This window comes from Zosterops lateralis, assembly GCF_965231275.1.
Source record: "Zosterops lateralis genome assembly, chromosome: 28".
In the NCBI taxonomy this organism is placed as follows: domain Eukaryota; kingdom Metazoa; phylum Chordata; class Aves; order Passeriformes; family Zosteropidae; genus Zosterops; species Zosterops lateralis.
The window spans coordinates 770,572-909,824 of record NC_139788.1 but is presented as its reverse complement, the minus strand read 5'-3'; the positions used below and the strand labels follow the sequence as shown (position 1 = coordinate 909,824).

At 52.4% G+C, this 139,253-nt stretch overlaps 3 protein-coding genes across 9 annotated transcripts; all 3 read left to right on the top strand.

The window, feature by feature from the left end:
* The first annotated feature begins 5,326 nt into the window (after positions 1-5,326).
* NKAIN1 (sodium/potassium transporting ATPase interacting 1) lies at positions 5,327-20,742 on the top strand. Its single transcript, XM_083879590.1, has 8 exons — positions 5,327-5,398; positions 16,845-16,982; positions 17,294-17,374; positions 17,640-17,837; positions 18,583-18,643; positions 19,440-19,521; positions 20,020-20,324; positions 20,624-20,742. The coding sequence occupies exons 1-7, from the start codon at positions 5,345-5,347 to the stop codon at positions 20,027-20,029; spliced, it is 624 nt and encodes a 207-aa protein (XP_083735716.1). The 5' UTR covers positions 5,327-5,344; the 3' UTR covers positions 20,030-20,324; positions 20,624-20,742.
* An 8,502-nt stretch (positions 20,743-29,244) lies between these two features.
* PUM1 (pumilio RNA binding family member 1) lies at positions 29,245-92,274 on the top strand. Of its 7 annotated transcripts, none has more exons than XM_083879535.1 (22): positions 29,245-29,342; positions 32,875-33,260; positions 47,302-47,370; positions 53,992-54,097; positions 55,206-55,384; positions 57,320-57,486; positions 58,326-58,596; positions 60,818-60,911; positions 62,010-62,114; positions 67,881-68,032; positions 68,648-68,786; positions 70,026-70,169; positions 71,484-71,780; positions 72,318-72,554; positions 76,575-76,842; positions 77,843-77,972; positions 78,810-78,944; positions 80,418-80,555; positions 82,717-82,842; positions 83,802-83,923; positions 85,830-86,022; positions 90,255-92,274. In XM_083879535.1, exons 2-22 carry the CDS (start codon positions 32,886-32,888, stop codon positions 90,384-90,386), a joined length of 3,579 nt encoding a protein of 1,192 aa, XP_083735661.1. In that variant the 5' UTR covers positions 29,245-29,342; positions 32,875-32,885; the 3' UTR covers positions 90,387-92,274. The 7 variants fall into 7 exon arrangements, with proteins under 7 accessions (XP_083735661.1, XP_083735663.1, XP_083735660.1 ...); XM_083879537.1 differs by having other exon boundaries at positions 53,989-54,097; positions 62,013-62,114; positions 78,810-78,938; XM_083879534.1 differs by having other exon boundaries at positions 53,989-54,097; positions 62,013-62,114.
* A 2,075-nt stretch (positions 92,275-94,349) lies between these two features.
* Positions 94,350-128,746, top strand: SDC3 (syndecan 3; the record flags this gene model as incomplete). The annotated part of the gene is made up of 5 exons (XM_083879613.1): positions 94,350-94,436; positions 121,862-121,979; positions 122,416-123,074; positions 125,026-125,296; positions 125,967-128,746. 5 exons carry the CDS (start codon positions 94,350-94,352, stop codon positions 126,131-126,133), a joined length of 1,302 nt encoding a protein of 433 aa, XP_083735739.1. The 3' UTR covers positions 126,134-128,746.
* Positions 128,747-139,253: the final 10,507 nt, after the last annotated feature.

Sequence of the window (139,253 nt, the reverse complement as noted above, 5' to 3'; positions counted from 1 at the left end):
CACTGCCACCACTCCTTGGGGACAGGACAATGCCCTGTGCTGGGCAAAAGAGCACCCACAGGGGTTTGGGACCAGTCCCCTCATTCCTGCTGGTCCAAACTGCACACAGAGGGGATTTGGGACCAGTCCTCTCATTCCTGTTGTTCCCAGCTGCATGTGGGGAGATTTTGGGCCAGTTCCCACTGGCTCCCAGCTGCATCTGAGGGGATTTGACACCAGTTCCCCCATTTCCACTGGTTCCCAATAGAACCCAGGGGGATTTGAGGCCAGTTCTCTGGTTCCCAGCTGCACCCAGGAGAATTTGGGGCCATTCCCCCCATTCCCACTGGTCCCAGCTGCACCCAGGGCAGCCCAGGCCCCTCCTGGCTCCCACCCCACACCAGCTCCAGGGCAGCAGCAAAGTGTTCAAGGCTCCATCTGAGCGCAGAGAAAATTGTTTCCTTAAACAGGTTTATTCCTCCAAGGGAAGTATCTGCTTGAGAGATTTCCACTGGAAATTAAATCTTTCTCAGGATCCGGATAAACAGCCCCAGTCCCACGAGCTGGGCTGGAGGAGGGGCTGATCCCCAGCCTGGAGCAGGTCTGGGGGCTGTGAGTGACCCCAACATGGTCCTGGGGGTGTCCCCATCCCTGTCCCTGACCCTTTGGCAATGCCAGAATCTCAAGAGATCCTGGATGGAGCACCCAGAGATCCCAGGATGGATCCAGCACCCCAGTCTGGGGTCAGAGGGGACATTCCCCCCACTCTGGGGTCAGAGGGGACATCACCCCCAGTCTGGGGTCAGAGGGGACATTCCCCCCAGTCTGGGGTCAGAGGGGACATCACCCCCACTCTGGGGTCAGTGGGGATGTCACCCCATTTTGGGGTCAGAGGGGACATCACCCCCAGTCTGGGGTCAGAGGGGATGTCACCTCACTCTGGTCAGTGGGGACATCCTGGGACACCCCAGCTCAGCCAAAGGCAGCTCCAGCCCCTCCCTGTCCTTCCTGCAGTTTTCCCTTCCTTTCCCCACCGCTGCTCCAGGGCTCCCTGATGAATTCAGAGAGTTCCAGCGAGCAGGCGATGATTTCTGAAAGAATGGAAAACAATTATTTGCTCTGTTGGGGAATAGATGCTGTTTAGTCTCCGTTTAATGGAAAGCTAATTAAATTACATGAGCAAGTGAATAGAAATTTTTTTGTTAATTATGAATTTTGCCGGCTACGGAGGCGAAATGATGATGGATCCTGTGATGTGCTGCCCTCCTCCCCAGCACAGAGAGAAGGTGACAGCAGAGAAGGGATGGTGGGAACTCATTTTAATTCCTCCATCGATCCTCCAACAGCTCCTGAGCCCCATCCATTACCTGGGATCCACGGGGCTGCTGGTGACTGGCAGCTGGGGGCTAATTATGCCCAAATTGGGGAGAGGTTGGTTAAATAAATGTGTGTTTCCTCCTGGAGGTGGCTGGGGAAGTCACAGAATCTCGGAATCCCAGAGTGGTTTGGTTAGAGGGATGTAAAGCTTGTGCTGTTCCACCCCTGCCATGGGAAGAGACTCATTCCACATTCCCGGGGGCTCCTGGGGCTGGAGCTGAGCCCAGGGATGGGGCAGCCCTGATCCTGGGTCTGGGACATCCCTGGAGTCAGAGCTGGAGCAGCCTTGACCCCAGGGATGGAATATCCCTGATGCCAGGGCCAGGATGTCCCTGATCCCATGGCTGGAGCATCCTTGTCCCCATAACCAGGGCCTCTGTGACCCTGGAGATGGAGCATTCCTGATCCCAGGTCAGGGACATCCCTGGATCCAAACCTGGGACATCCTTGACCCCAGGAATGGGACATCCTTGACCTCAAGGCTGGGATGTCCCTGGTATCCATGGCTGGACTGTCACTGACCCCAGAGATGGAATATCCTTGACCCCAGGGCCAGGGTGTTCCTGATCCCAGGGCTGGAATATCCTTGTCCCCATAACCAGGGCCTCTGTGACCCCAGGGATGGAGCATTCCTGATTCCAGGTCTGGGACATCCCTGGATCCAAGCCTGGAACATCCTTGAACCCAAATCTGGGACATTCCTGGTTATCCATGGCTGGAGTGTCCCTGACCCCAGGGCTGGAGCACTCCTGACCCCAAGCTGGGCTATTCTTTACCCTGGACCCAAAGCTGGAGCATCCCTGGCCCTGGGAGTGGGATGTCCCTGTCCCCAGGCTGCTCCACGCCTGTCCAAATAGATAAAAAAAATAAAAAGACTTTTTGGTGTAAAAATATCAGTTCAGTGAAATAAAACCTGTTTTCTCAGTGTTCTGTTTATACCCCTGGCAGGGAGAGCTCTCTCTGGCACAAAGACACAGATGGTTTTTGACTGAAACCACCCGGGTTTAGGGGAAGGAGAGGATTTTGTGTACCTGGGGAAGGGATCCCATCTGGCTCCTCCTGGCCTGGGGAGGGAGAGCTGAGCCAGGTCAGACCAGCCCCAGGCAGAGCCGGGTGGCCCTGGGGGACAGGGACATCCCTGGATGGATGTGGGTGACATCCCTGGGTGGATGTGGGTGACATCCCTGGATGGATGTGGGTGACATCCCTGGGTGGATGTGGGTGACATCCCTGGATGGATGTGGGTGACATCCCTGGGTGGATGTGGGTGACATCCCTGGATGGATGTGGGTGACATCCCTGGGTGGATGTGGGTGACATCCCTGGATGGATGTGGGTGACATCCCTGGATGGATGTGGGTGACACCCCTGGGTGGATGTGGGTGACATCCCTGGATGGATGTGGGTGACATCCACACTGTGGGATGTGGGGTGAGAGAGAAGTGGAGTCTCAGCCTCGATGGGGGAACTTTCCCTTCCCCATCCCACGGGAGGTTTGGGATGAGGCCCTGACCCCCCAGGGGGAAACTGAGGCACAGCAGGGCTCAGTGGCTCAAACAGATCCTGTTTTCTCATCCTCCCAATTAATTTCCTGACCCTTTTTTTATTTCCTCCCAATATTTTCTCTGTGATTTTGGTCACTGGGGGATTTTATTGCAGATAAACCCCCCAGGTGGGGGGTGTGGAGTGGCAGGTCCTGAGCAGAGCAAAGGACAAAGCCCTGGGCTCGTTTCCCACCCTCTCCTTGATGAAGTTGTCTCCTCTCCTTCCAGGGAAGCTCCATGACAGCCTTTATTGACCTTTTTTTAATCTAAAATTGATTCTTTTTGCAAGAGTCCACCTGGTGGGGAGCCAGGCGGGATCTCGGCGCCATTGGAGGGGGATTTATGATTTTCCATCAGAGCGTTTTTGCCTTTCCCTGGTGCTCCTGGGGGCTGCAGGGGGGATGAGCTGGGCACATTTCCCTGCCCACGGCCAAGGAGATGCTGTGGGGTGATTTTATCCTTTTAGTTTTTGACCAGAGCTCCGGGTTTCTGCTGTTCTTAAATCCCAGAGGGGCCCAAAAGCTGCACCCTGGAATTGTTGTACCTGGAAAACCCTCACGAGGCTGGGATTCACAGTGGGGTGAAGGTGATGGGAATTCTCCCGGGTGAAAACCTGAGATCCTGGAGCCAGCAGAGCTGGGAGGAGTCCAGGATGTCCCAGCCCCACTGCTGGGACCCAGAGTGAGCTGTGGGATGCTCGGGGCTGCCGGAGGGGACTCAGCCAAGTCAGGGAGGCTTTAAACATCATGTCTCAGTCACCTCCTGCTCCCCAGAGCTCAGAGCTTCCCTTGTGTGCTCCTGAATGCACAAAAGCCAAGCAAAACCCCATCCTTCATCCTCCCCAAACCCTCCCGGGAGCACAGACCAGCCCCCAGGGGGAGAGAAATCCCCCTGGGGGGGATGCAGGAGAAGCTCCAGGTGCGGCAGGGCGGTCCCAGAGAGAGAAATCCCCCTGTGGGGGATGAAGGGGAGCTCCAGGTGTGGCAGGGCGGTCCCAGGGACAGAAATCCCCCTGGGGGGGATGCAGGGGAAGCTCCAGGTGCTGCAGGGCGGTCCCAGGGATGGATGCCAGGCTGGGATGGGGCTCGGACCACACACACAAACCCAGCTCCATCCCTGGGCTGCTCTGACACCCCAGGCCGTGTGGGGCCGCCTTAAGGAGATGTTTCCTTCCGAACATCGGCGCTGAAGGATTAAGAAATCACGGAAATGAAAAGCAGCGAGCTGTTTCCGAGCGCTCCTGCCAGGCGGCGTTTCAGCCGGAGGTTTTTACAGCGCTGGGAAAAGCCACATCCCTGTGCGGTGTCCCCGGAGCTGCGGGGGAAAACAGAACAAAGGGAGCGCCTGGGGGGCGGCGAGGGGCCCTGTGAGCACCAATCCCCCAGGCCAGGCTCTGCCCCCGGCCGGGGCTCGGCTCTGCTCTGCGGGAGGATGTGCGGGGCTCCCGCCGGGCTGGGCCATCTGTCCTCCCGCAAGCGCAGCTGCTGCTCTGCCATGGCCACCCCGGGGGAGGCGCCGGGCTCCCTGTGCTGCGGGTCCAGGCGCCGCCCAAGGGCCGCAGGGCTGGGGGATGAGGGGGTGAACAGGGGGAGCATCTCCCAGCCCTTCCCCGGGGTCTCCCCAGCCGCACCTGGCTCTAGAGAGTGAAAAATAATAATAATAAAAATCTGCCATTTAAAAGACAAACGCTGATGATTAAGGATGAGTTGAGACCAGGCGCGACCCGCGGTGCGGCGGAGGGGCCGCGGTGCGGCGGAGGGACCGCGCTGCCCGCGCCCCCGGAGGCCGCCAAGGGCTCGGCGCGGCTCGGCGTGCCCGGCCCCCCCCCCGCCCCGCCCGGCCGCGCCGCCCGCCTCGCCCCGCCGCCCGCCGCGTCCCGCCTTGTTCCGGCCCCGCCGCCCGGCCCCGCCCGCCCGGGGCGCGGAGCGCGGCTGTGCGGGAGACAATAGCGGAGCGGGCGGCTCCGCGCCGGGCCGGGCCGGGCATGGGCGGCCAGGGCTGCGCGGCCCCGCGGCCCCCGCGCCGCCCCGGCGGCTTCTAGCGGGGCGGGGGGCGGAGGGAGAAGGGGGCGATGCCCCGCGCCGAGCACAGCCCGCCGCCGTGCTGAGCCCGCGGGGCCGGCCCGAGGCTGCACAGCGGGACATGGTCCTGGAGCCGCCCGGGTGCCCAAGGGGCGGCTGCTGAGGAGCTGGAGCGAGGAGGCGGCGGCGGAGCGGGGACACGGTGAGAGAACCCCGAGGAGCCGCCGGGGGAGCCCCGAGGACCCACCTGGGGAGCCCCGAGGATCTGCCTGGGGAGCCCCGAGGACCTGCCTGGGGAGTCCCGAGGACCCACCTGGGGAGCCCCGAGGAGCCGCCCGGGGAGCCCCGAGGATCTGCCTGGGGAGCCCCGAGGAGCCACCTGGGGAGCCCCGAGGATCTGCCTGGGGACCCGCCCGGGAAGCCATGGGGAGATGCAACGGGCGGTGCACGCTGGTGGGATTCTGCTGCCTGCAGCTGGTAAGGCTCATCGGCATGCCGGGGCTGCTTTGTGCGAGGTGCTGCCGCCTCTCACCGCCCCCCACCTCGGCGGTGACCTTGCCTTGGGACCGGCTCGGGGGTGCCTCCCCATCACCCCTAAAAAAACCACAAAAAAGGAAAAATGCTGATCTAAAGGCAGGCAGTGCCACCCTCATCTCCTGCCTGAAGCCGAGGAGATGGATGGGGACCTTTCCCTGTGCTGTCACTGCCCGAGGTTGCATTTCCAGCAGGTGTGAGCTTTGTTCCCAACTGCAATTTCTCCCCTCCCAGTTCCCATCCTGGTGACTCCAGGGATGTGTCTGGGGGTGCCGGGGCCAGAGGGAAACTTTGGAAACTCTCCCGTTCCCACCTGCCCGCCCTGGGTGGGGGGACGGGGAGAAAGGAAAGGGGAGATTTTAACGGGATTCTCTGTTTGGTGCCAATTCTCCACCGCCTGCAGATCAATCTTCATCAGGCTCTGCCACAGGAGTGCGGGGGGATCCGGGGGGGTTTCTGCTCCAGCCGAGGTTGGGATTAATTATCCCGGCAGGGCGGGTGGGTTAATGGAGAATCTGCAGCTCCGGCTTGTCCCCGCGGCCCGGAGAGCAGGGAGGGACTGCTGAGATCTGTGGGGTCAGCTCGGGCTGTCCCCGGGGGGATGGAGGGAGGGATGGATGGATGGATGGATGGATGGAGGGATGGATGGAGGGATGGAGCGATGGATGGAGGGATGGATGGATGGAGGGAGGGATGGAGGGATGGATGGATGGATGGAGGGATGGAGGGATGGATGGATGGATGGATGGATGGAGGGATGGATGGAGGGATGGATGGATGGATGGATGGATGGATGGATGGAGGGATGGATGGATGGAGGGATGGATGGATGGATGGATGGATGGATGGATGGATGGAGGGATGGAGGGATGGATGGATGGATGGAGGGAGGGATGGATGGATGGATGGATGGATGGATGGATGGATGGATGGATGGATGGATGGATGGAGGGATGGAGGGATGGATGGAGGGATGGAGGGATGGATGGAGGGATGGATGGATGGATGGATGGATGGATGGATGGATGGATGGAGGGATGGATGGATGGATGGATGGATGGAGGGATGGATGGATGGATGGATGGAGGGATGGATGGAGGGATGGATGGATGGATGGATGGAGCGATGGAAACGCGCTCCAGAGCCCTCTGGAGATGGTGGTGGCCTCCTGCTGACAGGCACTTTCTTCCCAGCTCTTGTTCATCCTTCATCCTTCAGGCGGGTGGGGAGGGGTCCCCACTTCTGGACAGGGGGTTTGGGGGAGCTTTAAGGCCACTGCTCAGCCCTGGGATGGGGCTGGAGTCCCCAAATTCCCGGCAGGAATGGCCTCTGTGACCTCAGCTGTCCCCAAGTCTCGCTTGGTGTTTTGTCACCTCATTTGGGATAAATGATTTGGGATAAATAAATCCAGCGGGGTTTTTCCAGGTGTGCAGGAGTTCCCTGCCCTTTGCTCACATTCCTTTTTGTCACTCAGCTCCCAGGGTGGGTTTTGTTGGTGATTATTCCCCGGGATATCCCAGATCAGAAAGATTTTAATCTGGTCATTTCAGGGTAATTTCTGGTAATTTTCAGACTGGGCTGGTGTGAGCTCCTGGGCTGGGGGAGCAGCTCCTGGAGCACTGGGAGGAGCTTTGTGCTGCTGGTTGGGGTCAGGCCGTCCCCTCCACCCTCACCCCGAGTGTCCTGGTGCTGCTGGAACCTCCAAAGGCTCCAATCCCTGTCCCACTCCAGGCTCAGCCTGAACCAGCTCATCCTTTGGGATGTTCTCCAAAGCTCCACCTGGATTTGGGGGCAGCACCTTCCACATTCCCCCAGCCATGGGGAGATGTCCCCAACCCTCAGCTCCTCGTCCCCATGAGGGTCTGGGTGCCCACCCATGGGCCAGCCCCAGGACACTGGAGGTGGCAGTGCCACCCAGGTGTCCCCTGGGGTGGCCAAGGCCACCCTGAGGTGACACAGCACCTGGAGCAGGCAGGGCTGAGGTTTGGGATGGCTCCCTGTGTGTCACTGTCACCCCATTGTCCTGTCACTGTCACCCCATTGTCACCTTCCCATGGCTCTGTGTGTCACTGTCACCCCATTGTCACCCTCCCATGGCTCTGTGTGTCACTGTCACCCCATTGTCACCCTCCCATGGCTCTGTGTGTCACTGTCACCCCATTGTCACCCTCCCATGGCTCTGTGTGTCACTGTCACCCCATGGGCACCTTTCCCACCCCAGTTGGTTTCCCAATATCCGTGACCTGCTCCCTTGTCCCCCAGGTAACCCCTTGGGCACCTTTTGGGCACCAGGTCCCTGAGGGGTCCCACAGGGCACTGCCCACCCCACACCTGAACCACTTTGGGAACTGGTTTTTGGGGCCACAACACCACAAGGAGCTGCTTTGGAGCATCCAAAGCAACATCCATGAGGCCGTTCTGTGAGCGCTGGTGACTCCAGCCCTGGGGACAGGCAGCACACGACAGATTTTTGTCTCCATTTATGGTTTTTTCCCCTGGAAAAATCCACTTGTCAAACACCCACCAGCCCTGCCCCACCTCGGGAGGGGCCACCAGCAGATACTCACGATGATGGGGTGGGATAAAAGCAAATTACGAGGGTTTTGCTGGTTTTCTCACCAGCTGGGAGACACCAGCCTGTCTCTGTGATCCGTTTTTATGGGATTTGCCCTTTCTGTAGGGGAATGGGAGCTGCTGAGGGGCTGGAGGGGGCAGGGACACCCCGAGGTGACACTCGGGCACGGGGGTGTGGCAGCTACAGCATTTGTTAACTCTGCTCCTGGTGGTGTTGGGACATCGGGATATCGGGATATTGGGACATCGGGATATAGGGATATTGGGATACAGAGACGTTGGGACGTTGGGATATTGGGACATCAGGATATTGGGACACTGAGATATCAGGATATTGGGACATCAGGATATTGGAATATCAGGATATCGGGACATCAGGGTATCAGGACACTGGGATATCAGGATATTGGGACATTGGGATATCAGGATATTTGGATATCGGGACATTGGGATATTGGAATATCAGGACACTGGGACATTGGGACATTGGGATATTGGGATACCAGGAAATTGGGATATTGAGACATTGGGACATCAGGATATCAGGACATTGGGATATTGGGATACTGGAATATCAGGACATCGGGATGTTGGGATATCGAAACACTGGGATATCGGGACGTTGGGATATCAGGATATCGGGATATCAGGACACTGGGATATCGGGACACCGGGATATCGGGACATGCACTGCCGGCCGCTGCCAGGCCGGCTCTGTCCAGCCGCTCTCACACACCCCTCGGTCCCGCTCTGTGCCGGGGCCGCGCTCAGGCGCTGCTCCAGGACGCTTTTCCCAGCGCCGGCTCCTTCCCCATCCCAACCGGGCCACCCCATCGCCCCTCCCTGGGCCGCCCTGGGTGGGGACAGGGACAGGGACAGGGACAGCTCCCACCCCCGGCTGCCAGAGCCGGGAGCCGCTTCCCACCGGGGGCTCCTTTCCTTCTTTGTTTCTCTCCTTCTCCTTTAATTGGCTGGAAAAGCAGAGCTGGGTTGGCACCTCCCGCCTGCCGGAGCCTGCCCAGGCTGGCGGGGACATGCGGGGACAGGCGGGGACAGGCGGTGTCCCACTGACACCCCCGCGGGGACGGGGGGCAGGAGAGGGGCAGTGACTCCCTCCCGTCCTCTCCCCGAGCCCGGGGATCGCCCGGAGCACCGGGAGCCTCTGGAATGGGACCGAGCGTGGAAAAAGAGCTCAGGAGTTCTGCCTAAAGAGGGGCGGGTGAAGGGAGAGATGGTCCTTCATCCCCAGCCCTGGGTGACATCCCTGTGGGACACCCCTGTGTGACACCCCTGGGTGACACCCCTGGGTGACATCCCCGTGTGACACCCCTGTGTGACACCCCTGGGTGACACCCCTGGGTGACATCCCCGTGTGACATCCCTGTGTGACATCCCTGTGTGACACCCCTGGGTGACATCCCTGTGTGACATCCCTGTGGGACACCCCTGTGTGACATCCCTGGGTGACACCCCTGTGTGACACCCCTGTGTGACATCCCCTGGGTGACACCTCTGGGTGACACCCCTGGGTGACATCCCTGTGTGACACCCCTGGGTGACACCCTGGGTGACATCTCTATGGGACATCCCTGGGTGACATCCCTGTGTGACATCTTTGTGTGACATCCCTGTGGGACATCCCTGTGTGACACCCCTGGGGTGACACCCCTGTATGACATCCCTGGGTGACACCCCTGTGTGACATCCCTGGGGTGACACCCCTGTATGACATCCCTGTGTGACACCCCTGTGTGACATCCCCTGGGTGACACCTCTGGGTGACATCCCTGTGTGACATCCCTGTGTGACACCCCTGGGTGACACCCCTGTGTGACATCCCCTGGGTGACACCTCTGGGTGACATCCCTGTGTGACATCCCTGTGTGACACCCCTGGGTGACACCCCTGGGTGACATCCCTGTGGGACCAAATCCCCCCGCCCGGGACAGGGAAAAGGAGCCGGGCCTGAGCTCGGCCTGGAGGTTTTCAATTAGACAATTAACTGCGCAATTAGTGTAATTACCGGCGCTCAGAAGGTGCGGCTGTCGGTGATGGGTTTGTGATCTGCTGCCGCCGCTGTTTGCGCGGCTCCGCTCCCCGGTGATTGTGGGAAAATCTCCCATTTGCGTGGTTGCCATGGCGATGGGGGGATGGCGAGGGGAGTCCCCACCTCCCTGAGCCCCCACAAATCCCCCTCTGGGTGGGGTGGGCAGGGTGGGTGTGGTGGGGTGATGCCCGTGGGTCTCTGGGGGCAAAGGTGCCATGAGGATCCTCCAGGGGTGACCAGGAGTGGCCAGGGATGACCAGGAGTGGCCAGGGATGACCAGGAGTGACCAGGGATGACCAGGAGTGGCCAGGGATGACCAGGAGTGACCAGGGATGAGGATCCTCCAGAGGTGACCAGCAGGATCCTCCAGAGGTGACCAGGGATGAGGATCCTCCAGGGTTGACCAGGAGTGACCAGGGGTGACCAGGGATCCTCCAAGGATGAGGATCCAGGAGTGTCCAGGGATGAGGGTCCTCCAGTGGATGATGATCCTCCTGGGGTGACCAGGGATGAGGATCCTCCAGGGATGAGGATCCTCCAGGGGACAAGGATCCTCCAGGGGATGAAGATCCTCCATGGATGACCAAGAATGAGGCTCCAGAGCAGCTCCCAAGGTGAGAATTGTATTTTAAAAGGCCGGAAAACCCCACCTTGTCCCTCCAGATCCCCAGTTGAACCCCCCAAGAGCCACAGGAAGACTGAGGGGGTGAAGAGGCACCAACCAGCCCATTCCTCTGTGAGGATGAGCATCCCCCAGCACATCCTCATTCCAGGCAGGGCTGTAAAGGTTTATCGACGTGTGTTTGGGAAGGCTGAGCCTGGCGGCTCCGCAATTAAAACCGCGATTAAAGCGCCGTACGTCTAAATTTGCAGGACCGGCTAATGTGCACCCGGGAGGATTAAGAAGAACTCCCTAAATCATTCATGGCGGTTTTAACAGAGCCTGGAGCAGAGTGGGGGACTGGGAAATAAATGTCTCAGAGGGATGGGTTGTAGAGAAAATAAAAGAGGATGAGGCTGAAACCAGTTGGAGGCTGGGAAGGAGAGGCTGGTGTGAGGAGTTGGGCTCATGGAGAGATGGAAAAATGAGTTTTGCCCAGCCAACCTGGCTCTTGGATCTTCCTGAGCTCACAGGTTGGGCTGTTGGAAGGGGCTGAGCTCCCTCAGCCGTGTCTGGATGCTGATAAGGAATTTGATTTCATTCCAAGTGGCTTCTGTTGGGAAAAAAATTAGCGCTATAAAAAATGCCCCATCCTCAGGGAAAAGCTTTGTATCCCTCTGCACATCACTGCAGGAATGGGATCCTGGTGTTATTATCTCTCCCCAGGGCTGGGGAATCCTCAGGGCTCTGCAGCCACGGCCTGGGGATGTCCCATCCTCAGGGAAAGGGATGGAAAACCCACAAATCCCTCCCGGCCGGGATGTTTTACCAGCTCGGAGCCGCTGTGGGATTTTGGGGTTTGTGTGTCCCGAGTGCAGGTGGTGGGAACGTCCCCACTCCTCATCCCCCTGGAATGCCCTGGGATATCCCTGTCCCCATCGCAGCTGGGGCAGTTTGGCTGGAATTGATGAAGCGCTGGGGGTTGAAAACAATCTTCCCAAATCCTGGAGGATTGGAACAGCTCAGAACGGGGATGGTCCAGGGGTAAAGAATACCCAGTTTGGGGTCAGGGACACTCCAGCCATGGACACCAGGTATGTCCCAGCCTTGGGTCAAAATCCCCCAAATTTAAACCAAAGATCTCCTGTATTTAAGCCCAAATTCTTCCATATTTAAGCCCCAAATTCTTACCAAAGTTTTCCATTATTTAAGCCCAAACTCTTCCATATTTAAACCCCAAATTTAAACCAAAGGTTTCCCATATTTAGGCCAAAACTCCTCCATATGTAAGCCCCAAATTTAAACCAGTTTTCCCAAATTTAAGCCCAAACTGTCCCATATTTAAGCCAAATTTCCCCAAATTTAAACCTAAGGTTTCCCATATTTAAGCCCAAACTGTCCCATATTTAAGCCCCAAATTTAAACCCAAACTCTCCCAAATTTAGGCACGAAACTCCACCAGATCCAAGACCAGGATCCCCAAATTCCATCCCCAAATCCCGCAGGATGTGAGCCCAGGATGGCGATGGGCAGTGGAATTCCCCCGAGGAGAAGGACACAAATCCCATTTCCTCCCTCCTCTCCGGGCACCCCAAATCCCCCAACCCCTCGCGCTCTGATCCCTTTTAAACCTCAAAAAAAATCGGGATAAACAGAATTGGAAACAGCCAGGGTGGGCGAGCACAGGGACCACCTCCAGCTGTCCCCTTCATCCCTCCCTCCTCCTCCTCCTCCAAAACAATCCCAGGAAAAAAAAAAAAAATAATAAAATGAAAAAATCAATATTTTGGGAGCCGTTTCGCCTCCCCAGCGGCTGCCGCCGGCTGCTCCTTTGGCGGGGATTATTTTTGCTCCCCCGGCTCATTCAGGGGGTTGTTACCGGGCAGATTTTTCCCCAGGCCGAGTTTCTCGTTCTCAGCCAGCGGGGCCGTGGGAGGAGGGAATGCCGGTTTCCATAGAGATGCGCTGGGCTTTCATCAGGGTTCCTTCCCTGCCAGGGTTCATTACCGAAAAGTCAGTAAATTGGATTATATATATGTATATATATATATTAAAAATATAATAGAATATAATAGAATAGAATAGAATAGAATATATTATATATATAATATAATATAATATAATATAATATAATATAATATAATATGTACTATAATATTATATATTTTATATAATTATATATATAATATATATTATATTACATATAATATAATATTATATATTATTATATTATATAGTATATGTTTATATATAATATAATATAATATAATATAATATAATATAATATATGTATTGTTACATTATATATTATATATAATTGTATATATAAAATATATTATATTATTTTATTTTATATTACATATAATATATATTTTTATATAATATATCATATATATAATATAATATAATATAATATAATATAATATAATATAATATGTATTATTATATTATATATTATATATAATTATATGTATTATATTACATATAATATAATATTATACATATTATATATATTATATAATATATATAATATTATACATATTATATATATTATATAATATATAATATATATTATTATAATATTAATAATTAATAATAATGATGATATATAGTTAATAATCTTAATAATACATAATAATATATGTGTATATATATATGTGTATATATATATATATATATATATATATATATATATATTCTTTTTTTTCCCTCTATCGGATTATATATTAACGTTGTCTTTGAGATTTGGGGGAAAAACACCTCTGTTTTCTCCCAGATGCCGGAATGAGGAGCGGAACAGGGAGAATTAACATGTAAATTCCCTGAGGTTTAATCCTTGTCCCCACGGGGACAGTGGGGAAGGCTCTCCCTGGTGTCGGTGCCATCCTCCGGCACAGCAGGGCAGGATCCACCTCTGCCCTCCTCCTCCTCGTGGGGATTGAGGCTGGGAAAACCCGGAGTGATGGGACTGAGGAAGGTGGGGCTGCCAAAACCAGTGGGTGAATCCTCCCCTCTGAAATTTGGTTCCAGCACTCTGGAAAAAATCCCATTTTCCTCCAGCACCTCCCTGGTGCCACCTCCCCGAGCCCCAACTGATCCCCCCATCTCGAGTGTCCCCTCCTGTCACCGTCCTGCCCTCATCCCCTGATGGATCTCGGGCTCTCCTGCTCCCATTTCCCAGTGAAAAACAAAATCCTGGCAGGACCCAAGCCCTCCCCCAGCTGACGGATGTGATTTCAGAGAACTTTTGGGCCCGATCGATGGACTTCCACCGATGGATCTCGGGCTGTCCTGCTCCCATTTCCCGGTGAAAAACAAAATCCTGGCGGGATCCCAGCCCTCCCCCAGCTGACGGATGTGATTTCAGAGAACCTTCAGGCCCGATCGATGGACTGGCGGGTGTTTAATTAACGGGGAGCCCTAAAAACTCGTCACATCGATCCAGCCGCGGGTTTATCTTAATTAGCGGCGGGATGGAGTTTGCTGGAGCTGGGAGGGGAGAGAGGCTGGGAATGGGGCTGGGAGCAGTGGGAATTCCCATCCCAGGAGCAGGACAGACTGGGGAGGGTGTTCTGAGCCCCACAAAACAATTTTGGGAGTGTTGGGAAGTTTTTTAGGGAGCCCGGAGGCAGGGTTGGTGTCACTGAAAGGGACGCGGGTCCTGGAGGGTCCTCTCAGGGATATTTGATTCCCAAAGGATCTGGGATGATGCTCCGGGGGCTGGGGGGGCTCACTCAACCCCACAGTTCCCTGTGCAGGGTCAGCAGAGCTGGGGTCACCCTGCCGGAGGTCGTGCCTCAGTTTCCCCACTCGTGAAACACATGGGGCTGGATTTGGGATACCCTTGGGATACCCTTGGCATGCCCTTGGAATACCCTTGGGATGCCCTTGGGATACCCTTGGGATGCTCTTGGGATGCCCTTGGAATAACCTTGGGATACCCTTGGGATACCCTTGGGATGCCCTTGGAATAACCTTGGGATGCTCTTGGGATACCCTTGGGATAGCCTTGGGATACCCTTGGGATGCCCTTGGAATACCCTTGGGATGCCCTTGGGATGCTCTTGGGATACCCTTGGAATATCTTTGGGATGCTCTTGGGATGCTCTTGGCAGGTGGTGAGAGCCCATGAGCTGCCTCTGTCCTGTCTCTGTTTGTCACTGAACTTTAATTTTCATCCCATGAGGATGGAAAATCCAAGATCTGCTCCTCCCACAGAGGGAAAAAGCTGGAATAACTCACCCACCGAGCAGTGTTGGGGCAGCTGGGGCACCTCCAGCAGAGCTTTGTGGTGTAAATAGCAGCCCCTGATCATCCAGGGGGAATTTGAGGTGTTTATCCCTGATTCTGCCTCTGGAATTTGGACTGTTCATCCCTAATTCTGTCTCTGGAATCTGTGGAGTTTATCCCAAATTCTGCCTTTGGAATATAGGGGGTTTATCCCAAATTCTGCCTCTGGAATTTGGGGGGTTTTATCCCTAATTTCTCCTCAGGATGGAGAAGGCTTTGGTTCCAGCAGGGTCTCCCCAGCTCCTTCCCTTTCAGCCCATCCTGGACAGAATTCAGAATCCTCAGGGGTGTGACCCCTTCCCTCCAGCTCCATGGGACGCCCTCAGAGGCCTTTCCCAGCCCCTGGTGGCCCAAATCTCCCTCTGAGCAGCGCTGCCGACAGCCCCCAGATGGATGTGTGGCCATAAAACCCCCGAGCACCACACTCCCCGTATCATTTATTATTTACATCCCTCAATTGAGGAGATTTACAGCCCGGCTGTGAGTGTTTCCTGGGGCTGTTTCCTCAGAGAGTTTAAACAGCGGGGAAGTGAATTAAGTCTCAGTGCAAACAGCCTTGTCCCGACCCCACAGATCCAGGGGATGCTGCTCCATGGATTTAAATTAAATTAAAATCAGGGTCCTGGTGGCTCCAATCCAACAGATCCTGTCCCAGGGATGGGATATCACAGTCCTGTATATACCTGAGTGGGGCTGGGCTAAAATAAATGTGAATTAGAGCCCTCACAAAGGAAGTCCAGGGAGTTTTTGGAGTTTGATGGATGGGGAAACTGAGGCACAGCTGGTGGATACACAACTTCAGCCAAGGGCTTTCCCCACCTCATTAATTCCCCCCTAATTAGGACTCACTGATCAGGCTGGGACACTGCCTGGGACCCCCATGGGCTCTCCCCTAATTCCAGATCCCTTTGGGAGCTGCTGCTGGATGGAAAACCCTTTTTTTTTTTTTTTTGTGCTTTCCAGGATAAATTCCCCCTTTTTCAGGCAGGAAATTGTTGGGGATGGTGCTGTGGGGAGGACTGGAGATCTCAGGGTGAATCTGGGGCACCTCAAACAGTGACAGGACAGGGCTGAGTAAGACAAATGGGAAGAAATTTGGGTTTTCCAGGTTGGTGTCGACCTTGTGGTGTCCTAGCACCCTCAAGTTTTAGGAAACTTCCTTAAAAGTTCTCTGAAAAACCACAGCCTCATCCAGGAGAAGCTTTCTTGAGAAAGTTTTCCTTGGGTAGAAGTCAGCAGCTGCCAGCAGGCTGAAATCTCTCGGATTTATCAGAAATATCAGGCCCACAGTCAGTTCCCAGAATTATCCATGGAAATCCTGGCGATTTCCAGCTGCTCCTTGTCTTCAGCACCTCGGGAGCTGCTGTGGTCCCTGAGCCCTGACCCCTGGCCCCTAATTCCTGATCGCTGACTCCTGATCCCTGACCCCTAATCCCTGATCGCTGACCCCTGATCCTTGACCCCTAATCCCTGTCCTTTGACCCCTTATCCTTGACCCCTGATCCCTGATCCTTGACCCTGATCTCTGAGCCCTGAACCCTGAACTCTGATGACCCCGACCCCTGAATGACCCCAATCCCTGACCCCTGACCCCCTTCCTCCTCCTCCTCTTCCTCCTCCTCCTGATCCCTGACCTCTGATCCCTTTATCTCTGGATCCCTGACCCCTGATCCCTTTATCCCCTGATCCCTGACCCCCTTCCTCCTCCTCCTCCTCCTCCTCTTCTTCCTCTTCCTCCTGATCCCTGACCCCTGATGACCCCCACTGACCCCCGATGACCCCTGATGACCCCTGATGACCCCTGATGACCCCCGCTGACCCCTGATGACCCCTGATGACCCCCGATGACCCCCGATGACCCCTGCTCTCTGTTGCAGGTGGCGGCTCTGGAGCGGCAGATCTTTGATTTCCTGGGGTACCAATGGGCGCCGATCCTGGCCAACTTCCTACACATCATGGCCGTGATTTTGGGCATTTTTGGGACCATCCAGTACAGATCCAGATACCTCATGATGGTGGGTACCAACCCTGGGGTGGGCTCAGCCCCGGGACCCCACTGGGAACAGGGAAATTGGGGCTGTTCATCCCTGGAAATGTCCAGGGATGGTGGGAGGTTTCCCTGCCCGTGGGTGGGATGAAATTTCAGCTCCCTTGCACCCCAAACTGTGCGGTGATTTTTGTGATTCTTCAATCCTGTGGATCCCTGTGGATCCCTGTGGATCCCTGTGGGTGCTGCGGGGCCGGAGAGGGGATGGAGAGGGGCAGGAGAGGGGCAGGAGCAGGACCATGCCCTGAGCCGTGCCCTAAGCTCTCTCTCCTCCCGCAGTACGCCGTGTGGTTGGTGCTGTGGGTCGGCTGGAACGCCTTCATCATCTGCTTCTACCTGGAGGTCGGGCGCTTGTCACAGGTAACGTCCCACCTTCATCCTTCCCTCCTTCCCTCCTTCCCTCCGCCCTTCCTGAGCTCCAGAAAACTCCAGTAGAACGAGAAACAATCAGAAGGCTGAAAAATCAGGGCGACAAGGCAGGAAACCCCAAACCCTGGTGCTGCAGGCTGGGGGGGTCAGGAACATGCCCTGCTCTGATCTCGGAGCATCCTTGGCTTGGGAAAACCCATTTTCTGCCCAACCCTCCCTCAAAGAGCCTCGGATCCTCCTCCTCCTCCTCCTGCAGGACCGGGACTTCATCATGACGTTCAACACGTCCCTGCACCGCTCGTGGTGGATGGAGAACGGCCCGGGCTGCCTGGTGACCCCGGTGCTCAACTCCCAGCTGGCCCCCGAGGACCACCACGTCATCACCGTCAGCGGCTGCCTGCTCGACTACCAGTACATCGAGGTGGTCAGCAGCGCCACGCAGATCTTCCTGGCGGTGAGGGGGGCTCTTCCCTTCCAAACTGGGGATGGGAGAGGCAGGGGATGGGGTGGGGTGGGGTGGGATGGGATGGGGTGGATGGGATGGGATGGGGTGGGATGGGATGGGATGGGATGGGATGGGATGGGATGGGATGGGATGGGATGGGGTGGGATGGGATAGGATGGGATGGGATAGGATGGGATGGGGTGGGATGGGATGGGATGGGATGGGATGGGATGGGGCTCTCTCCCTGACCTTCCTCCCAAATTGGGAATGGGAGAGGGAGGGGATGGGTAAGGGCACCTCTTCCCACCCCTCCTTCTCAAATCAGGAATGGGAGAAGGAGGGGATAGGTAAGGGTGTCTCTTCCCATCCCTCCTTCCCAAATTGGGAATGGGAGAGCGATGGAATGGATAATCTGCCTCTCCCCACCCCCCTTCCCAAACTGGGAATGGGAACTGGCGTGGTCCCGCTGGAGGTGTCCCCACCACACGTTTCTGTCACCCAGAGAGGAGCAGGCAGAGCCCTGCCAGCCCCCCAGTGTCACTGTTGGGGACATGAAACAACCACACTCACCGTCAGGTTGAAGTGAGGAAGAGAAGGGAAGTTTATTATGAATTGGGGTTTAAGTAGGATTTGGAATTTCCCCCAGTTCACCCCCAGTTCACTCCCAGTGCCTCCAGCCCCCCGGCCATGACCCCCATGCTGGTTGTGCTCCCCATCTCCCCATAACCCACCTCTCCCCGCTGTTTTTCCCCAGCTCTTCGGCTTTGTCTACGCCTGCTACGTCAGCAAAGTGTTCCTGGAGGAGGAGGACAGCTGTGAGTGCCCTCCTGGGGTGACAGGGGGCTCAGGGTCCTCGGCTGGTGCCACCCTGAGCAGGGTGGGCTCTGGGGAAGCAATGCCCGGGTCCCAGGCAGCTGGAGAAATCCTTTAGTTGGTTTTTGCCCCGTTTTCCCATCCCTGGTGAGGCAGAGCTGATGGGCTGTGATGGCTGTGTGTCCCCTCTTGGCAGCCACAGCAGCCTGGGGACTCTGTGTCCCCGGGGTGTGTCCCCACAGCCTCCCCACTGCCAGACTCACCCCAAAACAGCGGGAAAAACCTGGGACGCCTCCACCACTGGGAATGCAGCACCGGGATTCCCCGGGATGGCTCAGGATGGCAGAATCCTGGAATGGTTTGGGTTGGGAAGGAGATTTAAACCTCACCCAGTGTCACCCCAGGGACACCTCCCAGTGTCCCCAATGTCCAGCCTGGCCTTGGGCACTGCCAGGGATCCAGGGGCAGCCACAGCTGCTCTGGCAATTCCAGCCCAGGGAACAATTCCCAGTTCCCAATCTCCCATCCAGCCCTGCCCTGGGCACTGGGATCCATTCCCTGTGTCCTGTCCCTCCATCCCTTGTCCCCAGTCCCTCCCCAGCTCTCCTGGAGCCCCTTCAGGCCCTGGAGGGGCTCTGAGGATTTCCCAATTACACCCTGAGAAGCTGCATTTCCCCGGGATGGTGCATTTCCCTGGGATGCTGCATTTCCCTGGGATATTCCCCACTCCACGGGTGCCCCGGGGATGTCCCCGCCGCCCTCCCCATCTCACCCCGCTGCTCTCCCAACTCTCCCCAGTCGATTTCATCGGCGGCTTTGACTCCTACGGGTACCAGGCACCACAGAAAACGTCGCACCTGCAGCTACAGCCGCTCTACACGTAAGTCCCGAGGGTCTCCAGGTGCAGGACCCCCCCAAGGTGCTGCCACAGCTCAGATTTGGGGCTGGGCACCCTCACCCCAAACCCCAATGCTCCATCAGGGCAGGGCTGGGGAGGATCCTGCTGGTGGTTTGTGTTTTGGAGGGATTTGTTTGCCCAGGGGAACAGCAGATAAGAGCAGCCAACTCTTCCTTGCTCTCCATCCCCCGTTAAAACACTCCTAGATAAGGCTGGCGGATCTAACGGGATTAAACCCAAAAATTAATTATGTTCGAAGCCTCGGATGCAAATTGAAGGGCAGGAGATGCCATTGGGCTGGGCGAGGGGACAAATCCATCTGTGACAGGGCTGGGCCCACCCTGGGGACACTGAGGGGTCCTGGGGGTGGAGGGGAGCACCCATGGGTGCTGTGCCCCCCTGTGCGGGGCTGGTCCCTGTCCCCACTCCTGGGGACACTGGCTGGGCCCTGTCCCAACCCCTCCTGTCCCTGTTTTCCAGCTCGGGATAACGCGGATCCAGCGGCGCCAGGACCCCCCGATGTCCCCAAGGCCCGACATGGCGGGGCCACCAGGGCCAGTCCTGTCCCATCCCGCCTCCCGCAGCCCGGAGCGTCCCAAAACCAGCGCCGGGAGCTGCTCAAACACCTCTGCAGAGTGCTCTGAACCTCCTCCAGCCGGACACCGGGCTGGGCCTGCTCTGGGGACACGGGGACAGCGCTCACAGGACACCCATTGACTCTGTCCCTGCCAGCCTGGATTTTTCTTGGAGCAGGACAGGGGACAGGGGACAGGGACAGGGGACAGGTGCAGAGGTGGCAGCACTCACAGGACACCGATGGCTCCTGTTCCTGCCAGGCTGGATTTTCCTTGGAGCAGGACAGGGGACAGAGGACAGGCTTTGGGGACAGGGGACATGGGGAGGTGACAGCGCTCACAGGACACCCATTGACTCTGTTCTTCCCAGCCTGGCTTTGCCTTGGAGTGGGACAGGGGACAGGGGACAGGGGACAGGTGGCAGCACTCACAGGACACTGATTGACTGTTCCTCCCAGCCTGGATTTTCCTTGGAGGGACAGGGGACAAGGGACAGGGGACATTCAGAGATGTGGCAGCACTCACAGGACACCCATTAACTCTGTCCCTCCCAGCCTGGATTTTCTTTGGAGCAGGACAGGGGACAGGGACAGGGGACAGGGACAGGGGACAGGCTTTGGGGACAGGGGACAGGGGACAGTGGACAGGGGACATGGGACAGGCTTTGGGGGCAGGGGACAGGCCTTGGGGACACCGGGCACCAGGAGCAGCACTGTCCCCCCTGGGATCAGGACATCAGGACAATCCCCCGAAGCTCCGGCTCTGCGGGTCAGACTTGGCTCCACAAACCAGGATTTGGCTCCCAGCAGGAATTTTCCAGCCCCTCCCAGACCTGGATGAAGCAGCACTGAAGGAACTCAGCTCGGGACGCTCCCAGGAGTTGGATCTGTCCATCAGCATCACCTCGACCCCAAATTTGGGGACACACAGGACCCCAAAATCCCCCTGCACCCCCTTCCCTCCCACATTTTGGGGACTGTGACGTGGGAACAGTGATTGCTGCAGCACAGCCCCTGCCTGGCTGCTGGAAGGGACCTGATGAATGTTTATTTTGGGGTTGCTTTGAGATTTTAATTTTATTTTTATTTTTTTCCCAATCATTTTTTGGGTTTTTATTTAATTTAAAGTGCCTGAGTAGACTCTGGCTGAGCCGGGCCCCCCTCCCCAAGGCTGACACCGTGCCTTCAGCATTGCTGGGACCCCCCAGAGCCCCCCAAAAACCTCACCCAGGGCTGGGGGATCCTCCCCTGGTCCCTCCATCCATCCATGGGGGGCTCAGTGCCAAATCCATCCATCCATCAGCTCCAGCCCCACAACATCAGCACGAGGGGGAGAATTTTTTTGGGGGGTGTGGGCAGGGATTGCTCTGCAGAAAGAAGATCAGCTGGGAGAGAAAAGCCTTGGAAGAAACTGGAAGGGGAAAAAATGGAGTTTTCCCCTCTTGGAAGGGGAAAAAAAGGGGTTTTTCCCCCCTGGAAGGGGAAAAAAAGGAGTTTCCTGAAGTGTCCCAGCTCCCTGCAGCTCCTCGGTGTCCCCAGTGTGGGATGTGGCTCCTCCAGGATCCTGGATCCTCCCTGCACCCCTGGGAGATGGGATTTGGGATGGATTTCACCTCCCAGGTGTTTCTCCTCCAGCACCAGGGGAATTTCTCACCCCCTGGGATGGTTTTTTTTGGCTTTTCCCTAAAGGGAGTGATGGAATTGCCACAGCCCAGAGCTGGGATGGGCTGAGCCCCCCAGAGCCCCCCACCACCTCCAGCCAAGCTGAACTCTACAGGCAATAATCGTTCCACCCTTTCCCTTTCTTTTTTTTTCCAAGGAAAAATGTGGTTTTTTCAGGCAGTGATCCCCCAAAACATATCCCCATCCCCAAACCCCGGGCCCAGCAGCACCTTTGGGGTTTATTTTCCTCTCCAGGACTGAGGATGCTCTGCTGAGCTGCTCTGGGGTGGGATGGGATGGACAGACAGACACTCCTGTCCTCCCAAGGCTTCCCAGACCCGGCAGGAGGCAGAGGGAAGGTTGAAGCTCTTGGGAGGAGCTCGGAGACCTCGGGTGTTTCTGTTCCTTTGGCTTGGTTTTTTCTATGAGCCCGTCTTTGTAACGTGAACCGAGGATTTCTTTTCTATTCTGTAATTATAAAAGTCGAAAGGAAAGTTTCAGCTGGTGCTGTTGTGCTTTGGGGCCCTTCCCTTCCCGGGGATTAGAGGTGGGGGTGGTTTTTAAATTTTTTAATTATTTTTCTTTTTTTCCCATCCTTAACTCTGCCACCTCCCTCCTCAGGGCCCTGAATCCCCCAGATTTCATCATTTTATATCAGAGAATGGTTTGGGTTGGGATGAGACCTCAAATCCCATCCAGAGTCACCCCAGGGACACCTCCCACTGTCCCAGGCTGCTCCCCTTATCCTGTGCAATGGGTTTTGATCCTGGTTTTCATCCTCCATTCAGGAAATCTGAATCCCAGAAGGGTTTGGGTGGGTTTGGGATCTTCAATCCCAGCTCATCCCACCCCAGGGACACCTCCCAGTGTCCCCAATGTCCAGCCTGGCCTTGGGCACTGCCAGGGATCCAGGGGCAGCCACAGCTGCTCTGGCAATTCCAGCCCAGCCCCTGCCCACCCTCCCCAAACCCCTGTCCCATCCCAAACCCCTGTCCCATCCCAAATCCCTGTCCCCTCCTCTCACTCCAGGGCTGTAATTCCCAACCCCGAACACCCCATAAACAAGAAGGGCAGGAAGAAAAAACGACCCGATTTTCTCCCCATCCCAAAACCCGGCAAAGAACCGGCGGAGGAGCAACAAAGGGTGAATTTTCCCTCCCGCGGCCGCAGGAGCCCGGCGGGGCACAGATGTGGAGGAGTGAGAAAAGCCGCTTTCACATCCCCCGACAAAGGATAGAGAGACTTTTGAGAGGCTCAGGGATGTGTGTGAGCCCAGCTGGGCCCCCCAGGTGTGCCAGGACATGGAATAACCGGGACACAGGGGAGAGGATGGAGGAATTGAGGATTCACCTCTGCCCCATCAAAGGACACAATTCCAGGTTTGGTCCTTCCTCCTTTGACTCCTGAGTGTGGAGGGGATTTCTCGGGTTGGTTTTCTCACCCCAGATTCAGGTTGTTTAAAGTCCTTGGTCCTCTAAAAGCCCCGAGTTGTGTTGGTACAAAGAAGCGGAGTCTTCAAGGCCTTGTTTTCTGGTTTCTCGAGTTGTTTATTATTTGATATCTCAGAGTTTTCTCTCTCCCAGCCGAGGTCTGGGCAGGGCTGGGCCATGAGGGGACGGCCCCCGATGGGGTCACCTCACATTTATACAGATAACCACGGGTGGGGTATTTACAATTTCACACCAATGCCCAGGGCTCACACTAAAAGGGTCATTTCTGCTCTGACCCAACCCACTGTCACTGCCCTGTGCCATCACCACCTCAGGGGATGGAGGGCGGGGGAGAAGGAGAGGGACACGAGGCACCACCCAAATCCCACCATCCTGTCCCCCATTTACCTCTATTCTAAAACCCCAAAACTACTGAACTTGGTGACCTTGGAGGTCTTTCCCAGCCCTAATGATTCTGTGATTCTCCCTCACCTGTCTGCAGGGGAGCAGCTCAGGCATCTCACCTGCTCACCTTTTAACCCTTCAGCATCTCTCCCTGCTCCTGTTTTCTCCCCCCACAATCCCATTTTCTCTCCCCACAATCCCATTTTCTCTCCCCACTATCCCATTTTCCCTCCCCACGATCCCTGCAGGCTCTGGCAGCAGGTTCAAAGGGCTGCTGGAGAGGTGGGGATGTGAGCAGAGCTGTGACACGTCCGGGCACTGAGGGCCAGGGGGGGAAATCCCAGGTGGTTTTTAAACCAAACATGAATTTCCTTTTTCCTGGTTTAAGGCTCTGCTGGGTGTTTGTGGGGCTGCTGTTCCTGCAGGTTTCTCAGCTCCATTTTCACTGTCAGTGTGGCAGGGGGACACTCAGGGATCCCTTCCAGTGACACTTGACCCCCTGTGGCTGCCAAACCCAAAAAAACATTTGTCTACCAAACATTTCCCCAACCAACACCTTCCTTGGTGCCTGGAGAAAACACCTCCTTGACCCCACAGAGTGAGGAAAAGTCCCCTCTGCCCCTTATTCTGGGTTTAACCTATAAATCCAATCTGGGTTTATCTTCTCCAGGGCATTTCTCCCTGGCAGCCCCTGCAGTGGCTCCTGGGCTGGGGAAAACTGCAGGAGGGACATCGCTGGGATCAGAGAACCAGGGACTGGGTTGTGTTGGGAAGGACCTTAAAGATCATCTAAATCCAACCCCCAGCCATGGCAGGGACACCTCCCACTGTCCCAGGGACACCTCCCAGTGTCCCCAGTATCCAGCCTGGCCTTGGGCACTCCAGGGATCCAGGGGCAGCCACAGCTGCTCTGGCAATTCCAGCCCAGGGAACAATTCCCAGTTCCCAATCTCCCCTCCAGCCCTGCCCTGGGCACTGGGATCCATTCCCTGTGTCCTGTCTCTCCAAACCTTCATCAATAACCTCTCTCCACTTTCCTTTTAGCTCTTTCAGGCACTGGAAGGTCACAGTTTGATCACCCTGATGCTTCTCTCCCAGGCTGAGCCAGCCCAGCTCTCCCAGCAGAGCTGCTCCCTCCCTCTGTCCATCCTCCAGCAGCTCCTGCCCCTCCTGTGCTGGGAGCCCATTCCCTGGGGGGCAGAGGCAGGAATTAGCCCTTTCCTAACCAGGGGATGACTTTTCCAGCAGTTTCCCTGAACACAGAGTGGGACAGTGGGGTCTGAGCACCCCCAGGACATCCCAGGACATCCCCCAGAGCAGCCCTGTCCTTTCACCAGGGACTGGTGACTCCACAGCCCCAAGTCCAGCTGGTGGGTGGGATCCACTCAAAAACTTTAATTTTTGGTGGGGCTTCATTTCCACAAGAAAAAGCAGCTCCGCATCCAACACCAAACTCCCAGCCCCCCAGGTGGGTCCTCAGCCAGAACTCCACAACATTTCAGCAGCTGCTTTTAGACACTTGGCTGAAAAAAAAAACCCAACAAAACATCTGCTCTGGGTGTCTCAACAGGAGCGAGGAGAGAAACCCGTGGGCGAAAGGTGTCGGTGGAAAATTGGGGTTTATCTGATGGCTCAGAGCGGCTGCAGAGCCCAGGGACATCCCCTGCCTGCTGCTGATGGCAGGAAGGTGGGGAGCTCCCTGATTTCAGGTCTCTGGGGCAGTGGGTTGTGCTCAGGAGCAGCACTGGGGCTGCCCAGGTCATTGTTTTGTGTCTCAAGGCTCTGGGCTCTGACGAAACGCTGCCCCAGTGATGCAAATCAATGATGCATTTGGCTCTTCAAGCAGTTTTTTGGTCAAGCCAGCACACTCTGAAAATATTCTGCATAAAAGTGACCTCAGCAGTTTTTGGCTTGGTTTGGGAAAAATTGAGTCAGTCAATGGATTTATTTATTTTTTTTTTTTAATTTAATGGTGGCCAAGGAAATGTTGGTGCCCTACACAGAGGGAGATCCTCTTTCCTTCAATTCAGCTTTTAATTGCAGGCATCGAATTGTCATTGGAATAAAAGCACTGGGGACAGCCAGGCCTCCCTGGGACAGCCCTGCAGCCACTTTTAGGAGCCCCCCAATGCAGTTTTTGTTTCCCCAGGTGAAGCCCCTGTCCCAGGCAGGTCTCTCCCCTGGGCAGCTGTGGGAAGCTCTGCTCCCAGCAGGATGAATCACGGCAGCAGAGCTGGGATTGTTTGCTCTCTCTCAGACTCCTTCAAAGAGAAGGTTCTGTGGTGTTGGGCATTGTGCCACCAGGAACAGAGTCTGGGCACAGCAGGGAGAAGAGTCTGGGTTGGGAAATTGGGATGTGGAATTCTGCTGCTCAATGAAGATCCCCATGGATTGAAGCCTCTCCTGTGGGGGACAGAGGGAGAAAAGCCCTTCCAGGGAGTCACTGGGAGGTGGGAGGACATCAGTCACCTCCTGGAGGTCCCTTTTCCCCTTTGCAGATGAAGATGCACCCCAGGATAACTCCTGTCAGGATTGGTATGGGATCAGCCAGGGCCAGCTCAAGGAAGAATAGAAGGACATTTCCACCCCTAGAAGGTTTTGTTTTTTTTTTCCTGTGGAGGTGGAAGTTATTTCACTGCCTGTTCCTCTGGCTCTGGAGTTTTTGGAGCAGCGTGTTCTCCCAGTGGGAGAGTTTCCCATGGATGGCACCGAGCTGGGAGCCTGGGCAAGGTCTGAGGCAGAGGAGGGCAGTGCTGGGAGGCAGGAGAGCCTTGGGAGGGGTGGAAATGCTGCAGATGAGACCCAAACTCCCCACACTCCACTTCTCCCTAAATCCAGCAAAAATTCACCGGAAAATGAGGCTTTGAACCTCTCACACTTCACCCCCAGCAGGCCTCCTTCCCTTACAGAGCCATAACTGTAATTAACACAGGGATAATTAACAGAAAGCATATTTCTAATGCCAGAAAGTGGGCTGGGTGTGTGCTGAGCCCACTTGGCAGAGCTCACTGCAGTCCTGCACTGCTGGGACAGCTCAGGGACAGCCAGGGGGGTGCTCAGGGGGGCAGCACCCCAAAAGTGACCAGGAGAAATGCAGGGACCCCCCAGCTCTCTGTCCCCAGTGAGGACAGGGCCCTCTGAGGCTTTGCAGCCCAAAGTTTTGTCCCCCCAGGAGCCACAGCTGGTGCCTTGCGCCAGCCCAGGGTGCCCAGGGGTGGGTGGGAGCAGAGGAGGAGGGTGTGCAGGCAGATTTAGCTGCTGCAGAGCCCAGATGACACATTTCCACCACTGACATTTCCACCACAGGAGAGGCTGCCCTTGCCCACACTGTTGGTATTTTGGGGACACTGCAGGGCCCCCCATGGAATTGTGGAGTTATTTAGGTTGGAAAAGACCTCAAAGATCGTCCAGTCCAACCATTACCCCAGCACTGCCGTGTTCACCACCACACCACATCCTCAAATGCCACGTTCACACTTTTTTTGGGCACTTTCAGGGGTCGTGGCTTCACCAGGTACCCAAATTTTTCCTGATAGAAAGGTGTACATATAAAATCGACTCAAATCTCCTTTGGCACAACCTGAGCCTATTTCCTCTCATGTTGTTCCCTGTGAGCAGAGCTTGTCTTGGGCTGTCCCCTCCTGGCAGGGACTTGTGCAGAGCCACAAGGTCCCCCCTGAGCCTCCTTTTCTCCAGGCTCAGCCCCTTCCCAGCTCCCTCAGCCCCTCCTGGGGCTCCAGACCCTTCCCCAGCTCCCTCAGCCCCTCCTGGGGCTCCAGACCCTTCCCCAGCTCCCTCAGCCCCTCCTGGGGCTCCAGACCCTTCCCCAGCTCCCTCAGCCCCTCCTGGGGCTCCAGACCCTTCCCCAGCTCTGTTCCCTGCCCTGGAAACACCCATCAATCACCCATGGAGCAGAAAAGGGGTGCAAGGCACGGCTGGATCCGGCTTTGCCCGTGTTTTAATGACTGAGAACCGGGGCTTGAAGCGAATTTTTGTACCCTCATACCCCACAGGGGCTGCGGGGACCCGTCCGTGCTGCAGGCTCAGTGTCCCATGGCTGGAGCCCTTGGAAACAGCCGCTGGTTCTCTCCCTGTGCAAGTGGGGACATGTCCTGACTCTGCTCAGAGCCGGCACTTCCCTCCTGTTCCCTGCGAGCCCCAACGGGACACAGAGAAAATGTTCCATAAGTGGATCCAGTGCTCAGCGTCCCCCAAAGGGCACCGGGGGACAGAGATCCCCAGGACAGGAGGGGCACAGAGACCCCCAGGGCAGGAGGGGAACAGAGACTCCCAAGGCTGGGGGGCTCAGATGGGGAACACTCAGAGTGCACAGGCTGGAGGGGGCTCGGATGGGGAACACTTGGGGTGCCCAGGCTCGGGGGGCTCAGGGTGCCCAGGCTGGGAGGTTTGGGGTGTCTGGGGTGCCCAGTGTGGGGGGCTCAGGATGCACAGGCTGGGAGGTTTAGGGTGCACAAGCTGGGAGTGCCCAGGCCGGGGGTCTCAGGCTGGGGGCTGTGGGTGTGCAGGCAGTGGGGTGCAGAGTGTTCAGGATGGCTGGACTAAGGGGGAAATGGGGGTGCCCAGGCTGGGGGGGCTCAGCCATGTCCCCGCCAGCCCAGAGTGAGCGGGTGGTGGTGCCAGCAGGGCTGGACCCGGGGCTGTGCCTGCACCCCCAGCCAGGCCAGGGCCACGCTGGGAGGGGCTGCGGGCTGACCCCGGCCTGGGCAGTGGGGCAGAGCTGGGGCACAGCCCGGGCACACCACGGTGCGCCCCGTCCCATCCTGGTCCATCCCATCACACCCGATCCCGTGCCATGCCATCCCGGTCCATCCTGTCCTGTCCCGTCCTGTCCCATCATCCCATCCCATCATCCCATCCCATTATCCCATCCCATCCCATACTATTCCATCCCATGCTGTCCTGTCCCGTCCCATCCCATCCCATCCCAATCCCACTCCATCCCTTCCTGTCCCATCCCATCCTGGTGCATCCTGTGCTGTCCTGTCCCATCCCATTATCCCACCCCATTATCTCACCCCATCCCAGTCCCATCCCATCCCATCCCATCGATCCCATCCCCATCTCCTTATCCCATCCCATCCCATTATCCCACCCCATCCCGGTCCATCCCATCCCATCCCACCCCACCCCATTATCCCATCCCACCCTATTATCCCATCCCATTATCCCATCCCATCATCCCATCCCATTATCCTATCCCACCCCATCCCATTCCATCCCCATCCTCATGCCCATCCCCTTATCCCATCCCAGTCCATCCCTTCCCATCCCACCCCACCACACCACATCCCACCCCATCGCACCCAAACCCACCCTATCCCATCCCATCCCATTATCCCATCCCACCCTATCCCATCCCATTATCCCATTATCCTATCCCGGTCCATCGCATCCCACCCCATCCCGTTATCCCACCCCACCCCATCCCATTATCCCACCCCACCCCATCCCATTATCCCATCCATCCCATCCCCTTATCCCGGTATCCCGGTCCATCCCGTTATCCCCGTATCCCGGTCCATCCCCGTTATCCCCGTACCCCGCGGTCGGTCCCGCCGGTCCCGGCGCTGTGTCCCGGCCTCGCCTTCCCGTGGTGCAGCGCGGCCGCGGCCCCGCCGCGCCGCCATGTTGTCGGAGTGAGAGGCCGGGGAGAGGCAGCGGCGAGCGGCCGGGGGGGGCCCGGCATCCGTCTGCATCCGAGCGCTCCGCCCGTGAGTACCGGCCCGGCGCCGGCCCCTCCGCGCCCGGGACCCCCGCGGACCCGCCCGTGGGCACATATTGTCGGGGGGCGCGGCGGGAGAGGCCCCAGGCCGCCCCGAAGGCGAGCGGCGGCGGGGGCGCTGCGCCGGCAACTCCCGCCCGGCTCCGCGTCGGGGCCGCGGCCTGGGCCCATTGTTAGCGGGGAGGGGGCTCGGGAGACCCCCCTGGGCTCCCAGCGAGGCCCCGCGGGCTCTCCGGTACCGGGAACCGGGGTTATTGTTGGCGGGGCGCGGGCCCGTGGCCGCCCTGCAGCCGCCGTGCCCCGGGCCCGGCCCGCCGGGGCTCCCCCCGGCCTGGGGGCTCCCCCCTGTCCTGGGGAGGGTCTCCCCGGTAACCGGGCCGGGTTTTACCCCCGGGTTATCCCCGTTCTCACTCCCGGGGGGTTCGATAGGCCCGGCCCAGGCCCCGCTTTGTTGCCCCCGGGGCTCCCAGGGGGTGATTGGGGTCCTTCCCCCTGGTTTTTTTTAAATTTAATTTCGGTGATTTTAGGGGGTCTCTGGATGAGAAAAGGGGTCTGGGGTTAGCAGAGGAAGAGACAGAAAAAACCAGACAATCCCTTTTAGGTGACCCTGGGGGGGTTGTGTGTTTTTGTTTGGTTTTATTTTTATTATTTTTTTTCCTCTCCTTGTTTTTATCTCGTGCTCGCATATAACAACAGCCTCGGCCCCTTGTGAGCCGCGAACTTGGGATTTTAAAGAGTCTCTCGGCCCCAAACCTGAGAAATGCTCTGATTTTTTTTTATTGTTGTTGTTGTTGTTGTTTTTGTTTGCTTTGGTCAATGTTTAATAACTTTGTTTGGGAGCGGAGATTTTTATTAAGACAGATCATGAGTAAGGAATTTCCTTTATTGAGGGGGATGGAGGTGGGGTAAGGGGGGGTTTAAATTTTAATTTTAATTTTAATTCAGCGCTGCGTCTCCCCAGGTTTTCAGGCGAGCACAGGGATAACGCTAAAAGTTCTGCTAGGCCACACAGCTCCCAAACAATGGCTCTGCTTTCATTTCCACTGCAACTTTCAAATCAAAAAAAAAACCCCAAAAAACCCACCCAACCCAAACTCCTCTGCTTTGGGGGGTCGAACTTTTTTTTTTTTTTTTAACGGGCCGTTTTTAACATGGTGTTAATTTTGTAATAATCTGTGATTTCTGGGAGGAAATACAAAATCAGAGCCTCAGTGAGAGATTAAACCTCCTTTTATTCCTTGTGTTGTCACCGGCGGTGCTTCAAACTCGCAGGGGGGGGAGATTTCTCCAAAGTTTTTATTATTTTTTTATTATTAATTATTTATGGACTGTCCCAAATCCTGAAGTGTTTCTACCTGCGGTGACAACATGGAGCAGTTAATTTTCCACGCCGTGTTTTCAGCCCGGAAAGAGCAGAAATGCAATGTAGAAGTGTGGAAACCTTTGTTTGCAAACCCAGGGTTCTGTTTTCACCTGGGAAAAGTCGATAATTTATTTTTTAGGGGGGAGTTTTAGGAATGAAAGAGGCTCCGGGAGCCCCGAGTTTGTGTCGGGGCTTTGAATGACAGGATTGAGCTGTCCCGCATTCCCAGAAAAACACGGCTCGGGAACTCAACTTGAGCTCCCTCCTCCTCCTCCTCCTCCTCCTCCTCTCCCTTTGCAAAATGTCGCCTTTGCCAAGTTTTCCGCTCGTGTTTGGGGCGGCCCGAGGAGGAAACGACCGGAGCAGCTTCTCCTCAGTTCATTGATTGAGGTTTTTCTCCTTTATTAACTCAGGAATTAATTAATTGTCCCTTTTGAAGGAGCAAAGGCTGCAGCAGCGCAACTTTGTACCTTGTTTCTCAGCGGGCTGGTCGCAATCTCTAGATACTGATTTTTTTTTTTTTTTTTTTTTTGCTGGGGATTCATAGTATCTTCCTTTGTTTGTTTGTTTTTTTTTTTTTTTACGGTCTGCCCTGAGATAACTTGTAACTTCCGTTGGAGAGGCCGCTCAGATTTCCTGGCAGTTAATACACACCTCAGTTTGAGGATAAATGAATTTTTTACCATTAATTACTTAATTTTTTTTTTTGTTCTTTTGGCATAGAGGAGCTTGGGTACTTTATGTGATGTTACTGAAGGATTTTGATACTGTAACCCTCGTGGGGCAAACCTAACAAAGTTTGGTCCAAATTAGGACTGAGATTTTATATTTTGGTCTCCCCAGTGCGAGTAAATTGTTCTTGGAAGTTGTTTGTAGTAGTAAAGTGTTGTTCAGGGCTACTACGAGGAGCAGGGAGGGAACAGAGAAACAGAAACTATTGATCTTTTTAATCAAGATTAATTCAGGCCGTCCCCATGCCTTTAAAAATGGGTTTGGCTTGTTGTGTGAGCGTTACATAACGGGGAGAAAACACTCTGCTCTTCACACCTGTAGTGTCTTTATTGCTCTGATAGCCCTGCCTTAAAATAACAAACAAACTCCTGTGGTTTTGTGCTGCTGGAATGTTAGCAAAATATTCGGGGAATAGGAAGTCAGTCAGTTGCTGTCAGCTTAATCTGTAGGTTTTCCTCCTGCTGGCAGATCATTTGGATGTGTGCAAAACATATGGGGTGTTTCATTTATTGGGGTGTTCAGTGCTCTGGGTACGGGGAATGTGTTGGGATTGTCCAGTTTTCCCCTAGTGCCATCTATTGGGGTATTTTATTGGTGTGTTCTGGGTACTGGGAATGTGTTGGGATTGTCCAGTTTTCCCCTAGTGCCATGGATTGGGGTATTTTATTGGAGTGTTCAGTGCTCTGGGTACTGGGAATGTGTTGGGATTGTCCAGTTTTCCCCTAGTGCCATCTATTGGGGTATTTTATTGGTGTGTTCTGGGTACTGGGAATGTGTTGGGACTTGCCCAGTTTCCCCCAGTGCCATCGACAGCAGGACTAGCAGTGCTGGCTGTGCCTGCTCTGGAAAGTTCTGTCCATATCCCAGGTTTGCTGCTCTTTCTCCAGGGAATTCCATAAAGCCTGTCCATGGGTTTTCCTGCCTCCTGAGCACAGCTTCTGAGTTAGCAGTGAAAGTGCGTGCTGTATTTGAGGCTCCATGGACTGGACGAGCAGAAATCCAGAATTTTAAGGTTTTTTTAATTGAAAAAACAAACCAAACCAAACTGTTGCTTTGCTGCTTTGCACGGCTGAGGGAATACTTTGAGATGCAGGAGGCCTCGAGTGTTTATATGGATGGGGAACCAGGCCTGGTGTAAAAGGGCACAGCAGGTTCTGGTGTCACTGCCTTCCACAGGTTTTTTGGGGCTTTTCCTCAGCAGTTTTCCAGTCAGTGTGCTGTCCCTCACAGAACTTGACACAAACTTGGGATTTCTGTTCATTTTCAGCGCTGTTTTATCTGCTGGGTTCATGGGGCGGTATTGAAGGAGTCACCTTTGCCACAGCAACATTGTCACAAGATAATTTACATTATTTAACACTCGCAGCCTCAGCCGGGAGGATTTCACGTCTGTTTCCCCTCTCTTTCCCCCCTGTCCCCCCTGCAGGTGCTGGTGGAATGAGCGTAGCGTGCGTTTTGAAGAGAAAAGCAGTTCTGTGGCAGGACTCGTTCAGCCCCCACCTGAAGCAGCACGCCCAAGACACAGCCAACCCCACCATGCCCGTGGTACTGACATCTGGCACAGGCTCCCAGGCTCAGGCACAGCCGGCTGCCAGCCAGGCCCTGGCGGCAGCAGCAGCAGCAGGGACACACTCCAGCCCGGTGCCGGGCTCCATCGGAGTGGCGGGGCGCTCCCAGGACGACGCCATGGTGGATTATTTCTTCCAGAGGCAGCACGGGGAGCAGCTCGGCGGCGGCGGCAGCGGCGGCGGGGGCTACACCAACAGCAAACACCGCTGGCCCACCGGGGACAACATCCACGCCGAGCACCAGGTACTGCTCCTGGTGCTTCTCGTGGGGCTCTCCTGAAGTTGGAGTTGGAGTTGGAATGGCAGCTCTGGTGCTATTCGTGTTCTCTGTTCAGGGGTGGCGGTGCTCTGGTTGCTCTGAGCTGAAAGGTGTTTGAGCTGCTCTTGTCTCAGGTTGGTTTTCTCACCTGAGATTCAAGTTGTTTAAAGTCCTCGCCCTCTAAAAGCCCCCAAGTCGTGTTGGTACAAAGAAGCAGAGTTTTCTTGTTTTCTGGTTTCTCGAGTTGGTTATTATTTGATATCACATGTTCTACTGTGTTAAACTACTATTTTCACTTCCTGGTGATTTGCAATTCCTCTCCTTGTGCTGGAAGTTTCTCCCATGGGCTGAGATCAAACCCAGTGTTTTCCTGGGCTGTGCCAAGGTCTCCAAACCCCCTGGACCAGCTCCACACCCCCTGCCCAGGGCTCAAACTCCCTTTCCCAGGTCCCAGCTCATCCAAAGGGATGTCCTGGACTCCAACACTCTTGAGGGTGTTGAAATCCCAAATCCCAATCCCAGTCCACTCCCTGTGACGGTCAAATGTGTGTTTACAAAACTCATCCCTCCCTTTATTGATTTTTTTTTTCCTGATGTGTGAACCAGCATAGCCGTGGCTGCTGCTGCTGCTGCTTTTCAAATCTGTTGCTGTAGTTAAATAATTCTTATGTAATGGTATTACAAAACTGCCAATGCATGTAGGTTGGGCTTTTACCATTCCCAGTGTTGGAAAACAGAGGAGTGGAAGTTGCTGGTGGTATGTTTGACTGGATTTCTTTGCTCTGGGGTTGGGTTTTCCTGGTTGTGATGTGGAGGGGAAGGTGCTGATGGTGTGTGTAGCTGAGCTGAGATGAGCAGCCTTAAGAGTGTCACCAAGCAGTGGGTTTAGGAACTTCTCAGAGCCACTCAGAGTCTCTAGAGGGGTGGTGGGCCAGGCTGTGTGCTGGTGGTGTTTACTACAAGTCTTTTGAGCAGTTACATTGTCACTTGTGCTGCAGTTAAAGGAGAGGCTGACTCACTCCACTCTGTCTGTGACCTGTAGCTCACTCATCAAAGACACCAGTGCTTCCTCTCCGGGGCTGCAGAACCCAAGTGTAAGCACATTTGAGAGCAGAGTGATCCCCACAAACATCACCAGGGCAGCAGACACAAAGCTTTTGCAAAACCTTTATGAGCATCTCCTGCCTCCAGTTTGTGGAATCAAAGCAGCCCAGCCCTGGCTGCTCTGCTGTGCCTCCCCAGGGGATGTGTTGCCAACCAGAGCATTTAAAAGCAAACATTGCAGGGAATTTTGCAGCCTCACCGAAGGCAGTGTGTACATCAACAGAGAAATAAACCCAAGTGCCCTGTTAATTTGTTCTGGAGGAAAAAATCACGTAAAATATTGCAATAGGAGGTAAGGAGATAGAAAAATATTGTTGTTATTCCCTTATGGAGAAATGGAGTATTTAGGATCACTTCAGGAGAAATAACTGCATTGAAACAGTAATTTTTTTATTATCCAAGTTTTCAGTCACTAACTGTAAAACTCACTTCAAGGGACACCAGTACCAGAGATCTTAATGCTTTAAGTTTTGAGAGAAACAACAAGCAAGAATTTCTTCCTGCAAACTTGTAGGTTTTTCAAATCAAAGCAGGCACGGAGTCCTGGGCTGCAGATGCCTGGGCAGGGCCTGCTGCTGTTTGGGCATTTTGTGGTGAGATGACTTCATGAATTCAAATGATGTCAGAAATTCTCAATCCTCTTTTCCTCCAGCTCACACTTTCATCCTCCTTTCACTGCAAATCCCTGAAAGCAAAGACAACAAAACTCACTGGAGATAAGGAGGGTGGGGACAGGGCACTTGAAGCTCACAGTCATTAAAAACTCTTCTGGTATTTGAACTTTTATTTATTTAATAATGGAGAGGCTTAAACTTTCACTCAAAACAAAAGAATCCTGCTCGTTGCAGAGGCTTGCCCTGTTGTCAGCAGAAGTGTTGCTCAGCTTGATTTTCTTCAGTAACTTCTGGAATGAAATGATCCTAATAAATAAACCACTTAATGAAGGGAAAGCTCATTAACTCACGCTGGTTTAAATGAAGTGTCCCAGTGCAGTTGCTGTGTTGTCTGGCAGCAGGACAGGGCTGAGGAGGTTGTGTGGACAGGTCACCCCTGCAGGATGGAGCTCACAGAGGTGATTCTGTGTGATGAGAGCATCAGTTTCCCCAGGAGTTGTGTGAGCTGAGGCTCAGGAAACACCCACCAGACCAGAATTAACATCAGGGTTTTTATCTGTTCTGCTTCCTGCTGCCTTTTACACTCTGATCAACGTGGTACAGCCCTAGTGCCAATGTTTTTACATTCAATGCTCATTTCTAAACCAATCTTTGTGTCTGATTTCTTCCAGATCAGCTCTGAGGTGGGGCACTAACCCTGTTCTCTGTCTCATTTGATACCAGGTGCTCCAGTGATGGATGGACACCTTTTTTTTTCTTTCCCTGGCTCCCTGCTTGCCTCAGGGCTTGACTCCTGGGGAGCAGAGTGCAGGCTGTGTGTAATCCTAATACTGCCATTCTTTTTGACTTCTTGGCCACCTCCACATCTGCTTCTGAAATTAGAAATTCCTTGGAGCAAGGACTAATCTTAGGCATGCAAAATGATTTAATTCAGTTTGGGTTTAGCTGGGGCAGGATTGGATTTGGCCTGCAAGAGCAGGAGTGGAAGGAAGTGCTGGGACATGCAGGGAATCATTAGGGGATGTCTCCTGACTCTCAGTTTCTGATGGATGCACTTTTATTACTGTGCTTTTCATTTTAGACTTTCAAACAAGGTCCAGCCTTGAAGACTGGTTAGGAAAGTCAGTAGCTAAAAGACAATGGGAAGTCAGGAAAAAAAATAATTACAGGCTAATATAGGTTAATGTCTGCCTAGAGCTTGGGAGGTCGTAATTAGAGGTGGAAGGATTTTAATTGTTGAATCCCAGATTCTTTTTTGTTACGTGTGTAGACAGATGTGTGTCTGTTGGTGATAACACTGCAGTGACTTTTACCAAATTTTGGCATTTCATGGTGGTATTGAAATAACAGGAGTGCTGTGAGTCACAGCTGGGTTTCCATGGGTGTCACTTTGCTGCTCCTCCTGGTCCCTTCTCCTCCTGGTGGCTCTGGGGGTTGAGCCGAGAGTGGCTTTAGCAGGGGTGGCTTAAGGAAAAGTTTCTCCAGGGGAGGGAAGGGAGGAGAGAAGCTCCTTCCTGGTGGTGTCTTCTTGTTGTGAGCATCAGGGAAATGCTGTGTTTGTTTGTGTTTTACTTTTCCTGGTGCATTTCCCCCTTCTCCTCTAGAAGGTGTGTGGGGCCATGTTTTTATATAAAATAAAGCAATTAAAGATGTCCCTGTCATTTCACAAAGTTAGATATCAAAGCTTCAGCAACCACACAAAAAACTCCTTGTGCTACAAGGTCTTCTTTGTCCCTGCAGACCCTGGAGTGGTGCTGGAGTCAGACTTTTGATTTCCTAACTTGTTCTCTCAGACCTCCTGAGCAAAATCCCAGCTGTTTGCACCCACCAAACTCCCATGGCAGACACTTAACTGCAAATATTTCTCTTTTTATCCACAAAAAGCAGCATGATGAGGTTGAGTGTCAGAGTCCCCAGTAATTTCAATATTTGAGTGAAAAGGTTTAGGCTGTTTGATGCCTCATTCACATTGTACAGGCAGATTCATGGCTGCACTGGAGTGTTTGTGTGCTGTTTATCCAGAAAAAAAACCTGGATAGGGATCAGGACATCACAGGATGGGTCCAGGTGAGGAATGGCCTGGCTTGGCTCTGCCTTGGTTATAAAAGGTTGCACAGATCTCCTCACAAACCCAAACAGCCTCTGCTGCTCCTGGAGGGGCTGAAAAGACACTCAGGATATTCAGCTGGGACAAGTTATCAGCACTGAGCAGGTTTTGAGGAAAACTGGCTGGATTTTCTTGGCTGGGGTCTCCTGTGGCTCATGAATGTGTGTGAGCTTGAACTGGAGTGAAGGGAGAGTGCTGTGGTGGTCCCTCTGGAATTGCAGTCACTGGATATATTTAGACTGTCTGAATTGCACTCGGGGTAGTGTGGGAGTTGCTTAGTAGAAGCAAATGATTTTAGGCATTTGCTTTCTCTCAGAGCATGTTTAATTAATAATTGGAGACAATAGAACTCTGCAGGGATGGTCTGGTTGAATGTGGGGAATTTTTCACATGGAGTTGGTGAAGAATAGTTGAGCACCACAGGGATGGGGTTTCTGCTCAGTTTTGGCTTTTGGCAGGGTAGCTGTGTGAATTCCTCACTGGGAGCTGGGGTTGGAGTGAAGGCAGTAGGTGATTGTGGTGCTGCCCTGGTGGAGCACAGCTCCAGTGCTGGGGGCTGCTGCCAGGCCCCAGGACACAGCCTGCCTCAAAGTTGTGGCAACATCCTCCAAAAAGGTCCTGGAAGCAGAGGCAGCCCTGGTGTTTGTTCTTCCAAAGTGAAATCTGGTTTAAATGATGCTTAACCCCTTAGGACAGGGATTTTATCCCATCTCTGGAATGTCCAAAGCCAGGTTGGACAGGGCTTGGAGCAGCCTGGGACAGTGCAAGGTGTCCCTTGGAATGAGCTGGGATTGGGGTCTCTTCCATCCCAAACCATTCCATGATTTCTGTCGTGCCTGTGGAAATGTGCTCCAAATCATTGCAGTGTTGTGTGTGCTGGGGTTGACGGCACTCAGTGAGTCCCTTGTCACACAAACCGTGTCACAGCACCTGTGGCTCAGCTCTGGAAGGTGATTTCTGACCTGTGTTTGTTGGGTTTTCATGGGAACTTCCCTGTGTCCCAGTGAACTGCTCAGAGCTTTCCTTTCCTTCACACTGTGCTAATTTGATACTCAGGTCATTTGAAACAGAATTCCTCGCTGAAATGAAGTGTCTGGTTTGGCTGATCTGTTTCACAGAGATTTCTCCAAAGTGGAGGGGCAGCTGGGGAGGGGAGCTGGAACGTTTCATTTGGTTTTCTGCTTTGTGTTGCCCCCTGAAAATTCCTCCTGAGGTAGAAGGAGCACGAGCAGATTGGCTTAGTTGGAAAATCCTTGTGATCTACAGGGGAGAGAAAACACTCTGAAACACTCAGAAAGTTACTCTGAGACGCTGTTTCCTCCAAATCCATGGATTTTCCTGTTCCTGATGGGCAGCTGCAGTTGGGATTGATTGCCCAGGTGACCCTGGTGTGCTGGTGTTGGGATTTCTCTGTGGTTGTTGCTCTTCTGCTCTGCTTCCTTGTCGTGGTGCTCACTCAGGAGGAGGAAAAACACTTTCACATTGTTGAATTTACAAAATTTAGTGCTTCCAGAGCACTTGAGGTATTTCAGTGGATATCTTGTATACAAGTGTGCTTTGAAAAGAGGTTTATTACAGAACTCTGTCCTGCTTGTTTTCTCCTCCCCTCTCCCCAACTTTGCTCTGCCCTTAGCACCTCACTGGTGGTTTGCTGAGTTGCTGTGACCTCCCTGTGCTTGTGCAGAGCAGGTTGTGATCCTGGGAGCGTTTTTATCAATGGGTGGAGCCTCACAGTGGATCTGAGCCTCACAATCCCTCCCCAGCCACCCAATTCCATCCCCAAACTGCCCCAAATTTCAGCTGCTGCTCAGCAATCACCTCGATGAAGAGCTGCAGCAGAGCAGTGTAACCAAGAGCTGGTGCAGAGCATTGTGTGTGCCCTGCCTGGCTCTGAGAAATCCCTCAGAGGTGTATCAGGGACCATTCCCTCAGAGGTGTATCAGGGCTGATTCCCCTCAGAGGTGTATCAGGGCTGATTTCCCTCAGAGGTGTATGAGGGACCATTCCCCTCAGAGGTGTATCAGGGACCATTCCCTCAGAGGTGTATCAGGGCTGATTCCCCTCAGAGGTGTATGAGGGACCATTCCCCTCAGAGGTGTATCAGGGACCATTCCCTCAGAGGTGTATCAGGGCTGATTCCCCTCAGAGGTGTATCAGGGACCATTCCCTCAGAGGTGTATGAGGGACCATTCCCTCAGAGGTGTATCAGGGACATTCCCCTCAGAGGTGTATCAGGGACCATTCCCTCAGAGGTGTATCAGGGACCATTCCCTCAGAGGTGTATCAGGGACATTTCCCTCAGAGGTGTGTCAGGGACCATTCCCCTCAGAGGTGTATCAGGGACCATTCCCTCAGAGGTGTATCAGGGACATTTCCCTCAGAGGTGTATCAGGGCTGATTTCCCTCAGAGGTGTATCAGGGACATTTCCCTCAGAGGTGTATCAGGGCTGATTTCCCTCAGAGGTGTATCAGGGACATTCCCCTCAGAGGTGTATCAGGGACCATTCCCTCAGAGGTGTATCAGGGACATTTCCCTCAGAGGTGTATCAGGGACTATTCCCCTCAGAGGTGTATCAGGGCTGATTCCCCTCAGAGGTGTATCAGGGACCATTCCCTCAGAGGTGTATCAGGGACATTCCCCTCAGAGGTGTATCAGGGACCATTCCCCTCAGAGGTGTATCAGGGACATTCCCCTCAGAGGTGTATCAGGGACATTCCCCTCAGAGGTGTATCAGGGCTGATTTCCCAGTGCTGCTGTGGGGCTGAACAAACGCTCCTTTGTGCTGCTGCCATGTGATGCTGCTCCCAGCTCTCCTGTTACTCCTGCCTTTGTTAGGGATAACTTCTGTTCCAGGGCAGTTGTTTTTATTGGGAACATCTGCCTGTGGGTCTTGGCCTGTTTCAGATTTTGATTCTGGGGTGAAACTGTTGTTAAATCCTCGGTGAGTCCCTGACTTTGTGGCACGAGGCCACGCTCATCTCTTCTGGCAGAGGAGCCCTGGCACTGCAATTAAACATTGCTGCATCCCTTTTCCACATCTTTTTCCTTCTGAATTTAAATTTGGGAAGGTCAGAGCAGGGCTGGGAGTGAAAGGAAAAGCCCTCCAGGGTCAGATCTCAGCATGGCCTGTGTGTAAATCCAGGCACACACTTGGATTTGCAGAAGATGCTTTTCCCAAGGTGTTCCCAGCTCCAGCAGGACAAAACTAAGGTTGTTTCTTCCCTAATCCAGTGATTGTGAATCTTGCGCCCCAATATGTGCCTGAGCCATGGCGGGGTAACCTAAATTCCACATTAATGAAGCTCTTCCCTGGGTGGATGGAATGGGAGGAAAAGCATAATTAGCTGAGGAAGGAGAGCCCCTCTGCAAGGCAAGGCTGCCTTTGCTGCAGTTATTTCTGTCCCCTGAATCATTAATCAGGCTGGCCCCATGCCAGGGAAGGCATTAGCCAATCTGCAATTTCAGTGGCTTTTTGCTTCCAGTGCTAATGGTAGTAGCAATTCTAACCGTGAATCCTTTACTACAAAAATAGTAGTTAAACCACCTAATCCTGTCTAATACTTGTGACTTCACATTCTTTCTTTACCCACCATTGTTATGGGAGAAGGCTAAAAATAGTGCAGTAATCAGTTGATGGAACAACATATTTTAACCCTGTCAGTGGCAAACCTGTTGTGGAGGGTTTGATGTTTTCCTTGCTGTCAGTTGGGGAATGCATTTCCCCTCTCCTGGATGCTCTAAATGCACTCAGAGCTGGGAGTTTTATTATTTTTTTTTTTTTTTTAAATAACCTCCTGTGTAAGCTGTTCAAACAAGACAAACTCGAGCAGCCTCCCCCAGCTGAAGGAGGATTTGTTTCCATCTGGAATTTGTAAACCTTTAGTTCATTTAAAGAGCTGTAACGATTGTGAGTGTGTAAATCAAAGCATTCAGCTGTAGTTTGTGGTTTTCTCCTCTCCATTCGAGATGTTTTGCTGATTTTTGTTCTTCCCCTCTTAATTCTGGTGTTCTTGTAGAAATACTGACTTTTTTTTTGTTTTGTTTTGAGGGATGTTTTACTAGAGAAGTGTTTGGTTGGAGTTTTTTGTTGGTTTGTTTTTTTTTTTTAATTGCAGATTGAGCAAGATTTAAAATATGGAGGCCAAATGGATGGAAATGTTACATCCACACTTGCAGAGTGCACAGGAGTTAAAAATAAATATCCAAGGAATAATCACACTCTGGAGGTGCTCTGGGTAAGCACCTGGAATGTACAAACAGGGAGAACTTGGAATTTCTCATCTTCTTTTCTCACAGATGAAACAAATGCTGTTGGATCTTCCAGGCCAGGTTGGAAAGAGATTGGAGCAGCCTGGGCCAGTGCAAGGGGTGGAATGAGATGGGCTTTAAGGTCCTTTCCACCCCAAATCAGTTTGGATTTGGGGTCCCAGCACTCATCCCTTGCCATGGGTTTGGAATCCCTGTATTCATCCCTTCCCATGGATTTGGGGTCCCAGCACTCATCCCTTGCCATGGATTTGGGGTCCCAGCACCATCCCTTCCCATGGATTTGGGATCCCAGCACTCATCCCTTGCCATGGGTTTGGAATCCCTGTATTCATCCCTTCCCATGGATTTGGGGTCCCAGCACTCATCCCTTGCCATGGATTTGTTGTCCCATCCCTTGCCATGGATTTGGGGTCTCAGCACTCATCCCTTGCCATGGATTTGGGGTCCCAGCACTCATCCCTTGCCATGGATTTGGGGTCCCAGCACTCATCCCTTGCCATGGATTTGGGGTCCCAGCACTCATCCCTTGCCATGGATTTGGGGTCCCAGCACTCATCCCTTGCCATGGATTTGGGGTCCCAGCTCCCAGCCCTTGCCATGGATTTGGGGTCTCAGCACTCATCCCTTGCCATGGATTTGTTGTCCCAGCCCTTGCCATGGGTTTATGGTCCCAGCTCCCAGCCCTTGCCATGGATTTGTTTGCCAGGATGGCAGAGAGGAGCTTTGTGTGCTTGGCCAGAATTCCCTGTGGAAGTATCTGTGGGATCCCCTGGGTTTGGCTGGCAGGGCTGAGGGCAGCACTGGGGCCTGTAATTTACACAGATCAAAAGGATATTGAAATGAGCCATTTGTATGTTCCAGCTTCAGGAATTGTGGCTTTGCAGGGCCCGTCCTGCCTGGCCAGGAGGGGAACTGGGGGAGAACAAATGCTCCAGTCTGAGGGAGGGAAAATGGATCCTGGAAAAAGGGGACAGGGAATGGGAACAATGAGGGAATGAGGAGCTGGGGCTGGCAGAGATTTGCTTTGCTTCCCCTTTAACACAGTTGGCTAAATAGAAACATAATTTAACCCTTCTTCAGTCACTGTTCCCCCCAAAAAATACAGGTATTGGGCCTATTTAGTGTTCAACATCAAAAAATAAAAACTCATCAATCAGGATTCATGATGCACTTGTAGAGACAGTTTAGCTCATCACTAGAATATTTATTAGCTCAAATATTTTTTAGCAAATATTTTTTAGATTCTTTTTCTCCAAAAGAATTTCTAGTTAGTTTTCTATATTTGTCCTCCTACATGCCTGATTGTTTTATTTCTTTGTTTAATTCCACTCATCTTTTGCTTGCTGGGAAACATCTCTTGTATGAGGAGGAAGAAAAAGAATCCTTTGGGGTTGAGAGTGAAATTTAGCCTTGGATAGTTTGGCTGCCTGTCTGCCCAGGTGAATGTAAATTCTATATAAATGAGGATTCCTTAATATATAAAAAACCTGGTGTACAATCCCCTGGGACACCTGAAATGTGATACAGCCCTGCACTTGGAATTTATATGTAAAGGTCATTTTAGCAACCATATTTGCTCAATATAAGGTGCAGTATTAACACAGATTGTTGACATTAATATTTACCTAAAATTACAATTCAGCTGCTTTGCTGGTCGCTCTCAGGGCATGAAAAAAAAAAAACCCTTGGATTATGCTAAAATAAAAAACACTGTCCTGGAAATCTGCAAGGTAAATTCCCTGTTGTTCTCATGCTAATTTGTTGGGTCTTCAGCTCCCTGTTTAGTAATCAGAAGGACAGTTTGGGGCCCTGGCTGCTGTTAATTGACCTGAGTGCAGAATCCCTTTTGACAAGTGCCTTTCCCCCTGGGCCTGCCTTTGCTGGGATCAAATGAACCAGAGTTTGCAGCACCAGCAGTGCCCTGGCTCCTGGCAGGGGCTGGGATTTGGGGTCCTGTCCCCTGGGATTTGGGGTGCTGCCTTTGGGCTTTGGGGCTCCTGCAGGGTTGGGCAATCCTGGAATTCTGTGGTTTCGTGGAATCTCAGGTGGTTTGGTTTTGGAAGGGACCTTGAGGATAATCCAGTGCCAGCCCAGCCATGGCAGGGACGTGTCCTGCTGTCCCCAGTGTCCAGCCTGGCCTTGGGCACTGCCAGGGATCCAGGGGCAGCCACAGCTGCTCTGGCAATTCCAGCCCAGCCCCTCCCAGAGAGCAATTCCTGCCCAATCTCCCATTGAAATCCATTCTCCATCAGTTTAAAGCCCATTCCCTGTGTCCTGTCCCTCCATCCCTTGTCCCCAGTCCCTCTGCAGCTCTCCTGGAGCCCCTTTAGGCACTGCTGGGACACCTGGTGCCAGGGGAGGCTCAGGGGGGGCAGCAGCAGGAATTTCCCCATGGAAAGGGAGCTCAGGGCTTGGAACTGCCCAGGGGGGTTTGGATCCCCATCCCTGGAGGTGCCCCAGGAATTCCTGGATGTGGCACTCAGGGCTCTGGGCTGGGGACAAGGTGGGGATTGGGCACCGCTTGGACTCGATGGTCTCAGAGATCTTTTCAGCCTCAGTCATTTGGGAGAGTGAAGGTCTGAGAGAGAGGAATGTGCAGTGAGAATCCAGCTGTGTCTGTTGGGTGTGCAGTGAAGAATCCAGCTGTGTCTTGCTCTGTCTCATGTTTTCCAACAGAGAGGTGAGGACTGTGCAGAGCAGAGATGAATTCCCCCAGCCTCAGGAAGTGCAGCGATCCCAAGGTTTTGGTCCAGTTTCCAGTGGCTGGCAGCAAATCCCACTTTGGGCAGGCAGGGAGTGATTTGTGAGTCAGTGGAGTGGCTGGAGCTGCAGTGTGGTACAGTGACACACATTCCTGTATTAGTGCACTGCTCTTCTGGAGTGAGATTTAGATAATTCCTGAGTGCACCCACACATTCCATGGCCAGGGGAGGGATGTCCTTGTGGAGTGAATTAGCTTTGGAGCGTGGTGCTCATGTCTAGAGCCTTCATTTAGTGAAATGGGGTTCTAGGATGAGTGTGAGCAGAGGGAGGAGCTGTCTCATCTTCAGGAAGGCAGCAGCTCCCTCCTGTCAGGATGTGCACTCTGCATCCCTTTGCAGAGGCACAGGAGCAGGGCTCAGCCCTGAGAGCAGCAGGAGTCGGGTTTGGGTGGATCATTGGGCAAGTTGGGAGCCCAGCTGCCCTCGCTGGTGTGGTGGCTGCAGTTTGTGGACTCTCCTCTCCTTCCCAGGGCCTGGGATGTCACTCTGTGGACTCCCCTCTCCCTCCCAGGCCCGGGGTGTCACTCTGTGGACTCCCCTCTCCCTCCCAGGCCCGGGGTGTCACTCAGATCCAGTGTCAGGGCACTGCTCCTTCGTGCAGCTGATGGATCCTGGCGTTGTCGTCTGCATTTCCCTCAAGTCTCTGCTGCAGTGCTGAGACACATTTTCTGGTCATCAAATCTCATCAGCGCTCATCTGGGGAGAGGTTCTGACTCTGTGCACCTCTGTGATTGTCGTGTTTACACCACACTGGCTCTGCCCTGTGCTCCTCACAGCTCGGGGATCCTGAACAGGAGCAGATCCTGATGAAATGGAAGATCAGCTCTATTGTTTAATTCCCATTCCAGGGGAATCCCTGACTTCTGGAGCACAGAGGTGTTGGAAGTCATGGCTTTTTTGGCTTTGTGTTCCGCTGTTTCAGACACTTTGTTCTTCCTGGAAGGAAAACAAAGGAGCCTTGTGATATTTGTGTGCAGTGAGGTGAAAATGTGCTGCTGTTTAACATTACAGGCACTGAGAAATGGGAAAAGGATCTTCTGGGTGCAGTCTTTGAAAATCAAATAAATAGATCCAGTGATCAATGGAGGTAAAGGAGCTGTGTGACTGAGAGGAGGAGCCTGAGAATTGCTGTTTGTGGACACTTTGAGCACAGAGAGGCCACAATCAGGCACAGAGACCTGATTTAGAAAATGCTTTTATCCATATTTGTTAGGATTCTTAAAAGAGGGAAGATAAGGGACGTGAAATACCTGTGAATGAATAATTTCTTCATTTCCTCACCTCTGACAGCTGATAGAGGAGGCAGTTTTTATTTTCTGCTGTTCACCATGGCTGGGCTAAGGGATCTTTGGGCAGGGGATGGAGGCAGCCTGTTCTCCTGTGTGGGATTGTCCTGTTGGAAAAGTCGAGAGGAGCCAGCAGGTCCCTGCAGGGCTGGAGCCCCTCTGCTCTGAGGAGAGGCTGAGAGAACTGGGATTGTTCAGCCTGGAAAGGCTTTGGGGTGATCTCATTGTGCCCTTCCACTGCCTGCAGGGAAAGAGGGAGAGGGGCCTGGGGTGGCAGGAGGAGATGGCTCCAGACTGACAGAGAGTGGGTTAAAATTGGATATATGGGAGGAGTTATTCCCTGGGAGGGTGGGCAGGGATTGCCAGAGCAGCTGTGGCTGCCCCTGGATCCCTGGCAGTGCCCAAGGCCAGGCTGGACATTGGGGACACTGGGAGGTGTCCCTGGGGTGGCACTGGGTGGGATTTAATGTCCCCTCCAACCCAAACCATTCCCTGATTCCATGTTGACCAGATCAAATACAAACACCATTTAACATCCTTTTGGATTTTGCTGGGAATGCAGCGATTGGATCTTTGTAGCAGCTTTGTTTAGAGGCTCCCACAGCTCAGGAGCCACCCCTGGGAGATGATTTGTTTTGGGGGAAGCTGCTGGACACACTTGGAGCAGCTTCTGCAGTGGCTTTTGTGGTTTGCTGGGCCATGACTTCAGCAGCGATGAGTTCACATCACCTTCTGAATCCTCTGTGCAGCTTCTCCTCTCTCTCCTCTCGTGTCTGATGGAAATAATAACTTGCTCTGTGCCAGCTCCTGTGGTTTGGCACATCTGGGGGCTGCAGCATTTCCATGAGCTGAGCTCCAAGTGCTCCACGGAAGAATTTGGTCCCAGTGACGTGTGTGTGGCCCCAGCTGAGCCGTGTCAGCTGCAGGGCAGGGCTGGAGCTGCCAGGGGAGGAAAGTCCGTGGGGCTGCACTTTGAGAAGGGTTTTCACTCCCTGTCAGGGGCCCGTGGGACAAATGTCACTGCAAAAGGTGGCGAGGCTGAGGCAGAACTGAAAATAACTGAGCTGAGATACAGTAACAAGAGAGATCTGATTTTTTTAACCAGGATTCTGAGTGACTGACCCCTGAGGATTTGCAACTTATGTAAATAATTTTCATTAAATAATTCAATAATATACCACTAATCTTTTGCAAAGTATGGTGGCCACAGAAAAAGAAGAATTTAGACTGGAGGTGATTTCTGGAGGTTTCTTCCATCTGATTTTTAGTTGTGATCTCTAGAGTATTGTCTTAGCTGAAACCTATAGAATATTGTCTTAGCTGAGATCTACAGAGTATTGTCTTAGACTAGAAATAAAACATAATCCCAGGGTCTTGGTCCTGCAGGAAGTGGTGCTGCAGTATCAGAGGTCAGGGTTCAGGTCAGTGATGATGGTGTAACAATACAGTGCTGGTCACTGGTGAGCCAGGAGCATCTTAACAGTTTTTGGGATTGTTTTTGTCCCATAACTCACCCAGCAGGTGTTGCTGAGCTCCTTCCTCAGCCTGGGAGGGCTCACTGTGGGCATAACTCATTTAAAAGTGCTTTATAAACTTTTTGTCTCTTAAAAGTAATTGCTGGATGTTCCTTTCTTGTGCACGTGTAAATCTAACACACACATACAAATCTGTGTGTAATATTACACGTGTGTAAATAATAATGAAAAGTATATAAATGTTGTGACTGCTGGGAGTGTTAAAGGTAAGTCACCCTCTGGAGCTCCATAACCTTGTTACAGGCTCTCAGTCTGGAGCAGAAAAATGGTGATAAACTCTTGATTCTAATAAAAATAACAGCAAATAAAAGCATTTCCTCACAGCCTTTTCTCCCCATCTGTGAATAGGTGCGTTCCATGGATGAGCTGAATCACGATTTCCAGGCGCTGGCTCTGGAGGGACGGGCTATGGGAGAGGTAAGTCAGAGGCCTGGAGGAAAAATATCATTTTTGGGGAGGGGGAGGAAATGATATAACAGGTTTTTTTGAGGCTGCTGGGATGATTGTGATGCTGAGGGTTCTCTGTTCTGCCTCTGAGGTGTGTCTGTGTGTGATTGATCCAGCCTCAAACCTTCCAGGATGGAATTTGTGTCTCTGTGTGTGTTTATGTGGTTGATCCAACCCCAAACCTGCTAGGATGGAATTTGTGTCTCTGTGTTTGTGTGTGTGTAGTTGATCCAGCCTCAAACCTCCCAGGATGGGATCTATGTGTATCTCTGTGTGTGGTTGATCCAACCCCACACCTTCAGGATGGAATCTCTGTGTGTGTGGTTGATTCAGCCCCAAACCTGCCAGGATGGAATCCAGCTCAGAGTCAGGAGCACCTAAACCTCTCCTCATCCAGCCAGGAGAGAGTGGCTGAATAACAACAGCTCAAAATCCAGCTGGGGACAGGACAGGTGTGCCAATGCTTGGAGCAGGTTTATTTTGGGATTGACTGAGCTCACACCCTGCTGTGCTGTGGGGCATTGTCTGCTGCCCTGTTCACACTCCTGAACACCGTTTTTCTGGCTCTTGCAGGAAGGTCAGGGTGTGTTTAAGGTTTGGGGTAACTGGGCAGTGTGAGCCAGGAGGGACAAGGACAGGGCACAGGTAATGGGCCTGCAGCTGAACCTCACAGAGTTAATTGAATCTCTCACAGCAGCAAGGAGGTGACAGATTTGGGGGGAAATCCCCACTCTTCTTCTTGGAAAAAAAGAGAATTTATCTATTTGTAGAGTGAGCTGAAAGAATAGCGTGTTCCTGTAGGTTCCTGGGAGTTGGATGGAGAGGCTTCTTTGCCTTTAGTGAGTCCCTTATGGAAGGACAGAGGAGAAAACCATGTCTGGTGGGAGGATGTTCATGTGTGGCAGCTCAGCTTGATGCTCCTTTCAAGTTCAGACAAGTTTTTTTCCTCCACCTTTAGTCCATCCTGTCTGTTACCCAGTACACGACCCAGGTGTGAAAAATAAAAACCCCTGGAACCCTGAAGTTGCTGTTTTGGAGAAAAGAGCAAACCATGACTGTGGCATGGTGGGATTCATAGGGAGGTGCCCTCTCTCGGGTCAAAGAGATTCTTTCTCCTGTTTCTTCCTCCTTCCCTGCTTTTCATCCTTCCCTTCTCTCCCCTTCCCTTCCCTCCCCTTCCCTTCTGTAGAAAACCATAATCCAGGGTCACATTTTGCTTCAACTCAAGAGGAAAATCCGTTTCTCCAGGTTGGATTAATTTACCCCAAGACTATTGACTATGAGGAGAGGTGAAAATGCTTTTGAAAGGAGCAAAGCTGCCATGAAAACCCTTGGCTGAAGGTGCTGCAGAGCAGCTGCTGTGCTCCATGTGCAGCTTGCCTGTGGAATTCTGGGGGTGGGAATGTTCCAGGGAGATGATTTGGTGACACCTCCATGGGGCAGGAGGTTCATTCTCAGAGAGGGAGCCCAGGCTGGCCGTGAGCAGCTTCACAGTGAGCACAGCACTGGCCTTGGCTTGTCATGGCATGAGGTCAGGGAGCTGAAATGCCTGAAGGAATTCCTAAAAACGCTGAGTTCTCCCAGCTTTTTTGGGTTGTTTTGGCGTTTCTGAGAGGGTTTGGGTTTGTGTTTTGGAGCTTTGCCTTCCAGTGATGACTCATTTTTTTTTTTTCCCTCTTCTTGTAACTGTGATGCAGAAAGTTTTGGCAGTGGCATCTTTTTGTCACTGGGCTTTTCCACATGCTGGAATGAGCAGGTTTTTCCAGGAAAGGTGACATCTCACCCTTCTCTTTCAGCTAAACCACCATTTCTTGTTTCTCTTGGGGTTTTTCTCCCTCAGTCCCACAGTTTTCATTCTTTATCCACTGAATTTTCCTCTGTGTCTCCCCAAGGCTGATTTCAGGAGATCCCACAGGATATGTTGATTTTTAGGACCATGTTCCTCACCTGGATTTTATGCAGTTTTGATGCCTTAACAAAGCACTGCTGGTTTCTGCCCCTGGAATGAGAAGAAAACTTGAGGCAAAAGTCAGAAAGTCTGAAATAAACGATAGTGAAATAAATTGATAGTGGAAAAACCTGGAGGAGAAAGATGAGGAAGAGCTTGTCTGCATTTAGTGTTAGATTTCTTTTATCTTGTTTTCCTGCTCCTTGTTAAGCACCATCATAATTTCAGTGACTGAGGCAGTTTGTGGAGACATCAGAGCAGTTTTTAAAGAGCACTGTCAAACAGTTCAGTCTCTTATCTCTCCTGCTCTCAGAATGTGGGTAACACTTGGAGATCAACAGATATCCATCCTTATCTGGGAACATTAGCAATACTTTAAAAACCCCACAACTTTCATCTCTCTTGAGGCTGTTTCCATCCTCACACTCCCAGCCTCATATTCCCGAATTCCCAGTGAGTGGAAGTGCAGTATTTTCTCAGTCAGGGATTGAAAAGAGCCCCAGAGCCCCTTTGTCTCCACTTTAAACTGTGAAAGCTTTGTACTGTTGGTGGGCAGCACTGAGGGGCTGTGAGGGTTTGTCCCCTGCCCCTCACAGGCATTTGGGACATTGGGTTTGCAGTAGGTTGTGCAAAGTCTGTCTCTGGAGTCAGGGAGCAGCTGGGTGAGCTGCTGCTGAAACTTAATCCAGAGGGTGGGAGGAGGATGGGGACACAGAGCCAGGAGAAAACTGGAGGTGCTTAACTCCAAACCTGGAATATTGGGGGTAGCAGGGCGCTGCACCCTGCCCTGGAAGAGAAATGCTGGTGAGAAATATGATGCATTTAACTGGAAGTGTTTAACTCTTGCCGGTGGCAGTGCTGGGGTCACTGAGGGAGGGCTCTGAAATTCCTGGGGATTGTTGTAGGGGAACTCTGGGACATCAGAACCTGGAGAGACACCTTGGATCTGTGATTCCTGGGCCAGGGCAGGCTGAGGCTGCAGAGTAGGGAAAGGCTCTTCCCCCAGAGGGTTCAGGCACTGCCCAGGCTCCCCAGGGAATGGGCCCGGCCCCGAGGCTGCCACAGCTCCAGGAGCCTTTGGGATTGAGCTCCAGGGATGCCCAGGGGGGATTGTTGGGTGCAGGAGCTGGATCAGTGATCCCTGTGGAAATTCCAGCTCAGGATGTTCCATGTCCATGGTTAGTGCCCCGCTGGTGCAGCTGGGGAGGTCCTGGAGAGGCCCCTGCAGAGGGACACAGTCACAGTGGTTGTGACATGGGGCTGGACACTTCTGTACCTGGTTTAAACAAAACAACCACAAGCAAAACAAAAATGAAGAAAAAACCATCCCAAACTAAATTCATGTCCCTCTGCTTTCCATGCTGCTGGTGCCTGTGCTGTGTTCCCATAAATTTATGATTCATTGGCCCCATAAATTTATGATTCATTGGCAGCCAGGGAGTTCTGGCAGTTGGGAATAATGTTTGGGTTGAGCATTTCACTTTCCCCAGAGCTGGCAGCTTTGGAGATGGGAGTGGAGCCAGGATGGGGATGGGATCAGTGGGGCCGGGATGGAGATGGGATCAGTGGGGCGGGGATGGGATCAGTGGGGCTGGGATGGGATCAGTGGGGCGGGGATGGGGATGGGATCAGTGGGGCTGGGATGGGATCAGTGGGGCAGGAATGGGATCAGTGGGGCAGGAATGGGATCAGTGGGGCCGGCAGCAGCAGGGCCTGTAAACACCCCTCAATACCCGCTCTGCCTCCAGTACCTGTTGCTGCAGATAAACCCAGTTCTCCACTGCACAGATGGCTGCTTTTATCTTAGTATTTGCCTTGTCTGATGGGGATCAGTTTTCTTAATTTGTCTAATTCATAATCCCATCTCAGAGGGATCTCTGTGCCCTGGCTGCTGGAAGTATTGCTTTTGTTGATGGTGGGTAAGTCCTCCCCTCCTGCCTGCTCTGCTAAATTGAATATTGGCCTAACTCTAAGTCCTTTGTAAGAGGGTTTAGCAGGATTATTTTCATACTGGATAAGGTCAATTTTAATAAAAAACCAAGGAATGAATAAACTACTCTAGTTCTAAACTGCTGCTTGTTCTTTTTAAATTTCCAACCTGCAGAACAGGATGAGAGTCATTTAAAATACCTTTTTTTTTTTTTCCTTCCATTGCAACTGACAACTTTCCCTGAGGAAAAATTCATTGTCTTGGCAGCCTGTTGCATAATTCAGTGCAGATGATTTCTGCTTGCTAAGGCTGTGTGTTGGTTGGAGCAGCACTTGACAGAACAAAGACCCCCCCAGTGCATCTGTTAATATTGGCTTTGGGGTTTCCCTGCTACCTGTAAATAGATCTGGGATCTCCCTGTGAGGTAAACATCTCTCTGCTGTTGGTTTCACCAGAAATGGTGTCTGAAATCTGGGTAAAAACTGATGGGTTTTGTAAACAAACATGGTACAGAACTTGCAGTTGGGAACTTGGTGCTTCTTGTGGGGAAAGATTGAACTGGAGGGGAGAGATTAAACTGGAGAGGGAAGGTTAAACTGGAGGGGGAAGGTTAAACTGGAGAGGGAAGATTAAACTGGAGGGGGAAGGTTAAACTGGAGGGGGAAGATTGAACTGGAGGGGGAAGGTTAAACTGGAGGGGGAAGATTGAACTGGAGGGGGAAGGTTAAACTGGAGGGGGAAGGTTAAACTGGAGGGGGAAGGTTAAACTGGAGGGGGAAGGTTAAACTGGAGGGGGAAGGTTGAACTGGAGGGAGAAGATTGAACTGGAGGGAGAAGATTGAACTGGAGGGGGAACATTAAACTGGAGGGGGGAGATTAAACTGGAGGGAGAAGATTGAACTGGAAGGGACAGAGCTGGGGTTGTCTGTGCAGGAGCAGGGGATGTGCAGGGGATAGTGAGAAGGAAAATGTTTTGTGACCCTTGTCTGTGATTCAGTGCAAAATTCCAAAGGTGTTGGGGTGCAGTTCTGCAGGATCCTGTTGGTAAAGGTTTAAAAAACAATTGCAAGACACTTGATGTGTGTTGATGTTCACAAAGGCTGGAGAGCAGAGCTTGGCTTTACCTCCTCCCCAGTGCAGATGGAGGAACAGGTTCAGCTGTGTTTGGGGTGATTGCTGCTCACAGGAGCCTCCTGCCCTTCCGCTGGGAGTTATTTTGGGATTGCACAAAGGGGAGCATGGGGAAAGGGCTCTGCCTTTATCCTGGAGCAGCCCACGCCCTGGTGAGGGTGTGAGGAGAAATGGAGTCTGAAATCCACCTCAAAACTGATGGGTTTGTAAACAAACAGGTCTTTGTTGAGTTGAGGAGGAAATGGAGAGTGGGTTAAACCAGCACACAGGAGCTGTGAGATCAGTTATTGCTGCTTCCTCTGCGTCCAGCAGCTGATTGACTCCTCAGGTCCAGCCTTAAATGTGCACATCTGCTGCTGGAGTTAGCAGCAGGAGTTGATTCCAGTCAGGATATTGGATATGATATCAATCAAGGCATTGAATTTGATATCAAATCAAGATATTGAAGTAGTTATCAGGATATATTAATTAGATATCAGTCAGGGTGTTGAATTTGGTATCAAATCAAGATACTGAAGTGGTTATCAGGATATATTAATTAGATATCAATCAGGGCATTGAATTTGATGTCAAATCAAGATATTGAAGTAGTTATCAGGATGTATTAATTAGATATCAGTCAGAGTATTGAAGCAGATCCCAATCAGGATTTATCTCCAGTCCTGATACAGAGCAGAGATCCCCATATCTGATGGTTCTTGTTTGTTCCGTGGTAACTTCAGGCACATTCAGGTTCTTTTCATCTTCAGTTCCTTGAGTTTTATCCCAGCTTGAGACAAGGCTCATTTTGTGGGTAATTTGCTGTGAGCGACCCTGTTTCCCCTGGGAATTCCATCCATCCCATCCTGAGGATTTCCTGGGTTATTGTCCCCTTGTCACCTCAGGGCCTGCAAGTGTCCAGGTGATCCCAAAACCCTCTGAAGGATGGGAATTGTTCTCTGTGCCCTTCAGAGCTGGGACCCCTGGGCTGTCCCATTCCAGGGTGGCTCAGTCCCATTCCCAGGACTCTCCCATTCCCTAGGCTGTCCCTATCCCATTCCCAGGCTGGCTCTGTCCCATTCCCAGGGAGCTTTTCCCCATTCCCACAGTCCCCACAGTGGCAGGTGCTGCTCTCCTCCCATCAGTGTCCCCAAGGAGCCCCTGGAGCAGAGTCCTGAGCAGGAGGGGGCACTGGGACCCCCTGAACTCTCCTGTCCCTGTTTTCCTGTCCCCCACAGCAGGTCCCAGGGGAGGCAGGAATTGGGAAACCTTTGGATCACGGTGTTTTCCCCCTCGTTTATTTTATTTTGTGAGTGCAGCGAGGCTGGAGAGTGTCAGTGTGTGAGTGTGGGGTGTGTGGGGGCTCCTGGAGCTGGGGGGAAAATCAGGAATGGGGAGAGGGGATTGTTCCCTCAGCTCTCCCCTCAGAGATGTGAATATTTGCCTTGTATCAGTTGTCTTTAATGATTGCTTCCTTATGGGTTATGGTTTCTGTTTGCATTTTATACTTATTTTAATCATGCTTTGCTTTGTTTTGTTCTTTTTTCTTTTTTTTTCCCCTTTTTTTTTTCTTTTTTTTTTTTTTTTTTTTTAATTGCAGCAGCTGTTGCCGGGTAAAAAGTTTTGGGAATCTGATGATTCCAGCAAAGATGGACCAAAAGGGATATTTCTGGGAGATCAGTGGAGAGACAGTGCTTGGGGAACATCAGGTAGCAAAATTATTTCCTTAATTTAGTTGGGGTTGAATGCAGAAATGTGCAATTTATTTATTCAAAGTCACTGGGCCAGGCTGGTTGACACAGCTTTGAAAAGATTTAAAACCCCATCTGGTTTATATAATAAAAAAAAAAAACAAATAGAAAACCTCATGTTGGTTCGTGATAAAATTAAGATATGCATGGATGTTAAAGCATTGTCTAGTGTGAATATGTGCAAATTCATGTTCATCTGATTAAAAATCTTTAATTGCCCTTAAAATTGCAGTTTCTGATGTGTTTTCTGCCTTGGGATGGATCAGCTGAAAGAAGACGTTGGAGAACAATAATAATAAATATGAATAATAATTAAAAATGAATAATAATAAAAATGGATAATAATGATTAATAATAATAATAATAATAATAATAATAATCCCTTCATTTTTAAAATACTAAACCAAGCAACCAAAACCCATCATTCAGTTAAAAAAAATAAATTAAATGATGCTTTGAATTAGTGTTGAGTTAGATCTGCCAAGGATGTTATTGTTGCATCACAGAGTCTCCTTGATTTGGGACTTTGGGGGAGAATATTCAGGTTGTGGGCGCTGGGTTAAAATTGCCTTTTCCCCTTTTATTGGAAGCTTTATCCCCAAAAACCCTCCCCAGCCCAGGTCCCTTTGTGGCCACACTGATGGGAACAGGAGGGAAGTTTAGCCAGGAGCAGTGACAGAATTGAATTACTTTCACCAGCTTCATGAGGTGAAATATATTTAATATTTAAATGACAATCCAGAAGTTGTTTTTCACTGTGCTAATGCAAGAATTTACTTAAAACTAAAAACTAAAACTTTGAGGTTTTAATTGCCGCCTTTAATTAGTCTTAAATTTCTGAAATTTTACAAGTTTAGATTTAAACTTGCAAATTTACATGTTGTAGCATTTAAAAAATAAAAAAACCATCCTGGTTTTTACTAACGGCCATCAGCAGAGTCACAAAGTTGGCACTTCTCTTTGCAAACAAACCCCCGGGGGAGCAGCACATATTGAACGATTTAATTTGCCTCCTTTGAAGGGTTGGATGTGCTTGTGAGACTTTTCCCATGTTTTTTTGTTGCAGATCACTCGGTTTCCCAGCCAATTATGGTGCAGAGGAGACCTGGGCAGGGCTTCCATGTGAACAGCGAAGTGAACTCGGTGCTGTCCCCGCGCTCCGAGAGCGGAGGGCTGGGGGTCAGCATGGTGGAGTATGTGCTCAGCTCATCTCCTGGAGACTCCTGCCTCAGGAAAGGAGGATTTGTAAGTGCCTCATCCCCCACGTTCCTGCTCTTTTCTCCTTTTGCTGTGGTTGGGAATCATTCCTAGTACAGAGGATTTTTTCTTTGCTCTTCCCTCAAACGGGGCAGGTTTAGTCCTGGGATGGGAGGTGTTGGTGTTCTCTGCATCCTTGGAGAAGCAGAACCACCCCATCCAAACTAATCCTTGGAAAAGGTTCTACACTGATCCCCACGTTCCTGCTCTTTTCTCCCTTTGCTGTAGTTGGGGATCATTCTCAGGGCAGAGGATTTTTTTCTTTGCTCTTCCCTCAAACGGGGCAGGTTTAGTCCTTGGTTTGGGGATGTGGGATAGGAGGTGTTGGTGTTCCCTGGAGCCTTGGGAAAGCAGAAACATCCCATCCAAGCTAATCCTTGGAAAAGGTTCTACACTGATCCCCACATTCTTGTTCTTTTCTCCCTTGGCTGTGGTTGGGGATCATTCATAGTGCAGAGGATTTTTTTTCTTTGCTCCCAGTTTAGCTCTTCCCTCAAACAGAACAGATTTTGTCCTTGGATGAGGGGATTTGGGATGGGGGATGTTGGTGTTCCCTGGAGCCTTGGAAAAGCAGAACCACTCCATCCAAACTAATCCTTGGGAAAGGTTCTACAAGGCTCTGCACTGAGCCTGAGCTGCCTCAGAACAAAAACTCCACAGGATGATGCCAGAAAATGGGATATCCCAGCCCCAAACCCAAACTCTTTACCTGATGAGAACTGTCCTGGCATAATATTTATCCTTGTCCTGTAGTTTTCCGTAGTTTCCATAGTTTCCATATCCTTGTCCATAGTTTTCCTTATGTTATTTTTTGGGATAAACCCCCTCCCCAATAAATCCATTGCTCTCCCCCACCTTTCCCTGGAATTCCTGCTGGATGGATGGATAGATGAGTTTCAGCTGCCATTTCCAAGTCATATTAAGGCAGCACAATTTTATTTTCTTTCAGAAGCATCACCAAAAGGTTTTAGCTTTCAGAACATTTTTTTTTCTCAAAATACGAGGGGAAAAATCTCTTCCTCCAATCAAATAGAGTGGGAAAAGGGTTCAGTGGATAGAGGCAGGAATGTTGTGTGCAGAGCACTTCTCCCTCCAGTTGAGTAGAAGTCAGAGTTTGGATCTGTCCCTGTGGCAGCACCAAAGCTGCCTCTGATAAATGTGTTTATATGCCCCTTGCTGGTTTTTATCATAAATTATGTTGTTTTCCCTCTCCCTTTTGTTGTTCAAGACACTGCCCCAGGCATCATCACCCTTTATTCTCCTCCCAAGTGAAATAAAATACAGTCACATTGCAGATGTAATGCCACTCATGAAATGCTCAACAGAACAGAAATACTTTTTTCCCCCTCTTTTTTCCCCCCTTTTCTTCCAAAGAAATGTTTTTCAGGATTACAGGAGCCAATGATTGAGGCAGTGATTTATTTGAGTGGTTTTAAATGAGCTGTGCCCTGGAATTCAGGGTTGGTGCCTCCAAAACTGAGGTGATTTTCAAACACTTGTCCAGTCCAGACAGAAGTGTCTGTGTCTGACACTGAGCCAGGCACTTCAGAGAGCCACTGATTCACTTTATGCCCCTGCAGCGTTTGGTGGTGTTGATTTTGAAGTGCTTAAGTCCCATCTAGAAAGAGAATTCCTTAATATTATTTTGGGATGGGATTTTTAGAGCTATAAAAACAAACCTCGAGTTACTGAATGGAAGAAACCTGAACAGATGAAACCCCTCTTGGAAGAGTGAGAACTAATTCCCTTATTTCTTTGATTATTATGGAATATTTTACATTTTTACCTATTTTTTTGTAAGAATTAATGTTTACAAGGGCATTTTTTTACTGTGACACGTGTCTTTGATTTGTTACCATCTCAGGGTAACAGGAGAATTGATGTGAAAACTCAGCTTATTAAAACAATGTCTGTTTTGCCCAGGGGCCAAGGGATGCAGAGAGTGATGAGAATGACAAAGGGGATAAGAAGAACAAGGGCACGTTTGATGGAGACAAATTGGGAGATCTGAAGGAGGAGGGGGATGTGATGGATAAATCCAATGGTTTGCCCGTTCAGAACGGGATCGACGCCGACGTCAAAGACTTCAGGTACGTGCATTGGTGGTTTTAATTAATCAATTAACAGTTATTAATCATCCCCACCACCAGCTCAGCCCCTCCTGGCCCTGCTGGGGCAGGGGGTGACACCAGTGACCCCACAGGGTCCTCCCAGGCTGACCCAGTCTGGGATTCTGTGACTGGTGAAGACCAAACACCATCACTGCAAACACCCTCCTCTTCCCTCTTCCCTCAGCTCTGGGTGCTGTGTGGGCTGGGATATCACAACCCCAGGATGGGTTGGGTTGGAAAGGACCTTAAAGATCATCTAATCCCACCCCAGCCATGGCAGGGACACCTCCCAGTGTCCCCAATGTCCAGCCTGGCCTTGGGCACTGCCAGGGATCCAGGGGCAGCCACAGCTGCTCTGGCCACCCCGTGCCCACCCTCAGGGTGACAAACTCCTTCCTTTCTCTGATCCAAATGACTTTATTCTCTCCACTGTCCTCCAGCCCCTCCAGGCTGCTCAGGGGAGTGAGATGCTGGTGACAATTCCATGTCTCTATTTATTTTTCTCCCCTGTCCTCCAGCCCCTCCAGGCTGCTCAGGGGTGTGAGATGCTGGGGACTATTTCATGTCTCTATTCTCCCCTTGTCCTCCAGCCCCTCCAGGGTGCTCAGGAGGGTGATATGCTGGGAGCTATTTCATGTCTTTGTTCTCCCCCTGCCCTCCATCCCCTCCAGACTGCTCAGGGGTGTGAGATGCTGGGGACTATTCCATATCTCTATTCTCCCCTTATCCTCCATCCCCTGCAGGCTGCCCAGGGGTGTGAGATGCTGCCCTGGACCATCCCTACCCTTTCCCTGACCTGTTTTTCCCTCCCCTGGCAGCCGCACGCCCGGGAACTGCCAGAACTCAGCCAGCGAGGTGGATCTGCTGGGCCCCAACCAGAACGGCTCCGAGGGGCTGGCCCAGCTGGCCAGCACCAACGGGGCCAAGCCCGTGGAGGATTTCTCCAACATGGAATCCCAGAGTGTTCCCCTGGACCCCATGGAGCACGTGGGTATGGAGCCACTGCAGTTTGACTACTCGGGCACGCAGGTCCCCGTGGACTCGGCCGCCGCCACCGTGGGGCTCTTTGACTACAATTCCCAGCAGCAGGTGAGGGGATGAGCCCTGATCCAGCCCTGTGGAGCCAGGGGATGGGTCTGGGCTGGGATGAGCTCAGGGTCCTGTGCTGGGGAAAGGGATGGAGGGAGATCGGAGGTGTTCTCATGTCTGGGTCCTTCCTGGGAATCGGGGCAGGTCTGCTTCCTGTGGTACTTAGAATAAATTCCCCCTGGCACTTGGAATAAACAGAATTCCCCCAGCAATTCCCACAGCATTGCCCTCCCTGCTGATCCTGAGTGTCTCAAGAGCTTTAAAGTAGTAAAAAGTGCTAAAAAAAGCCCCAAACACCCACCATGAGCTCAAGAAGTGACTGAGAGTCAACACCTGCTCAGCCCAGGTGTGAGCCCTGCACTGGGCTTGGCTGAGCCCTGCCTTGGGTTCTGTTAAGCTCCAAATTGGGCTTTAGTAGTAAAAAGTGCTAAAAAATCCCCCAAACACCCACCCTGGAGCCCAAGAAGTGACTGAGAGTCAACACTTGCTGAGCCTCACATTGGGCTTTTCTGCCTTAGCCAAAGCAGCCTGAGACAATTCCAAGTTCAAACCTCCTTCCACCTGAGGCTGGTTTAAACCCCCAGGGCAGAGTCCAGTACTCCAAGGCTTTATCTGAGCCTGGCTTAGGTTTGTTTGACCTTTCTCCCACACAAGGCCAGACTCTCCCTGGTGCAGAGCCTCCCTTGGCTGCTGCTGAATGCTGGGCCTGGCTCCAGCAATCCACTCCTGCTCTGCTCCTGTTTGGGTAATGATTGTAAACTTTATTGCTCTCCCTTTTGCAAGCCTGATACCCCTCAAAGAAGAAGGGAATCCTTTGTTGTAGCTGATTGCAGGGATATATAACTCTCCCTGGCTTCCCTAAAATATCTGATTTTTTCCAGCAGAAGAGCCTCTGGCAGTGTGGAGTGAGGGAAAGCATTGCCAAGTTGGTGCTGAGTTATCACAGTCTTAAAAAGCAATGTAAATATCTGTATTGGAGCTCAACTGGCTGCTCTGTTCTACAGCATCTTTGCGAGGTTAATGATGGAAAATTTAATGATTAAATTAAATTGCTGCTGTAGAGTTCAAAAAGTAAAAAAACCCAGATAGTTCCAAGTCTTTGTCTTGCTCTGGTGTAAGGCCTGGGATGCCAGAATTACTTTTAAAGCAGGAGAGTTGTGTGTTGTGATATTTTCCTCTCTGATACCCCCTGGGTGTTTGTAGGAGCCCCAAGGTGCCGAGGGATGAGCAAACAAAGTTGTGGGCGAGGCTTTGGCACAGAGCAGGTTAATTCTGCCTCCCCTCAGTGCTGCATTTCCACCTCATAAACCCAACCCTGATCCCTCAGATGTGTAAAAAGACAAAAATAAAGGTGGGTTTTTCTCACACAGCTTTGCTCACCCTCCTCTCAGGAGAACCAACTCCAATTTTTTGCCTTAAAAATAATAATAATAAAAAAAAATCAGGTTTTCTTGATGTTTCTGGGCTGCTTCTTGATGGTCGTGGGTTCCTGCCAAAAATTTGGGCAGAATTATTGCTGCTTCTGCCAGCAGTTCAGTTGTGTGAAAAGAGGGCAGGATAATAGGTGTGAAAATTGTCAGGGTTTGGGCATCCAAGTCTTTTCTGAGGGAGAAAACTGTGCTCACAGTGATTTGTGAAGTCATTCCCACTGCCAGCCCATTTCCCTGAGTTCACAGAGTGCTGGTGTGTTTGTGCCCAATTTAAGGTGTGTTTGTGCCCAATTTAAGGTGTGTTTGTGCCTGAGAATTAAGTACAGCACTGGTGTGTTTGTGCCCGGTTAAGGGACACTGTATTTTGGGCCTGATTTCAGGGCACTGTTTGTATTTTGTGCCTGATTAAAGGACACTGTGCTCCCTGCCTGATTTTAGAGACTGTTGGTTCTCAGTTTAAGAGGTGTTGGTGCTTGGTTTAAGCGTATTTATGCCCAGTTTATGCCCAGATTCTGTGCCCAGTTTAAGGATTGTTTGTGCCAGGTCTAAGGACTGTTTGTGCCAGGTCTAAGGACTGTTTGTGCCAGGTCTAAGGACTGTTTGCGCTGGGTTTAAGGGTTTTTGTGCCTGGTTTAAGGGTATTTTGTGCCCGGTTTAAGGGCAGTTTGTGCCCAGTCTAAGGACTGTTTGTGCCCAGTCTAAGGACTATTATTACCCAGTTTAAGGACTGTTTGTGCCCGGTTTAAAGGCTATTTCTGCCCAGTCTAAGGGTGTTTTTGCTCTGCCCACAGCTGTTCCAGAGGCCCAACGCCCTGGCCGTGCAGCAGCTGACAGCAGCCCAGCAGCAGCAGTACGCCCTGGCTGCTGCCCACCAGCCACACATAGGTGAGTCTGCCTCTCCCCCAGCCCCTCTCCCTGCCCTGCTCCTCGAAACACCAGGGGAAGAGGCTTTGGGAGGGTTTTGAGTGTGTTACAGATGATAATCAGCACAGGAGTGTGCTGTTAAAGACTCTCTTGCACACTTAAGATTTTTAAAAGAGTGGCAGGAGTGACACTCACCATCCTGAGGGTGCTGGTCAGGCTGGAGAGGCTTTGGAAGTCTCTGAGTGAAACATAAATCAGGGTTAAGAGCACAGTGAATTGAGGGGAAATGCAATTTAATATCAGCTGAATGTGCTGCCTGGGGTGTTATAAGTAAAAACTGATTTACGTAAACACATGGTTGATATTAATAAAAATTATTCACTAAATATATTTATTAAATGGGAATAAAGCACTTCATCATGTGCAGAAAACCAGGAAAACTACAGAAGGGCTACTCCTGGATGATTAAACTTCAATGTTTTTAGCACAGTAAGCAATTTGTGGTGGTTCTTCCTGCCCAAAACCCCAAGATAAACCCGATGGGCTCTCCCAGCTCTGTGCTGTGCCCTCGGTGTGCTCAGCAGAGTCCAGGGATTGAAATTATTGAGCTTTTAACTTCCTCCCCTTCACCTTCACCTCCCACCCACCTGGGCTTTCTCTAATGATTAAACTGTCCCTTTGCAGAGGGAGGGAATGGTTTTCCAGGCTGAGCAGGTGGAGTGCTGGGATCCTGTGCTGGGCACTGAGCTCACAACGGGCTGGTTTGGCTCCTGCAGGAAACACAGAGGAGTAACAAACTCCACTCTCCTGAACAGGGTCTGTCTGCCCTGCAGAAGCTGGATATAAAAGATTTTACCTCTTAAAGAGCATTGAATCCTTGCAATTGGGGTTTTTTTAATGCCAGATCTCTCCTTTGCCCATCAACACTCGCCACTCCTTCCCTCCCTGTAAAAAACCACCTGTAAAAAACTTAAAAACACAAACCCAGCCCGAAAACACAAACCCAGCCCGAAAACACAAACCCAGCCCGAGTTTGGTGTTGCCCAGGCAGCAGCAGGGGGGGTCGTGGTGGGGCTGCAGTGGTGTTGAGTGTGTTTTTACTGACAGGAATGTTTCCAGCAGGTTTAGCCCCCGCTGCCTTTGTCCCCAACCCGTACATCATCAGCGCGGCTCCTCCAGGGACGGATCCCTACGCGGCCGGGCTGGCGGCCGCTGCCACCCTGGGTGAGACACCAGCTCCTCCGGGCCCCTCCTGCCCTGGGGCTGCCTCTGGGGAGGGGAAACTGCAGCTTCTCTGGGGGGGAGAGTTGGTACTGTGCTGTGGGTGTGAGTAAAACCAGAGTTTGTCGTTGAAATTGGGGATAAAATGGGTTCCTCCAAAATTCGCTGCTCCAGAGCTGCTCTGGGTCTGTCACTGCCAAAGGGGAACATCAGCTTTTCTGGGAGGGAGAGTTGGTACTGTGCTGTGGCTGTGAGTAAAACCAGAGTTTGTTGTTGAAATTAGGGATAAAATGGGTTCCCTCAACATTCTCTGCTCTGGATCTGTGACTGTGGAGGGGAAACATCAGCATTTCTCTGGAGAGAGAATTGATATAATGGTAATTGATAGAATGGTTGAGTAAAACCAGAGTTTGTCATTGAAACTGGGCTAAAATGGGTTCCTCCACCATTCCCTGCTCCAGAGCTGTTCTGGATCTGTGATTTCCAAAGGGGAGCATCAGCATTTTTATGGGGGGAGAATTGATACAATGCTGTGACTGTGAGTAAAACCAGAATTTGTCATTGAAATTTGGGATAAAATGGGTTCCTCCACCATTCCCTGCTCCAGAGCTGCTCTGGATCTGTGACTGCCAAAGGGGAACATCAGCATTTCTGTGGGGAGAGAATTGATACACTGATGATTGATAATAATTGATATGATGGCTGTGAGTTAAACCAGAGTTTGTCATTGATAACTTTTGTTTAACATGTACTATGTGGGGTCAGGCTCCCAGAGCAGTTGGGAAGGCAACCACTCACAGACTCAAATATTCCTCCATTTTTGGGGTGTTTTGGTGACTGACAGCAGCAAGGAAAACCTCTGAAGACAAACTTAGTCAAGGCTGGAAAGACACAGGATGTGTTTCATGCCAGGAGAGTTGTCTCCTCTTTCTCTTCAGCTTGTGCTGCATTCTGCCAATGATCTCTTTCCTGAAATCCTGGGGGGAATTTCCCCTTCCTGAGGGGCAAACACATCCATGTCTGCTGAGCTCGTGCTGGGAACGTGCCCTTTTCCAGGTGGTGGCCGAGATAGAACCTCTGCAGGATCTCCCACAGATCTTTCCCAGCCACACTTGGTGACTCTGGAGCTTATCAGGCACTGTGGGGACACGGTGAACGTTGAACTGCAGCTCTGGGTGCCATAAAACTCTTGCCCAAGCACTGGGGGCAAAGCAGGGACGTGCTTTTAGGAGGGGAATTATGTGCTTTAAAGGGGAGAGGATTTTTACAGGAAGAACGTGGTTCTAAAGGGTATTTTTAAAGGTGGAACATGCTTTTAGGAGAGGATTTTTAAAGGAAGAATGTGCTTTTAGAGGAATATTTTTCTTACCATGCCTGGCTTTCCTTGAGCAAGGCAGAGGGAATGTTCTGTGCTGTAAATAAACCCTGTTTGGAGTGGGGCTGTTTGTGGAGGATCTCACTGCTCCACTGACAGCTCATACACTCATTTCAATCCTCTTTTTTTTTGGGGTGCCTTGTCCCAAATCAAACCCTGGTAATTGATAATAATCGATATAATGGCTGTGAGTAAAACCAGAGTTTGTCATTGAAACTGGGGATAAAATGGGTTGTGTGACAATGGGTTGTGTGACAAAATGTGACACTCTGTGGTTTGGGACAGGACTTTGGTCCAGCTCTTCAATAACCCTGCTGAGTTTTGAGCTTTGAGGTCCCCCTGGGGTCAGTCTGAAATGGGAATTCAGTGGCTCTGAACTTGGAGGGAGTTGTTAGTGGGTCATGCAGATGCATGTAAAGAATTTTGGTTGTAATTTGGGATCTGGCCTGGGCTGCTGATGGGAATTGTGTGTGGGGTTGTGCAATCCATGGGGACACCGTGGTGTTGGCAGAGCAGGGACACCGAGGGACAGAGCCAAGGCCAGGAGCACGAGGACATTTCTGCTGGGGCAGGAGCTGATAAAGCCTCCTGTGAGGGTGGATGGGGCAGGGCTGGGTGAGCTGAGCTCTGCTGGCCAATGCCAGGGGGAAGGTCGGGGAGGAGGGCCCAGAGCACTGGCAGCCCCAGCTGCAGGCACAGGAGGGGATTTGTGGGTGATTCCTGCACAAAAAGAGCTTCCTGCAGCACCTCAGGGCTCCATTCCTGGGTGACACCAGAGTGCAGAGCAGCAGCTTCATTTCATAGAGAGAACAGATGGAACTGGGCCACATTTCCAGGAAATACAAAGTGTTGGCCACGATTTTTTCTTTCTTTTTTCTCAGCTCTGCTGAAGCTGCAGCTGCCTGAGCTTTTGTGACCTGGAGAAAAGCCCATCTAGGCTGTGCTTAACTCGAGTTTTAGGCATTTGAAGTGGAAATAACTCCCCAGGGATACCTAAAGCATCCCAAAACTTGGCATTAAGGCCTCTACTCGAATAATTCTAAATTTATAACTCTTAAAAGAACCAAAACAATGTGTAACGTGCTGGGTGTATTTACAGTGTTACACCACTGAGAAATAGGAGTTATTTTAACCCTCTCATCAGGCTTGGGCCCTAGAAATGACAAGATAAACTTTATTTCAGAGAAGGATATTTTCTGTCTAGGCCTGAGCAGTTTTGAGAACCCTTTTTTTTCTCTGAGAGCAGCACTGGAGGGACATGGGACAATTTAAATGTTTCTATAAAACCAAAAAACCTCTTTGATGTGCCTGGGAGTGTTAAATTGGGAGAGGTTTCTGAGATGGAAGAAATGAGTTTGGAGTTTATTGTTCACAGTCACTCTGAGAGCAGAGAGGGAACTTTGGGGTGTGTTTTATGGCAGAGATAACCTGTCAGTTAAAGTTATGGCAGGTTTGTCATGACTGTGAGACTGGCAGCTCTGGGATAATGCTCTTCTCTCCCAACAATAGCAGCATTTTAAAGAACAAATTTGAATGCAGAGGGAAGAAGTTCCTAGAAAAAAAAATCATTTAGATTTTAAACTGTGGGGAAGATACTGCTGCCTTTGAATTGCCTTCCATCATTTGAGAAAGATGTCACTCAAAAAAACCTGAAAACTTGCCTTTTTTAAGGCCAGCTGGGGAATGATTCCCTCTGGGGTGGAGTGTTCCAGGTAGAAAAGTGTTCCTGTTCTTTGTGGAGAGGTGGGGGAATGTGGGATAACCTGGGGACAGGAAAGGCAGAGACTCCCACACCAAATTCTGGGATTGTTTCAGCCTTGGGTGGTGGGAAATGATTCCCTCTGAGGTTAAATGTTCAAAGGAGGAGAGTCCTGTTCTTTGTGGAGAGATGGATGAATGCTGGAATAACCTGGGGACAGGAAAATCAGAGGCTCCTACAGCAGGTTCTGGGGTTTTCAGCCTTAAATAGTGGGAAATGATTGAGGTGAAGAAGAGTCCTGCTCTTTGTGGAGAGATGGGTGAATGTGGGATAACCAGGATACAGGAGAATCAGAGGCTCCTACAGCAGATTCTGGGGTTTTCAGCCTTGGGTGGTGAGAAATGATTCCCTCTGAGGTTAAATGTTTAAAGGAGGAGAGTCCTGCTCTTTGTGGAGAGGTGGATGAATGTGGGAGCACAAACCCCACTCTGAACACACTCCCAGCTGCATTTACTGAGTGTAAATCCCTGAGAGGAGCAGCTGTGGGTGCCCAGTGGCACCAGCACAGGGAATATTTGCCTGCAGAGGTGCTGGAATGTGTTTATTTCCCCAGAAAAGCCCATCTCTGGTGAGTCCAGAGGCAGGTTCAGTGTTATCCTGCAGGGAGAGAACACTCTGGGTGCTGCTGGAGCCTGGCAGTGATGCCACACTTGCCCTCACTGAGAACTCTGTTCAATAATGAGCCTCTCTCTGCTATGCTGGAGCAGCTGAGCCAGACTCGCAGCCCTGTTCAAGCCCAGCTGCCTGCAGACCTCAAAGCTTTTGTGTCTCCTCTGCTTTTACACACCCAAGGCTCTGCCAGCAACCTCTGACCAGGAGAAAAAACCCATCCAGGCTCTGCTTGGTTGGTAATTAAGAGCTGGGAGTAAAATATCCCAGAGAGGTGCCCAAATTTTGCCCAGATAAAGGGAGTTGCAGCAACTTCAGCAGCCTGAGGGCAAATGCAGGTTAATGACTTGCATTAAAAGGGAGCAATTGCAGCTCTTTCCCTGTTGGGTGCAGGAGAACCCCGGGAGTTGGGGTTTGATGTGCATTCAGTGATTATAAACAGGTTAAAATACTCACTGCTCACCTGTCTGTGCCTGCTGAGGCACCACAGGCACCACCTTCCTGGCACTGATGCATTTGCTGCAGGTTTTTTTCCCATTTCAGCCAGCACTGCTCATGAATTTCCAGGCTGGAAGGTAAGAAATGAGGGGTTGCTGCTGCAGAGCTGAGTGGGAGAGGCAGATCAGCCTCTCTGGTTCTGTAAATCCAGCAAGGAGGGGCTTTGGATTGAGATACAAACCCAAATGTCTGGAATTAGCCAGCACCTCCCTGCTGTGCACAGAGCTGGGCACCTAAAGCCTAAATTCAGGGAAAGCAAAGGAGTTAAAAACAGAATAATGTAAGGAGAGTAACTCTTACATGTTGGAAATGTGAATTTAATATTTGGCACAAAACATGGGATGAATATCCTGAAGTGTGGATGTGGGAGCAGGAGCTCATCCATGTTCTTGGCTTTCTGCAGGAGTTCAGTTCAGCCTGTTACTGTAAAAAAAAAAAAAATCAAGAAGGGAACAAAAACCAAAAGGAAAAGGGACTTTGAGGATTTTCCCCCTTTGTCGCAGCCAGGCTGACACTGAGCACTCAGCACTGTGTTTGCACCTCCCTTTTTGTCATCCCTCATTTTCCACACAATCACAGGCTTGGGCAGAACCCAGTGCTGAGTGTCTCTCTTTAAAAATAAATCCCTGTTTTTACTCCAGCCATGACCAAGATTCTCTAAAGATTTGTTTATTCCAGTGTCACACCTGCCTCTGGCTCTGCCTGAGTTATTCCTGCTGGGGAATATTCCCACCAAACAACACAGATGGGAACCAAATAATATTTTTTAATATGACTGTTTGAGATCTTTATGAAAGCTCAGCAGAAAAGCAGAAATATTCTCTTTATTCCCAACTACATCCCCCATTCCTCCTTCCTCCAGCACTGAGAGATTCCTCAGTGTTATTCCAACTGGGATTATTTAAGGATCTGCCATTCTGCTGTCCCCAAATTTCTCTGGTGTCCTCAGACCTGATAAACACAAGGAATCTTCAAAAGTGAGGCTTTTTCTGCTGCTCTCCAAGATTATTATTATTATTATTTTTAAGCCTCTTAAGTTTGAGGAAGGAACGTGAAGTTTGAGGAGGGAATGTGGGAAGGGACAGGATGGTGCAGCCTCTTTTAGGGGGAGATTTGCAAATGCAAAGCAGGGCTGGAAAAAGAACATTTTAACACTTGAGAGTTGATGCACTCCAGCTGTGAGGAGGGTTTGGTGATTTATTGAGGAGCTGGAGGTGGATGGCAGCGAGCTGGGATGAGAAGTTCATCTCTGTGCCTGAAACAAGCTTCCTCTGTTTGGGTTGGAGATTTTTGTTCCTTCCCTGTGAAACCAGGACACACCAATAAAAACAGGGAATCGCTGCTGGCAGGGTTTGACCTCACGCAGTGATGAAATTACAGGTCTGAGCTGAAACTTTATAAAACGTGAGACAGAAATTCCAAATTTCACAGAGATCACACTAAAGCAGGCACACCAGCAGGTGTTTTTGGGGTGCTGTGTGCCCTTGGCCCCCCTGCAGGAGCTCACCCTGCCCGTGCTGTGTTCCAGGCCCAGCTGTGGTGCCCCACCAGTACTATGGAGTCACTCCCTGGGGAGTTTATCCCGCCAGCCTCTTCCAGCAGCAGGCGGCCGCCGCCGCCGCCGCCACCAACTCTGCCAACCAGCAAACCACGCAGCAAACCCAGCAGGGCCAGCAGCAGGTAAGGCCTGGGGACAGGGGACAGCTGGGCTGCGGGCTGGGACTGTCCTGAGCTGGAAATGGCCCCACAAGGATCGTGGATTCCAAGCCCTGGCCCTGCACAGACCCCCCAACAATCCCACCCTGGGCATTGCTGGGAGCTCTGGCAGCCTCAGGGCTGTGCCCGTTCCCATTCCTGTGCCCATTCTCATTCCTGTTCCTATTCTCATTCCCCTGCTTATTCCCATTCCTGAGCCTGTTCCCATTCCTGTGCCCATTCTCATTCCTGTTCCTATTCTCATTCCCCTGCTTATTCCCATTCCTGTGCCTGTTCCCATTCCTATTCCTGATGGCTGTGCCCCCTGATCCCCCTTTTCTCCCCCTGAGCCCCTTTTCCAGCTCCCTCAGCCCCTCCTGGGGCTCCAGACCCTTCCCCAGCTCCCTCAGCCCCTCCTGGGGCTCCAGACCCTTCCCAGCTCCATTCCACTCACTCCAGCCCCTCAATGTCCTTTTCGAACGTGAAGAAAAGCAAATTAAGAGCAAAGGAGAGAAGATTCCCCCCCGGTCCTGCTCTTGCTGGTGCCAGTGGCTCTCTCCTGGATCCCAGACCAAGCAGTGGCTGTTGTGTCCCCTCCAGGTGCTCCGTGGAGGGGCCAGCCAGCGTCCCCTGACCCCCAACCAGAACCAGCAGGGCCAGCAGACGGATCCTCTGGTGGCCGCCGCCGCCGTCAACTCCGCGCTGGCCTTCGGGCAGGGGCTGGCAGCAGGAATGCCAGGTGAGGCTCCCCCAGGGCCAGGAGGGCTGGGGAGTGGGCTCTGCCTTGGCCTGGCATCAGCTGTGCCTGCTCTCTTGGTTTGGGGTTAATCCAGGGGTGTGTCCCCACCTGGGCAGCACTGAGGGGTCGCAGGGGACACTAATGTCACCTCCCTGTGGGTGCACTGCACTCCAAGCTCCTGTGCAAAATCACCTCCAGATTTTTCTCTGGATTGTTATTGATTATGAGATCTGTATTTTAAACCTCAGAGATTTCTCAGTCCTGTTCATTCATCTCAGCTCTCCATCCCTGCCAGGTGCTTGATTTAACAGGGGCTCCCTTCCATGATTGCCCTTCCAAGAGGCTTAAAAACAGGGGAAGGAAAGGGATAAAAGGGAGCAGGGTTTAGTTCTTATTTCTGGCTCTTCATTGGAGGAGCTGCTGTAGGAATTCTGATTCTGATCCCCGAGGCTTTGGGGTAAAAATGCTGCTGAAGTTCAGTTATTCAGAATATTATTGTGATGGCAGAGGACAAATCTGAGCTCATTAGAATAATGTGCAGATATGTCCTGCTGGTCAGATGTAAGGAAGAAAGGATTATTTGGATTTCAGACTGGCAGAGTCCCGTGGTTGATAATGGGGGTTTTTTTTATTGCTTAAGAAGAATGTTGCAGTATTGAGTTACAAAGTGAACTGTGCAGATTTCCAGCAGTCTGCAGATTTCCTTTCATCTCTGTTATTTGTGTTGTATTTGCAAAGCAAACACACACATATATACAATTATAGATATATGTTTGTACCTGTATTTGCAAAGCAAATATTCACAGGGAGCGTTCTCTTAGTGACCCCCCGCCTTAGAGAGTCACTGCATTTAATTTTAATGTTTTCATTTAATGTAAAAGTCCCTAATGAGGTGCCTAAATCACTGTATTCTGTCAGTCTGCTGCTGTGTGTAACACCAACATTTAGGAGAGTTTATTTACATGCATTAAAGAGTATTTTATGGTACCAACCTTCCAAAATCCAGAAGTGAAGTTCCCTGTGGGTGCACTCTGGCAGCCTCAGCTCTGAGCAATCCCAGCACGTGCTGTACTTGTCATGGAGCAAAAATGGTGCTTTAATATTTTAAACCCTTTTTTAGCTGAATTTACACTGGTGACAGTGTCATATAAAACATTCAGGGAGCAAAAACTCTTTTCTACCTGAAATTCTTAGTATAAAGACATGAGTGATGTGTTTGTCACCTGTGTTACCCTGCAGGTTACCCAGTGCTGGCTCCTGCTGCTTATTACGACCAAACTGGAGCCCTGGTGGTCAATGCTGGGGCCAGGAACGGCCTGGGGGCTCCTGTGCGCCTGGTGGCCCCTGCCCCTGTCATCATCAGCTCCTCTGCAGCCCAGGCAGGTGAGTCCTGTCCCCTCCTGGTCACTCAGGTCAGTCCTGTCCCCTCCTGGTCACTCAGGTCAGTCCTGTCCCCTCCTGTAGGTCAGTCCTGTCTCCTCCTGGCTCAGGTCAGTCCTGTCCTCCCTCCAAGGTCCCGCTGTGTCCCCGCTGTCCCCACCCCTCGGTGCTCCGCTGGCAGTGATGACAAACTTGCCCTCACTGAGATCCATCTGGGGATGGTTGTTGAGAAACCTCCTTTGTGCTCAACTTGCCTGAGCCTCCGGAGCAGCCACGGAGAGGGGGAGGAGCAGGAGCTTGAGTTGTTTTGTAGAGTTTCACAGCAGGTATTTAAATTTGTCCCCTGGAAGCAGCACCAGCCTCCCCAGCAGCTCCAGGGAGAGCTGAGAGCCCCTGGCAGGGCCTAAAGGGGCTCCAGGAGAGCTGCAGAGGGACTGGGGACAAGGGATGGAGGGACAGGACACAGGGAATGGATCCCAGTGCCCAGGGCAGGGCTGGATGGGAGATTGGGAACTGGGAATTGTTCCCTGGGCTGGAATTGCCAGAGCAGCTGTGGCTGCCCCTGGATCCCTGGCAGTGCCCAAGGCCAGGCTGGACATTGGGGACACTGGGAGGTGTCCCTGGGGTGGAACAGGATGAGTTCTCTCTCCCTTCCAACCCAAACTATTCCCTGATTTGTGCTTTATGATATCACTGTGCCTAAAATGGCCTTTTGCCACGAGTTTCTTTGGCATTTATTTGGGTTCCTTGGGACTCAAGGCTTTTTAAAAGGGTTTTTCAGCCAGAATCCATTGGTGTGAGCAGCCCCTGTGCCAGCACTGGGCTCAGATTATGAAATGGGCCTTTTAATTGTTTTCTCACAGCTCTTGTTTATTTTGCCTTTTCTTTAACTTTGGAACTGGCTGAAAACCAAAACTCCTCGTGTTTGATGTTCTTGGCACCGCAGGTTCCTGTTTCATCTGCTGAAGGATCATTTCAATTATTTCAAAACTCAGGTTTCTTAATTGGCCTTTGCAAGTGTGGGGCTGCACTGACTGGACTCTTGGATATTTAGAGAAAGAACCATTCCTGATTTTTGATCTGTGCAGCTCCAACAACACCCGAGCAGCAAGACTGAAGCCGGGGGTGCTATGGGGCAGCTCAGATAGAAAAAACAGAACTCTTTGGAGAGTTTGGTCTTGAAAGAAAAGAAAAAACAATTCAAAAAATTAAAAAGCGATCGAAAGCGACCTGATACCTTTTAACTTCCAGAAATGTGATGAAAATGGATTTTCTGAGTGGTTTTTCCAGTTTTTAACCCATTTCTGTGTCCCGCAGCGGTGGCGGCAGCAGCGGCATCGGCCAACGGAGCAGCAGGAGGGCTGGCAGGGACCACCAACGGCCCCTTCCGACCCCTGGGCACGCAGCAGCCCCAGCCCCAGCCCCAGCAGCAGCCCACCAACAACCTGGCCTCCAGCTCCTTCTACGGCAACAACTCCCTGAGCAGCAACTCCCAGAGCAGCTCGCTGTTCTCGCAGGGCTCTGCCCAGCCCGCCAACACCTCTCTGGGCTTCGGCAGCAGCAGCTCCCTGGGGGCCACCCTGGGGTCAGCCCTGGGCGGCTTCGGCACGGCAGGTGAGGGCTGCAGCCCTGCCTGGGGCAGGGAGGGCAGGGAGAGCCCCAGATTGAACAGTTTGGGCTCTGAGCTGAGCCCTCCTCAGCCTCAATGTCAGGGTGCGTCAAGGGAAGTGTGGGTTGGATGGTAGGAAGAAGATTTTTACAGAAAGAGTGATAAAGTATTGGGATGATCCTGCCCAGGGAGGTGGTGACTGGGCTGATTGACAGCGACTCTATTTCCTCACTTTATCCAGCCCAGAGCAGTGGGGCTGTGGCTCTGCAGTGCCTGGGCTGGTTGGCAATGACTGTATTCCCTCACTTTATCCAGCACCAGCCCAGGGCAGTGGGGCTGTGGCCCTGCAGTGCCTGGGCTGGTTGGCAGTGACTGTATTTCCTCACTTTATCCAGCAGCAGCCCAGAGCAGTGGGGCTGTGGCCCTGCAGTGCCAGGGCTGGTTGGCAGTGACTGTATTCATCCAGCAGCAGCCCAGAGCAGAGGAGATGTGGCTCTGCAGTGTCTGGGCTGTTGCCATCGATGTTTTTCCCCTTTCTCCAGTGGCCAACTCCACCACGGGCAGCGGCTCGCGGCGGGACTCGCTGACGGGCAGCAGTGACCTGTACAAGAGGACCTCGAGCAGCCTGACCCCCATCGGACACAGCTTCTACAACGGCCTGGGCTTCTCCTCCTCCCCCGGGCCCGTGGGCATGCCCCTGCCCAGCCAGGGCCCCGGCCACTCGCAGACTCCTCCTCCTTCCCTGTCCTCGCACGGCTCCTCCTCCAGCCTCAACCTGGGTAAGGGTCCTGGTCCCCTCCTCAGCCTGGGTAAGGGTCCTCCTGATCCTCCTTCTGGGGACACTGGTGACAGCCATGAACATGAGCCAGCAGAGTGTCCTGGTGGCCAACAAGGCCAGTGACTCCTGGCCTGGATCAGGAGTGGTGTGGCCAGCAGGAGCAGGGAGGTCACTCTGCCCCTGGACTCAGCACTGGTGAGGCCACACCTCGAGTGTCCAGCTCTGTCCCCTCAGTTTAGGATGGACACTGAGTGCTGTGTCCAGTTTTAGGTGTCTCAGTTTAGGAAGGACATTCAGGCCCTTGAGCACGTCCAGAGGAGGCCCCGAGGCTGGAGAGGGGCTGGGAACACAGACCCTGTGAGGAACAGCTGAGGGAGCTGGGGGTGTTTATCCTGGAGAAAAGGAGACTCAGAGGTGACCTGATCACTCTCCACAACCCCCTGAAAGGTGCCTGTGCTCAGCTGGGGTTGGGCTCTTTCTCCAGCAGCACTGACAGGACCAGAGGACACAGCCTGAGGATACACCAAGGGAAATATAGGTTGGATATTAAGAAAAAGTTTTTTACAGAAAGCGTGATAAAGTTCTGGAATTGTCCTGCTCAGGGAGGTGGTGGAGTCACCATCCCTGGATGTGTTTAACAAGACTGGATGTGGCACTCAGGGTTTAGTTGAGGTGTTGGGACTGGGCTGGACTCGATGATCTTGAAGGTCTCTTCCAACCCTGTGAATCCTGTGAATTCAGCCTGGGTGAGAGCCCTGCTCTGCTCTCCCTGGGCAGGAGCTGTGTGGGGTCACACAATCATTTAGGTGGAAAACAATCTTGAATTCCAGTCCAGCCCTCCTGGTGAGTGTGTCCTGGGAACAGGTTTCCATATTTCCTCCTCGTTTCCTCAGCTCAAAATTAGGGATAATATTCCCAAATGTTTATAAAACAGGATTTTGTTGCACAGGGCTTGGTGACAGCAGCAGTGGTTTGTGGAATAAAATAGATAAAGGAGGGTTGATCTTCAATTTAAGTGGTTTTAAAGGGGATGTTTTGAAATCCCCATTAAATTGGGAATAATGAGCTTGGAATACAATTCCTCCTCTTAACCAAGATTCCCTGGAGCAGTGCTCAGCTTTGAGCTGGGGATTTGGTGACTTTACCTTGGAAGATTTCCCATCAGTGTGGCCTTATCAAAAGCACAGGAGGAATAATTTTGGGAAGATCCACGACTTGGTGCAGCTGAATCTTCTCAAAAGAGCTTCTGTCTGGCCTTCAATAAAGCAAACCTTAAAAAGAAATAAAGCAAATATTAAATAATAAAGCAGTGCTCATCTGAACCTCCTGAAGTGTTCATTCCCCCATAAACAAACCAAAGAGATTATTTGTTGCACCTGCAGCAGGTAATTTAATATTTCCTCCAGAAATTCACTTGCTTTTTGGTCGTGCCGTGAATCTGCTGGGTTTAACAAAACTTCTGCTTCTCAGGGCACTTTTCCCCCCTGAGCAGACACTGTATTTATCATGTTTATTCCATGCATGTGTGATAAATCCAGTGCTGGCTCCAGCTTAGCTGGAAGAGTCATAAATATGATTTCTGGAGATCAGGTTTAGATTTACCATCGTGCCTTGTTCAGAGCTTTAATAGAACAGGAAGGGTTTTAACTTTATTTATGCAGCTGTGGAGGCCTTGGCTGACAGTTAAATGGCCACAATAAATTAGTGCTGAGGGGGAAGCAGATTCCAAACCTGGCAGTAGGAAAGAGTTGGTTGCCCCTGCACCAAAAAAAGAAAAAAAAAATAATTTAGAATTCTTTGGAATCAGCAAATCTTAAGAACTCCTCTGGATCAGAGGAAGGTGAATCTGTTTCCTTGGAACAAAAAATACAGGGAAAAGGGTCTTCCCCTTCCTTGGGAAAGGAGAATTTTAGCACCAGCTCCAGAGAAATTTGTCCAGCTCAGAGTTGTAGAGTCATAAAATATCCTGAGCTGGAAGTGAGCCACAGAAATCATAATTAATAATTAATTAGGCTGTTATCAGACACAGAATCCTCACCCAGTTTCCTGCATGGGAGCTTCCTCCAGGTGTCAATGGCTGAGGAGTGCAGCTCCCTCAGCTCTGTTTTTATGGAATAGTTTAATTCCAGCCAGGAGCTGCTTCTCTGCAGCCACTGCCGAGGTTTCCTTGGATCTCTCCCCTCCCTGACAGAGATTCCTGCAGCCTCATTTCCCTGGGATTCCCCCCTGCCTCACCAGCTCCCTGTGTGAGCAGGACTTTGTTCCACCCAGAAAAACCCGTGCAGGCTCCTCCTGCACCAGCAGAGGGATCCCCAGCCCTGCAGGAAAGGCAGAAATCAAATCCTCTGCTGAGCCACATCCTGACAAACAGCAGGGAAACAGCACTGGGAGGTTTCAGTGTGTTCCTGTCAGAGCTTCTCATCACCCATCCCCATATTCCTGTTTTTTGGTGACACAACATCTCTGGTGATGTGGGTGCAGATATTTCAGCCACTAGTGAAAGCACAGGGGTTTAAAGTCTTTTTTTTGTTTTAATTTATTGGTATTTACCTGTGTTGAATAGTGGTTTGTGGTTCTGTCCACATGGTTTATACTTTTATATCATCCCCCACCACCCAGCACAGTTCTTTTTAACTCAGTCCTTGCCAGGGCAGCAGGAGAGGTGGGAAAAACATGAGGATGGAGGCAAAGGTAGTGGAAACAGCAAAAAAGTGGAAATTTGGGAATGTTGGAGTTGCCACTGGTCTGGTGCAGACAGCTTGAACACAGGAGGAGGAACAGAACGTGGTCTGAACATGGTAAAACAGGATCATCAAGGTTGGAGAAGCCCCCCAAGGTCTTCAGGTCCAACCTGTGACCAGTCTGCACCAGAGCACTGAGTGCCACATGTTCATTCCATGGACATCTCCAGGGATGGGGACTCCAAACCTCTCTGGGCAGTTCCAGTGTCTGAACATCCTTCCAGTGAGGAAACCTCACCTAGAAATTCTTAGAAATCCCACTTCAAAATCCTGCTTAGCTCAATGTCAGATCCCCCTCATGATGGAACAGAACTCGGGGATCCAGTGTCACATCTGTGTCCCCATGAGGCCCATCCATGCCCTGTCCCCTTATCCCCATGAGGCCCATCCATGCCATGTTCCCTTTTCCCACAAGGCTCACCCATGGCTTGTCCCTTTATCCCCATCCATGTCTTGTTCTCTATTCCCTTACCTTTATCCATGCCTTGTTCCCTTGTCCCCTTATTCTCATCCATGCCTTGTCCCTATCCGTGCCCTGTTCCCTTATCCTCATCCATGTCCTGTTTCCTTGTCCATGCCCTGTCTCCTTACCCCCATCCATGCCTTGTTCTCCATTCGCTTTTCCCCATCCATGCCTTGTTCCCTTGTCCATGCTCTGTTCTCTTATCCGCATCCCTGCCTTGTCCTCTTATCTCCATCTATGCCCTGTTCCCTCATCCTCATCCATGCCTTGTTCTCTATTCCCTTATCCTCATCCATGTCCTACTCCCTTGTCCCCATCCATGCTCTGTTCTCTATTCCCTTATGCTCATCTATGCCTTGTCCCTATCCATGCCCTTTTCCCTTATCCTTATCCCTGTTCCCTTATCCTTGTCCATGCCCTGTTCCCTTACCCCCATCTCTGCCCTGTTCTCTATTCCCATACCCCCATCCATGCCTTGTTCTCTTATTCCCTTGTTCCCATCCATGTCCTGTCCCCTTATCCTCATCCATGCCTTGTTCCCTTACCACCATCCATGCCCTGTTCCCTTGTCCGTGCCGTGTTCCCTTATCCCCATCCATGCCCTGTTCCCTTATCCCCATCCATGCCTTGTTCCCTTATCTCCTATCCATGCCCTGTTCTCCATCTCCTTATCCCCATCCATACCTTGTTCCCTTATCTCCTATCCATGCCCTGTTCTCCATCTCCTTATCCCCATCCATGCCCTGTTCTCTATTCCCTTTTCCCCATTCATGCCCTGTCCCCTTATCCTCATCCATGCCGTGTTCCTGTGTCTCAGGGGGCCTGACGAACGGCAGCGGCCGGTACATCTCAGCGGCGCCGGGGGCGGAGGCCAAGTACCGCAGCGCCAGCAGCGCCTCCAGCCTGTTCAGCCCCAGCAGCACGTTGTTCCCGTCGTCGCGGCTGCGCTACGGCATGTCGGACGTGATGCCCTCGGGCCGCAGCCGCCTGCTCGAGGACTTCCGCAACAACCGCTACCCCAACCTGCAGCTGCGCGAGATCGCCGGCCACATCATGGAGTTCTCCCAGGACCAGCACGGCTCCAGGTGCGCTGGGAGTGGCTGGTCCATCAAGGGGGTCGCTTGTGGTTTGGGGTTGGGTTTGCTGGTTGTGGTTTGTTGGTTGAGTTTCATGGTTGTGCTTCGTGGTTGGGTTTTGTTGGTTGTGCTTCGTGGTTGTGTTTGTGTTTTTGGCGGTTGGGTTTTGTTGGTTGGATTTTGTTGGTTGGGATTTGTTGGTTGTGTTTTTGTTGGTTGCATTTCGTGGTTGGGTTTTGTTGGTTGGGTTCTGTTGGTTGAGTTTCACAGTTGGGTTCTGTGTCACTTCCCAAAGCTGAGGCAGACCAGGGAATAAGCAGGAAAAGCCAAGCCAGTGTCACACTCAGAATCCCCAAGGACTGTCCAGTCCCATTTGTGGTCCTGCCCAGACACCACAACAATCCTTGTGCACGCCCTGTTCCCTTGTCCCATGAGGCCCATCCCTGCCTTGTCCCCTTATCCCTGTCCCTGCCTTGTCCCCTTATCCCCGTCCCTGCCTTGTTCCCTTATCCCTATCCATGCCCTGGTCCCTTATCCCTATCCCTGTGCATGCTGAGAGCATTGTCTGAGGCTGAGGACAAGTGCTGGCAGCAGGAATTCCTCCTCAAAAGGAGTTTCCCTGTTTGTGGTTTGCTCACTCATCCCTCTGGCACAGCTTCACTCATTGTAAAATCCAGCTGGACAGAGGATTTGCTGTGTTATTCCATTGAGATCTGCTTTGCCTGGAATGAGGATTCCAGAGTGTGGAATGGACCTCATGGCTGTGGCCCCCTGAGCTGGATAAATCATCCTTGTTTGCCAGAGCTTTGCAAGTTGTGGATCACTGAAATGTCTTAAATTTGAATATTTAACTCATCATGGGACACTCAGGTTAATGAAAGTGCTTCATCTTCACAGCACAATAAATAGGATTGTTGATGGTGGTTCCTGGAACACAGGGGTGAGGCTTTGGGAAGGGGTTTGAATGACCAGATGTGCCCGTGGCATCACTCCAAGGCCTGTTTTCCAGGTTTATTCAGCTGAAACTGGAGCGTGCCACCCCAGCAGAGCGTCAGCTGGTGTTCAACGAGATCCTGCAGGCAGCCTACCAGCTCATGGTGGATGTCTTTGGGAATTATGTCATCCAGAAGTTCTTCGAGGTGAGTCTGCCCTCCCCTGCAGCTCCTCCTGAGGTTCCTGCTGCCCTGAGGTGTGGGATGACCCTAAAATCCCTGCCTTGAGGATAAAATCATGGATAACTGTCAGCACTGCCCCCATCTCCTCCCCACAAGCTGTTGGATTATTCCTGATGGGGTGACTGAGGGGTGGGGCTCAGATTCCTCTGAAAAGTAACACTCTGAGGAGCAAAATGTGTCGGGATAAACAGCAAAGTGTGCAGGAGATGGGAATTTCCAGTGGAAAGTGGAAAGGGGTTGGGATGAGCTGAGCCTTAAGGTCCCTTCCAGCCCAAACTCTGGTGTTCTGTGAGGGACAGATCCAGCCAAACCTGCCCAGGGTGCTGAGCTGTGCTCCTGGGTTTAGGAATAAAGGACAAACTCCTCCAGTAACAGCAGCTGCTGGAAGAGTGTTTTGTCCCTCCACACTGGGCTGGTCCTTCATTAGGGGTTCCTGGTGCTTGTGCCCAGCAATTGAGGATCAGAGTCACAGAATCTCCTGAGCTGGAAGGGACCCACAGGGATCAAATCCAACCCCTGGCCCTGCCCAGACATCCCAACGAGCCCACCCTGTGCATGCCTGAGGTGTGGAACTCTGGCAGCCCTGTGGCTGTGACCTGCCCGGGCTTGGTGGCCTGTCTGGTGTCACTTTGGTGGCTCCAGGGTGTGCCAGGCAGACACAGAACACATCTGGCCGTCCCTCTCCCATGGGGTTGATCCTTCACCTCTCTCAATGAGCAGCTGCTGTCCCCAGGGTGGGAGGGCAGTGGCAGAGGCCAGGGGAGGGCTGTGCCCTGGCAGTGAGGGCCTGTCCTGTCCCAGTTTGGCAGCCTGGAGCAGAAGCTGGCGCTGGCAGAGCGCATCCGCGGGCACGTCCTGTCGCTGGCCCTGCAGATGTACGGCTGCAGAGTCATCCAGAAGGCCCTGGAGTTCATCCCCCCAGACCAGCAGGTAATTGTAAGTTTCAATTTTAACTTTCTTCTTGATGTTTTGACGTTCCTTGTGCCTGGTGTTGCCCCGGTTTGGTTCCTGGCATGTTTGTGGTGCTCCTTGTGCGTGACGAGTCTGTGCCGCCGTCCTTGGTTTGTCATTGTCACCTCCTTGTCCCCCCTCCCTGGCCATGGAGCTGCTGCTCTGTTAATTCCCTGGAATGCAGATGATGTGTGTAGGGAAAACTGAAAACGAGGGTGAATTAAAAGAGATTTTTAAATCCCTTGAAGGAAAAGTTTTGCCTTTAATATTCACCAAGTGTTTGCTATGTGGGTCAACATCCCGCGCTCCTGCAGGGAGATGGATGAGGAATTGTGGCTTTGGAGAGATGTGGCTGATAGCCCCACTCAGAGCTCATTAATAAAGCACTCCCTCAAGGCTTTTAGGAACAATGAATTGAGAGGAAAGATACTCTGGGCAGGCTGGCTGGGGAAGGGTTGGGAATGGTTGTAACAGGAATCTCAATGTAGGTTAGGAAATGAAAAAGATGAAAGAGATTTTAGGAGTGGTCCTTCCCTTCAGGCTGGGCCTGAGCCAAGTGTGTCAGCAGGGCAGTGCCTGGGCTCCAGCTCTGCTGCTCCAAGGATTTGCTGTCTCCTCCAGGGTGGCAATTTTGAGTATTTAGTGCTCCCAAAATTCCTGGGTTTGATTCAGGTGTAAAACTGAACTCACCCAGATTTTATCAGAGCATTAAAGTGCCCCAAAGTGTCATTTCTGTTTGTGAGTGGAGCTTCCACCCTGTTTATGGGGTACATCAGTCATGTGTAAACTTCATTAATTCCTTCATTATCACTTGTGTAAAATCCCAGCAAGTTCTGAGCCCAGAGCTGACCCTGATACACAAAGGGTTTGTGAACTTTGTGCATTTTAGATTTGCTTCTCTTTGAGGGGAGCAGAGAGGAAAATGGGGGAAAGCTGTGGCTCAGTCAGGATTTCCTTAATTTGGATTCTTGGAAAAGGATGCTCATCAAGAACAAGAGCTTGATCTTCCCAGAATCCCAGGATGGATTTGGGTTGGAATGAGAATCCCAGGATGGATTGGGTTGAAATTAGAATTCCAGGATGGTTTGGAATGAGAATTCCAGGATGGTTTTGGGTTGGAATGAGAACCCCAGGGTTGGAATGAGAATTCCAGGATGGTTTTAGGTTGGAATGAGAACCCCAGGGTTAGAATGAGAATTCCAGGATGGTTTTGGGTTGGAATGAGAATCCTGGGATGGTTTGGGTGGGAATGGAGCTCCAATCTCCTGTTCCAGGCCCCCTCCCACCAGTCCAGGCTGTTAACAGGATATCAGAACAGGACTTTCCCTGCTGCTTTCTGTCTCCAGCAAAGCCTCATCTCCTGAGTGAGCCCCCCTCCCTCCTGTGCCATTCCCAGCTGTGCCCTCTGCTCCAGGGGATGCTGGTGGTGCTTTCTGTTTGTGCTCTGTCCCCCCGTAGAACGAGATGGTTCGGGAGCTGGACGGGCACGTCCTCAAGTGCGTCAAGGACCAGAACGGGAACCACGTGGTGCAGAAATGCATCGAGTGTGTGCAGCCCCAGTCCCTGCAGTTCATCATCGACGCCTTCAAGGGGCAGGTGAGGCTCTGCCCAGCTCCTCTTCCCTGCAGGGAGCAGCCTCGGGGTGGCTGAGGCTGCAGCTTTTGAGAATTCCCAATTTTAGCAACGAGGTTGGTGCAGCCACGTGGGAGAGTCCACAAACTCCTTGGTCACGTCCTTGTTGTCGTTTCTGGGTGTTTCTGTCAGAGTAAAACCTCCCTGAACGAGTCTGTTCTCCTGGAGTATTGAGTATTTTTGAGTGATGAGGGAAAACAAGGCTCTCCCTAATCCATCTTCCCACTGAAGGTGAAGAGTTTTGTGCTGCTGAGGTACTTTAGTCATGTCTAAACTTCATTAATTCCTTAATTAATCACCTCACTTGTGTAAAATCCCAGCAAGTTGTGAGCCCAGAGCTGATCCCCTTTTAGATAACCCAAAGAATTGGTGAACTTGATGCATTTTAGATTTGTTTCTCTTTGAGGAGAGCAGAGGGGAAAATGGGGGAGGCCCAGGAAAGCAAAGTGTCATTCTGATCCCTGTCTGTGCAGGTGGCTTAGAGAAATGCTGATTCCCAAGGGCCTCGGAGCAGGGAAAAAACAGGAGTTTCATCTAGAAATGGGCAATTGGCCTCGACTCCCTTCATTTCTTGCTTTTTTATTGGTGTCCTCTCCTGAATTGATGTCCTGGGTATCAGTTGTATCTGGTTTTACTCTGCCACAGTACAAAACGCTGCTTTTTGGGTGTTCCCAGCCTCAGTTTAATTGGCTTTGCAGGGACACTCTGAAGTTTTGAGGACTTTCCCCAGGGATTGAGCACAGCCAGGGGCTGTTACAGCAGGAACCAGGAGCTGGCAGTCCTGGGGAAGTGAGGATTGGGTTGGTTGGGTCAAAACAGGCAGAATTCTGGCTGGGAACTTGCTCCTCATTAGAGTTTAGGTTTGGATTTTCCACTGGGAGTTGGGGAAGGCAGAAACATCTCTGGGAGCTCAGCTGATGGCACTGACATCTCCTTGACCACTTGTCCCAGTTTCATCTGAACCTTCACATGGCAGATTAAACTCAGCACCTCCAGATGATTTTTCTGCAGTTAATTGCACTCCAAGCCCTGTTTCCCTGCAGGGTTTTACTCACCAGTTATTAAAAAATGCGTGACTGTTGATTTAAACTTCAGTGCTTGCATTTGCTGCTGTTGTCAAATCAAAGCAACTTAACAGGACTTTGTGCTTCAGACAGAAAAAGGGAGCAGCAATAACAAAATGTGTCATGTTCTCACCCACAGATCTGCTAATCCATTAGAAATGAGAAAGATTCTTTGTTGTCACTTCTCCTAAGCACTGCTAAGGCTTTTAAACAAATCCAAGCAGTTGAGGGAAATCCTTTGCTGGGCATTTTTAACTTCTCTGGCCCCACAGCATTTCTTAAATAGCTCAAAATTCATACTGGAATTATTTGGGGAAAATAGCCAAGCTTCCAGCAATGCTTGGGTGTCCCAGGGGATTTTTTTTTTTTTATGAATCAAGAGGTTTTACCATTTATTTTTCATGGATGGGTGTGAGGAATGTGAGGCTTCCCCAGGTAGGGATGGGATGTGCCTGATGAGTCACAATAGGACACGAAATAAAGATGTTTGACTCCAGTCAGGAGGCAGCAGAAATCAGAAGGTTTATTTACAATTCATCCAGCCCTTTTATGCTAAAAAGTCAAATTATTGGTTCATAGTTCTGACACCTGTCCCCATGGCTGAATAACAGAAATAGCAAACAACACCTGTTTTTATGGGAAAGGAATATTGTTCACACAAGGGAAAAAGAAAAACTTGAAAAGTTTCCCTTGGGGGAAAAGCTCAGAAAATATCAAGCCCACACTGGTGGGTGTTTACAGGTGCTGCTGCCTGGAGCTCTGGCAGGTCTGTGGGATTCCCAAGGGCCTCTGGCAGGTCTGTGGGGTTCCCAAGGGCTCCTGGCAGGTCTGTGGGGTTCCCAAGGGCTCCTGGCAGGTCTGTGGGGCTCCCAAGGGCTCCTGGCAGGTCTGTGGGGCTCCCAAGGGCTCCTGGCAGGTCTGTGGGGTTCCCAAGGGCTCCTGGCAGGTCTGTGGGATCCCCAAGGGCTCCTGGCAGGTCTGTGGGGCTCCCAAGGACTCCTGGCAGGTCTGTGGGATCCCCAAGGACTAACAGGACGTCTCTCCCCGTGCTCTCCCCGCAGGTGTTTGCCCTGTCCACGCACCCGTACGGCTGCAGGGTGATCCAGAGGATCCTGGAGCACTGCCTGCCCGAGCAGACCCTGCCCATCCTGGAGGAGCTGCACCAGCACACGGAGCAGCTGGTGCAGGTCAGTGTGGAGGGGCTGCAGCGTCCCCACGTCACTGCTGGGTGCTGGGACAGCTCCTGAGAGCCCCTGGGGGGACATTCCCCACCTGGGACAGCTCCTGAGAGCCCCTGGGGGGGCATTCCCCACCTGGGACAGCTCCTGAGAGCCCCTGGGGGCACATTCCCACCTGGAAAAGGAAGGGAGTGAGCACAACAGGCAGGAATTTTGTCAAGTCCAGAGGGTGGCAGGGGTGTTGTCACCTCCCTTTCTGAGGAGGCCCCATGTCCTGGATGCCAAGGGCTGGTTACTCCAAGGAAAAGGAGGTGCCAAGTCATTGGAATTCCTAAAAAGAGTTGATTCTGTGCTCACCCCCCTCCTGGCTGCCCTCCCTGCAGTCCTCAGGAGGATCTGTGTGCCAGGGTTTTGCACTAAAGCACCAAACCCATTTCTGATCCAGTTCCCAAATTCCCACTCAGATCCCAAGGCACAGGCTGGGGTGAATTCTGAGCTGTTCCCAGGTCCTGTGTGCTCATTGTGGGAGGTGGGCAGAGGCTGGGGATGAGCATCAGGCTGTGCCTCTGGTACCCTGAACTGGGAAATAATTATCCTGTGCTCTGAGAATTCCCAAATTCAGAACAATATCCCATAGCCAGACCCACAGTACACCCCTCCAGGACATGGGATTTGCACCTGGAGAGAGGGGGAAAAACCTGGGAATAAGCAGAATATTGACATTTCCTGTGCAAAGACACCATTTTGAGCTCAATAAATAATACCATTTCTACAAAAATGCATCATTTCACCCCCTGGCACCACCCTAGAATGCACATTTTTACAGAAATAAAAAATATCGAGCTGATTCGTACAATAAATATTAGAATTAATCTTTTAACTCTGAATGCACTTTGGGAATCAGTTTGCTGGGAATGCTTCTAGTCCATTTGTGCCCCTTTTTGAGCCCTGCTGCTGTCCCTCCCCAGGACCAGTACGGGAATTATGTTATCCAGCACGTCCTGGAGCACGGCCGGCCCGAGGACAAGAGCAAGATCGTGGCAGAAATCAGAGGCAACGTGCTCGTCTTGAGTCAACATAAATTTGCCAGGTAGGAATTCTTTCCTTAAATTCTCCCCTTTTGAGAGTGTGGACACGTGGAAGAGCTGTAGAAGGTTTAGAGAGTGGGTGTAGAGGAGTTAAAATGACTTTTGCTGCTTTAAAAAATGTTATTTATAACATTTATTAACTTTATTATTAACTCAGGTGTGTCAGCCAGTCTGTCATGGAGATGTGGGAGAGTAGTTCTGATCCAAACTCCTGAATTTAACCAGGAATTCTTGTGTGTTTTTGGTTTATCTGATTTATTTTCACGGGTTTTTAAGTTGTCACTACCCCTTGGAAAACAAGAACATTCTCTGCCCTGTGGTGCTGTGTCCATCCAGGGGGGATTTGGGAAATAAATCAGTGCAGCATCAAATCCATCCCACTTTTCCCAGAGGAATTTCCACTCACATCATCATTCCCAGCTTTTTGCTTTGAGTCCCACCCCAGGAACCCTCCCAGGGGGAGCTGCAGCATTCCCAGGGATGAGAGGGGCAGAACCCCGGTGTTTGTGGCTGTCAGGACAAAGCAGAGCTTCCCATGTCTGTGAATCCCTGCAATTCCAGCCCTTGGGACAGGAAGGCTGAGCTCTTTGAAGGCTAAAATCCCCCTTCCTCTGATGAGGACACGAGAGAAGTGGAGCATTAATGAGAATTAGGGGAGCGTGGTCTTCACGTTGATATTTCAGGTTCTCCCTCCTGCTTTGCCTGGCTCGTTTTTCCCCAAGTTCTTTCCAGCTGGAGCATTAATTAGTGGAGGGTCCCCTGAGCTGAGCAAAGCCTGTGGGTGATGCTGTGAGTCAGGCAGGGCTGTGGGATGAGCCCAGTCCCCTTTCCTGTACCCTACTTCTGCCTCTCCAGAGAGATCAGGCTGCTCATTAATATATTCAGGAATTTTGGGAATCCTCTGCTTGGCTGAGATTTCTCATTCCTGAACGAGAATTTCTGTGTTGTTGTAACCTTGGGTGTCCATTCCCACCGTGTTCAGTGTGGAACATTCCACATTTCCAGTGTGGAAAAAACCAAACCAAACAACACAACTCTTGGTTTCTCTGTTGTGAGGGTGGGCCCTGAGCTCACAGAGCTACACAAACTGGGGTGAAATGGGAACTGGTCCAGTTCCCAAATTCCCACGGAGATCCCAGGGCACAGATTGGGGTGAAATGGGAACTGGTCCAGTCCCCAAATTCCCACTGAGATCCCAATCCTGTGTGACGTTGCTGAGCTCTGCCAGCCCCTCTCTGTCCTCACTGTCCTACCCTTGCAGCAGCACAGGAGGTGTCCTTGGGGCTGGATGAAAAGCTCTGAGGAGACATTCCCTGCCCAGTTCCCTGCTCCAATCCCAGTTCCCTACTCTATTCTCAGTTCCCATTCCCAGTTCCCTGCTCCGTTCCCATTCCCAGTTCCCATTCTCAGTCCCCATTCCCATCCCCATTCCCATTCCCCATTCTTAGTTCCCATTCCCCATTCCCAGTTCCCATTCCCAGTTCCCTGCTCTATTCCCAGTTCTCTGCTCCATTCCCAGTTCCCATTCCCAGTTCTCTGCTCCATTCTCATTTCCCTGTTCTTATTCCCAGTTTCCATTCCCAGTTCCCTGTTCTCATTCCTAGTTCCCTGCTCTCTTCTCAGTTCCCATTCCCAGTTTTCTGCTCCATTCCCATTTCCCTGTTCCTATTCCCAGTTTCCATTCCCCATTCCCCCATTCCTGTTTCCCATTCCCTACTCCATTCCCAGTTCCCATTTCCCCATTCCCATTCTCCATCCCCATTCCTCATTCTTATTTCCCAGTCCCATTCCCCATTCTTAGTTCCCATACCCATTCTCCATTCCCAGTTCCCATTCCCATTTCCCTGCTCCATTCCCCACTCCCATCCCATCCCATCCCTCCCATCCCTAACTCCTGTGCCGTTGCAGTAACGTGGTGGAGAAGTGTGTGACGCACGCGTCGCGCACGGAGCGCGCCATGCTCATCGACGAGGTGTGCACCATGAACGACGGCCCCCACAGTGCCTTATACACCATGATGAAGGACCAGTACGCCAACTACGTGGTGCAGAAGATGATCGACGTGGCCGAGCCCGCCCAGAGGAAGATTGTCATGCACAAGGTGAGCCCCGAGCTGCCCCTGCTGATGGGGAGGGTGGGAGATGGAAAAGCCAGGGATCCCAATAATAAGAGAGGGTTGGACTGAGACAGACACAGATACGACCAATATGGTTAATCCTACAAAGTCCCTCTATTTCATCTAAAATGGCAGGTTATATACTCTTTCAGAGGTTATGTACTCTTTCAGATAGTTTACAAATACAGACACATTTTCATTGCCACCCAGCAGAGGAAAAAATGTAAACACACATTGTTTGGTTCACCCTTAAGGTGGCTCACACCTGTATATTAACAATTCTATTCAGTGACCTTCAACACCCTGTTATCTTTCCCAAACACCTTAATATCTAATTCTAACTGAGCCACAACTAACTGAGAAATTTTTTGCTGTGTCACAGGCCTTGGGCCCCAATTTAGGCCTCAGTCAAGGTAGTTCAATATCTATATATATGAATCATGTTTACTTTTCCTAAGAAATTCAGCAACAAGATGGGAATGACAGGATGGTTTGGGTTGGGAAGGACCTGGGAGCTCAGTCTGTTCCACCCCAGGGACACCTCCCAGTGTCCCCAATGTCCAGCCTGGCCTTGGGCACTCCAGGGATCCAGGGGCAGCCACAGCTGCTCTGGCAATTCCAGCCCAGGGAACAATTCCCAGTTCCCAATCTCCCATCCAGCCCTGCCCTGGGCACTGGGATCCATTCCCTGTGTCCTGTCCCTCCATCCCTTGTCCCCAGTCCCTCTGCAGCTCTCCTGGAGCCCCTTTAGGCCCTGCCAGGGGCTCTCAGCTCTCCCTGGAGCTTCTCCTCTCCCCCAGCTCTCCCAGCCTGGCTCCAGAGGGGCTGGAGCAGCTCCAGGGGCTCCTCTGGGCTCTCCAGCAGCTCCAGCTCCTTCCCGTGCTGGGAACACACCCCATGGTGTGGGGGGATCTGGCCTGGATTGCTCGGGAAGGGGTGAGGAAGAGGAGCCTGGAAAGAGTCTCTGGGGGCTCTGGAAACCCAAACTCTGCTCCCAGCCCTGGAGCAGCTCCGTGGATTCCTCTGGACTCTGCAGCAGCTCCAGGTGCTGCTGATGTTGAGGCCCAGGGAACAATTCCTTCCCAATACTCCATCAATCTCTGTCCAAGTGAAGCCATTCCCCCTTGTCCTGTCACTCCATTCCCGTGCCACAAATCCCTCTCCAGCTTTCTGGAGAGCTGGAGCTGCCCCTGGGATGGAGCTGCAGCTGCTGCTGCTGCCAGCAGTGCCCGTGTCCCAGTGACCCAGTTCTGCACGGAGCAGGCGCCGCTGTGAGCTGCACTGCACAGGGCCTGCAGCCCAGAGCTGGGGACAGGGACAGGAGCCACCAGGCCTGGGCTGGGCCCCCTGCCCTGCCTGTGTCTCCTTCTCTGTCCCTCTCTGTCCCTCTGGCTCTGTGGGCTGTGCCCTCTGCCTGTGTCCCCATGTGTCTCCTTGATTTTGTCTTCCTGTCTGTGTCCCTTGGGCTGTGTCCCTCTCTGTCCCTGTGGGCTGTGTCCCATGGGCTCTATCCTCCCGGCTCTGTCCCTCTTGCTCAGTCCCTGTGGGCTCTGTCCCCCTGCCTGTGTCCCTCTGAATCCTTCTGACTGTTTCTGTGTCCCTCTGAATCCCTCTGACTGTCCCTGTGTCCCTCTGAATCGCTGTGACTGTCCCTGTGTCCCTCTCCCTGTAGCTGTGACCCTCAGGCTGTGTCTCACTGTGTCCCTGTGGCCATGTCCCTGCTGGATCTGTCCCTCTGGCTGTCCCCCTCTGCCTGTGTCCCCGTGCCTGTGTCCCTGTCCCTGTGTCCCTGTTGCTGTCCCTGTCCCTGTGTCCCTGCCTGTCCCTCCCAAGGCCACTGGCCACGCTGGTGCCACCTCCGAGCCCACAGCCATTAATCAAATCCTCAGTTTCTCACATTTAAATGAATTTTGCTGTGACACTTCCCAGAATCCCAGGTTCATGAGGCTGGAAAATCCCTCCAAGGGCACCGAGCCCAGGCTGTGCCCTGTCCCCACCTTGTCCCCACCTTGTCCCCACCTTGTCCCCACCTTGTCCCCAGCAGAGCCCCGAGTGCCACCCCCAGGAGTTCCTGGGACACCTCCAGGGATGGGGACTCCAAACTTTTCCATGAAAAAACTCCTCCTGCTGTCCTGAATGTCCATGGTTCAGCATTTCCCTGTTTGAATGCACAACCATCCCAGGAATTCATGTTTATCCAGAATTAAGACATTTGAGTTGAAATCTGCCTGGCTGCCATCCCCAGGGCCCTGTGCCTGCTGCTGCAAGGGCAGGGAGCTCTGCAGACAGGGAATATCTTCATTTTCCTGCTCTTAAAGGTCACATTTGCAGGGCTTTGAAATGGAAAATAACAGCCTTTAAATGGGGGTGGGACTGAGGGGATTTTCATTTTCCTCAGTGACATTTTTTGGGGGTTACTTGATGAAAAATCCCAGGTACAGCCAGAGGAATGAAATCCTGACTGACCCCAGGCACAGAAAAGCTGAGATTTATTTCTTTTGAATAACGTCAGCTATTCAAATGCTAATAAAGCATTTTTATTATTGTATTTAAGCATCCTTGACTAAACCAGACTGATTTTTTTCTGTAAGAAATGGGAATTTCTGTGAGGGGGCTGCTTTGTCCTCCACGTGTGTGGAATCAACACAAACAGCTGGAATAATCCTCTGGAATGTTCATTTTTAGGTTTAGGAGTCACTCAGAGTAATTTTTTTAACCCCAAATCTATTTTAGACCACAAAAAATGCTAAAGATAAATTAAATAAAGATACCTGGCAAGGGATACACCCAATTTATCTGTGGCAGAAATGCCCTGGATTTGTTAATCCTTAACAGAAAGTTGTGTATTTAAAAAAAAAAAAAAAAAAAAAAAAAAAAAAAAAAAAAAAAAAAACCAGAAACAAATTTGTTCCTGACATTTCTTCCTTTTTTTTCCCTGTTGAGCAAAGCCTTTGGAATAAAATGCAAATTAGATTATCAGTGGGGCTGTCAGAAATAGCTCAGGGTTGACAGCTAAATGGGCCTGAGTGAGTGTGATGGGAGCTGTGGGATGATCCCAGGCTGCAGAAAAGCCTGGAAAAATGGAGCCTGCAGGAATGGCTGGGGATTGGGGGTTAAAAACGGGATTTTATTTCAGTTTTTATTTTAAAATAGGAAATCGAGAAGGGATTTGAACAGTAAAGGGGTGAAGGGGGACAGGGAAGGGTTGGAGTTGGGGGTTCAGTGCTCCCTTTGCTGGGCACAGGGATCATTCCTGCTGGGAATGGGGAGCCCCTGGATCTGTAATTTTGGAATGTGGCTCCTGGGGGTGGAGCTGGAGTTTGGGGACTGGGGGCTGAGCCAGGAGCAGTTTGGGGTCAGTTCCCTGGTTCTGGTCAGGGATGGGACGTGGCCACTCTTGGAGCCCTTCTCCTGACAGCTTTTCCCAGTTTTTCCTGACAACTTTTCCCAACTTTCCCTGATTTTTCCTGATGACTATTCCTGATTTTTCTTGACTTTTCCTGACCACTTTTCCTGACTTTTCCTGATGACTTTTCTTGATGACTTTCCCTGGCTTTTCCTGCTTTTCCTGATGACTTTCCCTGACCACTTTTCCTGACATCTTTTCCTGCCTTTTCCTGACCATTTTTCCTGACTTTTCCTGATGACTTTTCCCTGCCTTTCCCTGCCCTTCCCTGCCTTGACTTTCCCTGATGATTTTTCCTGACTTTCCCTGACAACTTTTCCCAACTTTCCCTGATTTCTCCTGATGACTTTTCCTGATTTTTCCCTGACTTTCCCCAACTTTTCCTGACTGTTCCTGATGATTTTCCCTGCCTTTCCCTGACCACCTTCCCTGACAACTTTTCCCAATTTTTCCTGACAACTTTTCCCAACTTTCCCTGACTTTCCCTGATGACTTTTCCTGACCTTCCCTGACATTTCCTGAATGTCTTTTCCCAATTCTTCCTGGTGACTTTTTCCTGACTTTCCCTGACCACTCTCCTTGACTCTCCTTGACTCCCTTGACTTTCCCTGACTTTTCCTGATTTTCCTGCTTTCCCTGACTTTTCCTAATGACTTCCCCTGATTTTTCCTGCCTTTTCCTGACCACTTTCCCTGACAACTTTCCCCAATTTTTCCTGATAACTTCTCCCAACTTCCCCTGATAACTTTCCCTGACTTTTCCCAACTTTTCCTGATTTCCCTGACCACTTTTCCTTCTTTTCCTCCCCCAGATCCGGCCCCACATCGCCACCCTGCGCAAATACACCTACGGGAAGCACATCCTGGCCAAGCTGGAGAAATATTACATGAAGAACGGGGTGGATTTGGGGCCCATCTGTGGCCCCCCCAACGGCATCATCTGAGCAGGATCCCCCTCCCAGAGCCACTCCAGGAACCCACAACAATCCACCCTCCACGGTTGCTTCAAAAATAAAAATTAAAAAAAAAAAAAGAGAGAAAAAAAATAATAATAATAATATACAAACAAAACAAAACCCACAAAAAAAAAAAAAAAAAACAACAACAAGCAAAGAAAAGAAAAGCAGAAAAAAAAAACAGACAAAAAAAAAAAGAGATAAGCCTTTGTAAATTTCTTTAATTTTATTATGCATAACATGTACTAATTATTTTTTTTAATTAACTAATTGCCCTGCTGTTTTACTGGTGTATAGAATTCTTGTACATAGGTCTCAGATGTACATGGAAGGCCACGTTATTTTTTTTTTTTTTTTTTTTTTTTGTTCACTGTTGTATCTATATTCCAAATGTGGGAGGCTTTTCAGGGTGGTTGGTTTTGAAGACAACAAACAAACAAACAAAACAGGAAAAAAAAAACCCAAACAAAACCCCATTTTTAATTCATTCATTTTATTTTTTGCAAATACCTTTTTTTTGGGGTTTTTTTTTAACCTCCTTTTAGCCCAAAAAATCAACGAGAAATTGGGATTTTAGTTCTGGCAAAGAGAAAAATTCAACTTGCTAAAGTTTGGTTTTAAACAAAGACACCAAAATTCCATTTTTGGGACTTTTTAACAACTTTATTTCTATTTTAATTGTGACAAACGCTGAAGGAGGGAGCTTTTAGCTGGACTTTTGAGCAAACACACCCAGAGATGAATTTTAAAGCAGAGGATTTTTTGGGATTATTATTTTTTATTTTTAACTCCCCACTCCTCTGTTCACCTGGAGAGACACAAAATTGATTATTTAGCATGAGGAAAAAAAAACAAAAAAAAAAAAATAAAAATCCAACTCAGCTTTGGTCTTGCTTCTATAAATATATAGTGTATACTTGGTGTAGACTTTACATATATAAAAATTTGTAGTATTTTCTTGTTTTGATGTCTGATCTGTATCTATAATGTACCCTAGTAGTGGAACATACTTCTGACTGTACAATTGTACATTTGTAAACCTCTGTAATGTAAATGTGGAGAAGTTTGAATCGACATTAAAAAAAAAAAAAAACCACAACAAAATAAAACAAAACCCCGTTTTTTTGGTAAGAAAACAGGAAAAAAAAAAAGGATTTAGATAAAAAAAAAAAAAAGAAACCAAACCTGTGCATTTCAGTGTATATTCACACCTTTTATGGTCGTAGCATATAGTGTTGTATATTGTAAATTGTAATTTCAACCAGAAGTAAATTTTTTTTTTTTTTTCTTTTGAAGGAAATGTTCTCTCTTTATACAGCCTCTAGTTAATGTTTAAAAACAAAACAAAAAACACAAAAAAAAAAAAAGAAGAAAAACTGCTTGGTTTTATTTGTCACCTAGTCGGACGGTAGAGATCCTTTCTAAATGTTCTACAGGCCTGATTCAGTTCCAAATAGTGATTTTTTTATTTTATTTTTATTTTATTTCGGAATCTTACAAAGTAACGTTTTTGCTTCTTTTTTTGTGACAGTAAGAAACGGAAAAACATAAAAAAAAATTTAAAAAGTGCAAAAGTACAGCCCCCTCCCCTTAATTTTCCTTACAATCAGAGCCCCCCCCCCCCTTTTCACCTTGTAAAGTGTGAATCACCTTCTCCCCCCCCTTTTTTTGTACAGAAGATGAAAACTGTATTTTGCATTTTGTCTACTTGTAAGTGAATGTAACATACTGTCAATTTTTTCCTCGTTTGAATATAGAATTGTAACACTACACGGTGTACATTTACAGAGCCTTGTGTATATTTCCAATGAAACTTTTTTGCAAGCACACTTGTAACCATATGTGTATAATTAACAAACCTGTGTATTGCTTCTTGCCTGGGCGACTATTTTTTGTAACTCTTGTGTAGAATTTGTCTCCTAAGAAAAAAAAAAAAAACCGACGGTGTGATTCTTTATTTTGAAAAAAATACAGAACTTTGGAATCTGGTCTCTTCCCCCCCCCCTTTTCGGGTTTTCAAGTGGAGTCTTTGGGGTGGAGGTTTGGGGTTTCAGTCTCCGGGGGGAGGACACAGGGAAGGGGTTTGGAGTTGTTTTTCATGGAATAATTGAATTTAAAGTTTCAATCCAGGGGCAGGACACAGGGAAGGGCTGGAACTGTGCTCGTGGAATAATTGGAGTTTGGAGTTTCAGTCCAGGGGTAGGACACAGGGAAGGGTTTGGAGCTCTGTTTTTTCATGGAATAATTGAGTTTAAAGCTTCAGTCCAGGGACAGGACACAGAGAAGGGTTTGGAGTTGTTTTTCATGGAATAATTGAATTTAAAGCTTCAGTCCAGGGGTAGGACACAGAGAAGGGTTTGGAGCTCTGTTTTCCATGGTAAAATTGGAGTTTAAAGCTTCAGTCCAGGGGCAGGACACAGGGAAGGGCTGGAACTGTGCTCATGGAATAACTGGAGTTTGGAGCTTCAATCCAGGGATAGGACACAGGGAAATGTTGGAGCTGTGGTTTTCATGGAATAATTGAGTTTAAAGCTTCAGTCCAGGGGTAGGACACAGGGAAGAGCTGGAGCTGTGCTTTTTATGGCATAAAGCATTAAATGGGTGTGGGAAAATTGAATATGAGCTCAGCGGGGTGACAGGGGGGACACGGCCCGGGCTGGGCACGGCTGGGACCCCCTGGGACAGCCCTGTCCCATCCAGGACACCAGGGGACAAGAGGGGACATCAGGGGACACGAGGGGACCGGAGCTGCTGCAGCAAGGTCAAGGACAAGGACAAGGACAAGCCCAGCCCCTCCCGTGGGCTCCACAGACCCCCCGAGCCCCCCGGGGTGTCCCCCGTCCCTCGGTCCCTGCAGTGGCGGCGGCGGCCACGGGGGGGCGCCACAGCCCCGGCAACGCGCCCGGCCCGGGCTGGGAGCGGGACCCTGAGCCTGGGGACAGAAACCCTGCCTGGGGACACCATCCCTGCCTGGGGACACCATCCCTGCCTGGGGACACCCCCTGCACCGAGACCCTCAGTGTGGGGACACCATCCGAGCCTGGGGACAACACCCGGGCCTGGGGACAAAAACCCTGCCTGGGGACACCCCCGGCACCGGGACCCCTGTCCTCCCCATCTACCCCAGACCCCTCCATCTGTCCCCCAAGGTCCCCCCATCTCTCCCAGATCCCCCATCTGTCCCCCCAAGGTCCCCCCATCCACTCCAGGATCTACCCCCAGGTCTCCTCCATCTGCTCCCCAAGGTCCCCCCCATGTGCCCCAGGTCCCCCCATCTCTCCCAGGTCCTCCCAATCTACCCCAGACCCCCCATCTGTCCCATCTCTCCCCAAGCCCCTGCCCATCCACTCCAGGACCCCCAGTCTACCCCAAGGTCCCCCCATCTGTCCCAGGTCCCTCCATCTGCCCTTCAAGGTCCCCTCCCTGTTTACCCCAGGTGCCCAAATCTGTCCCAGGTCCCCCCATCTCTTCCAGGTCCTTCCCATCTACCCCAGTTCCTCCCAATCTACCCCAGACCCCCCATCTGTCCCATCTGTCCCCTCCATCCGTTCCCCAAGGTCCCCCCCATGTGTCCCAGGTCCCTTCCATCTACCCCAGACCCCCCATCTCTCCCCAGCCCCCGCCCACCCACCCCAGGACCCCCCAATCTCCCCCAGCCCCTTTTAGTCCCCCCCAGGCTCCTCCCCCGTTCCCCCCGCGCTGTCCCCGGGCCGGGGCGGTGCCGGTGCCGGTGCCGGGCCCGGAGGGCGGTGCGGGGCCGGACCGGGGAGGGCTGTGCCGGTGTCGATGGCGGAGGCGGGGGCGGCGGGGGGCGGCGGGAGGAGGAGGCGGCGGCGGCCCCGCAGCAGAGCCCGCACCCACCTCCCGCCTCCCGCGGGCGGCGGCAACAAAGGCCGTTCCCCGCCCCCGGCCCCGCCGCCGCCTCCGCCGGCCCGTCCTTGCGGCAGGAAGATGCCCGGGGAGGTGCCCCGGGGGCTGCGGGGCCTCCCGCGGCCGCTGCTGCTGCTGCTGCTGGTGCTGAGCGCCCGCGCCGCGCTGGTGAGTGCGGGATCCCACCGGGCTGGGGGGCACCCACCGGGGAATGGGGGACACCGGGGACCGGCACCGAGCGCGGGGCGAGCGCAGCCATCGGTAACCGGGAGGGGCGGCGGGGACCGGAGCGGGGCGGGGGCGGCGGGGATCGGCACCGGCACCAGGGACCGGCAGCGGGGACTGGGAGGGGTCAGTGGGGATCGGTACCGGGAGGGGGCACCGGGGACCGGCCCCCCGGAGGAGCCGCCGCGGGCAGGGGGTGGGAGCGGTCTCGGTACCGCGGGGGGGACACGGGGCCGGGCGGGGACACCCGCAGCGGGCCGGGGGCGTGGGGCCGGCAGAGGAACCGGGGGGGAACCGGCACCGGGGGGCGGCACCCCCGGGACCCCCAGCCGGCCTGGGGGGCTCCGGCACCGCTCCCCGCCCGGGGGTCCCCCCAGAGCTGTCCCCACTGTCCCCGGGCGGTGCCGGGCGGGGGGGGGGGCCGTGGGGAGGGGGCTGCGCGCTGCTGCCGTTTGAAGGTCGTAGGGGAAACGCGCCTGGAAAAAACCAGCCCGAGGGGCGGGGAGGGAGGAACCCCCCGGCTGCTGCTGCCCCCCATCCCTCCCTTCTGCCCCCCATCCCTCCCCTCTGCCCCCCATCCCTCCCCTGTGCCCCCCATCCCTCCCTTCTGTCCCCCATCCCTCCTCTCTGCCCCCCATCCTTCCCTCTGTCTCCCATCCCTCCCCTGTGCCCCCCACCCCTCCCCTGTGCCCCCCATCCCTCCCTTCTGTCCCCCACCCCTCCCCTGTGCCCCCCATCCCCACCAGTCCCGGTGATGGGGGGGGGCGGCCGATTCAGCCCCCGCTGTTCCCCCTCCATGAGGCCGGAGAAGGGGCCGGGGGTCCTCTGGCACTCCCAGAACTGCTGCTCCCCCCGCCAGCCCCGCCTGGGGGTCCCGGGCTCCGGGGGAGCCTCCCCGCCCCAGCCGGCGCCGCAGCTTTGGGGGTTTGGGGCGCCGCAGGTTTGGGGATTTGGGGCGCTGCAGGTTTGGGGATTTGGGGCGCTGCAGGTTTGGGGGTTTGGGGCGCTGCAGGTTTGGGGGTTTGGGGCGCTGCAGCTTTGGGGGTTTGGGGCGCCGCAGGTTTGGGGGTTTGGGGCGCCGCAGGTTTGGGGGTTTGGGGCGCTGCAGGTTTGGGGGTTTGGGGCGCTGCAGCTTTGGGGGTTTGGGGCGCCGCAGGTTTGGGGGTCTGGGGCGCTGCAGGTTTGGGGGTTTGGGGCGCTGCAGGTTTGGGGGTTTGGGGCGCCGCAGGTTTGGGGGTTTGGGGCGCCGCTCTCTGGGGGATCCGCTCCGGGAAGGAACCAGGGGATGGGTTTCTCCCCAGCCCCGGAGCAGAGGGAGAGCTGGAGGGGAGGAGGCGGCTCATCCTCCTCTCCCGGGGAGGGGAAGGAGCCCCGGGGCTGCACTGGATCACCCCGAGCTCGTCCCCTCCTCCCGGGGCTCAGGTTTGGGGTCCCCCATTTCTGCACAAGGCGTGTTTTCCAGCTCTGCCCCTCTGGAACAGCTCTGGAGTCTCTCGGGGGTGTGGGACACTCCTCCCGCCCCTCTGGAGACCCCGCACGGCTCTGGATCCGAGGGCACTTTATGGAGCCCAAAATTCCCCTCCCATGGATCCGGGGCAGTCTCTCCTCCCCGGGAGGTCCCGGGGCTGGAGGGGACAGTGGCTGTGCCGTGTCCCCAACACCACCGGCGGCTCTGGGGGGGCTCAGGAGCGTTTCCCCTTCCCCTCTTGGGACTGTTGGTGTTCCCTGGGGGGTCTGGGCCGCTCAGGGGGCTCTGGGGTCTGGCAGTGGGGGATGGAGGTGATGATGGGATGGGGGACAATCCCAGGCCCGGAGGAGCTGCTGCCTCCCCCCGGGTGGGATCGAGGCCTCTCCTCTCCCCTTTCTCCTCCCTGGAGCTTTTCCATCCTTCCCTTTCCTCGGGCAGGGACAGGGGGCAGGGATGGGGACAGTGACAGGGATGGGGACAGTGACAGGGATGGGGACAGTGACAGGGATGGGGACAGGGATGGGGACAGGGGACAGGGATGGGGACAGGGGACAGGGACAGGGGACAAGGATAGGGGACAAGGATGGGGACAGGGACAGGGATGGGGACAGGGACAGGGGACAGGGATGGGGACAGGGGACAGGGACAGGGGACAAGGATGGGGACAGGGGACAGAGGACAGTGACGAGGTCAGAGACAGGGACGGGGACAGTGATAGGGACAGGGGCAGGAGACAGAACAGGGATGGGGACAGGGGACACAGACAGGGGACAGGGACAAGGGACATGGATGGGGACAGGGATGGGGACAGGGGACAGTGATGAGACAGTGACAGGGACAGGGCCCTGGCATGGCTGTGACACCTCCCGGTGCCCTCCTTTGATGTCCCGCTGTCCGTGGCCCCTCCCGGCCGGGCTTTGGGGAGTTCAGGATGGATCCCCTCGGGATCAGTCCATTTAACCCTTTGTGTGCCAGCGTGGGAAGGCCGGGGGACAGGGGCTGCTCCTCCTGCCGGGGCCCTCCCTGGCACAGTGAGGAGACAGGTTTGGGTTTGGCCGTGATCTCACAGGCTCATCCCTGCTCCTGCCTCATCCCTTTGGGGCTGGGGATGGGGAGGGGACAGGGGCTTTGTGGTGGTTCTCTGGCTGCGGTGGAGCCCAGCTCAGGGATCAACTCATCACCTTCATTACCGACAGCGTTGATTGGCCTTGACCTCTCACAGGTCCCTGGGGCGGCTCCGTGTGTGGGACAGCGGGGGATGCTCCGGGTTTGGTCCTGGATGGTTTTTCCCTGTGGAAGGACATCCCTGTGCCCCCTGTGCCCCCTGTGACCCCCGTACCCCCTGTGCCCCCTGTGCCCCCTGTACCCCCTGTGCCCCCTGTGCCCCCTCCAGGCCCTCCCTCGGCTCAGCCCAGGGGGATAATGAGAATAAAGATTCCTCCAGGCCCTGCAGAGTTTTGGGTAAAGAGTTTGAGATCCAGGGGGGGTTCAGCCTCCCCCCAGCTCCAGGTCCCCGCAGGGTTGGGGGGTCACTGTCACCCTCATTCCTGTGGTGTTTTCTGGGCAGGTCCTGGTTTGTTTCCAGCTCGGCTTCGGGGTCTGCACTGAGCTCTGGGGGTGCTGTGGGGGGTTTGGTGGGATGAGTTTGAGGGGTGGATTGGAGCTCCCTGGGGCTGCCTGGGGTCATTTGGGGTTCAGCCGTAGGGACAGCCCAGCTCCCCCATCCAGCCGTGCTCAACCCCAGCTCCTTCCTCTTTCATGGAGAAAAAGAGGGGGAAAAATCCCTCCATCCCTCCATCCATCCATCCATCCATCCATCCATCCATCCATCCATCCATCCCTCCATCCATCCCTCCATCCCTCCATCCCTCCATCCATCCATCCCTCATCCATCCATCCATCCCTCCATCCATCCATCCATCCATCCATCCATCCATCCCTCCATCCATCCATCCATCCATCCATCCATCCATCCATCCATCCCTCCATCCATCCATCCATCCATCCATCCATCCATCCATCCATCCATCCATCCATCCATCCCTCCATCCATCCCTCCATCCATCCATCCATCCATCCATCCATCCATCCATCCATCCATCCAATAAACAACTGTGTCCCCAAGGGGTTCAGGCTTCTCTGGCCACTGTCACCCCGTTTCCCAGCCCGTGTGTGACGTGTCAGTGAAGTCCCCAAGTGTCCCCAAGTCTCCCCTTTCCCCGGGGGACGCGCAGCAGCCCCGGAGACGGGAGCGGGGCCTGGGGAATGCCGGGGACGTGAGGCGGGTACCAAACCCCGCCGGAGCTCTGGGAGCCGGGAACGCTTCCCTGGCTGAGCCCTGAGAGGCTTTAACCCCCCACCCGGTGCCTCCTGTCCCCGTGTCCCCATCCCTGTCCCCATTCACTGCCAGGGTGTGAGGGAGGAGAGGAGCCTTTCCCTGCCTTGTGCCATTCCCAGCTTTCCCAGCCACGTTTTGTGCCATTCCCATTTTTCCCCCACTGGTATTTTGTGCTATTCCCAGTTTTCCCCCTGTGTTTTGTCCCTTTCCCAGTTTTCCCATCAGTATTGTATGTCATTCCCAGCCTTCCCTCCGTGCCTTGTGCCATTCCCAGTTTTTCACTGGTGTTTTGTACAATTCCCAGTTTTCCCCCCATGTTTTGTCCCATTCCCAATTTTCCACTCATGTTTTGTGCCATTCCCAAATTTTCACCTTTGCTTTATTTTATTTCCAATTTTCCCACCAGTATTTTATCCCATTCCCAGTTTTCCCACTGGTATTTTGTGCCATTCCCAACTTTCCCACCTGTGCTTTATCCCATTCCCAATTTTCCCACTGGTATTTTGTGCCATTCCCAATTTTCCCCCCATGTTTTGTGCCATTCCCAACTTTCCCACCAGTATTTTGTGCCATTCCCAGATTTTCACTGGTGTTTTGTACAATTCCCAGTTTCCCCCCTGTGCCTTGTGCCATTCCCAGTTTTCCCACCAGTATTTTGTGCCATATTTTTGTGCCATTCCCAGATTTTCTCCCGTGTTTCGTGCTGTTCCCAAATTTCCCCCCGTGTTTTGTCCCATTCCCAGTTTTCCCCCCATATTTTATCCCATTCCCTGTCCCCCCTCCCTGGCTATGGAATATTTCCCCGGGGGTGCCCAGCGCTGTTTCCCTGACCCGGCCCAGCTCCAGAGGAGCCTTTGTGGCCATTCCTCCCTCTCCCCACATTAATTAATTTGACATTTAAGCCGAGCTGCTCGTGCAGAGGTTCTGGGAGACCTCCAGGGTGGGAACTGCTGGAATTCCACTGGGAGGGAAGGACGTGGCCGGATCCAGGCACAGGAGGCTCCAGGGGTGCAGCACCTGCCCCCCAAACTCTGTTTTTGGGGCCTTTCTGTGCTCAGGAAGGGATGGACCTGTCGGATGCTCCTCGTGGCTGTGGGAAGGTTGAAAGTGTTTTTAGAGCTGGTTCTACCAAGGATTTTTGTTAAATTTGACTCAAAAAAATTGAATTTTGGGTTGGTTGAGGCAGGATTGGAGCTGAGTGTGGCTCTGCATGGAGGGGACAGTGAGGATTTGGGGGGATCCTTTCCCACCTCAGCATCCCACAGGGGGTGATCCCAGACCTCCCCAGGCTGGATTGGGACTGGGACTGGGGCTGGGAATTGGGACTGGGACTGGAACTGGGACTGGGATTGGGACTGAGATAGAGATTGGAATTGGGATTGGGGCTGAGATTGGGGTTGAGATTGGGACTGGGATTGGGACTGAGATTGGGGTTGAGATTGGGACTGGGAATTGGGATTGGCATTGGGATTGGAACTGGGACTGGAATTGGGATTGGCATTGGGACTGAGATTAGGACTGAGACTGGGATTGGAATTGGGACTGAGATTTGTATTGGGATTGGGATTTGGATAGGATTGGGATTGGCATTGGGATTGGGGCTGGGACTGGGAATTGGGACTGAGATTGGGACTGGGACTGGGATTGGAATTGGGACTGAGATTTGTATTGGGATTGGGACTGGCATTGGGACTGGCATTGGGATTGGGATTGGGATTGGGACTGGCCCATTCCCCGTGCCCTGCCCACATCTGGGCTGTTCCCATCTCTGTGGCCACCACAAAAGCCTCTCCCTCCCCTCAGCACAGCTTGGCCACGGCTCAAACTCTTCCTTTCAAGATAAAAATAACAGCAGCAACCTCAGGGCTGCCGCTCCTGCCCCGGCTGGGGAGAAACAGGGAATGTTTTAGGGAAAAACTCAATTTGGGGGGGCCTGGGCACAATCCCCCTCTGGCTGCAGCCCCAAAGTGGGACCTGGAGTGGGGAGGAGCAGGCTGGAAAACTGGGAAAAACCAGGAAAATCCAGGAAAAGCCTCATTTCCCGGGCAGCGCGGAGCACAACTTGTTGGCAAAACAGTTTGTTTGCCAAAAAATGCAGTTTTCTGGAGGAGGAGGAGGAGGGGGGGAACGGAGGAGCCCTTTCAGAGGCTGCTGAGGGAAGGGTTTGGGAGGGATGTTCCAGCAGCAAATGTCAAAAATCCAACGCAGGGCTGGTTTTGGGGCAGGGCAGTGGGAGTTTGGGGCCAAAGTGGGCATTAAAAGAGAAGAAAACTCTTATTTGTTTCTGATTTCTGCAAGTTAAGCTGGGAGGGAACAGAAAATCGCTGTGTTTGTGTCCCTCCCCGAGCAGCTTGTCCTTTATTTCCCCAAACTTGGTGTAAATCCACAATTCCCAGATTTTTTTTTCCAGGCAAATTTGGGCTCCTCACAACTTTTCCAGCTGCTGGGAATGATCATTGTATCCCTAAGGAATTTCTCTGTACACCCAATGGAAATCAAGCAGAAAAAATTGAGATAATGTAAAAATTTCCAGCATTTTGGAGTTTTTTTTTGGGAATGGCATCATCCAGATTTTCATTTCCCCCTCTCCCTCAGGGCTCCAGTGCCAGGGGAGGAAAATGTGGGATTTTCCTGGAGTTGGGATCAGGGTTTGGAGCTGGGGCAGCACCTGGATTTCTCCAAATTCCTGCCTCAGGCCCAGTGGAAAATCCTGGAGCTGCCAGAGATTTGGGGGTGGAGTCTGGGGGGATTTTAGGCAGCTGGGACCCCCTGGATGCAGCTCCAAGGGTGAAATTCCCTTTTTTTACAGAGGCCCCTGTGATTCTGGGGGTGATTTTTGGGCTTTTGGTGCCACCTCCAAAAATAATCCAGGATTTAATAATTCCATTTTTTTTTGTTGTTTTTTTTTTTTCTGATTTAATAATTCCAGTTTCTTGCCCAGCCTGGGCTGTGTGGGGGGGATCTGATGAGCACTAATTAGGCTCTAATTAGCCCCCGGGGGCTGCAGGTCAGTGCTCCTTGTGCTGCCTCTGGCAGAGGATGGTACAAACAGCCCCTGCAAACCTGGGGGGTCCCAGCATTAATTACCCCGGAGTTAATTAGGGACAGGGCTGGTGGGGGCCTGGGCATCCACTAGGGACTGCAGGGAACTGGGATCAAATGGGATCCTGGGCAGGGTTTATTGGCTCCTGTGGGATGTGGGAATTTCATCCCACTGGGTCCCAAAACCCCAAATCCACAGAATTCCACCCCAAATCCCCGGAATTCCACCCCAAATCCACGGAATTTCACCCCAAATCCACGGAATTCCACCCCAAATCCACAGAATTCCACCCCAAATCCACAGAATTTCACCCCAAATCCACGGAATTTCACCCCAAATCCACAGAATTCCACCCCAAATCCACAGAATTCCTTGGGTTTGTTTCCCCCGGAGCAGGGATGGGAGAGGGGCTGGGCTGGACACTGAGGGTTGGGAAGGAGGGATCATTCCATCCCTCCAGCTCCAAGAGGTGAATTCCCCATTCCCACAAAACCCTTTTGGAGCACTGGATTTTCGTGAGGAGCAGCAGCTGGGCTGTCCCTGAGCTTCTCAGCCTCATCCTCTCTGCTCTGGGTTCAGCCTTTAAACCCCAAAAAAACCCAGACCCCTTTGTGGGTGAAATTCCTGCAGATTCCAGGCAGGGAACAGCGGGGTGGGTGGGGGGATCACCCCAAAACCACCCCAAAATCACCCCAAAACCCCCATTCCCTGCTGCAGGAGCAATTCCAGCTGCTCCCAGGCGGAGTTTTTGCCTTGCAGCTATAAATACCTCGGAGCTCAGCAAAGCCCCCGGAGGGTTGGGGCTCTATTTTTAGGTTCCTGCAGCACAAAGCCATATTGCACGGAGGATGGGCAGTGGGATCTCCTTCTAGGAACTCGAGGGGGGAAAGGGTGTGATGGAGATTTTTCCATGTGGATCCGGGGCTGTCCCATCCCAGTCTGGGTTTTCCTTCCCCCCAAAATCCCGGCAGAAGTTGCTGCTGCCTGAGCGTGGAGTGAAAGGGGCATCAAACATTTATAGGCCTTGAGAATCGTCAAGGAAAATGTCTGGCTCTGTTAAAATAGCAGCTGCAATTAGAGAAGGAAAAAAAAAAAAAAAAAAGAAAATAAAAAGTTCAACTTGACATCCAGGGCTGGTTTGTTATCCCAGCTCTGCCTGGGGTCACAGCCCTGGGGTTGGGGCTCCCCAAATCCATCTGGGGGTGGGACAAGCTCTGATCCCCCCAAAACCAGCCTGAAATATCTCCAAACACATCCCCAGTCCTGCCCCGAGCTGGGAGGGCAGGGAGAAGTTAATTGGGTTCTTCTTTTGGGGTTTTGGCAGCGGGGTCGGTGCCTCCTCTGCTGCTCCTCATTAGGGGAAACACCAAACCTGAATTTCCCCAGTGGGTTTATCCAGTGGGGATTTCTCCTTCCCCTCAGCCAGGGCTGGGAGGTGAAGGAAAACAGCCAAACCCCGAGGAGGATCAGGGGGAAATTTGCTGGTGTTTTGTTTGACCCCGGGATCTTCCAGAGGAAAAATCCTCTGTTCAGCACAGGGCAGGAGGGTCACCCTTGTCTGCTCAGGGTTTGCATAAAAATCAGGCCTTTGGTGATTCTTCATTATAATTTTTTTCTCTTTGGCAAAGGTTGGAGCAGAGTGGGGAGGAGATTTGGGATCCAGGGTCGGGTGTGGATTTGGGCTTGGCCTGCCCCGAGTTTTTGGGAACCAAAGCATGTCTGGCACAGCTCAGAGCTGGGGGGAAAGGAAGAAAGGAAAATTCCTGGAGGGGAAATCCAGGGCTGGGAGAAGCAGGAGGAAGGAGGGTGCTGGGGGTGACTGGAGGGTGCCCATTCCCATGAGGAGATGCTGGTGACAATTCCCATCAGGGGATGGTGGTGACAATTCTCACCAAGGGATGGTGGTGACAATTCCCATCAGGAGATAGTGGTGGCAATTCCCATGAGGAGATGGTTGTGATGTGACAATTCCCATCAGGAGATGGTGACAATTCCCATGAGGAAATGCTGGTGCCATTCCCGTGGAAGGATCCTGGTCCATCTGACATTCCACCATTGAGATTCTGGTCCCTGTCCCCCCTCAGGACTCTGCTGTGCCGGGCACTGCCCTGAGCTCCCCTCAGCAGAATTAGATTTCTCCTCCTACCCCTCCCAGCCCTCCCAGCCCTCAGGACATTCCCCTGCTCCTTTCTGTCCCTTCCCGTGGTGTTTTCAGCCACCTGGCCCTGAACTAACCTGCTCTGGCTGCCAGAGGAGGCCTCAGGGGCAGCCAAACCCCCTCACAATTTATTTATTTATTCCTCACCCGCTGCATCCCAGAGCTGCTGGGTTTGATTTTCCCTCTCCAACAATAAATTTAAATTTCCCGGTGAGACCAGGAGTGTCAAACAGCTCAGGACAAGTGACACCAAACGTGCCAGGAGGGGACATTTCCAGCAGCAGCTGGGGCTGCTGTGGAGAGAGCAGGAACCTCCTTCCTTGCTGAGAGAAACAACAGGTTGGGGAATAAATATTGGCATTTCTTCACCTCGGGGACTTCCCAGTGCCGTCCCCAATGCAGGTGATGCTGCCTGGAGGAGGGAACACGCTCAGCAGAGCTGGATTAAGCTTAAATCTTCTTTTTTTTTATTTTCTCTTAATGGAAAAAGCCGTGTTCACACGGAAACCAATCGGTTTGTGCGGCCCTGAAAGGCACCACCATCCCAAAGGCTCCTGGCTCTCTGTTTGGCCTTGAAAAAAAAAAGGTTTAAAAAATTAAAAATAAAGCGTGGAGGGTTTGTGGAGCTCAGGGCTCTTTGTGGAGGAGCTGGAGGGCCCTGGAAGGGCAGCGGGAGCCGGGATGGAGCCCCGTGGATGATCCGCCACCCTTTCCTGGTGGGATCTGGGTGGGAGTGGCTGCACATCCCTGGAGCTGCGGGGTGGGGATGGAGGTCAGGAAGAGCAGGGAGTGTGGGAATAGCGGGGATGGGGGATAGTGGGGATCGGGGATAGCGGGAATAGCGAGAATAGTGGGGATGAGGGGATAGCGGGGATGGGGGGATAGCGGGGATGGGGGATAGTGGGGATGGGGGATAGCGAGAATAGTGGGGATGAGGGGATAGTGGGAATAGAGGGAATAGTGGGGATTGTGGGGATAGTGGGGATGGGGGATAGGGGGATTGAGGGAATAGTGGGGATGGGGGGATAGCAGGGATAGCGGGAATAGTGGGGATGAAGGCTCGGGAATAGGGGGGATAGTGGGGATTGTGGGGATAGTGGGAATGTGGGGATAAGGGGATTGAGGGAATAGTGGGGATTGAGGGAATAGTGGGGATGGGGGGATAGCGGGAATAGAGGGAATAGTGGGGATTGTGGGGATAGTGGGAATGGGGGATAGGGGGATTGAGGGAATAGTGGGATGGGGGGATAGCGGGGATAGTGGGAATAGTGGGGATGAAGGCTCGGGAATAGCGGGGATAGTGGGGATGCGGGGATTGCGGGAATACTGGGAAGTGTGGGGGTAGCAGGGATGAGAAGATGGGGAGGATTGCGGGGATTGTGGGGATGCAGAGATAGCGGGGATAAAAGCTTGGGGATGAGAGAATAGCAAGAACAGCGGGGATAGTGGGGATGAAGACTCGGGAATAGCAGGGAATAGCAGGGATTGAGGGCATATCAGGGATGAAGGCTCGGGGATTGCGGGAATACCGGGGATGAGGGGATAGGGGGATGCGGGGATAATGGGGATAAAGGCTCGGGAATAGCAGGGATAGGGGGATGCGGGGATACCAGGGATGAAGGCTCAGGAATAGCAGGGAATACCGGGAATAGCAGGAATATCAGGAATACCGGGGATAGCAGGGATGGCAGGGATAGTAGGAATAGCAGGAATACCGGGAATAGCGGGGGTGGCCCCGGGGCGGCCCCGCGGCCGGAGGAGCTCAGGGCCCCGCCGGGCCGGAGGAAAAGTAGGTCGTGTCTGCGCTGGCGCGGCCGCCCCGTCCTACATATGGAAATCGGGGCTATTTCTGGCCGTGTCCCCGCTCCGGCCCCTCCGCGGCCCGGGGGATGGTTTGTGATGGGAATTCCTGCCCGGGAAACCTTGCCCTCCTCTCCCGGGATGGGTGACTCCATCCTGTGGACCCCACTCGGCTTCTCAGTGCTCAGGGAGTTAAATCCACATGGAAAAACCCTTTAACAGCTGTGTGTAAAACCCTGGGGTTTGTCCTGGCTCCTCAGCCCATCCCCTGCAGGGTCTTGTTGTAATTCTTTAGGGAAATGGTCTCTCCCTTTTTGACCCCCTGGAGTCCCTGACCACTCAGAGTGACCCTAAATTCCTTCTCTGACCCCACTGGTTGTGGTCCAGCCATCTATTCCCTGACCAGGAGGTTATAAATTGTCTCCCCTTCCTTTGTTTAACCTCTTTTCCCCTGGAAACTCGAAGAATAAACGCCTGGGACAAAGATCCCAGGGAAAGGGCCTCTTGTGAGATCTCTCACCTCGTCCTTGGTATAATTCTCTCCAAATCCTCCTGATAACTGAGCTAAAGCCCCCAGGAGGAGGGCAGGAGAGGGAATATATCAGGGTCTCCCCCCAAACCCAGCCCTGGGTCGCTCCCAGCCCCTCCAGGCCGGGCTCCAGCTGGAAATCCTGGATTTGGCAGCATCTTTAATCAATCCCCCCCCCCGCTTTCCATTCCCATGGCAACCCCGCGGAAGGTGGGCAGGAGCTCCTTCCTGTGGGACACACAGGGGCTGCCACACACCCGGGGCTGCTGCCGGGGGAAAAGGCACCTCCCGGGGTGGGAAAATCCTTCCATGGAGGGAAGTGACTTTGTGCCTGCAGGAGGAGGTGACACGGTGGTGGCCCCAGGGCCGGTGTCCTCATGGAGGGAGGTGACTTTGTGTACCCCAGGAGGAGGTGACACGGTGGTGGCCCCAGGGCCGGTGTCCTCATGGAGGGAGGTGACTTTGTGTACCCCAGGAGGAGGTGACACGGTGGTGGCCCCAGGGCCGGTGTCCTCATGGAGGGAGGTGACTTTGTGTACCCCGGGAGGAGGTGACACTGTGGTGGCCCCGGGCCCGGTGTCCCCATGGAGGGAGGAGGTGGCAGAGGTGGCTGCTCTGGCAATTCCAGCCCAGCCCCTGCCCGCCCTCCCAGGGAACAATTCCCAGTTCCCAATCTCCCATCCAGGCGTTTCCAGCTCAAACCTTTCCTTCCACAAACACAGGCTCGTTCTGCTCTCCCCGGAGCACAATGAGCCATTGTCCTGCCTGTTCCACTGCAAACCGAGCCGGGAATGTGAGCCCGGAGCTCTGACCCCTCTCCCGGCGCCCCAGGAGCTCCCCAAACACCCCTGTCGTGGTTTGAAAGCAAAACCAGTGAGAGGATCCAAGTCAGAAATATAATTTAATAAGAAGAAAGGAAAAAAAAAAAAGTAAATAAAAATAAAATCAATGCAATAACACAAAGGAGCACTGGCAGAGTCAGAACACACCCTGAGCAGGGTGGGGGGAGCAGCCCAGGTGAGGGGCTCTTCCTGAAGCAGTGATCCCACAGAAAGGTCTGGGAGCTCTGCTCCTCTGGGAATCCAGTGGCTCAGGGCTGCTTGTCCTGTCCCAAATCCCAGATTCTCTCCAGGTGGGAATGCTTGGCTCCTCCCCCTGGGCATTGGGAGCATCTCCCAATGGGATGAGGAGTCGTGCAGTGGCTCCTTGATGGCCCATTAAACAGAGAGAGCTCCTGGAGGGAGTTCCCTGTGAGTCCTGGGCAAGGCATTGATGGGCCATGAGCAGAAGAGCCCAAAGGAGGGGCCTGGGAAAACACTGCCCCACCTGGTTCCAGCAGCTCATGGGGATGGGGATGGGATAAATACTGTGTGCACATCCTACACCACAGCCCAGGACAACCCCAAAGCCTTTTTTGGGAAGGATTTTGCGCTTGGAGAGGCCGAGATTTGTGATCAAACAGCTGCGGGTTCCTGCTGGGAGGGGTGGGAGAGCCGGGGCTGCGCTTGGCTGCCTGGAAAAAACAGGAATTGCTCTTTTCCTCGCCTTTTCATTGTTCAGCACCGGGATTTTATCAAGGCTGGAGCGGCCGGGAGCAGCTCCAGGGCAGAGCCGGGAGAGGCAGGAATGAGACTGAGGGCTGGGAGACAAAAATCAGTGTTTTTGTGGAGCTGTGGGATGATGGAATTGTGGAATGGTTTGGGTTGGAAGGGAAATATAAACCTCATCCATGGCAGGGACACCTCCCACTGTCCCAGGCTGCTCCCCTTATCCTGTGCAATGGGTTTTGATCCTGGTTTTCATCCTCCATTCAGGAAATCTGAATCCCAGAAGGGTTTGGGTGGGTTTGGGATCTTCAATCCCAGCTCATCCCACCCCAGGGACACCTCCCAGTGTCCCCAATGTCCAGCCTGGCCTTGGGCACTGCCAGGGATCCAGGGGCAGCCACAGCTGCTCTGGCAATTCCAGCCCAGGGAACAATTCCCAGTTCCCAATCTCCCATCCAGCCCTGCCCTGGGCACTGGGATCCATTCCCTGAGAACGGGAGCTCTGGGTTGGGATCCCCAGGGGACTCTCCTGGCCGGACACCTGTCCCTGGTGCCACCCGGCCCCCGGTGGCTCCTGTGGCTGCTGTCACCGTCTGAGCGGTGACATAAATCCCCCATAATCCCCGGAGCGGCTCCGGCCTCACCTGGGGCTGCCACTCCCGGCAGGGGCAGAGCCACAATCGGCTTAGGGGGATAAACACGGGGACAGAGGGACAGGGGACAGGGGACTGAGGGACTGAGGGACAGGGTACAGAGGGACTGAGGGACAAGGGACAGGGGACAGGGGGACAGGGGGACAGGGGACAGAGGGACTGAGGGACTGAGGGACTGAGGGACAGAGGGACAGGGGGACAGGGGGACAGGGGACAGAGGGACTGAGGGACTGAGGGACTGAGGGACTGAGGGACAGAGGGACAGGGGGACAGGGGGACAGGGGGACAGGGGACAGGGACAGGGGGAGAGAGGGGAAGAGGGCACTGGGGCCATTCCCTGTTTCTACAGGCAGGTCCTGGAGGGGTTTTGGGGTCTGGGACAGCAGAACCATCAGCCCTTTCCCAGCATTCCCACTCCAAGGTCAGGCTGGGAGCCCAAATCCACATTTGGGAGCCCAAAACCACATTTCGAGCTCAGCCCAGTGTGTCAAACCCTTTATTTGGGATAATTACAGGTGAGCGTAGGGGACAAAAAAAGCCACTTTATTTTGGGTGGTTTGAGGTGGGTGCAGGATGCAGAGTCTCCTCCACCCCAAAAAAGGGGCAGCTCTGGGGGTTGTCCTGCCCCGTGTCCCTGGGATTGATGATCCCAAAATCCGGGAATGTTGTGAGTCCCGGAGAGCCGCGATAGGAGCTGCTGAAAATAGGGGATTTATCCTCAGCCAAGTGGGATGTGCTTTTTGGGAAGTGGGGCAGGAGACAACATTTTATCACGGGCTTGGGTGTCACCTCCAATCTCCCTTCTGACCAGGTGTAATTGTGGGAGGCCAGAGGACACATCTTCATTTATTTCCCCCTGTAACCTGCAGTGACCACACCTGCCAAGGTGCAGCCCGTGCAGGCCCTTGAAACTTGTGCACCACAACGACACAAAGACTCTGACTTTAGAAGGCTGAAAATGACTCCTTTATTTCTGGGCTGTGTCTCCCTTTTATCCCATTTCACACAGACCAATTGGATTGGTGACACAAAGACAAACCTCTTCACTCCCATTGGTCAGAGCAGAGGGACAGCAAGGAGAAGTCCCTCCTGGGGAAAGGAATGAATAACAAAATTACATTTACAAAAACATTTCTCCCGTTTACAGAAAATTCCCTGGGAAAAAATAATTCAGAAAACCAAAACACCGTAGGCACAAACCAGTTTTCCACCTGGAATTTGGGACTGGGAGCTCAGGGAGGGCAGGGCTGTGGCACCACAATCCCATTCCCATCCCCAGGGAACAACAGGCTCCTCCCCAGGGAATGGGGACATTCCCAAAGCTCTGGAGCTCAGGAGGGTTGGGATGCTGCTCCCAGGGCAGGATTTGGGATTTGGGACAGGATTGCACTGGATCATCCTCGGAGGTTCCTACCAGCTCAGGATATTCTGTCATTCCATCAATCCCCTGTCTGAGCATCCCCAAAAAACATTGCTGGGCACGGCTCATCTGCCCTGGATATCCCTGGATAATTTCAGGCTGGAAAAATGGCCGAGGTGACCCAAACAAACCCCACAAACCTCATCCCACACCTTTCCAGCACCATTCCTGCTGCTCCCACCATTTGTGGGAACATTTCAGGACAAACCACCAGCAAACAAACAGCTCCAGGAGAAACGAGCAGATTTTCATTTTTATTTTTTTTTAACATCAATTCTCGCTTTTCATTAATTTCCTTTTTTTTTTTTTTTTTCTCAAACGAAGCAGCATCTGGGTGATCTGGGACTGCTCTGCTGAGCAGAAATTCCTGCTGCTCCTGCTGGTGGTTTTTTTTTTTTTTTTTCGTGCAGAATTGTGGCAGTCAGAGGATTTGAGGAGGCTGCCAGGGAGAGGCCAAATCTTTTATTAGAGCAACTGATATGGTTTGTGGAGGAAAAAAAAAAAAAAAAAAAAAAAAAGCTCCAAAGCAGATCAGCTTTTGGGCTCACCAGTCCTTATTCAGGTCCTAAATAGAAACGGCTCAGTCAGATCCCCCTGGGTTTATTTTAATCAATTTTACATCTGAAAACAGAAAAAAAAAAAAAAAAAAAAAAAAAAAAAAAAAAAAAAGAAAAAAGAAATAAAACCAACTGGTGAGCTGAAAGCTTTTTTTTTTTTTTTCCTGCCTTTCTCCATTTTTTTTTTTGGATTTGTTTTCCGGAGAGCTTCGTGTGTGGTGCTTGGCAGAGCTGCTGGCTCAGCCACGGCCCCCAGACACCCCAAATTTGGGCTTTTCTCACCCCTCCAGGACAGGACAGCTGGATCCTCTCCCAGATTCTTCCAGGCTCTGGGAAAACACTGCCCAGCTGCTTTTTTGGACTCGTTTTCTCCCCTCTGGATGTTAGAGATGCTCCCAGCCCCACGTGGGGTTGTCTCTGGGTCGGATCCTGCTCCAGGGCCCTGTGGGGTGTCCAGGCTCAGTCCTGTGGCCTTGAGCCATTCCCGGGATTTATCCACCCCTGGGGATGGACATCACTGACCACTGCCTCCAGCCCCTGGGGTCACCTTTCCATGGAAAAACTTGGGAAATTGGGAATATTTCCCCTCCCCTGCTGGGGGCAGTGAAAGGGGCAGAAATCCTCATGTTGTCCCATTCCCAGTGGGAAAAGCCAAGGATTGGGCCAAGGAATGATGGAAATGTGGTGGGACAAGGCCTCGGATCCCATTCCCTGTGTCCATCCCACCAATCCTAACCTGGCGCAGAGCGAAGGCTGCGCGTGTTAATGAGGAAATGCTGGAGTTTGTCACTGCCTCAGTTTGGGGTTTTCGTTTGCTTCTTTCTTTCTTTTGTTTCGATTTTTTGGTTGGTTGTTTTCTGGTTGGTTCGTTCGTTTTTAGTTGGTTTTGGTTTGGTGTTTTCGTTTCTTTATTTCTTTCGTTTGTTTGTTTGGGTTTTTTGGCTTTTGGCGGGTCATTTTTTGGTTGGTTTTTACTTATTTTTGGTTTGGGGTTTTGTTTCCTTCTTTCTTTCTTTTGTTTGTTTGGGTTTTTCATTTGGTTGTTTTCTGGTTGGTTCATTCGTTTTTAGTTGTTTTTGGTTTGGGATTTTCGTTTATTTCTTTCTTTCTCTCGTTTGTTTGTTTGGGGTTTTTTGGCTTTTGGCGGGTCATATTTGGTTGGCTGGTTGGTTTTTACTTGTTTTTGGTTTGGGGTTTTCGTTTGCTTCTTTCTTTCTTCTGTTTGTTTGGGTTTTTCAGTTGGTTGTTTTCTGGTTGTATAGTTCATTTTTAGTTGGTTTTGGTTTGGGTTTTTTCGTTTATTTCTTTCTCTCATTTGTTTGGGTTTTTTGGCTTTTGGTGGGTCATTTTTTGGTTGGTTGGTTGGTTTTTACTTGTTTTTGGTTTGGGGTTTTCATTTGCTTCTTTCTCTCTTTTGTTTCGATTTTTTGGTTGGTTGTTTTCTGGTTGGTTCATTCGTTTTTAGTTGGTTTTGGTTTGGCGTTTTCGTTTATTTCTTTCTCTCGTTTGGGTTTTTTGGCTTTAGGCGGGTCGTTTTTCATTCAGTTGGCATTTCCCAACCCCTGACAGCAGCACCAGCAGCAAACTCAGAGATCTCCATAAATATTTGATCAAACCCTTCCGGCGCCGCCACCATCCCACACCCCCCGACACCAACAGAAAACCTGGAAACTCTTCCCACCTCATCCCAAAAATCCTCCCAAACCCCATTCCCCATCCCAGGATCATCACTGGGATTGTCCTCCCTCATTTTTTGGGATCAGGAGCCTCCAGGTCTTTTATTTTCCGGGTAAATTGAGCCCAGGAGGGGAAACCTGAGCTGGGCCAGGCTCAGGTCAGGGCTCGGGGCTGGTTCCAGACTTTTCCTTTCCAGCTGGAAATCTGAGCCCTTCAGGATCCCTCGGGAATGACCTGGAGGCTGCCAGAAATAACACAAAAAAATGGAAAAAAAATGGTGGGAAAAGGGGAAAAAAAAGTGGTGGAAAAAATGGGAAAAAAATTGACGGAAATGGGAAAAAAATGGTAGAAAATGGGAAAAAATGGCAGAAAATGGGGGAAAATGGTGGAAAAGGGTAAAAGGTGGTGGAAAGGGGGGAAAAGTGGGAGAAAAGGGGAAAAAATGGGGGAAAAGGATGGAAAATGCAAAATAATGGTGGAAAAGGGTAAAAGGTGGTGGAAATGGTCAAAAATTGGTAAAATAGGAGGAAAAAGTGGTGGAAAAGGAGCAAAAGTGGTGGGCAAGATATTTTCATTTCCCCTGAATTAAATTTAGGGCAAAAAAAGTGAAAATGATGGAAAAATATGGATGAAAATGTGGCTGGGGTTTTTTTAGGGTTTTTTAGTGGTGGTGGTGTTGATTTTTGGGTTTTTTTGTGTTTTTTTGAGTAGGTGTTTTTTTATTTTTGGATTTTTTTAAATTGATTTTTGTTTTTTGGGGTTTTTTTTTGGAGGTTTTCCTTTAAGTTTTTTGTGGGTTTTTTTGTTTGTTTCGTGGGAGGTTTTTTGTTTTAGTGTTTTTTTTTTTTTTTTTGTCTGGTTGTTTGGGGCTTTTTTGGTCATTTGTTTCTTTGGGTTTAGTTGATTTTTAAATTTCACTTTTATTTGCATTTTCCCCCAGTTTTTGTGCTGAAGGCGAGGCCACTAAAGGAGAGTTGATTCCATTTCCAGCTGAACAATTCCAGCTCAGGGCAGATAAATCCGTGTTTGGGGCTCTTTGTGCACTGAGCAGAAATAAAAAAATCCATTTTTTCCCTCAATTTGAGCTTTGGGGGGAGCAGGAAAAACACCGACCAGCTCCTGAGCACCTTTTCAGGGTGGATTTTACAGCTGAAAAATGGGGATTAAAGGAATTTCGTGCTGCTGGAAGACGGAGAAATCAGGAATTCCAGGCGGGGAGGGAGCGGGATTGGGTTTCCCCAGCTCCGGCGGAGAACAAGGACAGCTCTGTCCCAGACATCAAACCAGCCCTGCCCGAGCTCTCCTTCCCTTTCCCTGCTGATGGGTTGGAAGGGAAATCTGAGCCTGGAGAAAGGAGTTTTCCATGGAAATCCTGGGTATTGGTGTTTCCTTGGGATTTTGTTGGCAAAACGTCGTGGAAATGGGCAAAAATGGTGGAAAGGAGGGGAAAAGGAGGGAGAAAATGGTGGAGATAATAAAAAAAAAAAATTCTAATGTTTTCCTTTTCCTGGTGCTAGGGTTGGAAAGGGAAATCTGAGCCTGGAGAAAGGAGTTTTCCATGGAACTCCTGGGTGTTGGTGTTTCCTTGGCTGTTGGAGGGGAAAAAATGGGATCCTGTTGGCAAAAATGGTGGAAAGAGGGAAAAAGTGATGGAAAAGAAGGGAGAAAATGGTGGAAATGGGCAAAGAAATTGCTTCCCAATGTTTTCCTTCCCCTTTTTCCTGTTGCTGGGGTAGGAAGGGAAATCTGAGCCTGAGGAAAGGATTTTTCCATGGAATTCCTGGGTATTGGTGTTTCCTTGGCTGTTGGAGGGGAAAACGGGATCCTGTTGGCAAAAAGTGGTGTAAATGGGAAAAAGTGGTGGAAAAGAAGGGAGAAAATGGTGGAAATGGGCAAAAAAAAGTTTTCCAATGTTTTCCTTCCCCTTTTCCCTGCTGCTGGGGTTGGAAGAGAAATCTGAACGTGAAGAAAGGATTTTTCCATGGAACTCCTGGGTATTGGTGTTTCCTTGGGATTCTGTTGGCAAAAAGTGGTGGAAATGGGAAAAATGGTGAAAAGGGGGACAAAAAGTGGCGGAAAAAGAGGGAGAAAATGGTGGAAAAGGGAGCAAAAAGTGATGGAAATGCCAAAAAAATGGTGGAAATGGGCAAAAAGTGGCAGAAAAAGAAGGAGAAATGGTGGAAAGAGGCGAAAAGTGACGGAAATGTGGGGAAAAGTGGCGGAAAGAGGCAAAAAGTGACGGAAAATGGGGAAAAGTGGTGGAAAAGGGGGATAAAAAGCTCCGTCCCCACGCGAGGCTGGGAGAGGGAAGATTTCCTGTCCCTGGGAGCTGCCGGGGGTGCCCCGGGGTGACCCGGGCTCTGTAATCAGCCCAACCATCTGCCGGGAGATTTGGGTGCTCCCGGGAGCTCCAGATGTCACCAAACCCCTCCCGGAGCCCAGCGGGGCCGGATTTGGGAGGTTGGAATTGCAGGGATTCACCCCAAAGGGATGGAGAACAAACCCCAGGAGGGTAAAAATGGTGATTTTTGCCTTCCTGGGAAATGGGAAGGGGGTAAAGTGCGTGAAAATGTCCTCAAAATGGGAATAATTTGTTCAGATCCCCAGAAAAATCCTCTCAGGGATAATTTTGGGATTAATTAGGAGAGAGGAGGCCACTCCCCAGCCAGTCTTTCCCCACAGCTCCTCCTCCTCCTCAGGGTCTTCTTTAAGGGAAAATAAGGGTTTTTTATTATTTTTCTGAGTGTGCAAAAGTTCCCATGGAGCTCCTCAGGTGTGGCTGAAAATGCCCCGGAATTTTGGAGATTTTTGTTTCTGGTTTTGGGGCTTTCAGGTGCAAATTTCTGGGGTTTTCTCCCCACTTTGGGAGGGCCGGGAATAAACTTTTTTTTTCTCCGTCTCTTTGCTGGGATAAGCCAAGAGATTCCGGAGCCTGGAATTGAGGGGACGAAAAATAAATATTAAAGGGAGAATTGAGAGGGGAAAAAAAAATAATTAAAGAAAGAAATCAGGTGGATATCCAGTCCCAGGGATGTCTGGGGGAAAGGGAGAACAGGGAAAGGTGCATGAGACGTGGATGTCCCTATTAAAAAGTGAGATGTCCCTATTAAGAAGTGTCCCCAGCACCCCTGGAATGGGACAGGATTATTTGTATTTCTGTCCCCATGTTATTTGCATTTCTTTTCCAGGCAGGTAAACTGAGGCACACCGTGATTTATTTTCCCCCTGTGGGAACATGGACTCCCTCTAAACTCCGAATTCCAGAAAATTCAATTAAAAACCCATCAAACCCCGTTTTTCTTGCCCCAACTCCCTCTCCATGGCCTGGGTAGGGGGCACAGGAGAGGATTCTCTGGACAGAGTGGGGTGAGCACCCCTGGGAGGAAAACAGGGAATGTGGGAATCCTGAAATCCCTGGAGCTGTGGGGATTTAACAGACAGCACTCTGGGAAGGGCAGGAAATAAATGGATACACAAAAAAAAATTCCTATTTTGGAGCCGCGGGGAGCTGAGGGAGCTCTGGAAGGTGAGAAAAACCCGGGACGGTTCTGCCGTGTTAAGCCGCAATAGGATTATGGAGCAGAGCAAATTAAAACAATTCCTTAATGAGGAGCGGGGGAATTCCAGCTGGGAGAGCTGGGAAGGGAGGAAAGGATGGAACTGGGACTGGAATGGATGGAGCAGGAGCAGGAATGGATGGATGGATGGATGGATGAGGGATGGATGGATGGATGGATGGATGGAGGGATGGATGGATGGATGGATGGATGGAGGGATGGATGGATGGATGGATGGAGGGATGGATGGAGGGATGGATGGATGGATGGAGGGATGGATGGATGGATGGATGGAGGGATGGATGGATGGATGGATGGATGGATGGAGGGATGGATGGATGGATGGATGGATGGATGGATGGAGGGATGGATGGAGGGATGGAGGGATGGATGGATGGATGGATGGATGGATGGATGGATGGATGGAGGGATGGATGGATGGATGGATGGATGGATGGATGGATGGTTTGGGGGATCCCCCTGCTCCATCCCCTCATCCCAGCCAGGCTCCCTCACACCCTCAGGCTGGGGATGAGGGGACACATCTGGAGCCAAACACATCCCTGCGCTGCTCAGGGGGCTCTGCCAGCCCAGGGAATCCCAGGAAAACTCCTCAGTTCCCTGTTCTATCCCTGGGATTGGTTGTGCCTCCTCGTCCCGTGTTTTGCCGCCATTGGAGGGCAGGATTTTTTGGGTTTGGGTTTTTTTCTCCTGCCTTTTCCTGGAGGTGAAGATTGGAGTTTGCTGGAGGCAAGGGGTTGGACATGATTTACATCGGGAAATTCCTGATTTTTCCTGCCAGCCCTGGCTCTGGGATATTTATTGTGGAGTGGGCTGGGATCTGGCACTGATCCATGGAAGAACTGGGATAAAAAATGACAGTGGAGATGGGCAATCCCAGGGAGGAGGAGGAGGAGGAGGAGGAGGAGGAGGAGGAGGAGGAGGAGGAGGAGGAGGAGGAAGAGCTGAGTGTGACCCACAATTCCTGGACCTGGAGTTCTGTTCTGTTCCTTGAGGGATGATGAAACTCGGGATCATCCATGGCCATTTTTGGGATGTGCCTGGCTCCTCTCCTCAGGAGCAGAGAATTTAAACAAATCCTGAATAATTGCAGCTCCTCCATCAACGTTAATGATTATTTTTCCTCGCGGAAAATGAGCGGCCAATTAAATCCAAACGCGCCGGGCTTTGGGCAGCTCTTAATTGGGGGCTTAATTAATCCGAGGAACAATGGAGGGACACAAAACAAGGGGCTGGGGCTGGCTGAGCTCATGTCACGTCTTGGGAGTGGGGTCTGGGATGGGCATCCACAGCCCTTTTCCAATATCCCACATCCCAAATTCCAGCCCATCCTCCTGGGCAATTCCAGTTAATCCTGGGCCATTCCAGTCCATCCTCCTGGGCAGTTCCAGCCCATCCTGGGCCATTCCAATCCACCCTCCTGGGCCATTCCAGTCCATTCTGAGCAATTCCAGCCCATCCTCCTGGGCCATTCCAGTCCATCCTCATGGGATATTCCAGCCCATCCTGGTCCATTCCAGCCCATCCTGGACCATTCCAGCCCATCCTGGGCCATTCCATTCCACTCTCCAGGGCAATTCCAGTTCATCCTGGGCCATTCCAGTCCATCCTCCTGGGCCATTCCAGCCCATCCTGGGCCATTCCAGCCCATCCTCCTGGGCTCTGCCTTTGGAATCTCCATCCCAGGGTGGTCTTTTCCCAGGTTCCTTGCCCGGAGCAGGATTTTCCAACAGATTTATTTTTAACTCCCAGCCTTGGATCAGGGAGTGGAAACTCAATGATGTTTTGGAGTGGGAAAAGTCTTTTAAGCTTTAGATGTTTTTCAGTCCAGCTTTTTGTGCGAGCTCTTATTATTCCAGCTGTTTACACTGTCCCTAAATCACTTGCTGGGATGAGTTATGGAGGGTTTCGGTGTAAAACACCAGAAAAGGACTTTCAAGGGACCATCAAATGAAAATATCCCATGGAAAATATTCAAAGAATCAATATTTACCCGGTGATACATTCTCAGTGTAGAAGTGTTTTCCTGGAGAAAGAATCTTTCGGCTCCTGACGGATTCCTGCCCCTGGCTGTGTCATTCCAAGATTTCCAACTGTGCCCAAATCCGTCATTTCCCTGGGAGGAGCAGCCTGAGGTGCTGCTGATCCATTGGCTCCATCCACTCTCCTTCCACCTCATCCTGTCCTGGTGCCCCCGTGGCGCTTGGAGCTGTTGGGATGGGATTTGGGATTCCCAGAGATTTCTCTGGGTTTGGGATTCCCAGAGCTTCTCTGGATTTGGTATTCCTGGAGATTTCTCTAGGTTTGGGATTCCCAGAACTTTCTCTGGGTTTGGGATTCCCATAGTTTCCCTGGATTTGGGATTCACAAACCTCTTCTGGATTTGGGATTCCTAGAGCTTCTCTGGGTTTGGGTTTCCTGGAGATTTCTCTAGGTTTGGGATTCCCAGAGTTTCCCTGGATTTGGGATTCCCAGAGCTTCTCTGGGTTTGGGATTCACAGAGCTCCTCTGGGTTTGGGATTCCCATAGTTTCCCTGGATTTGGGATTCACAGACCTCTTCTGGATTTGGGATTCCTAGAGCTTCTCTGGGTTTGGGTTTCCCAGACTTTCCCTGGATTTGGGATTCCCAGAGTTTCCCTGGATTTGGGATTCCCAGAGTTTCCCTGGATTTGGGATTCCCAGAGCTTCTCTGGGTTTGGGAACCCAAACAATTGCAGTGATTTTAGTGCAGTGATTTTGGCTCTTTGGTTTTGCTGCTCATTTTGGAAGTGGGATGGGCAGAAATGGGGGATGCAGAGATGAGAACCTGGACCCAGCAGAGCTCCCAAAGCTGGCTCCCAGCTCCTCAGGAACTACCCCATTCCAGAGCCAGATCCTGATTTCCCTTCTGATTCCCTCGAGGAAAAGATCCCTGAGGTTCTGAGGAGGGCTGGGGACGGCCACGGGCTGGGCTGTCCCTGTCACCTCCCACCTGCAGCACATCCCTCCCCATCAGGGCTGCCAGAGCTGCTCCCACCTTCCTCCAAACCCTCAGAAGGATGTCAGGAATTACATCAGGATTGTCCCCCAGGAGCTGGAGCCGCCTCCTCTCCCCGTGTCCCCAATCCCACGGCCCCACCCCGGAGAGGATGGACTCCTCCATCCCTGGGTTTGGGCTGCAGGATCCAGAGGGATGCGTCGCCATGGAGGAGGCGTTGCCATGGTGACCGTTGCCGTGGCGATGGCGGCCGGAGCATCCCGGGGAGGTTCCCCGGCCTCTCTCCGGGTGCTTGGGGATGGATTGATTCCCCAGATTCCCCAGCTCTGCCTCCTCCCGAGGCCAGACACTCGGCACTGAGAGCTTTTACCTTTTGGGGATCTGTTTTGGAGCAAATTCAGGGAGTTTTTAAATCCTACGGATTGGAAATGTCCCTAAATAATAAAACACCCTGCCTGGGAAAGGAGGAATTTAAGGAGCTCCAAACCAGGCAGTCCCTGTCCCCCAGGGTGTGTCCAGAGATGAGGAGGGACATCCCTGTGCCACACGTGAAGGTGACAGGAGGGTCCCTTCTGTCCCTCGGTTTTCTACATCTTTTAAACCCCCAAATCCTCCTGCAAAAGCTTTTCCGTGGAGGGGAAATGCCCTAAATAATGAAATGCCCTAAATAATGAAATGCCCCGATCCCCCTGCCTGGGGAAGGAGGGGTGTGCAGGGGATTGAGGAGGCTCCAAACCAGGCACTCTCTGTCCCTCAGGACACGTCAGGGGGTTTTGCAGGACCCTCTTTGTGCCACAAAGGTGACAGGAGGGTCTCTTCTGTGCCCTGTGTTGTTTAAACCCCAAATCCCCTGGAGATCTGCTCCCGGGGGGGCTGAGGGACAGCCTCGACCCCAGATTTTATATTTTTCACCTGTAAAATGGTGTCACACTGACAAGGGAGAGAAGAGGGAGGGGGTGGCAGTGTCTGTGCAGGGTGGGTGACACAGGGGTGACACTGTCCCTGCTGGGTGAGTGACACTGACCACACGGAGCCTGCTGGGGCAGGGATAAAGTCTGGATGAGGTTTCTCTTTTGGGAAAAATCCAGGCAGCTGTGGGATGGCTTGGGGGCTGGGATGGAGTGGGAATGGGGGCTGGGATGGAGTGGGAATGGGGGCTGGGATGGATCAGGAATGCAGGTTGGGATGGATGGGGAGGCAGCCCCAGGTCGGGAGGTGGGAGTGCTGTCCTGAGTGATTTGTGGTTTCCTGGGCTGGAAAACTCTGCCTGCCCTCCCCTCCATCCTGGCCAGGGCAGAGGGAGCAGCCCCCATTCCCAGAGGAATCAGCCCCCATTCCCAGGAGGAGCAGCCCCATTCCCAGGGGGAAGGGGGGCCATGCAGGCCCAGGGCCATGTGTAGCATTAACAATCCAAGCAGCTCTAAATCCAAACAAACCCCGACTGCTCCCGAGATTTATGGCATGAGCCTGACCTCGAACCCTCAGGGCTGCAGATGGGAGGGGTTACATCAGTGCCTTGGGAATGGAGTGAGGAGGGGGCTTCTTTGGGAACAGCCATGTCCCAAATACCCCCCTGGGCAACGGGAACACCTGGAGAATGTTCCCAAGTCTTTAAGTCTTTGTGGGGCTGCAGGTGGGGTCCCCCAGGTCTGGTCCTGCCTGTGGGGTTGTTGTGGGGCTTGTGCTGGTCCTGGCTGTGGGGTTGTTCAGGTTTAGGGTTAGGAGGGGGATGGATGGAGGGATGGATGGATGGATGGATGGATGGATGGATGGATGGATGGAGGGATGGATGAATGGATGGATGGATGGATGGATGGATGGATGGATGGATGGATGGATGGAGGGATGGATGTGGGATGGATGGAGGGATGGATGGATGGATGGAGGGATGGAGGGATGGATGGATGGATGGATGGATGGATGGATGGATGGATGGATGGAGGGATGGATGGATGGATGGATGGATGGATGGATGGATGGATGGATGGAGGGATGGATGGATGGATGGATGGATGGATGGATGGATGGAGGGATGGATGGATGTGGGATGGATGGATGGATGGATGGAGGGTTGGATGGATGGATGGATGGATGGATGGATGGATGGATGGAGGGATGGATGGATGGATAAATGGATAAATGGATGGGTGGATGCCTGGACACACAGCCGGCTGTGGGACAGATGGCAGCTGCTGTGCCAACCTGGTGCTTCCGTTCCTATTTCCTGCTCCAAGCCCTGAGCCAGGAGTGTGGAGGGGGCTCATCTTGTTCCAATTTCTGGGGGAACAAAGGGAGCGGGGCCATGTGGCTTCCATCAGGGAGAGGCTCTGAGGTCACACAGGGAGAATCCCACCCTGGGGAATGGGGACGGGCTGGGGGGCACCAGACTCTCCTCATTTCTTGGGGAGCCTTGATACTTTCGGTGTAAAAACATCAAAAGGCAAACGAGAGCGATTCCCAGTGTTCCTTCCTGCATCCCCTCAACCCTTGGCACTTTCCATCAGTTTTGCTGACCAGTCTCATATTTTGTGGCCTGTGCAATTCCCAAATTTATTCTGCTGGGTCACGAATTCCAGCGAGCTGCTGGTGAGCAGGCATTGGGAACCCAGGATGGTCCATCAGCTGTGGGGGAGAAAAGGCTGAACATTCCCAGAGCTCCGGGAGGCATACGGGGTGTTAGAGACCAGCAGGACACATCCTCCCAGTGGGAGAACACATCCAGCTGGGAAGAGCTGGAGCGGATCCAGCCAGACACAGCTCAGACACTTAAAAGCTCAACTCCCCCTCTTGCCCTTCACGAGCTGATGGATTCTCTCTCCTGATGGGGGAAGGGATGTGAGGACAAAACACCAGCCAGGTCCCAAATTTACCCACCTGACTATTCAAACCTCCTTCCCGCTCCGAGCCGCAGCGAAAACAAAGAAACCCCGAGCTCTTTTTGGGAGGTAAAACACTCCGAGAAGCGACGGGGACCCTTCAAGGACCTTGATTTGAAACTGAAGCTCGAACCTGGCTCGTTACATCTTGAAACATCCGATGCGATCTCGCAGATCAAAGCCGCCTTGTTTGCCTCGTAATGAGATGTCAAAGCAACGCCGACAGGAGACACTTTGATCTGCAAAACAAGATGTTTAAGAGCGTTGCCAGTGAGGGCTCCCCGCGCGTTTTTTCGCGGCCTCGGGAAAGCAGTGGGAATATTTGAAGTCTGGCTTTGTTTCCTCTCAAGGTTTCCCCAAGATGTGGCAGCCAACGAGGTGTTGCTGTCACACCAGAGCCACAGGACTGGCGGGGAAATTATCGAGGCTGAGCAGCAGCCAGCTGGAGAAAACCAAACTGAGTGGTTTTTTCTTACGGCTTCCAAGAGGAATTGTTGGGTTTTCCCAAAAAAAAGGGGTTTTTTGTCCATGGGAAGTGTTGGAGGCGATGTGAGCTCACTCTGAGTTGTTTTGAGGGAAAACATTGAGATTCTGGGTGTTTCAGGTGGAGGTTGGTTGTGCTGCTGCTGCCTTGGTTTGGCTTTGCCCATGCCTTGTCCCACCAGAGGTGGCTGGGGTGTCACCAGGGGTGGTTGGGGTGTCACCAGGGCAGGGCTGGAGCCCCTCACGTGTCCCTCTGGCCACAGGCTCAGCGCTGGCGCAATGAGAACTACGAGAGGCCCGTGGACCTGGAGGGCTCAGGGGACGACGATCCCTTCGGAGAAGATGAGCTGGATGACATCTACTCTGGCTCTGGCTCGGGGTGTGAGTACCTGGGGGGCTCCTGGGGACGTCCTTGGCTGGCTGTGGGGTTGGGGAGTTCCTGGGAAGGTCCTTGGCTGGCTGTGGGGTTGGAGGGCTCCAGAGAAGGGTCTCTGGCTGACTGTGGGGTTGGAGGGCTGGAGAGGGGATATGAGGGGGGGAATTGCCCTTTGTCCATCACTGGAGTTCTCCTCTGAGACAAAAGCAATGGGAGCTGTCCCAAAAGTTGGGCTCCAGGGCCTCCATGTCCCAGTTCAGCCTCTGGCCCTGCTGGGCAGGACTGACCCCTCCCCAGACCCCAGAGAGGGCTTTGGCCACCACGGAAACAGCCCCTCGTTTCTGCCAAGCCTGGGACCATCCTGCTCTCAGATTTTGGGGGTGACGCCAAGGAAACACATCAACAGCAGTTCCACTCTTCCCTCTTGTCTCCCCATCCCAGATTTTGAGCCGGAGCCAGGGCTGGACACGGCCGTGAGCCTGACCACGGACACGCTGGTGACGCTGCCCACCACGGCGGCCGCGCTGCCCGTCACCGCCGCCCAGCCCGTGGAGACACCCCTGGAGCCGTCCCCCACGCCCCAGGACACAGACACCACCCCTGGGCCGGCCACCAGCGCCTCCTTCCTCATCCCCAGGACCACAGAGGTGCCAGTGGTGCCCAGATGGAAACCCACCACCACCAGCACCAGCACTGTGGCCAGCGAGCCCCCGACCACCACAGCCACCACCATGGCCACCACCACGGCCACCACCATGGCCACCACCACCACCACCACCACGGAGGCCACCACCACCACCACAAGCAGCACCACGACCACCACCACGGCCACGGCCAAGCCCACCACCATCCGGAGGTTCCTGCCCCCCTTGGCCACCAAGGCGGCCACCACCCGCGCCACCACCCTGGAGACCCCCACCACGCCTGTCCCCGAAACCAGCACCGTGACAGAGGTGACCACGTCACGCCTTGTCTCCCCCAGCACGGCCAGGCCCAGGGCTCTGCCAAAGCCCAGCACCTCGAGGACTGCAGAGCTCCCCGAGAAGAGCACGGCCCTGCCGCCCACGGCCACCACGGTGCCGCCCACCGAGGCCCCACAGGTAGGAGGGTGTCGTGGTTTGAAATCAAAACCAGTAGAGGCTCCAAGTCAGAAATACAATTTAATAAGAAGAAAAATAAAAAAGTAAAATACAATAAAATGAATGCAATAACACAAAGGAGCACTGCCAGAGTCAGAACACAGCCTGAGCAGGGTGGGGGGAGCAGTCCAGGTGAGGGGCTCTTCCTGAAGCAGTGATCCCACAGAAAGGTCTGGGAGCTCTGCTCCTCTGGGAATCCAGTGGCTCAGGGCTGCTTGTCCTGTCCCAAATCCCAGATTCTCTCCAGGTGGGAATGCTTGGCTCCTCCCCCTGGGCATTGGGAGCATCTCCCAATGGGATGAGGAGTCGTGCAGTGGCTCCTTGATGGCCCATTAAACAGAGAGAGCTCCTGGAGGGAGTTCCCTGTGAGTCCTGGGCAAGGCATTGATGGGCCATGAGCAGAAGAGCCCAAAGGAGGGGCCTGGGAAAACACTGCCCCACCTGGTTCCAACAGCTCATGGGGATGGGGATGGGATTAATACTGTGTGCACATCCCACAGCACAGCCCAGGACAGGGGCCCAGCCCTGCTCACCTGCACGGGGCTCTGGGCAGGGCCAAGGGGGACCTTTGGTGTCTGTCCATCCTCGGCCACGGCTCTCAGGGAGGTGGGGGCAGGCTGGGCTCTTCTAGGTGGAACATCTGGGGAGGTGGGAAGGAGGTGGAAGGGGGAGTTCAGCCCTCGGGATTTGGTGTCATGTCCCAGCTCCAGGAGTCCCGCACTCTCCTCAATTACAGCTCGATGGTGCATTTCCAGCCCGTCGGGTGTCCTGAGCAGGAATTTCAGCTCCATCTCTCATTCAGAGCCCCTCGGGGGCCCTTTGCAGCCGCTTTGACTGAAAGGCGGAGCGATTTGTCTAAATTACTGCCTCTTTTCCTCTTGCGAACGCGAGCCCGGAGCGCTCGGGGCTGTCGCTGACCTTCAATTAATCCCTGTCACAAACCCGGCTCTGGGAAGCGCTGAGCCGTGCGCTGGCCCCGGGCAGGGGGACATGGAGAGGGCTCCCACCCCCGCCCCGGACAGCCCCGGGCTCCTCCTCAGCCCTGGCTCATCCTCAGCCCTGGCTCATCCTCAGCCCTGGCTCGTCCTCAATGCTGCTTTGTCACCGAGGCAGGCGGGAGGGAGGGGAGGGATCCCAGGGAGGTTTTGACTCAGGGATGCTCCAGCTCAGCGAGGGACAAGGGGGAAGCTCAGGGGATTTGGTGCCCAGGGATGTGCAGAAGACAGTGAATGGGTCAGGGGTGGGATGGATGGGGTGGGATGGATCATATTCCCAGGAAATATTTGCTGGGATCTCCTCCTTGGCAAGGGAATTAATTGGGAAGGGACAGCAGAGAACTGGGCTGGGTGACAGCTCCATGTCCTGGTGACAGAGGTGTCCTAGTGGCAGCTCCGTGTCCTGGGTGACAAGGATCCATCCTCCCACTCCTGTCCTGTGCAGCAGGAATTGGGCAAAGGGAGAGGGAAGGGACCCCTCGAGCTCATCCAGTCCTTCCTCGTGCTGTGCTGGTGTGGCACAGCTGTGTCACCTCCTGTTGGGAGTGACCTGCACACACTGACATCCAACCTGTGCTCTGGAGACAGAGCCCGGCCGAGGGATGGGATGGGATAATGGGAGAAACTCCTCCCTGGAAGGGTGCAGGGTGTGGGACAGGGTCTCTTTCAGAGGAATTACAGGGAACAGGCCCCGGGAAGGGGACAGACAGTGGCCCAGCTCAGCCATGGTGGCCTCAGCCATGGGGTGACTGTCAGGTCATGGAGTTGTGTTGTCACTGAGGTACAACTTCAGTGACACAGGGAGGGGACACCCCAACGTGACCCCCATGTCCCCCACCCTGTCCCCAGCCAGTGACATCCTCCCTGTGGACACCCTTTGGTCCTTGTCCCCTGCTCCATCCTGTCCTTTCCCCCAGATGGAGCCGGGGGAGGTGACAACAGTCCCCGACAGTGAGCTGGAGGTCCCGGCCAGCAGCGGCCCCAGCGGGGACTTTGAGATCCGGGAAGAGGAGGAGACGACTCGTCCCGACCTCAGGAACGAGGTGGTGGCCGTGGTGACACCTCCAGCAGGACCAGGACCTGGCAGGAACGTGGAGACGGGGCTGATGGACAACACGATAGACTCGGGCAACTCGGCTGCTCAGCTGCCCCAGAAGAACATCCTGGAGAGGAAAGAGGTGTTGATAGGTGAGATATGGGGCCAGGGGTTTGGGGGATGGGGTTTGGGGACACAGGGAGATGGGCTGTCCCAGGAGAGGGGACAGGCCAGGGGAGGGCATTGGGGTAACCCACACCCACCTCCCAAATTGCTCCGTGGGGTCTCCGTGTCTGCCAGGAAAGTTCTGCACAATTTCCTTACACCGAGGTGGATTTCCAGGGAAAAAAAAAATGGGATTTTAGTGCAAAGATGTTCTGTGGTCATAGTTCAGCTCCCAGTGCTGCTCCCAAACTTCCAAAGCCAGGCTGGAATCCCGAACAATCCCCCCCTGGGGCAGTGCAGAGCCTGGCATAACCCAACCTCCCAAAACTGGCTCTGCTGGGGGGTCCCAAGGGTCTCTGTGCCTTTGCCAGGAATGTTGTGCACAATTTCCAGGAAAAAAAAAATATGGATTTTTCCTGGAAAGCCAAAGCTGTGCTGTGGTGACCCGGCCACTGCTCAGAGGCTGCTCCCAAATTTCCAAAGCACAAAACCAAATGATTCCCCCCAAACTCTTAGTGCTGGAAGCCAGGCTGGGGCAGGGGGTGGCACTGACGGACAGGGGTGGCACTGATGTCCATGGGGGTGGCACTGATAGCCGTGGGTGACACTGATGGCCGTGGGTGGCACTAACAGCCATGTCCCCATGCCCTGTTCCAGCGGTGATCGTGGGCGGCGTGGTGGGCGCCCTTTTCGCCGCCTTCCTGGTGATGCTGCTCATCTACCGCATGAAGAAGAAGGACGAGGGCAGCTACACCCTGGAGGAGCCCAAGCAGGCCAACGTCACCTACCAGAAACCCGACAAGCAGGAGGAGTTCTACGCGTAGACCGAGAGCCCGGAGTGCCTCACGCTTCCTCCCTCCCTCCCTCCCTGCTCCAAACCCTCCTCCTCCTCCTTTCCTCCATCCAGTCTCTCTCTTCCCCACCCCAATCCTCTCTTTTTTTGGGATCAGACTGTGAATTTTCCAAGCGGCTGCAGGAGGAGAGGCGTCCTTGGCACCGCCGGCCTTTCTGCTGGCCGGGGAGGGACGGGGCGCGGAGCCCACCACGCCAAGGAGCCCGTGCCAGGGATTGCCCTGAGCCCACGGCGCCTGGAGCTCAGCTGGACTTCTCCCACATCATCATCACCACCACAAACTCTGGGATTTGGACGCCTCCTGCCAGCCCTGAGGTGCAGGGGGATTGCTTTGGATTTATTGCCCTGTTTTTAATTTTTTCCGTCCGTAAAGGAGGGAGATTTCCTTCCCTTTCTCTGTCTCGTCTTCGTTTTTTTGGGTTTTCTTTTGGAATGGGGTTGGTTGCTCCGCGGGAATCTCCTTCGGCTGGAAGAGAGGCCACGACTCTCCAACGCTCCTGGAACCTCGGGAAAAGCAAGAGGGGATGGAATACCTGGGGATGGAATACCTGGGGATGGAATACCTGGTGCCCCCGGGATTCGCTCCTGGAGTGGGGAAAACAGGAAATAAACACAAACGCCGGGAATGATCCCTTTGGATCATCGATACTCTGGAGAGCTTGGATACTCTTGGATATCCAATACTCTGGAGCTGCACTGGAGCATCCAGCCACTCCCCGGAATCTCCTGGATCCACATCTGGCTAAGGAGTCTGGCCAGGAAGGGACTTTGGCTTGGGCTGGGTTTTCACTGTGACCACTAAAGCTCGGCTTGGCGGGACGTTCCTGAGGGAGGAGCTGAATCCTGTCCCTGGCTCTTCCAGAGGGGATAACGGAGCTCTGCAGGGCGTGGGATGCAGCCTGAGGAAGGAAATCCCAGCAGGGACCACCCCTGTCCCCTCGGGGTCCAGCAGGGATCCCACCAGCTCCAGAGGTGAGGAAGAGGACGCACCACCACAGGGTTGATTGATCGTTGGGAAGATCCCAAAATCAGCGGAACGACCCAGGATTGATGGATTCCCTTTGTTGTCCGAATCCCCAGGATTGATGGTTTTCTCACGTTGGTGTTTCAATCCCAGCACAACCCACAGGGATCCCCCAGGTGTCCCCAGGGTGCAGATCCAGACCCTGTGGTACCTTCGGGAAAGGTCGGATTTTCCAGAGCAATCTCTGCACACAGATCCAACTGAGATATTTCAACTGAGATATTTCAGTTGAGATGTTTCAATTGAGATGTTTTGATTAAGATGTTTCGATTAAGATGTTTCAATTAAGATATTTCAATTGAGATGTTTCAATTAAGATGTTTTCATTAAGGTGTTTCAATTAAGGTGTTTCAGCGAGGTGGGTCTCAATCAGCTGCTTGTGGAGCTTTGTTGTTCACGGTGGTTGTGATCTCGACGGGGTCTTGTGGAGATTTTGGATTTGCTCTTGGAGCAATTGAAATGGGGAAAATTTGGGGAAAAAGTCGTTGCACAGAGCCAGGGACACTTTGGCCTCTGAGGGGGTTAGTGGATTTGGGTTTTTTGTGGGAATTATAAGACAGAAGAGCTTGGATGTGGATGGGATTGGAGGCCATACGAATATTTTAAATATATATGAATATATATCTCCACTCCCGTGCACCCACAGTAACACAGGTGTGGAAGGAAATGAAATCCCTGGATTTTCTCAGTGCACTGGGATGCTCGGGTGGGATTTGGGGTTGGGAAATTGGGACCTTTGGGGCTTCTTTTCCCTGGGATAAAACCTAAAACGACGACCTGCCTTTACCCCAGGACAGAGAATAAAACCCTGCACATGGATCAGCTCTAAATCCTCATTTTTGAGCTGTCAGGTCAAAATCCTCATGGTTTAGGTTCTTGGGGCATCCCTGTTGGATGTTTGGGGTGGGCGTGCTGGGAGTGACCATTTCTGTGTCCGTCCTGGAGGGAGGATGAGGATGAGGATGAGGATGAGGATGAAGGAGGATGAAGATGCTCCAAGGGAGGCAACACACCCAGAAGGAGCCTGGGGCTACCCCAGACCCACTTTGTGCTGCCCCAGAGGGAGTTTGGGCTCCTGGATTTGATGATGTGGAGGATTTTGGCCCCGTTGGGATCACACAAAAGGGAGTGGCACAAATCAAGGTCACCAAGGTCACCCAAAATCCCCATTTTTTTGGAAAAACCTGGAATTAATCTTTGGAGCTTGCTTTAAAAAAAAAAAAAACAACCCACAACCCTCCCAGCTTAATCTTTTTAATGCTGCTTTTCAGAGCTGCCTCCTTAATCTTCTTCATTCCATTTTTTCCCCCTATTTAATAGTCTGAAGTTCCATAATACAATTTTTTTACTCACTCAAGCTTAACCTCGTCCCTCTCAGCTGGTGTCAGGTTGTAATCCCGGCACTTAAATCCGTCACAGCTCCAGGAGTGAGGAGAGCTGGAGGTGGGAGGGTGAGAGGAGCCTGGGCAGGACTCTTGCAATAATTAAAATATGAGATAAACACAATTAAAAAAAAAAATAAAAAGGTGAAGGAAATTAAAACGCTTAATCAGAAGTGATCAAATAATTAGTTGTTTATCTCTTGCTTCCACGATTTTGCTCTCCACCATCAGAGAGGATTTTTTTTTTGGGTTTGGAGATGATTTTTTTGTGGTGTCAATGATGTCACAGCCTCTTGTGTCACCTCAGCTCTGCAGGGGTTGTGGGGGTTGATGTTTAAAGGGAAAAAAAAGTCTTGTTCTGGAGGATCCTGTGCCTCCCTACAAGGAGCTGGGATGGGGCTGAACATCCCAGGATTTTTTTGGACAGCCCATTTCCCAAAAAAATAACATGGATAAAATAATTTCTCCATGTGCAGAGCCACAGGGATGGGATAAAACCCTGAGAGTGGAGGAGCTGCTCCCTCCTGCAGCCACCCTGGGGATTCCTGGTGGGAACACGGATGGGGAAGAGCTGAGGAAGCTCCTCACAGGAGGAACCATCCCCCAGCTGCTGATCTGGCCTTGGAGCAGATTTTTGGGAAAACAAACTTGGCCTGAGCGGAACCATCTCCAACATCTTCCCTTCCCAAACAGATTTTTGGGAAAACAAACTTGGCTTGAGCAGAACCATCCCCAACATCTTCCCAAAGCCGAGCCTGGCATCGTCCCCCCCTGCCCAAATTCCCATCCCTCGTGGTGATCCCAGCCAGGAACAGCTGCAGCAGTGCCCAGATGTGCTGCTCCTTCCAGCTGTGCTCCCCCAGGGATTTTTTTTCCACGGCTTTTCCGTTCCTTTTCCGTGTGTGTGACGTGCTGGAGCCGCAGGGAGGCTCTTGGCTGCTCCAGCTGGATCATTTTAGGGGTTTGTGGAGCTGCAGGGTGGCCTGGGCTGCTCTGCCAGCTGTGCCAGCTGTGGGGCTCTCCCTGCTGGAATTGCAGCTGGAGAATGATGGAGAATATCCAGGAATTCATGGGTGACATCCATAAGGAGAAGGCGGGAGGATAAAAGGGGAGGGAAGAGCAGAAAACCCAAAGCAGGGCTGGAATGGGGAGTTTGGGAAGGGCAGGGGATGGATGGGAAGGGCAGGACATGCAAAGGACCCTGACAGAAACAGGACCCAGCCCTGGGTGGGTTTTGCAGCGTTGGGAATTGTCTCTTTGCTCCAAAAATCCCTGAATTTGGACCTTTCCAAGAGGAGCTGTGCTGGGGGGATGCAGCTGCAGGGGAGGGGATGGCTGGGGCTGGATCTCTGCCAGGATGGGCTGGTTCTCCTCAAATTTCCCCACTCTTGGCCCCATTCCCCTGACAATCCCTGTCCGGGAGCTCCTTTGCCTCACCTCCAGCATTTTGAGCTCTCCCTGCCGTGAATCCCCAGCTCAGAGACCCCCACAGGAACAAACCCATCAGCCAAGCACAGAATAGATGTTTTAATTCCCCTTTTCTCCTATAACCACCCTCAAAACAATTTTTTTTTTTCTGGGCTCTGAGGTTTTGTGCCAGGCTCTGAAGGGAGGCTGAGCTTTCAATCCGGGCAGGTTTGGTGGGAATGAGCCCCCTGAGCTCCCCCAGGGCCGGGGATGGGGCTGTGGGTGTCTGTGTGTGTATATATGTGTATGTAATTAATGTATATGTAGAGATGTATAGACGGGCTCGGCCCCCGAGGAGGAGGAGGAGGAGGAGGGGGAAAAGGAGGAGGAGGAAAGGGAGGAGGATTTGTTCTCCAGCAACAGTGCTGGGCTCTGCAGGCCCCTGTCCCAAGGAATGTGGGATTCCGACCCCTGTCCCAAGGAATTTGGGATTCTCCCTCATTCCCTGTCCCAAGGGATTCAGGATTCCCAAGGAATGTGGGATTCAGCTTTGACCCCTGTCTCAAGTGATGTGAGATTCCCAACTGATGAGGGACTCAGCCTTGGCCCCACTCCCCAGGGATGCGGGATTTCCTGTCCCAAGGAATGTGGGATTCAGCCTGGACCCCTGTCCCAGAGGATTCGGGATTCCCCCTCATTCCCTGAGGGATTCAGGATTGACCCTTGGCCTCACTCCCAGTGGATGCGGGATTCCCTGTCCCGAGGGATGCAGGATTCCCTGTCCTGAAGGATGTGGGATTCCCCCTCTGCCCCTGGACCAGGGGATGTGGGATCCAGCCTCGGCCCTTATCCCAAGGGATGTGGGATTCCACCTCTCCAATCCCTGCTGTTCCCCTCCCTGCCCTTCACACCCACCTGATCCCAGTCCCAATCCCAATTCCAATTCCAATCCCAGTCCCAGTCCCAGTTCCAGTCCCAGCCCCAGCCCCAGTCCTGGTCTCGGTGGGTTGGGATGACCCGGGGGGGATCAGGAGCCTTTTGGTGCCGCCAGAGCTGGAGCAGATCCCAGATGGGATTTTGGGATGGATCCTCTGGGGCACCCCCAGTCCTGGTGTAGCAGCTCTGCGGAGGAGCCTCAGTCTGCAGCCCCCAAACTTTTCATTTCTGTTTATTTTTCCCATTATTTTGATTTTTAGGGTAAAAAACCCAATAATTTTTTTTCACATCCCACATTCCAGCACTTCTCCCAAGACCTCCAGGGCACCAGGGATTTTTTTCCTGCAGGAATTTCCCCCCGTTGAGGGTCCCCCCCTGGCCGAAGTCGCCCCAGCCCAGCTGACAATCAAACCAGACTCCCCTAAAAACAGGAATCCATTGCAGTTTGATAGAAAAAAATCTTTTTAAAAATCTCCCCCTTCTCTTTCACTGTCACATCTCCAGGATAAACCATCACCCACTGCTCCTCCTGTAAATAAACATCGAAACCTTTCTTGTATAAATTAAAAAATAAAATAAATTTTAAAAAAAGACAAAAAAAAATTTAAAAATATCCATTGATAAACATCCCAAAAATAAAATTAAAAAAAATAATAAATAAAAATCTCCCTTTCCAGAAGATTGAAATAATTCCAACTTCACTTTTTTTTTTTTTTATTATTATTATTATTATTTTTGGAGCTGATTTCCAATCCCAAGAGGAGAACAAAACAAAGAGCTGGAACACCACGAACGTTGGAGCTTTTCAATGAATCCGGGAGGGGAAAAAAAAAATGCATGTAAATATTTTTAATAGGAGACATATCTTAAACAAAACTTTTTTTTTTTTTTGTATGTACATAACTCTCCTAGAGTTTAGTACTGAAATGGCTTCATAGTGTCTGTTTTGGAAAGGAAAAGAAAATGTTTGTTAATTGTTTTTGTTCTTACTCAATGGCCAAAACTTTAAAAATAATGACAAAAAAAAAAAAAAAGAAAAAAAAAAGAAAAAAAAAGACTCTAAAAATAATCTTTGCCAATGGATCTAGCACTGTAATGGTACTGTCTATTTTTTTTAATTATTTCTGTGCTGTGCCCATTTATAAAATGAGGAAAAGATAAAAAAATAAAGTCATTTAAACATTGTCTGGCCTGAGTTTTTGGTGCCAAAAGCTGCGGGGTCAGTCCTGCCCCGGGAGTGCAGGGAGGAGGTTCTGCCTGCCCTGGGCCCGTCAGGGTGGGGTCAATTCATGGTTCCCATGGCAACTGCAGGGATGCTGAGGGGTCTGGACCATCCCAGTACAGCCTGGACCATCCCAGTACACCAGTGGGTGATCCCAGTACAGCCCTGGGTGATCCCAGTACAGCCTGGGCCATCCCAGTACAGCCCTGGGTGATCCCAGTACGGCCATGGGTGATCCCAGTACAGCCCTGGGTGATCCCAGTACAGCCTGGACCATCCCAGTACAGCCCTGGGTGATCCCAGTACAGCCTGGACCATCCCAGTACAGCCTGGACCATCCCAGTACAGCCCTGGGTGATCCCAGTACAGCCCTGGGTGATCCCAGTACAGCCTGGACCATCCCAGTACAGCCCTGGGTGATCCCAGTACAGCCATGGGTGATCCCAGTACAGCCTGGACCATCCCAGTACAGCCTGGGCCATCCCAGTACAGCCCTGGGCCATCCCAGTACAGCCTGGACCATCCCAGTACAGCCCTGGGTGATCCCAGTACAGCCTGGACCATCCCAGTACAGCCTGGACCATCCCAGTACAGCCCTGGGTGACCCCAGTACAGCCTGGGCCATCCCAGTACAGCCTGGACCATCCCAGTAGCCCTGGGCTATCCCAGTACAGCCCTGGGCCATCCCAGTACAGCCTGGACCATCCCAGTACAGCCTGGACCATCCCAGTACAGCCCTGGGTGATCCCAGTACAGCCTGGACCATCCCAGTACAGCCTGGACCATCCCAGTACAGCCCTGGGTGACCCCAGTACAGCCTGGGCCATCCCAGTACAGCCCTGGGCCATCCCAGTACAGCCTGGGCCATCCCAGTACAGCCCTGGGTGACCCCAGTACAGCCATGGGTGACCCCAGTACAGCCTGGACCATCCCAGTACATCCATGGGTGATCCCAGTACAGCCCTGGGTGACCCCAGTACAGCCCTGGGTGATCCCAGTACATCCATGGGTGATCCCAGTACAGCCTGGACCATCCCAGTACAGCCTGGACCATCCCAGTCCCCCATTTCCAAGGGGACATGCCCCCTCCTCCCAGGGAACAGGGACAGGAGGAGAGGGAACGGCCTCAGGGGAGGTTCAGGGTGGAATTTTGGGAACATTTCCTCATGGAAAGGCCTGTCCAGGGAGGGCAGGAGTGGAGTCCCCATCCCTGGAGGGTTTAACAGCCCCATGGATGCGGCACCTGGGGACACAGTCAATGCTGGGTTAATGTTTGGATTCCCTGATCCTTTCCAAGCTGAGACATTCTGTGATCCCAAGTCGCAGAGGAAATAAATCCCTGAAGACCATCTCGTTTTCCCAGCTTTTCCACAGATTTTGGCTGCTCTTGCCTCGGTTTGGGTTCCGAGGGTTGGGGCAGGACCACGGGAGCTCCCTGGGGGACAGAGATGTGGGTTCAGCCCGACACCTGAGCCCCAGAGAGCACCAGAGCTTGGGTTCCTGAGCAAGAATTAACTCCCAGCCAAGAGGAAACGTCTGGCTCCAGCTCAGGGAGCAGCAGGAGGAGCCGTTCCCAAGCCCAGCTGCATCCCCAGCCCTGCCAGGAGGGAAAATATTGGATTAGGGGGATTGCAGAGAAATCCCTGTCTGCGCCTCAGTTTCCCAAAGTCACCGCTCAGCCCAAAACCCACAAAAAAACACCTCCCAGTTCCTGCAAGATTTTAGGATTTTTCCAAAAAAATTCTCTTTCTGCCCCAAATTCCTTTTCTCCCCCATTCCAGCTGCTCCCTGGGGTCACTGCAGGTCCCTGCCAGGCTCTGCTGTGACCCAGGTGTGGCGGTTTGGGATGAGCAGTGCCCTGTCATCATCCAATTACCCTGAAATGGCTTTGAGCCGCGGCCAAACCGAGGCAAAATGCAAATCAAGGTGTTAATTCCCGCCGCCTAAAAATAGCCGGCAGAGCCGGGGATGTGTGCGGGAGACACAGGTGAGGGGATAAAGGGAGAAATAAAGCACATTTCAGACAGGTTGAGTCGTTCAAAGCCGAGCTGGTTCCCTCTGGGATTCCTCCGGGATGCTGCAGACAAGTGGAGGGGAAATGCTGATTCCTCCTCCTCCTGCTGCCTCCCAAATTCCCTGCCCTGGGCTGGGGTTCTGCCCATTCCCGGGGGATTCCACCCCGGGGGGTTTCACAGGGATCAAACCCCCGATTTATCGACCTTGAGCCACAGGAGAGTTTGGGTCAGAGCTGGAGGGATCCCCGGGCTGTGAGAGAAGGCGGAGATGTTTCCTACCTCTGTCATGGGGCTTTCCCAAAAATTCAAGGGATCACAGAATCCTGGGATGGTTTGGGTTGGAAGGGACCTTAAAGCCCATCCCATCCCATCCCATCCCATCCCATCCCATCCCATCCCATCCCATCCCATCCCATCGGAATTCCAGCCCAGCCCCTCCCAGGGAACAATTCCCAGTTCCCAATCTCCCACCCAGCCCTGCCCTGGGCACTGGGATCCATTCCCTGTGTCCTGTCCCTCCATCCCTTGTCCCCAGTCCCTCTGCAGCTCTCCTGGAGCCCCTTCAGGCCCTGCCAGGGGCTCTCAGCTCTGCCTGGAGCTTCTCCTCTCCAGGGGAGCCCCCCCAGCTCTCCCAGCCTGGCTCCAGAATCATGGGATGCTTTGGGTTGGGAGGGATCCTAAATCCCACCCAGTGTCACCCCAGGGACACCTCCCAGTGTCCCCAATGTCCAGCCTGGCCTTGGGCACTTCCAGGGATCCAGGGGCAGCCACAGCTGCTCTGCCAATTCCAGCCCAGGGAACAATTCCCAGTTCCCAATCTCCAGCCCTGCTCTCAGTTTAAAGCCTCCCTGTGACTCAGGAGGCCAAATCCAGGGAGAAATCCCATGATAACACCAGGAATCCCCATCCAGGCTGGAGCAGAGCTCATGTTTTGCTCTGGAATTCATTTCCAGGGAGGAAATTGGGTGGGAGCTTTATCAGGAGCAGCTGTTCCCATTCCCCATTCCCCATTCCCATCCCCTCCATGATGATAGGAGAGGGTTACAGAAACTGAGGGAGGCAGGATGTGCTGGGAAGGTTTGGATTTGATCTAAGTGGGAACTCTGGGATGGCGTTTTGCCTTTATTATAATTGTCATTATCCTTGGTTTGTTCCAGGCAGCAGCTCAGGCTCCCCATTATTTTTAATTGGCTCCGTTCCTCGTTAGATGGAGCCCAGATTCGTTCAGAGGGCACAATTCCTCACGGAATGCAAATCCAGGCACCAAATGTCCCGGCTCCAGCAGTCCTGGGTAAACACAGAGCCTTTCCAGAGTGGGAAATATTCCCTGAGGGAATTCTCTGTCCTTTTTCTATAGTGGGAAATATTCCCTTGGGGAATTCTCTGTCTATAGTGGGAAATATTCCCTCTGTCCTCTGGGATGTGGGACACGGGTCGAGCTGTCCTGTCCCCGGCCCAGGGATGGATTCAGCCTCAGGAAAAACCATTTTGGAGCTCAGGAAATGGGTGGGAACAGGAGGGACACAATTCCCAAAGGTGCATTCCCGCTGCCAGTTGTCCCGGAGCAGGTAAATAACAGGGAATGTTCCTGAACCGGGGCTCAGGAAATGCTGGAATTCTGCTCTTTGCCCACAATCCCAAACAATGGCCCCAAAGTCCTCGGGGCCTTGGCTGTGTCCAGATACCCATTGCTCCCACCAGGAGCAGGACGAGGAGCTGCATCCGCCCATTCCCGCTGGGATTTCTGTTTTCTTTGTCCTCAAGGGCTTCCTGTCCTTGGAAAGCAGGGAAAAGGAGCCAGGAGCTAAAAAAGGTGGGAAGGAACGCGTGGAGGACTCTGGGGTGGGGAGGATTTGTGGAGTCGCAGGGAGGAGAGAGGGGAAGAGGATGGGGAGGGGTTGTTTGTGTCCAGAAATGCAGAAGGTTCTGAAATGGGACTGGGATTTTTCAGGGAGGTGGGAAGGGACTCGCTGTGTGCAGGAGCAGAGCAGCAGGTTTTGGGATGCAGCAGTTCAGCACATGGGATATAATTCCCTGTGTTTGAGGTGTCCCCAAAGGCTCAAAGGGAGGATTTGGGACCCACTGAGGACCCTCCACAGCTCAGGGCTGGCACCTGAGGACCCTTCCCAGCTGTGTGTCCCCAAGGTGGCCATCTGTCCCCTGAGGTGTGGCTGTTCCCAAAAATCCCTAAAATCAGCCAGCACAGGCTTGCTGCCTTTGGGCCCTTCATTTTCCAGGTGAAATCCCAATCCCAGTGTTGGTTTTGGGTGCTTTGCTCACATCATTTATAGAGGCTGATTCACGGGGTGCAGAAGAAATCCAAATAAAACCCACCTTTTTGGGGTTGTGCTGGTAAATCCTGGGCTCTGCAACGGTGCTGTGGGGATGGAAAATTCCGGTCAGAGCTGTTGGGGGGGGAAAAATAAATAAAAAACGGGGATTGGGATATAATCAGAGGCTGTTTCAGCCTTCAGCCCGAATTCCAACACCTCGGGCAGGCAGTTGCTCATTTCTGCTCTGCCAGAAACAGGAGCACGGCACAGTGGGGTCATTATTGGGGCTGGGGGCCGGGATTAGGGCTTTTCCCACCTGGAATGCTGAGCTGCCTCTGCAGGGAGCAGAGCTGGGCTGGTGGGAACTGCCCCACAGGAGGAAATGGGGTGAAAAGGGAGGGATTTGGGGCTCTGGGGCTCTGGGGCCGTGCAGGGAGGGATTCCTGAGCTGCTCCCAGTGGGGTGGGATTGGTCCCTGCTCTGGATTGAGGGTTGGGGTATCCAGGGCTGGATTCCTTGGGGGGTGAAACACTTGGAGCAGGGTCATAAAAACACATTCCCCAAGTCCAAACAGAGGGAAATTCCCTGGAATTAAAGGCCAGCAGGACATCACTGGGGCTGGGGGAGCTTTTCTGGGGCCTCCTGGGCTTTGGGGTTCACCCATGGCTGGGGATGGCTCTGGGGGCTCTGGGGGACACCCAAACCCTGCCCTGCTGCTCCAGGGGTGGGTGAGAACATCCAGGGTGTCCTTAGGGAGGCCAGGGGCAGCTCTGCTGGGTCTGTCACCACGGGAATTTCCAGGAATCCCTTTGGAGAGGGGCTGAGAGAGAGGGACCTGCCTGGTCCCACTTCCCACCCTGGGAGGGGATGGATCCATCCCACAGCTGGAACAGCAGCTGCAGCCAACTGGGGACACCGGGGGGATGTGGGGACGGGGACACCGGGGGGATGTGGGGTGACAGCAGCTCAAGCCAAAATCCTGGAATGGTTTGGGTTTGGAATGGAGCTTAAATCCCACCCAGTGCCACCTCAGGGACAGCTCCCAGTGTCCCCAATGTCCAGCCTGGCCTTGGGCACTGCCAGGGATCCAGGGGCAGCCACAGCTGCTCTGGCAATTCCAGCCCAGGGAACAATTCCCAGTTCCCAATGTCCCATCCAGCCCTGCCCTGGGCACTGGGATCCATTCCCTGTGTCCTGTCCCTCCATCCCTTGTCCCCAGTCCCTCTGCAGCTCTCCTGGAGCCCCTTTAGGCCCTGCCAGGGGCTCTCAGCTCTCCCTGGAGCCTTCCCTTCCCTTCCCTTCCCTTCCCTTCCCTTCCCTTCCCTTCCCTTCCCTTCCCTTCCCTTCCCTTCCCTTCCCTTCCCTTCCCTTCCCTTCCCTTCCCTTCCCTTCCCTTCCCTTCCCTTCCCTTCCCTTCCCTTCCCTTCCCTTCCCTTCCCTTCCCTTCCCTTCCCTTCCCTTCCCTTCCCTTCCCTTCCCTTCCCTTCCCCCAGATCCCTTTGAACATTTTTGGAGCCTCAGTCTGGGTTGAGCTGAGCAGGTTCCAATGAACATGACACAAACCAGGCCCTTCCACAAAAAAAAAAAAAGAAAAAACCCCAAACCACAACATCTGGGGCAGTTCTGGAAAATAAAAGGAGGCTCTTCCTTGATTTTTTTTTTTTCCTTAATATTCCCACCAGCAACGCAAGAACAAAAAGCTTTTGAGCCTTTTGCAGACACGTGGCTGAGGTTTCCTGCCTCGGGCATAGAGTGCTCAGGGCACTGCTGTGGAATTGGTGTCTGTCCCAAACAGGAGGTGCCTGGAAAACAAGAGGGACCAAGTGATCCCTGCCTGGTCCTGGTTTGTCCCCAAGAGTGACCCGCAGGATGCTCCGCTCTGCTTCCCTGGGCCACAGCAGGGATGGATCTGGGAATGTCACTGGGATGGCAGGGATGGCTCCTGGCTGTGGGAAAACCTGGATTTATCCCATTGGTATGGCAGGGATGGGCTGTTGGAAAAACATGGATTTATCCCCCTGGGATGGCAGGGATGGCTCCTGGCTGTTGAAAAAACATGGATTTATCCCATTGGGATGGCACAAAGCACTCCTCTCTGTAGGGTAAAGCCTGGATTTATCCCATTGGGATGGCAGGGATGCGCTGATTGGAAAAACATGGATTTATCCCATTGGGATGGCAGGGATGGCTCCTGGCTGTGGGAAAACCTGGGTTTATCCCATTGGAGTGGCAGGGATGGGCTGCTGGAAAAACCTGGATTTATCCCCCTGGGATGGCTCCTGGCTCTGCTGAGGGAAGCCTGGATTTTTCCCCATGGGATGGCAGGGAACACTCCTGGCTTGCTGGGGGAAGCCTGGATTTATCCCCCAGTACCAAGCAGCTCTGGAACCCTCTGGAACAAGGCTCCTCAGAGGCCTCAGATGCCTCTTCCCAGACATTTGGCTCCCGGCCCCACCACATCCCCACCACCCACATGGAATTCCTCCCATTCCCAGCCAGGATCCTGCGGGGAAAACACAGCCTTGAACATCAGACCCCAAAGTGCCGCTTTTCATGTCAAGCCTCGCAGAGGGATTTGCTCTGGAGTCTGTTCCTGTGATCCCAGAGGAGCCATCTGCCACTTCCTGCTGCCACACATCCCGGAGCCACATCCCAGCTGGGATTTTTTTTGTCCTCATCCCTGTGGTGTTTTGGGATGAAGGGGCCACTCCTCCTGATGCCCCAGCAGGTCCTCAGTGCTGGTGTTAAAGTTCCCTCTGCCCTGCGTGTTTCAGGGTGGCAACTCCCAGCACTGACTTGGGACAGAGAAAATTCCCTGCCCAGGCCAGTGGC

What these genes read in the sequence shown, in the direction of transcription:
- NKAIN1 (XM_083879590.1), top strand. Translation starts at nt 5,345, where the DNA reads ATGGGGAGATGCAACGGGCGGTGCACGCTGGTGGGATTCTGCTGCCTG. An exon ending in AGGTCGGGCGCTTGTCACAG is followed by an intron (nt 17,375 to 17,639) that starts GTAACGTCCCAC and finishes CTCCTCCTGCAG; the next exon opens with GACCGGGACTTCATCATGAC. An exon ending in CCTGGAGGAGGAGGACAGCT is followed by an intron (nt 18,644 to 19,439) that starts GTGAGTGCCCTC and finishes AACTCTCCCCAG; the next exon opens with TCGATTTCATCGGCGGCTTT.
- PUM1 (XM_083879533.1), top strand. Translation starts at nt 32,886, where the DNA reads ATGAGCGTAGCGTGCGTTTTGAAGAGAAAAGCAGTTCTGTGGCAGGAC. An exon ending in CAGTGCTTGGGGAACATCAG is followed by an intron (nt 54,098 to 55,205) that starts GTAGCAAAATTA and finishes TTTTTGTTGCAG; the next exon opens with ATCACTCGGTTTCCCAGCCA. An exon ending in GGAAGATTGTCATGCACAAG is followed by an intron (nt 86,023 to 90,254) that starts GTGAGCCCCGAG and finishes TTCCTCCCCCAG; the next exon opens with ATCCGGCCCCACATCGCCAC.